The 124,276-nt window shown below is 32.3% G+C and overlaps 4 protein-coding genes across 6 annotated transcripts; 3 read left to right on the top strand and 1 right to left on the bottom strand.

Annotated features, from left to right (window-relative positions):
* Positions 1-4,958: 4,958 nt before the first annotated feature.
* LOC134695358 (ADAM 17-like protease) lies at positions 4,959-38,891 on the top strand. Its single transcript, XM_063556586.1, has 22 exons — positions 4,959-5,080; positions 6,837-6,966; positions 9,878-10,008; positions 11,000-11,088; positions 13,109-13,206; positions 13,559-13,659; positions 14,257-14,390; positions 14,969-15,064; positions 15,274-15,360; positions 16,452-16,590; positions 17,236-17,346; positions 19,127-19,245; positions 20,317-20,386; positions 26,428-26,551; positions 27,576-27,683; positions 29,180-29,242; positions 32,281-32,354; positions 33,313-33,434; positions 33,655-33,733; positions 34,120-34,208; positions 35,186-35,230; positions 36,952-38,891. The coding sequence occupies exons 1-22, from the start codon at positions 5,026-5,028 to the stop codon at positions 37,111-37,113; spliced, it is 2,226 nt and encodes a 741-aa protein (XP_063412656.1). The 5' UTR covers positions 4,959-5,025; the 3' UTR covers positions 37,114-38,891.
* An 8,035-nt stretch (positions 38,892-46,926) lies between these two features.
* On the bottom strand, positions 46,927-92,137 carry LOC134694996 (islet cell autoantigen 1-like). Of its 2 annotated transcripts, XM_063556122.1 has the most exons (14): positions 92,046-92,137; positions 90,751-90,809; positions 89,780-89,957; positions 87,307-87,379; positions 86,409-86,532; positions 84,037-84,235; positions 83,327-83,551; positions 80,891-80,976; positions 78,170-78,319; positions 75,447-75,553; positions 74,348-74,497; positions 49,437-49,694; positions 48,449-48,525; positions 46,928-47,326 (listed from the first exon to the last, which is right to left on the bottom strand). In XM_063556122.1, exons 2-14 carry the CDS (start codon positions 90,753-90,755, stop codon positions 47,219-47,221), a joined length of 1,740 nt encoding a protein of 579 aa, XP_063412192.1. In that variant the 5' UTR covers positions 90,756-90,809; positions 92,046-92,137; the 3' UTR covers positions 46,928-47,218. The 2 variants fall into 2 exon arrangements, with proteins under 2 accessions (XP_063412193.1, XP_063412192.1); XM_063556123.1 differs by lacking the exon at positions 78,170-78,319 and having other exon boundaries at positions 46,927-47,326.
* LOC134694997 (uncharacterized) lies at positions 58,765-63,769 on the top strand. The gene is made up of 3 exons (XM_063556124.1): positions 58,765-60,646; positions 62,311-62,350; positions 63,533-63,769. Exon 1 carries the CDS (start codon positions 59,388-59,390, stop codon positions 60,642-60,644), a length of 1,257 nt encoding a protein of 418 aa, XP_063412194.1. The 5' UTR covers positions 58,765-59,387; the 3' UTR covers positions 60,645-60,646; positions 62,311-62,350; positions 63,533-63,769.
* LOC134694995 (tripartite motif-containing protein 2-like) lies at positions 67,084-72,964 on the top strand. Of its 2 annotated transcripts, none has more exons than XM_063556119.1 (2): positions 67,084-67,236; positions 70,829-72,964. In XM_063556119.1, exon 2 carries the CDS (start codon positions 70,831-70,833, stop codon positions 72,871-72,873), a length of 2,043 nt encoding a protein of 680 aa, XP_063412189.1. In that variant the 5' UTR covers positions 67,084-67,236; positions 70,829-70,830; the 3' UTR covers positions 72,874-72,964. The 2 variants fall into 2 exon arrangements, with proteins under 2 accessions (XP_063412189.1, XP_063412191.1); XM_063556121.1 differs by lacking the exon at positions 67,084-67,236 and adding an exon at positions 69,726-69,863.
* Positions 92,138-124,276: the final 32,139 nt, after the last annotated feature.

Genomic DNA, 124,276 nt, shown 5'->3' with positions numbered 1-124,276 from the left:
TCGTTTTCGTTTTCTAGTATACAGACCGTCGCTGGGCTTCTAAAATGTCGTATATTACTTTTTTGACTAAACATACTTTTTGACATCAATGGTCTGGGCGGTAGGGAATCTTTGGTATTACAAAAAGCATACAGTTAGACCAATCATAATGTGTGAAATAGGAAATATTAAAAAATTGCCAATGTCAGTTGTTTGTAAAGTTTGCTTCCAAAATGTTGTATGAAAACTTGAAAATCGTTGTAGAATGGCTTTGGGAAAAATAATAATTGTACATTTCTTTATTCCTGTGAAAATAATTTTAAGGTCTTGGATAATCCAGAAATGTCAATTTTTTTATTTCACTGCTATTTACAAAAAAGTTCAAGTTCACATGCGACATTTTGGAAGCATGTATTTTGCCAAAATTTTCAAAGCCTGATTGTGAGATATTTTTTTCTTGAAAAATTTGTAATTTACAACATTTTAGAAGCCCAGCGACGGACGTAAACAAATTGGTATCGACAAGGGCGATGAAAAATGAGGTTGCAATCCAAAACAGACTAGGGAAAAGGAGCTCGAGACGATGGCGCTAAAGCACGTGTGAAGATCTCTGTCAAACTTGATAAATAAGAGACGACATCAAAAGTTCAATGTAAGATAAAAAAAAAACTTAATTCACATAGTTTTTTCACTGACCCCCCCCTCTCTTAACTTAATTTGGAAAAATTGATTGACCAATAGGGATATATATTAAATCGATTTTGGATTAACAAAACTTGCAGCAATGTTGACTCGCTCCACCCCCAAACTATTTGATTTAAGTTTTTTTTTTTATCCTACATCGATCTTTTGATGTCGTCCCTAAGTGTGCTATACATTTACTGCATTTTTAAGAAAGTCGAGACATTTTTTCTTTTCTTTTTTTTTTTTTTTTTTGGGGGGGGGGGGGGGGGGTTAATTGCTTCAAAAACGTGGTTGACTTTTGTCTTCCAGTATAGTCAGGACGATCATGAAAAACATAAACAGTACATGAAATAGTAGGCACTGCAACATATTGGTTGGTCTTGATTGACAGCAGGAAATTTGATGTTTGCTAGACTTTCCAGAATCCATAAGGTGATGACATCATTTCCTCTTTCAACAGACGATAGCCATCATACGTATCGGTCCAGGGGCGGATCCAGCCATTTGAAAAAGGGGGTTTCCCAACCCAGGACAAAAGGGGGGGGAGGGTTCCAACTATTTGTCCCCATTCAAATACATTGATCGTTCAAAAAAGGGAGGGTAACCAAACCCCGGAACCCTCCCCCTGAATCTGCCAATGCTGTCTGAAGAACACACAATAGTAATCAAAAGAGGACAAAAATACCAATTCAAACTCATTAATTGAAAAGAAACTGACAACGCCATAGCTAAATAAAACCAGACAAATTGAGACACACAACAGTACACAAGAGTAAAAATCAACATAGAAAACAAGAGACAGTGCAACACGACCACCACCAAAATCTGTAGGTAATCGCTGGTGCTAAGGAAGGATGAGCAGATCCTGCTCTTCATTTGACATTCTGCGCATTTTAGAACAACCCTGATGATATCTTGATAGGATATCATGTACAAACTCTCAGATATCGTAACAAAAATTGGAGGTACTCGCCAGTGTTACGGAAGTGTGGGCAGATCCTGTTCTTCATTTGGCAACGATTATGTTGCTCATTTCGATACAACCCTGGTGATATCATGATAGTATATTTACAAGATCTCAGATAGCGTAGTAAAACGAAGCAACTAAGGAATGGTGATTCACCATTTGCAGACGCTGTGGGAATATTGTTGCATAAAATGGAAAGTTCACAATTTGGAAACTCATATCTTGTTTTGTTTTTAAGTAATTTTAAAGGGTTGAAAAAGCGTTGATCGTTCAACGCTTTTACACTCTCAATAAAGTTACAAAAAGTAGTATTTGATAGTTATTTAAAAGTACCAACTACAATTATGAAATAATTTTAGATTAGAAAGAAAACTGGACAGTAAATTAACTGAACTAGCAAAGAGCTAGCTGACCTACTCTCTATACAATACACTACGCGAAAGAGTAGCTTTTAAAGTAATTAAATTGTCTTTGGACGTCGAATGTAGATGTCGAATGTAGATGTCGAATGAAGATGTCGAATGTAGATGTCGAATGTAGACGTCGAATGTAGATGTCGAATGTAGATGTCGAATGAAGATGTCGAATGTAGATGTCGAATGTAGACGTCGAATGTAGATGCATTTCCACTGAAAATATGTAACCGTAAAATGTGTGGCATGGCCAGGGGCGGATGCAGGAATTTTCCAAAGGGGGTGCTATCCCAGGGCAAAAGGGGGGGGGGGGTGCAAAACATATGTCCCGATACAAATGCATTGATCGGCCAAAATAAAGGGGGGTGCGAACCCCCGGAACCCCCCCCCTCTGGATCCGCCACTGCATGCCATGCCATAAAAGACGAGGACAACTTCGCATTATCAAGCATTCTTTATCTCATTTCCGAAAATATTTGAATTTTTGATTTAAACAAATAGATTGACGGACCATAAATAAAAGAATCCTGCACAGTTCAAGTATTAAGTTACTATTAATATAATGGAGCAATTACCGTCTAATAACGTGCAATAGTGTGCTTGTCAAAATCTCCCTTCAGCCATGAAACGTGATGTTTCCCGCCTTTAAGCTACCAATTATATTTTCATAATAGATTAGAGGATAAAATTGACAAGGCATATTGAAATTAGGACAAGAAGATAAACAGAAGAATAACCCCAAGGAAGAATGAAAATATTTAAATTGATATACTTTTTAAAATGAAAATACCAGTATTGAAATTCATCCGTTGTATAATTTAATTATGTTTTAGATGTAGCGGGTTTCCAGCGGCTTTGGAGATGCAAATTTAATACTGCGGTGTTTTGTTGTTGATACTATAACTGAAAAAGTGACAAGTTTAAAATTAATTACAAAGGAGATATTGTTCTTATTCCCTTAGTTGTTTTCACTCACAAATATAAATATCGGATGGGGGATTGAACGGATTAGCGGAATCGAAATATAGAATGATAGTATTAGATAACATAAAACGATAGATTATTATGTATGTTTATTCGTTGAATATAAAAAAGAAGATGTGGTATTATTGTCAATGACACAACTCTCCACAACTTCAGATAACAATTAACTAGTGGCTAAGATGTTATGCCACAAACATAAGGTGTCAATATTTTTTTGGTACACCAGATCCGGATTTCGACAATAAATGTCTCTTCAGTTATGTTGGCGATCGAAACGGTATAAAGGCCATATATAATTTTCCCTCATTTTTAGATAGACTCTTGAATTTTACGAGTCAACAGGATGAACAGATCATATTACCCGGTGCGCGAAAATGTGATACAAGCCCAAACGAAAATATATAAACAAGTTTAAATTGAAAACTACGTTCAAACCTATGATTGCGTTGGATAAAAACCTCAACTTTTATACGTGTGCATGAAAAATAAATTTCGTTGTAGAAGGGTTTAAATACAGCACAAACAACATTTTCCACTTGTACTCACTTGAACCGACCATTATAGCAGTAGCAGTATCACGTGGGTGGTGGTGCAAAGAGGGTTTACATCCCAATTTTGATTTGAAAATATATTTTTTAGCACATTCTTTCAAAATCTTGGCCTTCTGCAACTACTCTGCTACAGTAGAGCTAGATCGAGTTTACTAGTTATGAAGAAGACAGAAGAACAATTAGGTGTTCACAACGTGTGTAGAAACTTTTGAGTACCGTCCTTTTCTGTTCTGTGTTGATATTTTGTCTCTTAAAATAATTCAGTGGCGGATCCAGACTATTTTTCATAAGTAGGGGCCCATTGACTGACCTAAGAGGGACCCACTGCAGTCACGCTTCAATGATTCCCTATATAAGCAACCAAATTTTTTCCCAAAAATGGGGGGGGGGGGGCAAAATCCGCCTAGAGCTGTCTTTTACTTATTATGAGTAGACTCATTTACTAGTAAAATTGCTTTACAAACTAATGTTTTTAGTAACTTTTAAGCACTCCTTTTCTGTTTTTTGTTGATATTTTGTCTCTTTTTCTCATAATGTGTAGACTCATTAACTAGTATAATTGCTTTAAAAACTATTCAAGAGGCGCGAAACATACATTTGAACTCTGACATCGATCGAAACTAAATTAACGCCATGGCCAAGATAAAACTTGAGACAAACAGATAAATATTAATACACAAGACACAACATGGAAAACTGAAGACTAAACACGAACCCAACCAAAAATTGGTTAGCAATCTCGGGTTCCCCAGAAGGTTTCTTTCTTTTGTCAAACAACTTAAAGACTGGAACAAATTGTTCCCAGTCATAACAAAAAACACCACCACAGAAACCTTCAAGGATGCACTCACACACGATGTGCTCCTTGATACATATCCACACCTGAAGTAATCAGGCACTCATGTTTTTATCTTAAATTAAAAATAAAAAATAAAAAATGTAATACTTAGAAATAAAAAATAAAAAATGTAATACTTAAAAAATCTGAATAAAAACGACAAATCTAAAAACAAAGAAAAATTGTAAAAATTAATAATATATACAAAAGTATGGAATACATATATGTTTGGATTCTTTCATCTGAAGATTTGTTTGTTACTTCAAACTTATCTAACTTATTGCACTCCCTTTTTGAAGAACGAAAGAAAATTATAGAAAATATTTATAAATACATAAATTTGAAAAATTATACCAGGCATGATCCGGAAAGTAAACATCAGTATGTTGATGGTTTTCTGAAACTAAAAGAAGATGTTAAGCAGATCCTGCTCCACGTGTGGCACCAGTCAAAACATTTAGTAAATACGGAAACTCACATTCCTCCGGGATTGTTTTTGGTTTGTATTTCAACGATTACCTCCCTTTATCTAAGCACGAATTTCCGTTCAATTTCCGCAAATAAACAAAGAGTTTGATAGAAGAAATTAATTATGACAGGCTGTGAAACATGAGAATATTGATATATTTATGGATAGCTTTTATCTTTACAACTGTGTCTACAGGTAAATTTAGTCTGATCACTTGCATCATCACACACTTAGGTCTCTTATGAAACCGAAAACACCCCCTTTTTGTAGCATTCCTCAAGGTATACTCATACCTTACAGGTTAATAGACTCAAAGTTGTGAGTCACTTTTAACGATGCTTCTAAAAGTCCAATCTCTCTGTTTTAAAAAACCAAGGAAAACCATTTAAACAATCAGAATGATCAGTTTTCATAGTTTTTAGAGGTTCTCGTACAAAGTTATGGTTTTGAAGTTGCTGATACAAGTATGCATGGCCTATGTCTATAGTTCATCTAAATTACTAATTCTATGTAAGTTACTGGGTTCGTACCAACTTTGTGATGCACCTAATCACTATTTGTCTGCCATTACTGGACGCACAACATGTACAAAGGTTTCCGTAAAATTTGTACATCATAAAAGAAAATATCTGACATTTTCTGATGCCGCAATGGTAAAGTCATCAATAGTTCAAGAGAAGCAGATTCTCAGGTCAAGTGTCTTGGATTTCTAAATAGTTACAAGGATTATTTGGCCAACCACACAATCCAATAATACAATATCTATAATACTAAAATTACGAAGTCCAATTTTTCAGCCGTCATCACTTAAAAAACGACAAATCAAAGAATTCAACTTTATATATCATTAATATAGTACAAAGGTGTAGATTGAAAATTACACCACTCCAGGCCCTTTTGTTTTCCACATAATTAATATTGCCAATAATTAAGAAGTTCCGGGTCGAGTCCAATACCGATACCAATAGTATATTCACCTGTTACCTATTTCCTAATCTGTACGTTCCGCATCTGACAGGCGCACCACCAAACGGTGTATTCAGGGTTAATATGCTATATACACGGGTCATAATCACAGGGTTGACACTACTAAATTGTCAAATAGCTACCTATTGTAGTATTTTAATCAGTAAGACTTTCTAAGATAACAAGACTAAAAATGAGGAACAGTTTTCAATTTGTTAGTGGGCATACATGACGTAAAACAGCGAATCAAAGGATTCATCTTTATTTATAACTAATATAGGACAATGTTGTTGATTAAAAAATACTCCATTCCAGGACCTTTTGTTTTCCAAATAATTAATATTACCAATAATTGATAAGTTCCAGTTCGACGGGTTCAAACAGAAAGATTTGAAAGCAGAGAAAAACTGTGTATCTTCAAGTTATAATCGGCATGACTTTATCAGATGACAATACTAATACTAAAATAAGGCTTGCGCATAGTTATATACCTTAATTCAGTCACGGACCCGCGATATCGATATCACGGGTGTGTTCTAGTTCATATGATGATTACATTGATTACAGCCTAAACAGTCTGGAAACTTTTAAGAAGCGTACATAAGATACTGAAGGGAAAACAAAACCCTTTAGTCCATAAATAAAGTTATCAATATTCATGATATATAAGTTTTAAAAAAAAAACCAGCAGATTATGTGAATTTTCTTAAATTGAATTGCTTAAACAACAATGATAATCAAATCAAGCAATTTCATTACAAAACTTTCAATGAATGTGAACTACAAAGTATTGCAAATTATACAAATGTACCTTAAAAAGATAGTGAAAACGCCACACTTCTATGAATATCGCATACATACATAAATTTATAAGTTTTCAAATAACTGAGATTCATTGAAATATGAGATAAATCATGTTGATAAACTGAAATTCAAAGAAATGTTAATAATTTTAATTGCTTAATTTATTTACAACTTTTATTAGGAGATGAAACATTTCAGCTAAAATATTTTGAGACTTTGAAGTCATCAGATATTCGATCAAGAGTCAGAAGAAGTCCAGACCCAAATCCAGCATCACGTTTACATGAGTTCTGGTTTTCATCATTCGGAAGGTAAGTTTGTTCATGATCAGGACATTTTACCATGCTAAACATCATACTATTGTATCTGTATTTATATTAAAATTGAGAATGGAAATGGGGAATGTGTCAAAGAGACAACAACCCGACCATAGCAAAAACAACAGCAGAAGGTCACCAACAGGTCTACAATATAACTAGAAATTCCCGCACCTGGAGGTGTCCTTCAGCTGGCCCCTACATGTAAACAAATATATACTAGTTCAGTGATAATGAACGCCATACTAATTTCCAAATTGTACACAAGAAACTAAAATTAAAATAATACAAGACTAAAAAAGGCCAGAGGATCCTGACTTATATTGTATGTTTTCTGTAAACTTGTATTAAGTTTTTAGAGAATAAAGTATCTTACTACATGTATCTATCTATCATATATAACAGAAACTTTAATAAAAAAGAACACAAAAAATCTTTAAAATTGTGTTAATTATATTATAAAGATATTATGCTTATTTAAAATTATGCTTGTGATCATTGGTGATTTAGTTCTGTTTCAGAAATGAAATATTTGTTATGAACTTATGATTGTATGATCATGATGATATTTGTCTTTATTTTATTCAGTAAAATATGAAATATTCCGGAAAGCATATTTAAACAAAAAAATAAGGTTTATTGACATTTAACTACAAAAGCTAAAAATTCAACCTACACATAATTTAATGAGTATGCTACATTGTACCTTGAAATGTTGACATTGTGGAGAAAGATTTTCTGTTATCTCCTTTATTGTTAAATAATTGTTAAGGCTGTAAACATGCACACCAATATAACCAATCAAGGACTACTACACTATACTCGTGAACACATACATTGAACGCTTGTTGTCATTTTGGTGTTTTTCACATGTGTAGTTACTGTCTAAAAAACACTTGCTTTTGATTATTTCAATTTATTTTCATTCTATAGTTTTTTATACGACCGCAAATTTTGAAAAAATTTTCGTCGTATATTGCTATCACGTTGGCGTCGTCGTCGTCGTCGTCGTCGTCCGAATACTTTTAGTTTTCGCACTCTAACTTTAGTAAAAGTGAATAGAAATCTATGAAATTTTAACACAAGGTTTATGACCATAAAAGGAAGGCTGGTATTGATTTTGGGAGTTTTGGTCCCAACATTTTAGGAATTAGGGGCCAAAAAGGGCCCAAATAAGCATTTTCTTGGTTTTCGCACTATAACTTTAGTTTAAGTTAATAGAAATCTATGAAATTTTGACACAAGGTTTATGACCACAAAAGAAAGGTTGGGATTGATTTTGGCAGTTTTGGTTTCAACAGTTTAGGAATTAGGGGCCAAAAAAGGGCCCAAATAAGCATAATTCTTGGTTTTCGCACCATAACTTTAGTTAAAGTAAATAGAAATCAATGAAATTTAAACACAATGTTTATGACCACAAAAGGAAGGTTGGTATTGATTTTGGGAGTTTTGGTCCCAACAGTTTAGGAATTAGGGGCCAAAAAGGGACCCAAATAAGCATTTTTCTTGGTTTTCGCACCATAGCGTTAGTATAAGTAAATAGAAATCTATGAAATTTATACACAAGGTTTATGACTATTAAAGGAAGGTTGGTATTGATTTTGGGAGTTTTGGTCCCAACAGTTAAGGAAAAAGGGGCCCAAAGGGTCCAAAATTAAATTTTGTTTGATTTCATCAAAATTGAATAATTGGGGTTCTTTAATATGCCGAATCTAACTGTGTATGTAGATTCTTAATTTTTGGTCCCGTTTTCAAATTGGTCTACATTAAGGTCCAAAGGGTCCAAAATTAAACTTAGTTTGATTTTAACAAAAATTGAAACCTTTGGGTTCTTTGATATGCTGAATCTAAAAATGTACTTAGATTTTTGATTATTGGCCCAGTTTTCAAGTTGGCCCAAATCGAGGTCCAAAATTAAACATTGTTTGATTTCATCAAAAATTGAATAATTGGGTTTTTTGATGTGCCAAATTTAACTGTGTATGTAAATTCTTAATTTTTGGTCCAGTTTTAAAATTGGTCTAAATTAAAGTGCAAAGGGTCCAAAATTAAACTAAGTTTGATTTTAACAAAAATTAAATTATTGGGCCTCTTTGATATGCTGAATCTAAACATGTACTTAGATTTTTGATTATGGGCCCAGTTTTCAAGTTGGTCCAAATCAGGATCTAAAATTATTATATAAAGTATTGTGCAATAGCAAGTCTTTTCAATTGCACAGTATTGTGCAATGGCAAGAAATATCTAATTTCACAATATTGTGAAATAGCAAATTTTTTTTTAATTAAGAGTTATCTTTCTTTGTCCAGTATAGTAAGCAAGAAATATCTGCAAGAATTTTTTTAAATTGGAGTTATCTTTCTTTGTCCAGAATCAACTTAAATCTTTGTTATATACAATATACAATGTATATTCACTTTTTACTACCAACTGATAAATTTAAATAATCTTTACCATTCAGTGATAACAAGCAGTTTTTTTACATCTTAATATTTTATGATGTATTTAAATGAGTAGTAATTGTTGCAAACTCCATTAGAATATTTTAATTGAAATTAGTTTTGGAATAAGGGAAAGGGGGATGTGATTAAAAAAATGGGTTCAATTTTTCTCATTTGAAATTTCATAAATAAAAAGAAAATTTCTTCAAACATTTTTTTGAGAGGATTAATATTCAACAGCATAGTGAATTGCTCTAAGAGAAAACAAAAATTTTAAGTTCATTTGAATACATTCATTCTGTGTCAGAAACCTATGCTGTGTCAACTATTTAATCACAATCCAAATTTAGAGCGGAATCCAGCTTGAATGTTGTGTCCATACTTGCCCCAACCGTTCAGGGTTCAACCTCTGCGGTCGTATAAAGCTACGCCCTGCGGAGCATCTGGTTATGTTTTATTTTCAGAGATTTTCATTTAATGTTAAAGCAATCATCTGTAGTGACTAGAAAAACTAAAGTGACACTAATCACGCCAAGTGGGGGCAAAGTTGAAAACCAGTTAAATTTACAAGATTTTTTTACTGGAACAATAGCAGGTAAGATAAATTTAAACATATTTATTTATAGTGGATAGGGAAACTTATATTCATCCCTTTCCACTTTGCGGGTGCCAGTGCTGCCTTGTAGCGTCATAAGCCTACTCTTTTTCGAAATCTACAAGGGTGTCTTTAACCTGCAAGAGATATGGCTCTCTCTTAACACGGGTCAGCCATTTATCGTCCCCTTCCGACGGACTATCATTGTTTCCTCAAGACCATACTCGCAAATGATGTCAAGGGAGAGCCGAAAATTGAGTTCCTGAAATTTTCATCCCGAACGGGGATATATTTTGTAGTCTTTTTTTTCATTTGGCTTTTATAAATTGACCAGCTCTTAATTTAGCAGTCATGTCAATAGTGGGGGTTCTCAAAGTTAAACTCAATAAATTCTGATTATTTATTGGCATAACAGGCATGACATACAACAGGAATATAAAGAATATATATATGAAGACTTAAAAACCTGTCTCTAAGTGCTCAATCATTCCTCATTACTGAGTTTAACATCACAGCATAAGAATAAATTGTAAAGATGAGTTTGTTAGAGTTTGTCTCATCAAATTGACAGGAAGCACAAAAAACAGCTAACAGAATGACATAATTGGAAAATATACAAGATTCCAATCTAAGTGTACTGGTTGTTACTATTAGTTATCTCAAAGCTTATGACAATTGATAAAATAATTCATAAATGTTTTTTTATTTATTGTATACTGTGGATTCAATTATTTTCGTGGATATTTATTTTGGTGGATTTACACTATAAAACTTGCATATTCATGGATATTTGATTTCTTTGTTTTGCCAATCTATGCATACAAAGTCTATTGAAAATATGTTATTGGTTGAACATTAGAATACATGGTTCACCTGTAACCACAAACATTTGTATCCAACGATTAATAATGAATCCACAGTATCTCCAAAAGAGATAGAACATTTTTAACGTTTTTGTTTTTAAGTGATATATACTTTATTTTTTTGATAGGTGACGATGACGCCCATGTGGAGGCTCATTGGGAAGACAATCTACTCTCAACCTATATCACAACAGCAGACGACATCTATATCATAGAGGTATAGTAGAATCTATATCATAGAGGTATAGTAGAATCTATATCATAGAGGTATAGTAGAATCTATATCATAGAGGTATAGTAGAATCTATATCATAGAGGTATAGTAGAATCTATATCATAGAGGTATAGTAGAATCTATATCATAGAGGTATAGTAGAATCTATATCATAGAGGTATAGTAGAATCTATATCATAGAGGTATAGTAGAATCTATATCATAGAGGTATAGTAGAATCTATATCATAGAGGTATAGTAGAATATGTTTGATCATCTGATTAGAGAAACATTCATAGACTAGAATGTATGGTGTCTTTATATACATGATCAATTTAGTATTAAGGATGAGAGTTACCAAGCCAAAAAAAATTTGAATAATACAATATCAGACCTAGTCAAAAAGTCACACACTTGAAAATACAAAATTATTTTTTTGAAACCCAGAAGAAAACAGTTGAATTTATTTCTTATTTTTATCTCACCTGACCCGAAAGGTCAAGTGAGCTTTCCTCATCACTTGGCGTCCGTCGTCTGTCGTCCGTTGTTTGTAAACTTTTACAAAAATCTTCTCCTCTGAAACTACTGGGCCAAATTTAACCAAACTTGGCCACAATCATCCTTGGGGTATCTAGTTTTAAAAATGTGTCCGGTGACCTGGCCATCCAACCAAGATGGCCGCCATGGCTAAAAATAGAACACAGGGGTAAAATGTATATTTTGGCTTATATCTTTAAAACCAAAACATATAGAGCAAATCTAACGTGGGTAAAATTGTTGATCAGGTCAAGATCTATCTGCCCTGAAATTTTCAGACGAATGGGACAACTTGTTGTTGGGTTGCTGCCCCTGAATTGGTTATTTTAAGGAAATTTTGCAGTTTTTGGCTATTATCTTGAATACTATTATAGATAGAGATAAAATGTAAACAGCAATAATGCTCAGCAAAGTAAGACCTACAAATAAGTCAACAAGACCAAAATTGTCAGTCAACCCCTTAAGGAGTTATTGCCCTTTATAGTCAATTTTTAACAACTTTTCTACAAAAATCTTCTTCTCTGAAACTACATGGCCAAATTTAACCAAACTTGGCCACAATTATCATTGCGGTATATAGTTAAAAAAATGTGTCCGATGACCCCGTCTACCAAACAAAATGGCCGACATGGCTAAAATTAGAACATAGCGGTAAAATGCAGTTTTTGAATTATATCTTTGAAACTAAGACATTTAGGGCAAATCTTTCAAGATTTAAATGTCCATTAGAATAAGATCTTTCCCCTCACAAATTTTCAGATGAATCCGACAACTCGTTGTTAGGTTGCTGCCCTAAAATTGTTAATTTTAAGGAAATTTTGCAGTTTTTGGTTATTATCTTGAATACTATTATAGATAGAGATAAACTGTAAATAGCAATACTGTTCAGCAAAGTAAGATCTACAAATAAGTCAACATGATCAAAATTGTTAGAGGACCCTGTTAGGAGTTATTGCCCTTTATAGTCAATATTGAACAACTTTTCGTCATTTTTGTAACTTGTACAAAAATCGTCTTTTCCGGAACTATGGGCCAAATTTAAACAAACTTGGCCACAATCATTACTAGGGTTTCTATTTAAAAAAAGTGTCTAATGACCCCACCTACCAACCAAGATGACCGACATCAGTAAATACAGTAACAGGTGAGCAACACAGGCTCTTGAGAGCCTCTAGTTGTAATTTCTTACTTGTTACTTGTCCTGAGAACGCCTAACTTGTTGGTGAAACATGTCAACCAGAATTAACCCTTACCATAGGGTAATTTATGGGTGTTGTTGTCTTTATTATCGTTTTGTTTATTAATAGTTAGTTAAAAATAAGGTAAACATGCCTGAACCAGATTCAATTTGCTACACTATCTGCGTTATTTTGCTTAGGTTATAAACTTTCTAAGGAGCACATCTTACTAGTTTTGAATTTGAATCACAAATAGAAAAGAAGAAATGAACTGCAATTTTCTTGATAAAAAATTGTATAATTTACAGCCATCATGGAGAGTTCTAGGAGAATCAACAAATCACAGTTTAATAGCATACAGAAAATCTGATGTCAAATTAGAGGAACTTCATCATGGAGGAGAAAAGTAAGTCAGGGTTAAATAGAGGGGATTTCATGCTTTTGTGATTGGTGATATGGAGGATGAAAAAGAAGCACGTAATATAGAGGGAATTTTATGCTTTTGAGATTTGTGATATGGAGGATGAAAAAGGAAGCATGTGGGATAGAGGGTGTAAAAAAGTGGAGATTTGGGATACAGTAAAATAAGTGGGACAATTTTTTCTAGTGACTTGCAAACAGCACAAATGATATTTTGATGTAGGTAATTTTTATTTATCAAAGTGATTGTTGAAAGATTTTATTTTGTATTCCACTCAGAATTAATATTTTCAAGGAAGAATATTGTTGACAGTAACATTTATTTTATATTTTGATAGGGTGAGGTTTTGTGCACAAGATGATAAGTATGATAAAAGACATAACAGAGCCAGTGAATATTTCCTCCAGATGGCAGCACTTAATACTCAGACACAAACAGGTTTGTAAAAAATATAATAAAGTATAAAAAGAAGATGTGCAATGATTGCCAATGAGACAGCTCTCCACAAGAGACCAAAATGACACAGAAATTAACAATAATAGGTCACTTAAAAATGAGCAAAGGTCTGTTGAAGATTATATGAGCCAAAAATACTGTTTGTGATTGATTTTGTAGATAAAAATTAAATGGAGCCGGTAGACGGTAATTTGCATCCTAGAAATCTTGATAGATGCACGGAAATAAGAGGCAAAAGATACCAAAGGGAAATTCAAACAGAATACCAGTTTTGTGGATTGAGAATATTTGATTTTGGGATTTTGCCAATTTTGCAAATAATTATCAATTTATTGAACATTTAAATGTTAGGAAAAATTGGTATCCAACAAATAATAATGAATTCACAGTTTTTGATTTCATGGTTTGAAAAAGTTTTCACACAAGCCTATACAAAATTTGTATTTTGCTGAACACAAAAGTTTTCAGTTCACCTATTCCCTATAATCAACTTAAATTGGTACTTCACGAATAATATAAAATCCACAGTATGAAATATTTTAATTTTGTATGATAATGATGATACTTTTCTTTTTGTAGGTCAAAGTAGAGTTAAAAGAGAAAACATAAAATCATTTGGAACAAAGAGAGTTTGCAAGTTATTTTTAGTTGCAGACTACGAATTCCATAAAAACGTTGGTGACGGAAGAGCTCATACCACAGCTAATTATATTGTAAGTATGAAATGACGTTGTAGGGTAGAGAAACAAACATTTTATGAGAGGGCTGTTCCAGAAATAAATGTATGGTGAGATTGGAGGCACTTTTCATTTTAAACCATAATATTTAGAATTTTAATTGATGATTTCAATTCTTTATAGACTAACAATTGTTGAGACTATTTTGATTAAACAATCACAACTCATCAAATTTAAAAGGTTATTTTTTAGTTATTGTAAATAACGAAGATTTCTTTTATATTGGCAAATGTCTTATATTTGTGAATAATTAAATGAAATTGAATCAGAAGTCACTGCAGTGTATTTAAGGTTGCACTCATCTGCTTTAGAATTTCATAGCCCCTATATCTTACCACTTTGGACATTGAATATTACAAGGACAAAGATAAATTCAGTACAAGTTGGAATAGCATGTTTTTAAGTGAAAAAGAAAAAATCAAACAAACAAAAAACAACAGCATTCTTACAAGAGTGAATGAAAATTAAGTAACTGAAATATTTGCCTCAATACTTTATTAATGCATTAAAGAATATTTCAAAAACCAATTTCATCATTTGTTTTATATTTGCAGATAGGCACTTTGAACAAAGTAAACGAAATATTTAGAAGAACAAAATGGCCAGATGATAATTCAGATCTTATTGGTTTGGGATTTGAAATTGCAGAGGTAAGAATATACCTACATCAATTTTGGAAAATGTTGTTTGTGCTGTATTGAGACCCTTCTACAACGAAATTTATTTTACATGCACATGTATAAAAATAACGTTTTTTATTCAATGCAATCATAGGTTTGAATGTAGTTTTCAATTTAGACTGGTGTATTTTAGTTCTTTTATATATTTCTCTGTTATATTTACTGTTTCCATTTTCCAGCTCCAGATTCATCAGAACTATTCGGCTGAAAAAGGTCATTATAATTATGGTCCTATGAAAAATTGGACTGCAAACACATTATTACAGGCAAGTATAAGCATACTTAACATTTGAACTTTGTGTGATAGAAATCATCTTGATACAAATGAATAAAAATGCATCTGTAACCTGTTTAAGGTTGACAAAATCTTTATGCAAATTCTGTAACATTTAGAAAATAAACTCATTATAGATACCAGGACCAAATTTAGTATATAAGCCAGATGCGCGTTTCGTCTAAAAAAGACTCATCAGTGACGCTCGAATCCAAAAAAGTTTAAAATGCCAAATAAAGTACGAAGTTGAAGAGCATTGAGGACCGAAATTCCTAAAATTTTTGCCAAATATAGCTAAGGTAATTTATGCCTGAGGTAGAAAAGCCTTAGTGTTTAAAAAATTCTAAATTTTGTAAACAGTTAATTTATAAATAGAAAGTTGAGTTGTTATAAGAACACTACAAAACAGAACAAAATTCGTCTTTCAAGTCATATTAGAATATTTCAAAATATCATACATGTACATGTATATGAGAGGGGATAAGAGGGGTCCTGATCTCGAAATCCTGGGCTTGAAAACACAAATCCTGAGGTCCCGAATTTAAATAAAGAAAATCCTGACATCACGAAATCCGAAAAAAAAGAATTCCCGGATCCTGAAAGGGTCAATCTCGAAATCCCGAGCTTAAAAACACCCGATACTGGAGTCCCAATAAAGGTCCTATCCCCCCTTGTATATGTACATTTGCTTAAAGTTGATTTCTATCTTATGCACCTACATATATCTGGGAAGTTAAGTATAACTTCTATTTTTGCATTACCTTATGAGGTAAAGCAAAAGAATTATACCTCCCTTAAAATAGATTGTTAATAGAATATATAGAACACTGCAAAAATAAAAAAATGTAAATATTTTGTGACATACTAGAGTGTGGAAATTGGATGTTTTTAAAATTCTATCAATACAATGGCAGGAAGAAATGTAAATTTACCAAAAAATACTGATTGCATACTGTCTTCAATGCTTATTCCTGTATTGTCTGAGATTAGAACATTTATTTTCAAGATTTTTACAATAGCTTATAAATTATTTATATATTGTACATTTAAATAATTTATATTTAACTGCTAATTTTATTTCAGGCATTTAGTCGTGATGAGCAGTTTCGTGGATTCTGCTTGGCTCATTTATTTACATTTCATAAATTTGAACGGGGAGTTTTAGGACTTGCTTACATTTCATCACACAAAGAAAAAGATCCAGGTGGTTTGTGTTCCTGGGGTAGGTATCAAGTATTTAAGGCGGTACCTAACACTACAGGGAGATAACTCTGTAAAATCAGCTAAACTTTTTAATTACATTGTGGTGTTAAAGGAATATTAAGTTTCTAGATGATCAAAATTGGTGTTTGTCAAACTGCTATATAACCAGTGTATTTTTTTCTGATAAAACGGTTGGTTCAAATTTTTTTATATTTTTGTCTAAGGGTCAAAGTAAATACTTTGTCAAAATTTTATGAAAAATTAAATGAGCAAAATTAATTTCAGTTAAAGTGTTGGGTACCATCTTAATTTAAAAAATGAGAAGATGGGGTATGATTGTCAATGAGACAAATCTCTACCAGTTATCAAATGATGTACAAGTAACAAGTTAACCCTATATTTTTCTATTTATAGAAGTATCTAACCGTTTGGTTTAAAATTATTTTTATCTTAAAGTTTTTTAGTCAAATTTTACACTTAGACCAATTAAAAGATAGAAGTTTGTTCAAATTAAGTATCTTGGTTCTAGATTGAAAAGATTACCTTCAAATTCACACACCTTCCTGTCGTGTAGTTTGTACACTCAAAGTATTACAGTCAAGTTTCGTACGAAGATTCTTGAAATGTGTTTTTAACAACATTTAATATATTTGTTATTTTTCAGATTTTTTCCACCAGGGGCATAACTCAATGTTGAATACTGGTCTTAGTACCAGTAAAAACAGTAAAGGTCATCGCATTCTATCACTAGAAGCAGCATTAGTTACTTCTCATGGTGGGTATTTATTTACGAGGGATACATTGTATCAAAAGTTTTTATTTTCTCTAAGACCAGTATTGGCTATCCTGTTGATCTAAAAAAAACTTTGGTGTTAGTGAACCTCACTCGTGCATTTAAAGGCGTCGTCACTGCCATTCCAATGTTGAGCGAGTGGTTGGAAAACTATAAATTTATATTGCACGAATTATTCGGCAAATTAAATTCAGATAATTGACAATCAGCACCGCTGTTATTAGGGAATTGTGATTAAGTACCTACTGAACAAACTTTAATTCTAGTTTATCCTGCACAATGACAATCACTAAGACGCTTGATGAATGTTAATAGTGCAGGGATACAGGCAACCCACTGTACTTGGTAAATGAGGTCACAAAGGACAGTTGTGCTAGTGGACACCAATCAAACATTTAATTCATGTTTTAGTTAGTCAGTTTGAGAATTTTTAGTCTCCTACCAATGACAAAGTTGAAGGGAACTTTAGGATTGCACTTCTGTCTATCTGTCAGACTGACTGTCTGTTTTATCATGACATGTTACAGATCAAGTTCAAATTTTGTTCCTGTCTGATGATTTTGTGCAGAGTTATGGTCCTTAGACTTAGAAAGTTATCTCCAATATTCAGTTTTCCACACTTGTTTTTGTCATGCTTGAAGATATTCTTAGAGTATTGCATGGCAATACATAGTCTCCTACAGGTAAAAAAATAAGTGTACAAGAACAAAGTTCGAATTTGATCTATAACTTATCATGTTGTAAACTATATAACAAATATCAAGTCAATATCTTCTACTTGATGACATTTTATCATTTATTACTTTCTAATCCATCCCTTTATTTTAATTTCATATTGCTGAAAATAACAGAATTAGGTAAGTTTATTGATAAGTGATACCTTTATGTGTACAGATTGAATCTTTCTATAAAAAAAAACACACTAGAAGTTTTTGCTATAAATGATATAGTCGAACTAGAACACATGCATTTTCTAATTTATTCTAGAGTAAGGTACATGTTTTTATCTTAAAAATCAGTAATATAAGGAATTCTGACTTTAAGTGAAGTCTGTACAAAAAAGTTTATTTAAGAATAGCTGTTTTTTTTATTGTGAAGGGTTGACATTGTCATAGATAGTATGATCATCATAGTTGTTATATTTTATATGGAAATAAAATATGACACATATATTGGAGTGCCTCGCTATTGTTGTCATCCAATCAAAATTACAGATTCTAATGAAACATACATGTAATGTTATAACAGTGAAACCTGCTAAAGAGACCACCTGTATTAAGCAATCACCTCTGTTAAGGGACCACTATTTGTAGATCCCCTAGTAGTGCATTTCATTTAAATTGTAACTGTATTAAAAAGTCCACCTGTGTTTAGAGGCAATTTATTTGCTCTCACTTAGTTGGTCTCTTAAGGTGGTTCCTAACACTACAGGGAGATGTCTCTGTAAAGTCAGCTAAACGTTTTAATTACCTTGTGTTGTATAAGGAATATTAAGCTTCTCAATGATCAAAATTGGTGTTTGTCAAACTGCTAAATAACCAGTGTAATTTTTGTGAAAAAGCAGTTGGTTCAAATTTTTTGAAAGTTTTATATTTTTGTTAAAGGGTCAAAGTAAATACTTTGACAAAATTTTATGAAAATTAAACGAGCCAAATTGATTAAAGTGAAAGTGTTAGGTACCACCTTAATACAGGTTTCACTGTATACTAAAAAGAGAGACAAGGCTGTTCCATGGTACTGTATGTAGATATATCTTTTTCAGGTCATAACTGGGGAAGTGAACATGACCCTGACACATCAGACTGTGCCCCACCCTCTGAGAGAGGAGGACATTACCTCATGTATCCTTATGCAGTTACTGGGTATGACCAAAATAACAAGGTAAGACCATTTAAGGTAGATGGGGCAGGGGCAAATTAAATATGAGCTGCTCGATAGAAACCGGCCTTATGCAAGTGCATGTTCACATTAACATGCACATGATTTTGGTTATGTTTGGAACAATCAATTACAAAATGAATTTTGGTCTGTTTGAAAGGTTTGTATATTAACTCAATTTTCAAACATTTACAGACTTTGTATAGAGATTCATTTTGCATTTTTAACCCGAAATAAATACTGTCAACCAACTAATTTTGGCGAGCAATTTATTTTTGCAGGTAGAAAAATAACGCGAAAATAAATCATCGCAAATATGTAAAACTCTATTGTTACCTTATTAAAATACACCAAGTCAGCTGGAAAATCGCGAAATTGAATAGCCGCTAAGTGGACTAGAAAGGATCAAACGCTAGATATAGTATCCGCCAAAATAAGTTGGTTTACAATAATCAGAAGTATCTTTTTCATAAGATGTACTTCTATCCAACGCAGCTCACATGCTATTTTAAAAAGGTTGAGCAGTAACATTCCAGAGTTTTAAGAATACTGTATGTTCAGATATTATTGCAAGGTTTTTATTTTAGGAAGAAAAAGTTTGTAAACGCAATAATTTAACTTGCATTTTGAAATATTTTATATAAATTAAACACGATTATTCTCAAAATCGTAAAAACTAAAATAGCATTTAGGTCTAAAATGACAAAATTGCAATATTAAATGCACGCAATAATTTCTGAATTTACAGTATATGATACATAGGAACACACTTTTAAGCCATTAGACAGAAAACTAAACAATAGAATTTAAGATATCTTTTATAACGTGCTTCAGAACAGAAAAAAACATGATTTCGGGACTTATTTTCTTGCTGAAAAATAAAATAGGGAAAATTTATTTCTTTCTAAAATTGAATCAAGTGAGCAATAATAAATGCACACAATAATTTCTTAATTTACAGTAGATAATTTGAGTGCCTCCTTTTCCCCATCAACTGATAAATTGAACAACTGTAACCATTGAGTTTAAAACTCTTTCGTTTGATTATAAATATTTAAGAACTTTTATTTACAGTTTTTCAGTCAATGTAGTAAGCAGTATATATTTAAAGTTTTAGAATCAAAAGGACCTAGATGTTTTACAGGTGAGTGAATATATGCTTCAAAAATGTTCAAATATAAATATAATAAAATGTCGATCTTTAAAATTTTGATTTCAAACTAATAGTATGGCAGGGTGTTATTTTAAGGACAAAGGGGCATGGCACGTAATTTTTGTACAAAAAACAAAAAAGAACAGAGTATAAAAATGAATGTGGCAGAGAGTCACATCCTTCCAAAACATCTTGTATGAAAGAAACACTGAAAAACAAAGGATATGGTGTATCGATTCATGACACAAAATCACTTCACAGAAGTTAAAAAAACAAAAGGAAGAAAATATTACTTTTATTGCTGTGCTTTTTCTGAAAGACACAATTATATTATGAAGCAAAAACTTATCTATAAAAACAAGAAGATGTGGTATGATTGCCAATGAGACAACTCTCCACAAGTGACCATATGACACCAGTAAAAGAAATAAAAAAATAATATAATAGAATATGTTGACAGTTTACTCACAAGCAAAAACCCATAACTGTAAAATATAAGGGCAAACACTACAGGCATGGGGACACATTCTACTGCATCCCTGCCTGGAATTCGAAACAACACATTTTATAGTATCATTGAGCAAAACATTTTGTTATATGTGGACATCTGTGCATTGAAGAACAACCCTCTGTTGGAAGATCAATAAATTATCTGTCAAGAAATATATAAACCATATAGTCATAAATACTGTGGATTCATTTATATTAGTTGGTAGCAATTTTCACAGATTTAGGAAAACATGTATTTTTGTGGATACTGTATTTAATGATTTTGTTAAAATCTAAATACAACCCTATTGAAAGTTTGTACTTCTTTGCACATTTGAAATTGTGGATTACCTATATTCAAGAAAATTGGTATTCAATGAATGATCAAGATAAATCTGTTCATCTCTTTTTTACCTATGAGAACGTTGATATTTTTTTCTTTAAGGTAGATCATAAGTATATATTTTTTGAGACAGATTTTTCTTATAATTTGCCAAAATGAAGATTTTACTATGCTTTTTTCAAAATTTTTATAAAAAGTATGGCTCACCGTGCTATTTTTCAAGCTATGAGTCGTTGAAAATTGCCAAAATTTGCTTAGTTTGTTCATGAAAAAACACATTAGTGTACATAAAAAAAAATCTATGAGATAGAATTTTGAAATAAATTGTGAGAAGATGGGTTTCATAATATGTTTTAAGAAAATAAAAAGAAAACATGATGTCACCGAACTTGTACTCTTGCTACAAGTAAAAATAAAAAAAAAACCTATTAGCCCAGTATAAATTTTGTACTAAAAGAGTTGTCTCCCCTTAAATGGCTCATTTGATAAATATTTTTTTTAATACAATTAATTAACAAGTTTTATTTATATAGAAAAACAGTCTAACTATTGAAATGCAAATCTTTCTCCAAATTTGCAGATTTAGGCAAATAACTAGACCGATTTTGTACTGGCCACAGACCACAATTAATTCCTCTATCAGTTCTTTAGAACGTTTTGTATCATTAAAAAAATTGCACCGAATCTTTTTGTCTAATTTTTTGTGTGTGTAATGTATAGTTCAAGTCCAGAAATATATCCAAAATTCAGAAAGATTGCTTTCACACATCTTACAAATTTAGCCAATACACATCCATACCCCTATTGACAAGTCAAGAGATGTTCCGAAAACTTTAAATATTACCTTTTTGCACTTGGCCTAATCACTCATTCCATATCAAAATCAGTTTAAATACAACATGCAAACAATTATTTCACCTCTCTTCTTCAATTTCCACCCAAAAAAATCTAAGAAATGAGTGAGGAAGGGAAAGAAAAAAAATTAAGGCAAAATACACTGTAATTAAAAGGAACTATATTCGTGGACAACGAAAAGCGGGGTCATTAATTGTGGTCTTGGGCCTATTAGGGGCCTAAAACTTGACCAATTCTAATAAAACTTGGCATGATATAAGCTTATTATATTATAAAACAGTTTACAAAGTTTCAAAGCCATATGATACCAAATAAAAAAAATGTGGCATTTTTTATATCTGAACTTTAGGTGCTGAATTGTGGCGTTGAATTAGAACAATTTCAACTATCAAATTTGAGCTTCTAAAAACCAAAAGATACCAAGACTAACACTTTTTAATGTCTCTATGTATAAGTTAACATCTATTTAAAGCAACAAAAAGCATACTTCATTGTTCAGACTTATGAAAAATGACCAGAAGTTAATTTTATATCAGCCTGTGCCCAAAAATAGAGGTTTTCAAATAAAGTGAGGCCTTATATCAAATGTAATATTTTTCACTTACAACAATTTTCTGAAGTTGTTAAGTTATCAAAAAAACTTTAACATGTTATAAATGTACTTTCAATGGAAATATAAGTTTCAAATAGCATAACACATGTGGATAAAATGGTCTTTAGCAATGTCTTGCTTAAAAAAACAAGTTGTCAATTTAGGCCGTTCCCCACATTTGCATATTAAAAAGCATATAAATGATATGGGAGATGGATATATGCTTCTTTTTGCTTAAATCTGTGCTTAGATATGACAAAACATGGAGCCTGGATGTAACAAGACTATCACTTTCAACTATATATGTAGACAGTATGGTCTGATGCAAAGTTTATTAACTTTACTGTTTAAAACCTGAATGAAATTTCAGCCTCAAAAGGCCAATATTTTAAGCACTTGCTATCCAACAGAAGAAAATAAAGGTAGTCTGTGAAACAGAAATTGTTAAACAACCAGTAATAAGTGTTTTTGATATAGATTCAGTGCGATCTGTTTAGGAATACAACTTTTAAGTGCATAGAACTTCACATTTCACCTGTGGCGTATACTGACAATTAGACTTAGACTACAAAAACAGCACATTTTGCACTCCTTTTATGTTTTTATCTACTTTTTTAGCTCACCTGGCCCGAAGGGCCAAGTGAGCTTTTCCCATCACTTTGCGTCCGGCGTCCGTCGGCGTCCGGCGTCGTTGTTAACTTTTACAAAAATCTTCTCCTCTGAAACAACTTGGCCAAATTGAACCAAACTTAACCACAATCATCATTGGGGTATCTAGTTCAAAAAATGTGTCCGGTGACCTGGTCAACCAACCAAGATGGCCGCCACGGCTAAAAATAGAACATAGGGGTAAAATGCAGTTTTTGGCTTATAACTCAAAAACCAAAGGATTTAGAGGAAATCTGACATGGGATAAAAATGTTTATCAGGTCAAGATCTATCTGCTCTGAAATTTTCAGATGAATCGGTCAACCTGTTGTTGGGTTGCTGCCCCTGAATTGGTAATTTTGTGGAAATTTTGCTGTTTTTGGTTATTATCTTGAATATTATTATAGATAGAGATAAACTGTAAACAGCAATAATGTTCAGCAATGTTAGATATACAAATAAGTCATCATGACCGAAATGGTCAGTTGACCCGTTAAGGAGTTATTGTCCTTTATAGTCAATTTTTAACCATTTTCTTAAATTAAAGTAATCTTTTACAAAAATCTTCTCCTCTGAAACTACTGGGCCAAATTCAATCAAACTTGGCCACAATTGTTATTGGGGTATCTAGTTCAAAAAATGTGTCCGGTGACCCGGTCCACCAAACAAAATGGCCGCCACGGCCAAAAATAGAACATAGGGGTAAAATACTGTTTTTGGCTTATAACTCAAAAATCAAAGCATTTAGAGCTAATTTGACATGGGGTACAATTGTTTATCAGATCAAGATCTATCTGCCCTGAAATTTCCATACGAATTAGACAACCCTTTGTTGGGTTGCTGCCCCTGAATTGGTAATTTAAAGGAAATCTTGCTGTTTTTTGGTTATTATCTTGAATATTATTATAGATAGAGATAAACTGTAAACAGCAATAATGTTAAGCAAAGTAGGATTTACAAATAAGTCAACTTGACCGAAATGGTCAGTTGACCCCTTTAGGAGTTATTGCCCTTATAGTCAATTTTTAACCATTTTTCGTAAATCTTAGTTATCTTTTACAAAAATCTTCTCCTATGAAACTACTAGGCCAAATTAATCCAGACTTGGCAACAATCATCTTTGGGATATCTAGTTTTAAAAATGTGTCTGGTGACCCGACTATCAAATCAAGATGGCCGCCACAGCTAAAAATAGAACATAGGGGTAAAATGCAGTTTTTGGCTTATAACTCAAAAACCAAAGCATTTAGAGCAAATCCGACATGGGGTAAAATTGTTTATCAGATGAAGATCTATCTGCTCTATAATTTTCAGATAAATCTGACAACCCATTGTTGGGTTGCTGCCCCTTTTAAGGTAATTTTAAGGAAATTTTGCTGTTTTTGGTTATTATCTTGAATATTATTATAGAAAGAGATAAACTGTAAACAGCAATTATGTTCAGCAAAGTAAGATTTACAATTAAGTCAACATGACCGAAATGGTCAATTGACCCCCTAAGGAGTTATTGTCCTTTATAGTCAATTTTTAACAATTTTCATAAAATTTGTAAATTTTTATTAACATTTTCCACTGAAACTACTGGGCCAAGTTCATTATAGATAGAAATAAATGTTAGCAGCAAGACTGTTTAGTAAAGTAAGATTTACAAACACATCACCATCACCAAAACACAATTTTGTCATGAATCCATCTGCTTCCTTTGTTTAATATTCACATAGACCAAGGTGAGCGACACAGGCTCTTTTGAGCCTCTAGTTTTTGTGTTCAGAGTTCACAAATGAATAAAAGAAGTGAAATAAATACCACAAACACAAATAGATATCAGAAAAAAACCTCCCAGAGAGAAATTAAGCATGCTGTTTTTGCAAAAATATTGAAAAAATTGAAAAAGCTACATTTTGGGCATTTAACCTGAAAAGTGACTTTTTCACAAAATTTCTATCAAATGAAAGTGAAAATCATTTCTTCTCATGTAGTTTGACAAATAAATACCAATAGATCATTCAGAGAAGATGTCAAAATAAAATTTCAAAATTTGCTAAAATGCACCTCTTAGGCCACAGACCACAATTAATTCCTCTATCAGTTCTTTAGAACGTTTTGTATCATTAAAAAAATTGCACCGAATCTTTTTGTCTAATTTTTTGTGTGTGTAATGTATAGTTCAAGTCCAGAAATATATCCAAAATTCAGAAAGATTGCTTTCACACATCTTACAAATTTAGCCAATACACATCCATACCCCTATTGACAAGTCAAGAGATGTTCCGAAAACTTTAAATATTACCTTTTTGCACTTGGCCTAATCACTCATTCCATATCAAAATCAGTTTAAATACAACATGCAAACAATTATTTCACCTCTCTTCTTCAATTTCCACCCAAAAAAATCTAAGAAATGAGTGAGGAAGGGAAAGAAAAAAAATTAAGGCAAAATACACTGTAATTAAAAGGAACTATATTCGTGGACAACGAAAAGCGGGGTCATTAATTGTGGTCTTGGGCCTACTGTGATTGTACAATCCAAGATGGCGGTATACCATCAATCTATCTTAAATAAACTTTATCCTACACTTGATAGAAAAATAAACTAAAAATATGGGGTCAAAATCTGCCTTCGAAAGAAGCATGCATCTTTGTGAAGGTATTTTTTTCCTGTTGACCTAATAGGAGAAAAAAAGGTAATATCAAAATAAAAAAAGAACTAAATTACGGAAATCGCTTAAATTTTAAAATAGTTTAGTTCAAGTACAGCTTATTTGAAAAAAATCATAAAAAGTATAGGTCACCAATGAGTTAAAAAAGATATTTCAATTTTAATGGCAAAAATAGCATTTGTTTCACCGAAGGGAGATAATTTTGAGCTTTTTCAATGATATAAACATTTCAAAAGTCATTTGGGGCCAAAACAAATTGATTTTTTGGGGTACCATATCATAAAGTAACAACTTATAGAGTAATAAATAAAATATGAAATGAAAATTATTATTTTTTTAAATTTTTGCTGAATTTTTTTTTTTTACCCTCAAGCCTCCTTAAATGGCTAGAAAATTCATATAAATAGTCTAAATATAAGTTTTTTCTGTAACAAATGATTTTCAGAAAGTTCTGATGTGACATTTTGTGGGAATGGTAAACTGGAGGAGGATGAAGAATGTGATGCTGGTTACTATGGTGATAATTGTTGTGATAGAGATTGTAAACTCAAACCAGGTGCAATATGTAGGTAAGTTGTTGCTATGGTAACCATGACATTGCTTGTAATCTCAACCACCTGGAGTATGAAGATAACTCATTACTATTGTAACCATGCGATAGATTGTAAACTCAAACCAGGTGCAATATGTAGATAAGTCATTGTCATGGTAATCATGTAATATCAAACCAGGTGCAATATGTAGGTATGTCGTTGCTATGGTAACCATGTAATATCAAACCAGGTGCAATATGTAGGTATGTTGTTGCTATTGTAACCATGTAATATCAAACCAGGTGCAATATGTAGGTATGTTGTTGCTATGGTAACCATGTAATATCAAACCAGGTGCAATATGTAGGTATGTTGTTGCTATGGTAACCATGTAATATCAAACCAGGTGCAATATGTAGGTATGTCATTGCTATGGTAACCATGACTTTGCTTGTGATCTCAACTAGCTGGAGTATGTAGAAAAGTCATTGCTATGGTAACAGTATAATAGATTGTAAACTCAAACTATTGCAATATGTAGGTCAGGTCTATTTGTTGTATGTACAAAATTTATAGAAAATAAGGTCCAAAATTAATGAAAAGTTATTCTGAAAAGATAACAGTATTAAACAATATTTAAGGAATGACTGTAATATATTTTCTATCTATGAAGAAATAACATAAAAAATGTGGTTCACACTGAATAACGCACGTAGCGGGTTATTTAACAGTTATTACTAATAAACAGAAAAAATATTAGTTTCTTAAAATTTAATTCTATATTCCTTTTTAAACCGTAGAAAACCATGAAAAAGCGTTGATGACGTCATGGTCACAAGGCTAAATTATGTCTATGGGCTGGTAACAAAATAATGTCAGCCAATCAGAAGACGTGTTACATCCAAAATTAAATTATTCCGTATTAAATCACTTAAAGACAAAAGTGCTTTCACTCATATATATGTTTTTAAAGAGTATTTTTAATTAAAATTTTATTTTCATAATACAAATTGTGATAATGAATATAGAAGGTGTTTTAACAGAATTTTTAATTTTTTAGTGGATGGAATTATGAATGCTGTGTGCGTTCTACATGTAAAATAGCAGATAAAAATACTTCTTGTGGTGTTGAAAATACTCTAGACTGTAAAGGGGACGCTGTGTGCAAGTATCCTTTTATCAAAATCTATGGCAAACTATTACATTATTTGTGACAAAAAATGGTTTACTTTTCTCTGATGTCCAATGGAGTAAGTTACATGATAATTTTAGATTTCATGTAAGTACACACCAACTTTTTAACATTAAATACATGAAAAAAGTTTACAATGTTTTCAAGTCACCAAAATAGAGAGTTTAATATTGCAAAAGTATCATCTTTAAAATCAATAGTATAGCAGATATTATATTTCTTAGTTTTGAAGTTTGAAAATTGGAAATGTAATTGCTTATTATAGAGAGAATTATATCTTTATTTGATTTGATTTCAAGTCAAGATGACATTTTTTATCGCCACAGTTAATCCTTCTATCAGATTTATTACATATCTATAATACTACAATAAAGAGGTCCAATGATTAACAAGTTCCGGGTCGAATCAGATACCGATACCAATATTACAGGGTAATTGCATGAATATTGCGGAATATTGTCCCGAGTAGAATTTTATATTGCACGAGCTTGCGAGTGCAATATATGTTCCACGAGGGACAATATTTACCAATATTCATACAATAACCCTTTTATTGTATAGCAATATAATATTTGAAAGTAAAAATTGGTTTAAACTAATATTTTGTCGTTGATGACATCATGTCTTTGAAGATTTATTGCACAGTGCAATATTAGAATTTATTGCACGCCAACTTTTGGTTACTTTCTGTGGGAAATATTATATTGCTATGTTACAATATAATATATATTCACCTGTTACCTATTACCTTATCTGTACGTTCCACATCTGACAGGCGCACCACCAAAAGTTGTATTTAGGATGCTAAATGTATTAGACGGGTCATAATCACAGGGTTGACACTACTAAATTCAATCATTGTCAATTTGTTCCCTATTGTAGTACTTAAATCAGTAAGACTTTCTAAGATGACCTTACGAATACTCAAAATTTGCACTTGAAAATAAGACGTATAGGTAGTTTTCAATTTGTTAGTGGGAATGACATAAAACAGCGAATCAAAGAGTTCAACTTTATTTATAACTTATACAGGACAATGCTGTTGATTAAAATATACTCCACTCAAGGACCTTTTGATTTCCAAATAATTAATATTACCAATAATTGATAAGTTCCAGGTCGACGGGTTCAAGCAGAAAGATTTTTCAAGCAGAGAGATTTTGAAAGCAGAGAAAACTGTGTATCTTATAATCGGCATGACTTTATCTGATGACAATACCAATACTACAATAAGACTTACGCATAGTTATATACTTTAATACACGGGTGTGTTCTAGTATATGTAAAGTTTAATCATTGATTCACAGTACACTATTAAAATCATTAGAAAAAAAAATTTGAACAAAGGTACAATGAAAAAGATACATGTTTCCTGTACCTTACAATTTAGATAACAGTAGTTTAGAATGCAGATTATTTAAAAACCTGATTTTTTCCATGTTTTCCTGTTAATATCCTTAACCTTTCTTCAGTGGATCTAGTCTCAATTGTCCTGAACCTAGGATCAAAAACAATGGCCGACCATGTATAGATGGGTAAGTTACCATAACAACCTAATAAATAAGATGGCTACATAATACCATAACAGTGGTGGACATTGGTTATTATATAGGGTGATACTTTGTTTTCATGTGTTAACCTGAGATTCAAAGAATATAAAGATGTGATCATGCACTTGAATAATGATGCTGTTGTTTTACACCTTGTAAAAGTGAGGCATTAGATACCAAAGGGATATTCAAACTCATAAGTAGAAAACGAACTAACAAATGTCATGACAAAACATTATAAATTATATGGTTCGCTACTGACCCCGTAAGGATCCATAGGGGGATAGTATTTAACCTTTTCTGGTGCTTTTTGTCGAAAAATAAACAACATTAATAGATGACATCACTATTAATGCGTCATGAACCCCCATTAAAATTTACTAAACCCATACAGTCTCATAGGGGGTCACCACGTGACGGCGTTAAACCAATCACAATGTGATATTTTACCCACGGTGCGATAAGAACAATGATCAATAGTATAATAAACATAACATAGAAAACTAAAGTCAAATCTCCCCAGAAAGATGGTGTTCTCAGGTGGTCTGGAGGGGTAAGCAGATCCTGTTAGTGTTCTCAGGTGCTCTGGAGGGGTAAGCGGATCCTGTTGGTGTTCTCAGGTGCTCTGGAGGGGTAAGCGGATCCTGTTGGTGTTCTCAGGTGCTCTGGAGGGGTAAGCGGATCCTGTTGGTGTTCTCAGGTGCTCTGGAGGGGTAAGCGGATCCTGTTGGTGTTCTCAGGTGCTCTGGAGGGGTAAGCGGATCCTGTTGGTGTTCTCAGGTGCTCTGGAGGGGTAAGCGGATCCTGTTGGTGTTCTCAGGTGCTCTGGAGGGGTAAGTGGACCCTGTTGGTGTTCTCAGGTGCTCTGGAGGGGTAAGTGGATCCTGTTGGTGTTCTCATGTGCTCTGGAGGGGTAAGTGGATCCTGTTGGTGTTCTCAGGTGCTCTGGAGGGGTAAGTGGATCCTGTTGGTGTTCTCAGGTGCTCTGGAGGGGTAAGTGGATCCTGTTGGTGTTCTCAGGTGCTCTGGAGGGGTAAGTGGATCCTGTTGGTGTTCTCAGGTGCTCTGGAGGGGTAAGTGGATCCTGATGGTGTTCTCAGGTGCTCTGGAGGGGTAAGTGGATCCTGATGGTGTTCTCAGGTGCTCTGGAGGGGTAAGTGGATCCTGTTGGTGTTCTCATGTGCTCTGGAGGGGTAAGTGGATCCTGTTGGTGTTCTCATGTGCTCTGGAGGGGTAAGTGGATCCTGTTGGTGTTCTCAGGTGCTCTGGAGGGGGTAAGTGGATCCTGTTGGTGTTCTCAGGTGCTCTGGAGGGGTAAGTGGATCCTGTTGGTGTTCTCAGGTGCTCTGGAGGGGTAAGTGGATCCTGTTGGTGTTCTCAGGTGCTCTGGAGGGGTAAGTGGATCCTGTTGGTGTTCTCAGGTGCTCTGGAGGGGTAAGTGGATCCTGATGGTGTTCTCAGGTGCTCTGGAGGGGTAAGTGGATCCTGATGGTGTTCTCAGGTGCTCTGGAGGGGTAAGTGGATCCTGTTGGTGTTCTCATGTGCTCTGGAGGGGTAAGTGGATCCTGTTGGTGTTCTCAGGTGCTCTGGAGGGGGTAAGTGGATCCTGTTGGTGTTCTCAGGTGCTCTGGAGGGGTAAGTGGATCCTGTTGGTGTTCTCAGGTGCTCTGGAGGGGTAAGTGGATCCTGTTGGTGTTCTCAGGTGCTCTGGAGGGGTAAGTGGATCCTGTTGGTGTTCTCAGGTGCTCTGGAGGGGTAAGTGGATCCTGTTGGTGTTCTCAGGTGCTCTGGAGGGGTAAGTGGATCCTGATGGTGTTCTCAGGTGCTCTGGAGGGGTAAGTGGATCCTGTTGGTGTTCTCAGGTGCTCTGGAGGGGTAAGTGGATCCTGTTGGTGTTCTCAGGTGCTCTGGAGGGGGTAAGTGGATCCTGTTGGTGTTCTCAGGTGCTCTGGAGGGGGTAAGTGGATCCTGTTGGTGTTCTCAGGTGCTCTGGAGGGGGTAAGTGGATCCTGTTGGTGTTCTCAGGTGCTCTGGAGGGGTAAGTGGATCCTGTTGGTGTTCTCAGGTGCTCTGGAGGGGTAAGTGGATCCTGTTGGTGTTCTCAGGTGCTCTGGAGGGGTAAGTGGATCCTGTTGCACATGGTTCACCTGTTGTATTGTAACTCCTGATTTTACATTCAGTTGAATTTTCTCCTAGAGTGAATGATTAGACATTCAAAAATGCAAAAACACTTTAACTGGTTACTTTCAAAATCATTATTTAAAAGCCTCTTTTACGGCTGCCAGATGCCAAAAATATCAAAGATATTCCATAACAGTCAACCAAATCATGATGGATTCATGATGGAGATTATTATAATAATGCACATGTTTATCAATACATCTAATTACCCTGTATGTATTTCATGGGGTGCCCACAACTTTACCTTAAGCAACCATTGGTGCAAAAGCTTTCTTGCATGCAGCAACCCTCTATCAAGGAGATTATTATAATAATGCACATGTTTATCAATACATCTAATTACCCGGTATGTATTTCAGCTAGAAAAAAGGTAAAAAATCATTATGCAAAGTCATTTAAAACATACCAAAATTTTTACTTTTGTGTTATTTATTATACAAAAATAAATCAAATTCATATGTATGTAGTTATTTACATGCAATTGCATACATTTGATTTCAATCCGACGCAGCTCACATGTTAAATTTTGAAATCTCCATTGCTCAGTCATAATTTTTCTTCATATGGCTTTAGCTAAGATTTAACTTAGCTTCACCTGAGCAATTTTGGAATCAAGGAAGTTATGTAATTCCAATGTACATAGAAATAGAAAGTTCACAATATGAAAATTGTAATTATCAACATGCGTCCTATAGAAATTGACCTTATGCATATTGAAAAATGGGAACTTTTTTTATTGGTGAAGAAAAGTAAAAATTTTATATGGATTCAAACCAGCGAATAAGTTTTCTTCAGAAATAAATTCTAGATAAGCTTATACAAGAAATGGTTGAATTTTTCAGAGGTATATGCAAAGATGGTGTCTGTCTGAACTTCTGTGAAATTAAAGGCAAAGTACCTTGTATATGTGATCCAGGTAATAGTATATAATGGGAGGATACTGATTTATAGATAATAATTATTCTTCTTGCGGTGGATTTATTTATTTTCATGGGTACCAATTTACGTGTATATTTGATTACATCGTTTTGCCAATCACTACGTGCAAAGCCTACATAAATTTTTTATTCGTAGGTAGCGGGGTTGCTTCCCCTTAATACAGGTAGAACATATATAGCCAGTCTTAATCAACTGAGCTAGGGAATCAAATTCTTTGGCTCAGTGGGTTAACGCACTGACTGTCACGCAGATGACCTAGGTCTGAATCCTGGTGGTGACGATATGAATTTGTAGAGTATATACATGCTCTCCGGTTACACGTAGAACATTTGGATTTGTGTTCAACTGTACCCACAGAATCCATGAAAACTGATATAAACAAATAATAATGAATCCACAGTATTAGGGAATAAAAGGAAATTTGGGAACTACCTCAATGAATCAGCAACCCAGTGTTCAAGCAAAACAAAAATAGAGAATGGTCAACATAAGTCTTTGATGATAGACTGTTATTTTTACAACATTTGAAGCTATAAACTGCTAAAGGTTCAGCAAATTATGAATAATTGTTAAAGAGACACCAAATTCTTCAAATGAAAACAGAAAATCAAGCACATAAATTGCACACATGTATTACACACATAATCTAATCATCGAGCCTAACCCTTGCTTTGTATAATTCTGCCTGCCTGCTTTGGAATTATTTCAATCTTGAAGTTAGTTTACATATATTATGGGATTCAAACTCAGATTCTCAAAGAACATATTGAAAAATGGGAACTTTTTTTATCAGTGAAAAAAAGTAAAATTTTATATGGATTCAAACCAGCGAATAACTTCCCTTCAGAAACAAGTTTTTGGAAATTGTTGTGTATACATTGTATATTAAGTTTCTTTTAAAAATAGAGGCTAAATTGTGATTGTTTTCTTTGTAGAAACTGGTTATGCATGTTTTAAATGTTGTAAATACAATACTACCAACTCAACTTGTCAAGTAGATGAGAGAATGGTAGAATTAACAGACGGCAGACCTTGTTACCATGGTTACTGTGAAAGTGTAGGTATTTTAAAGAGGTTTTTAAGATGAGATTTTAATATTTTTAAGAATTTGGTTGTTGAAAAAAAAAACACAATTTGAATGAAATTTAAGGAGTAGTGAAAAAACGACAATGTGCTATTTTTCTTTTTCTTTCATTATATTACACAGAGGAATGTAAACATGAGGGCTGATAGTGGTAAAAGATTGATCCTGAAATTAACCTTGACATTTTTTCCAGGGTCATTGTAAGAAGCAAGTGTCAGATATGGTTCAGCGATTATTCAGTATTATAGAAAATATTACAGCTGATGAATTTGGTGAGTGTAAAATGATTGAAATAACATGAAAAGGATAAAAAAAATGGTCATGAAACTTTTCAAATTACCTTCTATAAATTTTTTGCAATTTTCACATATCTTGAGCGGTGTGAGAAAAATATTTTTCATCACTAGCGAAATATCTGATCTTAGCAAATGATCTGACAGTTAATATTAAAAAATGACATCAAATTTTCTTGATTTTTCTAAATTTCCTATTGTGACTCCCTGAAAAAATGCGACCATGTCTGTAGGCGTCACATATAAAGAACGCAACTTTCTGCAAATTTTTGAAAAGGAAGGATAAAAACCATTAGAGATAAATGAATGAAAAAAGGAAAAGTCTCATTTTAAATCCCTAATATTTTATAATTTTCTATTTACAGTGGCGTTTATGAAGAGTAACATTGTAGGAACAATCATCATATTCTCATTAGTTCTATGGATTCCGGCCAGTTGTACATTCAGTTATTTCGTAAGTTTTGCTCTGTTTTTATGCCCCACCTACGATAGTAGAGGGGCATTATGTTGTCTGGTCTGTGCCTCCGTTCGTTTGTCGGTCTGTGCATCCGCCGTCTATCCCGCTTCAGGTTAAAGTTTTTGGTCAAGGTAGTTTTTGATGAGGTTGAAGTCCAATCAACTTGAAACTTAGTATGCATGTGCCCTATGATATGATCTTTCTAATTTTAATGTGAAATTAGAGTTTGACTCCAATTTTACAGTTCACTGAACATAGAAAATGATAGTGCAAATTTCAGGTTAAAGTTTTTTGGTCAAGGTAGTTTTTGATAAAGTAGAAGTCCAATCAACTTGAAACTTAGTGTACATGTTCCCTTTGATAACATCATTCTAATTTTAATGCCAAATTAGAGAATTTATTCCAATTTCACGGTCCACTTATCATAGAAAATGATAGTGCGAGTGGGGCATCCATGTACTGTGGACACATTCTTGTTTTAAGTTATATCTTGGTTTTGTAAGTAATGTAATTCTTTCCACCACTACTCTTAATTAATTAAAATCAGTTTTTCTGTTGAAAGATCAGTTGTTTACTTCACTGTCCATTTTTATTGTTCACTTAATATGAATAGAAAAAGAAACAATATTTTCAAGAGTTCATTAAGCATGTGAAGTAAATTTATGAAAAGCTTGGAAAACCAGTTGTCTACTGAGAGTTACTTTTTAATCATTGTTACTTGTCAGTATGACAATTAGAAGAGGGGTTGTGATTGCCAATGACATAACTATCCAAGAAACTAGTTCAAAATGTGTAATTATTCAAAAGAGAAAAAAAAATAGTCTGACTTATTCTAAATTATCTCCCTTGTAAACATGGTTTATTTTCCTTGACATTTTTCTTATCTCCCTTTACATCCTGGTTACTTTTGACTATCCTTGTGAGGAATTTAGTACAAAATGAACTTTTTTTTATAACGTTTGATTTATTTGCAGGATAGAAAAAATGACAGAAAATTAAAAAGAATGAGAAGTAGGATGGTATGTAAGATTTATTTTCTGTAAATTCAGAAAAAAGAAACTCACAAAAATACTGAACCTTGAGGAATATTCAAAATGGAAAGTCCCTTATCAAATGGCAAAATCAAAGGATAAAACAGATCAAACGAATGAAAAACAACTGTCATATTCCTGACTTGGTACTGGCATTTTCAAATGTAGAAAATGGTGGACTAAACCTGGTTTTATATTGCTAAAACTCTTACTTGTATGACAGTTTTATCACATTTACAACAACGCGTGAACAAAACAGACACAATAGGTAAAATTGTCAAAACATGGGTACAGCAGTCATTACTGTGTCACAATCTCAAAACAAATATTCAACAAAGAAGCACAAAAACATCTACCAAATTTAACAACCACTTTCATTGCTTCGCCACACAGGAAGAAATATAAAATAATTTTGTAGTTCAAAGTGTTTTAAAAAAAATATAATTTTACATGGGAAATAGTGGTATACAGGGTTAAAAAATCAAAGTTTTGTTAGAACTAATTACAGAAAAAGACAAAGATTTAAAATTATCCAGAAGTTCTTAAGAATTTTTAAGAATCCACATACGTGAGTAAAATAATTTTGTCTTTCATAGTATTTTCAAAATTATATATAAAGTAACCATACATTGTCTCAAAATATCAATGTTTATTTGTACAAGGCTTAGAAGTATGTAGAAAGCGAGGCTGTGCCGAGCATTTCTACCTGCTTCGAGCCAAGTACAAATTACATTGATATTTCGAGACAATGTATGGTTATTCTTTATATACTGCAACTCTTATAACTGTAAGTTCTAAATGAAGTTTTTAGGGTAAAAACCATCATTTCTTAATTTTGAGCAGAAGACATTAAAATATCCGCAAACCTGTATGTTTTATTGACGTCATAAATAAAACTCTACGGAAACCCATTGTCAACGTCATAAACAAGGTGATATACAGTCAGTGACTGTATATCACATATAAATATACAGTCAATGCAATTTGACTGTTCAAATAGCACAGCCGCAGAAGATAATAGGATAATAACATAATGGCATTATAACAAATTATTGGTGGCATTTATTTTTTGCAATTTTTTGACAAAAATGTGAGATTTAACAATACAATTTCAGAAAAATCTGCATATAAGATACTTGAATTAGGAGATAACTGTATTGTATTTTAAGCTCCGACGGCATCAATTGGGGATTTGATGGTTGCAAATTAAGTTTACTGGCGACGCGTTAGCGGAGACAGTAAACAGGTATTTGCAACCATCAAATCCCAAATTGATGCCGTCTGAGCTTAAAATACAATATTGTTATCTCCATTCTAATGAAACTGACAGAAAACAACGTTAAAACATGTATTTAAAATCTGTCATATGCCGTCTGCGCTTGAGCGTACGTCCCATTGATGCCATGTAAGAAAGTGACGTTATCCAATCAAAATGAACGTTACAAACGTAGTTGCATTAAAATGTGAGTTCTTATTATTGGGATATCACCCAGTCCTGATACTGATGTTTATAAAATCTAATAATGCTAAATGGTTATGTCAAAGTTCACCTTTTCTGGTGAGGATAAATCAACATAATAAATTGTGTTGATAATAAAAATGAAGGGTAATTCTGAAACAGCCATATGAAAAATAAGAAAAATAACAACCCCAAAACAACTATGTATTTATTTGTTAATTAAATACTAAATTTATTTTTTTATTTTCAGAATAATGTGTTCATATTAGACGAAGATAAAACCAAAATAAGGCATGCCGGGAACTTTAAACTCAAACCTGCCGGTAGCATTATACGTCAACATGGCATCCGTCCATTACCCACAATTCAAAGCTTCGATTACCTGGACACAGAAAGAGAATCAAAAGTTTAATGGAAAATTTACAGAACAAATATATTGTATGGAGAAGAGGGACCAAAAATTAAGTTATCATATATTTGTCTACAGTTCTTTATGTTTATGTTAATTTTTTTTAACATTTTTGAAAATGAGAGAAAAAAGAAAATTATCAGCAACCAACAGTTAATGTACTAATCAGCCCTAACCAATGCAGCTGTTTTATTTGAATATAAATAATTTTATTTTTAATGATTTGTAACAGTCCTTATAATTTCCATGTATCTGACTGTGTTTCCGTATGTTTTTAAATTTCTTTTTTATTTAAAAAAAAGTGTTTTGAATACTATTTACAACCAACTGTATGTAATAACAAGATTCTTATTGGCTCTAACAAAAAGCAGCTGTTTTATTGAAATATGATCCATTTAGCTCCAGTATTTAAAAATTGCAAAATGTGTTACCTTGCTTTTTTTTTAGAAATGAGCAGCCAACACCCTTATTTAGAAATATAACTACATTTATTGTATATTTTGAAATCACAGAAAAGATCTAAATGAAAAATACACATGATCATAGACACATTTTGTCCTCTAACAAAAAAAGGGTTGAAAGTAGTCAGGGTTACCATGGTTACAGTGAATATTGAATTGATGTTATTAAGGTGGTACCCAACACTTTCACTGAAATTAATTTGGCTTGTTTAATTTTCATAAAATTTGCTCAAAGTATTTACTTTGACACTTTAACAAAAAAATCAAAATTTAAAAAAACTTTGAACCAACTGTTTTGTCAGAAAAATTACACCGGTTATATAGCAATTTGACAACCACCAATTTTGATCATTGAGAAGCTTACTATTCCTTTTACAACACAATGTAATTAAAACGTTTAGCTGACTTTACAGAGTTATCTCCCTGTAGTATTAGGTACCACCTTAAATCATAATTTTTTTTTAAATTTCATTAAAAAACATGGAAGAAATAGTTGAGAAAATCTATCATAACTGGAAAGAATTAGCTATACATGTGTTATAGAAATACAAAAACGTCTTTTATATAATTGATGTCATGAAGCATTCAAAATTGTCCAATCAGAATTAACATTGCAAAAATATAAGAGATTGGACTTTATGTATACATTATTTTATCATGCTGCTAAAAAACTAAATATTTCTTATTTTAAAAAATGATTTTAAAAGGTTGTTTTATGTCATTTCAAATTTTATACATAAAAACATTTAACATTTTTGTTTTTAAAAGAATGAGTATTTAATCATGAATGTAATATGTGTTCAATATGTGTAAATTATACTTAAAATTGTGTATGTGTATTGTTTATTCATTTTAACTGGACTCATTATATATAACTGGAAATGTGGAGGACTTTATCTCCTAATGTCTATTTGTATGTTTATCAAAGAGTCTATTATTTTCCAAATATTTTTCTTTTTTCTTCAAATTATTCCAGCTGAAATATTCATATGATTTATTTCTGAAATATGAATGAAAATAAGGAAAGCATAGAATGTGTCTTTTATTTAGCTAGTTAACAGGATTGTCAAAGTTCTGGTGAACCATTTTTTAGGAGGTCATCTTTGATATCTTCTTGCAATCCAATCTCATTAAAAATACAGATTCTGTCTCCACATTTTACTAACAAGGATCTGACAATGTTGTTCTTGAAATTATAACATCAGCCAATGAAGTTCCAGCTTTCACATTTTTGAAGGTGTGTATTATAAGGATAAAACCTAAGATCCCAGACAGTGTTCAAAACAAAAAAATAAAACGAGTTTTCAGATCTTTGCAAGGAAAGTGTGGACACAGATCAGTATTTTAATCAGACTTGCAATCATCCCTGGGAAGGAGCTTTCTTGGATGTTTTATACTCATATTAACATGGTACAATCATTTGTATATGACAATGAAGGATATTTACCAATTTTATTTATAACTTTTCTTTTTTGTTTCTGTAGAAAGTGAATTTAAAAACATTTTTCCCAGCAACCTTTTTATTTCTCAAAATATTTTAAAAATACACAAACCAGCATGCATCTGTCAAAAACTATTGTTATTGTACAGGAAATAAAACATGTCCCCAGAAACAGTTGGTGTCCAATGAATATACATTTGCAAAAAGTAAAAAACCAGGTGAACCCCAACTGATTCTTGGGAAACGTTTTCATTACCTTTTCAATAATTGCTGTTACATTTTTTATTCAGTTTAAAAAAAAATATATATTTTGTTTCCCCATACATTTTCAATAAAAAATCTTTAATTCTTTCCTAAAATTTTTGTTTTGAAATTCATCCTATAGACAAGTAAAAAGTGTGCCTTATTAATGTTATTAATAACCTTTTTGTCTACTAACTTATCTTTCAATATAATGAACCAAGGTACTTGTGTGTAAAATTTGGTATTTCTGAGGAAACTGTTTTATTAAGATATGGCCCAATGTTGAAAATTTTAATGTTTTAAAAATTCTTTAGTAAAAATACAAAGTTTGAATATTTTTATGTAGTTTATATAATAAAAGATCATTTGTTGTCTACCATAGTGTCTGTCTTATTGATTTATGTTAAAGGTTAAAAATGTCTTTTTGCATTGTTTTAAAGTTATAATATGTTTATTATACATTTTGTACTATCTTTCATTTTTGAAGTACAAATAAAAATTTTACAAGATGTCGTGCCTTACTATTTTAAGTGCCTTTTTATTCTGTATAATACTGTGATACTATTTCTTGTTGACAAATTTTTATGTTTCTTTTCACTTCATAGCAGCCTACTGAAGGGTGTATAGAAAACAAGGTTTTTGAACAGGTAATTTTTACTACATTTTAATGCTTACTTGAAAAGTGAATTAATATGCAACAGAGTCACACATTGTGCCTTACTATTTAAAGTGCCTTTTATTTTGTGTAATACAGTTGTGCCTTAACGAACAAATTTTATATTTATTTTGTTTTGCTAAAAACAGCAGATTACTAGGGAATGTAAATCAAGATGGCGTCTAAGTATGAGATTCAAGATTTTAAAGAGAGTATTCTCCCTTTGTTATGAATTTCAACAGTGAACAAAAATACAAATGGAGTCTCTTATCTTTCCCATCCGGAAATGTTCATGCTACTGGGATTAAAATAAGAATATTCTGTACCTTTATTTTAATTTGCGTTGAATAATTCTATTATGTAAATTAGTATTGATATTCATCAGGATATCAATGAAAAGTTACCCAAATAGTTGTAGAGCATAACCTCATGATGTGCTTATAGGAATATAACTTTAACTCTGTTCTGGATAGTAAAGGGATATAACTGAATTCTAAATAAGGGGAGATAATTGAAGTTATTAATAAGGGGAGACAATTGAAGTGATTTTGTTTTCATATATTTCCAACTTCAATACATTCATTAGATGTTTTAATTGAACTATTGATAAAAAAATCTGTTGCATATAAAATTTGAAGAATAGATAGGTTATAGGAATCACCTTGTCTATTTGTCTGCCTCTTTGCCCATTTGACTTTTAAGTGTTACCCTTGCTTACTTTTTAAAGGAACAAAACCATGTATAAAAATTTCAAAGAAAATCTGGGGTTCTGCTGATGAATATAAACGAAAAGTTACCCAAATAGTTGTAGAGCAATACCTCATGATGTGCACATAGGAATATCACTCTGTTCTAGATGGTAAATAAGGGGAGATAATTGAAGTTTTTAATAAGGGGTGATAATTGAAGTTCTTTATATGGGGATATAATTTAAGTTCTTAATAAGGGAAAATAATTGAAGATCTTAATAAGGGGTGATAATTGAAGTTCTTTATATGGTGATAATTGAAGTTCTTTATATGGGGATATAATTTAAGTTCTTAATAAGGGGAGATCATTGAAGTTCTCGATTCAATGTTGTGTTACGTCGTAAGAGTCTCTTGTAAGCATAACTCTTTCCAAATGGTTAGACTGATTTTGACAGAACTTTACACAGCTATGAATCACTACCTGAAGATATTCATTTTTTTCCTTGTACTGACTTTTACCAAAATATCAATTGTAATAAAAAAAATTACTGTTGAGGGAGACATGTCTTTAAACTTCAAAATATTCCTATTTGTATAACTTTCTCCATTTTATTTTTACAAAAAAACAAGGAGAAATGTTTTTTTTCAATATTCCTTGAAATTTCCAATTTTCAATTATTCCAATTTGTATAACTGTTTTATTAGATACTTATGTAGAACAAGGGACCAGTTTTGTATACTTTCAATTATTATTTTGTACACTTTCAGTTTTCAATATTGTTTAACTTTTCAATTATTCCAATTTGTATGACTATTTTATAAATAAGATACTTATGTAGAACAAGGGACCAGTCTTGTATATTTTCAGTTTTCATTATTTATCTACTTTCAGTTTCATTTTATGCCTGACTGACAAGCATTATGTATTCTCAACATTATTAAATATCATTAAGGAGGTAGACCTTGGTTAAGGGAAATAACTCTTAAAATCATCAGTATGTATGTGTCAACCATTTCATAAATATATTCTAAGCTTCAACGTTACATAGATTATTTCCAATCTGTTTCAGGCCAATGCTTAAAATACATTAATGAAACTTGACTTTTACAAGCGTATAACTGACTTAAAGAGTTGTCTCCCTGAAATAAGGTCTACCCCCTTAAATGCTTTAACAAATTCATTATTACATATCAGAGTTTATATTATCGTTAGACATTTATTGTTCTATATTTAGATGTGTTTGTTCTATATTTAGAAATTCTTTATTAACTGTTTTAGGATGATCTTTTTATTTCTATATAAAACCATCAAATTTTATCATGAATAAAATTTTAATAAAGATAACAGTTTATTGTTTTGTTTGTTTGTCATACAAGTGTTATTGACAGGATACAATTAAAATATTGGAAATTAAACAGACCTGACCAACCAACAATGACAAACTCCTCTAAGAAATAGACATTTTCTTGTTTTTTTAAAAGATTGATTAGACCATAATTTTTTCCTGTTTGAATGATTTTGCACTAGTAGTTCTTTGGCCCATTTATAGCTTGGTGTTTGATGTGAGCCATGGCTCCATATTGAAGGCCGTACTTTGACCTATAATGGTTTATAATGTTTATTCTTTAGTTTTCGCATGTTGTGTCATGTGTACTATTGTTTTTCTGTTTGTCTTTTTCATTTTTAGCCATGGCTTTGTCAGTTTGTGTAAGATTTATGAGTTTGACTGTCCCTTTGGTATCTCTCGTCCCTCTTTTACAAATTATGACTTGGATGCAGAGTTGTCTCATTGGCACTCACACCACATCTTCTTATCTATACTATATCTATATATTTTCTTTGTTTGACAGAGAAGCAGCAAATACAATACTAAATTCTAATTTGACCCTGTTAGGGATCAGACAAATGACCTTCAGCCCTAAGCTGACCATAGAGGTGTTACTAGGACAATATGTTTATGTGTCACTCCTTGCTATCAACATGACAATGTATACTTTCTTAATAGCAAAACATATTGATCACTATAATTTACCTGTTAAGGTGGTACCTAATACTACAGGGAGATAACTCTTTAAAAACAGCAGAACGTTTAAAAGACGTTGTGTTCATAAGGGAATATTAAGCTTCTCAATGATCAAAATAAGTGTTTGTCAAACTGCTATATAACCAGTGTAATTTTTCTGATTAAAAGGTTGGTTCAAATTTTTTGAAATTCTTATATTTTTGTCAGAGGGTCAAATTAAATACTTTGACAAAATTTTAAGAAAATTAAACGAGCCAAATTAATTTTAGTATAAGTGTTGGGTACCACCTTAATAGCAAAACATATTGATCACTATAATTTCCCTGTTAACTGTTACCAAAATGATGTCTTTTTATAGTCGTGATTAATAAGGTTTGAAGAGATAACCCTGCATACTTCAGTATCCATGCAGAAGAATCTACCAGGTGATTCCAGGACAATATTTGTGTGTCACTCCTTGATTAAGCTGTTAACATGACAAATAAATGTTTACTTTCTAAATAGAAAAACATGTCGACCACTATAAAATAATTACTTTGATGTAACCAGAATGTTGTCTTTTTATAGTCCTGATTACCGTTATAAGGTTTCACTAGCTTCTGCCACCAGAAGCTGTTGGTTTAATTGACTTATTTAATTTTAAATACTTTCTATTTTTACCATTTTTATGCCCCACCTATGATAGTAGAGGGGCATTATGTTTTCTGGTCTGTGCATTCATTCATCCGTTCGTCCGTCCATTCGTCCGTCGGTTCGTCCATCTGTCCCGCTTCAGGTTAAAGTTTTTGGTCAAGGTAGTTTTTGATGAAGTTGAAGTCCAATCAACTTGAAACTTAGTATACATGTGCCCTATGATATGATCTTTCTAATTTTAATGCCAAATTAGAGAATTTATTCAAATTTCACGGTCCACTAAACATAGAAAATGATAGTGCGAGTGGGACATCCGTGTACTGTGGACACATTCTTGTTTATTTTATTCTTTTAAACATGCTTAAAATAAATGAATTTCGAAGTATACATTAATCAACTTTATTTTGTCTTTGTATAATATATATAGCAACAACAGTTAAGATCATACATCAGTTTCTCCCCCAATTATCCCTCTTTCACATTTAGAACATTCTTATTCAATAAGACGTTTAATTAAATATCAATGTGTACCATAACAGAAAGAAGTTTTGTTGCTAGATTTGATTCTATAAATGTTAATATAAAACTAAACCTGAAAAAAGTCAATTTATTGAAACATCGCAATATAAAAAGGTCTTGAATTACTGAAGTTTCAGAAACATAAAAGAATGTGTGCAATTCTTATTGCAAATCTTTGGCCATTGGCAAATTTGCCAAATCCATTTATGCAATTGCAAAAAAAATTGACGAAATTTACTACTGAAATTATGAGTTAAGTATTTATTATATGGAGCCCCGTACTGTGCAAGTTTTCACATTACTATGTTATTAGAAAGTCACAGTCATTTCTAAATTAAAGGTAATATTTTCAGAAACGAAATGTTTTGATGTTGGTAGGCAATTCAGGTTTTAAGTTACTAGCTGTTAAGTTTTTACATGTATTGAAAATTGTCCAAATAAATTCTATGTATATTTTTTCTTAAATAAGATCTAAATACCTACTGACAAAAAAATTATAATGATCTATAACGTCTCTGAAATGGTGCAAAATACACCATGGCTTACCAAAAACATCTTATTAAATAAAAAAGACATTTATACATAACATATCTTTCAGAATATATAAATTAATAGTTTTTGGAAATAATATCTCATAACCACAAATAAATAAAATTAACAAGTACATAAATTCAGTCTTTAAAAAATATCTAATGACCACAAATAAAGTTAACAAGAACATAAACCAATCACAAAACAAAGGAATGTATATAAAGACAAAACAAAAATAAACAGTTTAACATGGAATGTATAATACATAAAACAAAACAGATAAATTAACAAGCAGATCATGTAGTCTATGCCGTAACATGAAGTAGATGTATGGAAGATGGTTTAATGTGATTTCTTAACAATGCCCCTTACTGGAACATGAAATTGCACATGTTATTGTGTTAATATAAAGATAAGGAGATGTGGTATGATTGCCATGGAGGGAATAAGAACCTAAAGATCTAGAAGAAATACATGTAAAAAGAATGTTTTGTCAGACATGTTTATGATGTATCAAAGAAAAATAAATATAAACAGTTGATTATTCAAACCTGAAGGGCAATAAATGTTATTGATAGTATCAAAATATTCATGTCATTTAAATAAAAATTAACAACTTTGCACATATATCATTACTCCTGGTAGAAGAATCTAGTAGTTAATGTACAGTATTTGAAAATACCATTGAAAATTAAATTTTACAACCTTGCTTGGTTATATTGTTCATTACTACATGTAAAAAATTGACCAAGTTTCCGTCTGTAATACTGTAAATTCAAAAATTATTGCGTGCATTTATTATTGCAATTATGTCATTTTAGGCTTAAATGCCATTTGAATTTTTACGATGTTGAGAAAAATCCTGTTAAATTCATATAAAATATTTCAAAATGCGAGTTTAAATTATTGCGTTTACAACTCCGTCGCATTTTTCGCAATAATAAAAACCTCGCATTAATTTCAGAATTTACAGTAATGTACCAAGCTCAGTGTCTAAAATCAATACTCGCCAAAAGGATCGTGAGAAATGAATTGGAAGAGTACAGATACTTGGGAACCAGCCATATGTTAACTTATTCGTAATATTTACTTTAGAAAAAATGAGCATTAAAAACTTAAAACATTTATACTCAAGAGCTTTGAAATTTTACCACAGGAAAATGTGGCATTACTTAAACTTACCACAACCAGGAGTTGATGAAAAGTACAATCGAGAAATGTTTACCATGTATAACGGTATAGCTAGTTATTTTCCCGGGGTGTAAATTTTCACTTATTTTCGCAGATATAACAAAATTGCCAAAATTAATTCCGCCAATTTAAAAATGGGCATGCAAAGGTATTGAAAGTTTTGAATCCGTCAAAATAATAATCGTCAAAATATTTTGTATACCTTATTCGATGAAAATCGTGAAATTTTACAACTACGAAAATAACCTGCTATACGGTACTATCAATGGTACATTTCAACTCCTTATTAAAATGCGTAGTTTACATAAGACTAAAAAACATGTGTAATCTGTGAACTCAATTAATATTGGGAATGTAATAAAATCTTTATCTTTTTAGACAAATTTTTAGAAGACACATTCTAAGTGTCTAAATTTTGAACCTATCTTGCAATTTTTGCAAATAATTTAATTGCATGTATCCAAAATCCCTCTTAATCTCCTTATGATGTTGAATTCTGACAGTTAAATATTTACATAACTAACATTTTTTATTTATAAAACAACTGAAGAACAAAAATAGATTTAATTTGTAGATAGACCATGCTTTTCTATGGCAGAAAGATAATACATGTTAAACACTGAAAAATTAATATTAACAAAATAAGATGGATTGAGAGACAGATTATTATCATTATGACAAAAATACAGATTCATTCGAATTTCAGATCTATACTGGTAAAAGACATCCACTTTATTTCATTTTTACGTCAATTTCAAAATATTTGTTTAAATACTACTTTACTAAATCATGGATTGCAAAATTAATACATGTACAAAGAAATAGCGTGGATTCATTTATTGTCATGGGTATACATTTTTTCATGGATTGAAGAATACTCTAAAAACAAAAATTATTGTGTGCTTTTAATATGATATCAATGAGATTTTTTGAAGAATGAACAAAATTGCAAGATTTATGTTGCAATTGCAGGACAACCTGCATAGATATATATGAATCACGTTTTAGAGTGCAAGTTCTTATTATTGTGATTGTAACCAAGTCACATTATTTGCATTAATAAAAACCTCACAATAATTTCTGAATTTACAGTACTCCTATAATACTGGATTCTTGATTTAGTGGTATTGTCAAAGTTTCCACACAATAGAAAACTGTAATATTGTTGAACATATATTTTTAATTAGTTCTTTGCCTCTATTCTTACAATCAACGAAAAATTGTCAGGCACCCGACAAATAATAATGAATCCAGTCAATAAAGTGTTAATTTGAATATTAAGGATATGTGAAATCTAAATCATAGTACATGTATAATGCTTTCTATCATTGTCTATTAATATCAAAAATCAATTATTTTGAATTTTTGGTTATTTTCTAGTTTACAGATCTTTTTGAACCAGGTTTGCCCTTGACTAGTCACATAAACCAAAAGTACCTTGAGAAAGAAATTCTTACATGTTTCGGGACACATTATTTTTATATTTATTTCATGGAATGATGTCTATGCTTTTTATAGTCAGGATAAAAGATGTCACATTTTATTTATTAATAGCTGGTAGAAATAACATAAAAAATACAGTCCTTCATACTACTTCTAAACAGACTCTTGAAAAAATGTAACAACAGGATTTCAATTATAATTGCACATGAAAACAACCATCAAGTCAGATTCTCTAGTTGGTCTTTAATCAGATCTTACAACTGGTCGTTAGTCAGATCCTAGAACTGGGCGTTGGACATATCTTCTTCTGTCTTACCAATGGCGTCAGGATTTGATAATGGATCAAGATCAGCAAAGAGGTTGAACCAGGCTGACATGTCTTGTCCCTAAAAAACAATATTGAAATAGATTATGTCTTGTCCTTGTTAAAAAATACAATATTAAAATAAATTATGGATATTTACAACATAGTTTTCTCGTTTGAATTTGTTTTACATTTGTCATCTCATGGTATTTTATAACTGACTACGCAGTTTGTGCTTTGCTCAATGTTGAAGGCTGTACAGTGACCTATTATAGTTGTTAATTTCTGTGTCATTTAGTCTCTTCTGGAAAGTTGTCTCATTGACAATCATACCACATCTTCTTTTTTATCAATGTTTACATAATCAAACATTAAGACTAATCTAACATGACACTGCCTCAGTGGTCACATGCATGTTAGCCTTCAAGTGGAGGAGGTTGAACCCTGGCCAGGTCAAACAAAAGTCTTTAAATTTGGAATTTTCTGCTTCTCTGCTGAGCACAATGGCATTTGGGAATTGGAGCAAAGATTGGTAGGTTCAGAGTCAGAATAATGTGTCATGGTAAGGTGACATATCTTCCTGCAGACTGTTACTTGTGAACTAGCACCAGCTCAGCACTCTGTTTAGTACAAAATAGGGTTAATATTTTCGCATTAACAAGGGGCGTAAAGGGGTGGTATCTGCATGGAGGAACACGAAATAAAATTGCAATTTCACTAAGAACGAAAATAACTCTTTACCACCATTGTTGAAGGCATTACAGTGACCTATAGTTGTTAATGTTTGTGTCATTTTGGTCTATTGTGGAGAGTTGTCTTATCTGCAATCATACCAAATCTTTTTTTTATAGTTGTTGTCTCATTCTGTTAAGATTGCTGCCTGACCTTGAATCGTTAGATTTTTGAATCATAGATGCTTCTCCATACTTTTTTATTTATAAATTGAAGGTTTCTTTTTGTAATATGTTGGGACTGTGAAAGCATTGATCAAATCATATTTTTATAAAGCACTTTTTGCCAATCAGAAGTAAAGCTTTTTGTGAAACATCATCAATGAAATTATTCTGAATTGAAGGTAGGCTAAATATTCTTATATCATTTCAATTAAAAATCATGAAAGCCTTAAGGAAAGGACAACACTCATTTACACTTATTTTTAAATCTTATTTCATGAAAGCATTGTTCTCACAATAATATAACAAACCTTCTTTTTCTGTGATTTTGCTTTGGGTTGTTGAGGATTTTGACCAGTGGCCATTTTATTGCCTTGTTGTGGTTCACCTAAATAATGAAAAGAATCAAATTAATCACATGTTATTGTTAATTAACATGGTCTAAAGAATTATTATTCATTCACACCTTAATGTAACTTAGCACTGCTCTGACATCATAGAATTTGTAAAGTTATTCTACATTGATCTCATTTATATTTTGTTCGTCACTTCTGTATTTTTTTCTTATCTCTATTTGAACATTTTCACTTCTTGCGCAAGTATAAAGCCTTTGATGGTCTTCAATAATATGTTTAATCAGAGTTCGCATATCTTTTTATCCCTGGTGGTCCTTGAAAAAAATCTGCTGGTGCTCAATATTATTTCTATTGAAAAATACTAAAATTGTGTCAGTCCTTTGTAATATTTTGGTGGTAAAATACGTAGGACCACCACTTTTCGTGAACTCTGAGTTTTATGATAAAGTGTGCTCACTTTATACTGTGATGGATGTATAAAAACCAAACCACCTTTGCTCTGATTGAGGATGTTAAAATCTGAGGGTTAATGTATGGAGAACACCACACTCCCTGAAAATTAAAAACAATCTCGGTGTTTGTTTATGACCTACTGTAAATTCAGAAATACTTGCGTGCATTTATTATTGTTATCTTGTTTTATCTCATAAATGCATGTTTCAGACTTTCAGTGTGTGTTTAACTTATTAAATGTTTAATAGAACTTTTGTGCTTCATGCTTATATACTGATATGAAACTCTTGCTTTAATTTATGAGTGCATGAATTGATATGTATGTTATGTTCTATTTATTTCTCTGTCGGTTTTAAAAGCTGATGTCGGGATTTAATTTTTTAAAATTCGAGACCTCAGGATTTCATGTTTTTAAGCCCGGGAATTCAGTATGAGGACCCCTCTGACCCCCCGCAATAAAGATAATAATATAAAATTGGCATTAGCATACCTTGTGAAAGATTGATACCCGACATTTCTTTGTTCAAGTCTAATAAATTTGAAGGCATAAATTCAGCATGCTGTTCTGTTTCACTCCCTTGGTTGGTTGCCATGGTAGTGGCTGTTCTACCATCTCCAAACACAGCCTGCCATTCGGCACTGAATTCATCCTCCTCTGTAGATGGAGCATTCAGAATCTCGTTCAATATTGTCATGTCATCTTTATCTGTGTCATCAGGGTCAAGGTCGTCTGACAATAAATCTTTATCTGAAATGAAAATATTGTTTTAAACTTAAATAATTATCGCAAAGACTAAATATTCTGTCTTTTTCAAATTTTGTTAATGTCTTCTAAAGATAAAGAATTCAAAGAATAATGTTTTGAATTTTCTTCACCATCTTTTTCTAATTTAAAGTCATAAGAAACCTCAAATCAAAAAAAATAATGCATATGTTTTTTATAACTCAATGGATACTTTTCATTATAAAACTTATGTACATATACTTTTTTCTGAAGAAAATTCTTTAATTTATTCATATTTAGAAGAAGTTTACTTTATTTTAATTGCTTGCTTCCAGCAACCAATTCCCCGACATATTTTCCGTATGCAAAGTGACCTCAGTGTGACCCATCTCGTAAAAATCTGGTGATCTCAATACGCATGGATGTCCTTAAAATAAACTATTATCTGAATTCACATGTTAAACACGTGCTCTCTTTCCATGCTTTTTTGTTTATTTTTTGTCGATTGTTGACAAACAGGTGACCATCGTTAAACTTCGGCTTCAAAACAAGAACTTTAATTACCTGCCATATTTTCGCAACAACACTGACCGATTGAAAAAAAAATTGAAGATTATACGAAATTTACACGAAAAAGATGATAAATTCGTGCACAGAAGACTAAGTTTATGATATTTGTATGCATTGGTTCAAGAATTGGAAGAACATAATTTTTCACCGGTCACTCGTTTCTTATGACTTTAAGATGAAAAATAAAAGTTTTAAGAACTCTATTGAGAAGGAATTTTTTTTCAATATAATTATTCAGCATTATCAAAATAACTTTAACTCTTTATCTATCTTAAATTCCCTACTATAAACTCAAAACATTTTATATATACATGTATATAAAATGAAAATGACACATTATTTATAAAATCTGAAATAATCTCCATCAGAAACACTCGAACGCAAACATTTGAAAGCCACAGATGTACATGAATAAGTAAACAGTATCCATTAATTTTAAAACAAATCTGAAATCTGAAATTAAGGATTCAAAATTTCCTTGTACAGTGAAAACTGTCTATATTGAGGTTTGACTATAAATGAATTCATTCTCATTGTATTTTACTGTCTGACTATTTACTACTTTTAATATCTATGAATTTTAATCTACACTTCAAACATTTTTTCGTTAGCCTTTATTTTCACCATAATAGCCGAAATATTGAGTCCAGGTATTTAAATCATTCAAAAAGTAAAATCATTTCTATTTCATATTTTGTAACAAAAGAAATATTTGAATGTGATATTCAAAATATAACAAAATCACCTAAGACTCATTCTGCATTCATAAATCACAAAATCATTTTAGAGTTAATAAATAACTCTTGTCAAAAAGTTCTTATATTTAAATGCATAAAAATGTCTGGAAAATCAGAAGATTATTAACATTCTGTTGTACTTTTCTGGAGTGAGAAAAAAATCCAGGATTTAAACAAAATGCAACAATTTATATAATAAAAAAAAAAGAATTAACTTATCATAAAGTTAAGTTTTTACAATAATGCTATAATGATCATATTGTTATTTGGTTTCAATCGTCTTTCATTCAGAATAGGAATAGCTTTTTTCATGGTTTCAATAATTCTTATGGTAATTTATTATTTTTTGGTAATATTTCGGTTATGCAATTTTCATTTCTATCAAAAACTTTTTTTTAATATTTCAAAACAATCAAAGCGCGAAAGCGCTGTAAAGGCAGTTAATTACAGGTTGTGTGTATTTCTAGTCCAGTTATCAGGTTATATCATTATCTTCCATAGAACAGAGGTGGTTTGTAGAATTTAAGATTTAGAGTTCTTTTGTACCTAGTTCACCTATATCTATAGTCTACTGTTTACAGTATATTTTTTGTGCCTCGCCATGAAATGCATTTTTAGCCATGGCCTTGTCAGTTTGCTTTAAATTTATGAGTTTGACTGTCCCTTTGGTGTCTTTCGTCCCTCTTCTTTAGACATAAAAGAACTTTTCCTTTTCAATATAAATAGACTATTTTTAATTATTGATTGTATACGCATATTCTATGACTCCCATAAAAAATAGTTCACAAAGATTGACTAGTCTCTGTACTGTGTGTATAGCAAGAACATCAAGTAAAATGTAACATAATGGTAAATGTACATAGTAACATGTCAACTTTTTTGATGACCATACCTGCCAACTGTCAGTATTTGCAGAGTATTTCCTCCATCGAGCTCCAGGCTCCCAAATGGAAATTTTGTAAGAGCAATTTTGTCGACTATTTAAAGAAAACAATTAATTCAACAATGGCTATAAGCGTGTTAATGCAAGAAGAAGCCAAAAACCATATTAGAATATATTTGAAGGGAATCCATGACAATCGCCCCATTAGCAAATAGCCCCACTTTTTCACTAACTCGCCCCACTTTAAAAAAAAACTGCCCCAACCTGGATTACCAAATCGCCCCACTTGTGAACTGTGATAAATCCTGTTAATATTACTCCTGCCAACTCGCCCCACCTAATAGAAAACGATAATATCTAGATAAATATATTATTAACCAGGAAGAATTTAGTAATGCCAACTCGCCCCACTTATGTAAAAAGATGTTATACCGTTGTATATAAGTTAAATTCTGTTAATATTACTCCTGCCAACTGGTCCCACCTAATGGAAATCGGTGAAATCTAGATAAATATATTATTAACCAGGATGAATTTAGTAATGCCAACTCGCCCCACGTATGGAAAAAGATGTTATCCCATTGAATATAAGTTCAATTCCTTATATTGCCTTATGATACAATTAACAGGTTTCTTTTCAATTGTTATGCAAATAACTAAGCTTCAAAACTTACATTTATTCTTCAACAATCAGTTTTTTTTTAGAATTATAATTTCTGTATATATCAATAATAGTAATTAAATTAATTTTCGGTTTGTTTGTATTCTGTGTAGATTAGTTTTCATTAAAGTGGTGCGAGTTTTTATTTTTAATTATTTATATATATATTAATCTAAAAATTACCGTTTTTTTATAAGTAGGGCGAGTTGGCAGGAGTAATATTAAACAGGGTTCTCGCTAAGGCAAGTCCATGAGTCCTGGACTCATCAAAATCTGTCTGGACTCACCATTTTCAAAACTGGTGAGTCCACAAATACATCAATATTGAAATATTTTGTATAAACTGAACACAGTTACCATGACTCACCGTGGCCAAAATGACGAGTCCCTGGACTCGCCTTCAAAAATCCTTAGCGAGAACCCTGATTTAACATGATTTAACCAATTTCACATGTGGGGCGAGTTGGCAGGAGTAATATTTAACATGATTTAACCAATTTCACATGTGGGGCAATTTGATAAATCAGTTTGTGGTGTTTTTTTAAAAAGTGGGGCGATTAGCCAGTGGGGCGACTTGTCCTTCTTCCATTTGAAGGCCCCCTTGAAGGTTTTGTATGACTTTATGAACCATCTTTCACGTAAAACCCCCATGTGCATTTTGAAAAGTTGGCAGATATGTTTCTAACTCCAGGCAAAATCTACCGGTATGAATGAAAAAGAAGTTTTCAATTAAGGCTCTGTGGCCATAACAGCTGTCTCATTAGCATTTCAACCACTTCCCATATTTGCAATTAAAACAATAGAAGAAAATTGTTCAACGCAAAAACAAAACTTACTTGTAAATATGAAATTCTCTTTACGGTATTAGTTTTTCTCATTGTTTGAGATTGTACAGTAGTACCTGTAACTGCTTATACCTATTTCTTATTCACTTTTGCTTGATAAACTCACTATATATCATATACATTGTACCATATGTATTTTTATATGCATTCCAATAACATGAAAAATTGTAATTCAATTCTATATACCAAAGCAAAATGAACTGCACCACTTTCATTCACTAGTATGCATCTTTTGGCAAAATACAAGTTCTTAGATGACACAATTAATATAATATATATTTATTGATAAAAAAATAAAATTTAGTATACAACTCTTTAACAGGTATAAAAAAAGCACAGCTGTGTCATAAATTGTGAAATCTGTGCTGAAAACATAGACATTGATGGTATTTGAGTAATTCCATATGTGAAGCTCAACATTAGCTCGTCAGTTGGTGGTGGACAGTTATAGTTCCTTTCTGCAGGCTAGGATGAATGACTTTTCAGGAAAACCAATTTCACAAATCAAAACTTTCCTCTAGATTTCTCCTACAATAATCATCCAGTTTAGTTCTTTTGTTTTAATTGGACACCATCCTGATTTTTAATTTTGCAAACCATTCAGTCTCTTGCTTGCAAATGGTGCATGAAAATAGGATGGGTATGGCAGTAGACAAGTCTCTTTAAAGTGGGTTTGTGCCCTGAAAAAAAGTTTTATAACTTAAGTTTAATTGAAACTTGTGCAACACATATACCTAAATAACTATATAACATAGAAGAGAGCATCATTCGTGTCAATGTTTTGTTCCTGTTTACATTGTCATTGATATTTTTTCAGAAAGCCTGAGGCATAGCTCATGAATTCCTGTCATTAGACATTTCATCCTAAATTAACATAATTACTGCTAGAATAATTATCTGTATGATATACGTACACTATCATTGTACAGCCCAAGTCTTCAGTATATATAATTGTTGCATTCATTCACTCCTGTGTTCAGTCGTTCAAAAATATTTAAACATCAACAAATGAACTTTAATAAGGACAAGAAAACACTAGAAAAGATACGTACGCAGCAGTTAGTAATCATCAAAAATCTGATGGATAACCGGATACCATAAGAAGAAGTACATACAACCCGTGTTTAAGTGTATTTGAAAGAGAAATAAATCTGGTTAAACTATGTAAAAAGGAGAAATATATCTGGTTAAACGATGTATAAAGGAGGAAAAAATTGTAGATATTGCATTACGATGCGTTCTACCTAATAGCACGTGGATATGTTTACATATTTAGACTTGACCCAGTATGACCCGTACCTTGTAGGTCACCGCCGTCGTTTAACTGTTTAAACACTTGACTACAGTTGTGTATAAGCTAGACAATAAAAAGCTTAAGCCTGTACTATTTGTGTGAAGTAAATGTGTTTGTTCTGTACATTTAAATTGTTTTACCTGATAACAAGGACGTATATCTATCCGTTTCCTTCTCAATTCACTTTGTCAAATTCTTCGAGCTTCTTCAAAACATACGTATTACTGCGCCCGGAAGTGAAAAAAATATGAGAAATCCTCGTAAAATAATGCTATTTTCAATTTTGTTGAATCCATTTTGTTTTATTATTATACAAAGATAAAAAAAAAGTTACGATTAATTATGAATTTGCATATCATTATACGGAACGTTTATGGACTATTTTTTAAGTCGGTCATTTTGGCGGGAAATCATGTACACATACACACGTAGATTGGCTGGTACCCGATTGTAATGTTACACATCAAATATATCAAATAGCTAATACCCGGAACGTAGTACAGGGAACCAGGATAATAAGTAGACAACATACATAACTAATACCGAAATTGAAAAGGCTTTACGGTTTCTCGTTTAAAACCGAATTCCGCTTTGAATTATAGAAGATGTAATATAAATCATGTTCAGTCGACTTTTCATTGTTATATCAACGTCTGAACTAGTTAAAGAATCTTTATATGTCAGATAACACTTGAAATTGACCCGACCTCTTTCCTCACGGAATATACAAATAATGATAGTTTGTAGTCAGGTTGACTGCTTATAATGCAAAATACACACTAATAGCAAGTTCTACAAAACGAACAATACACACTGATCGTTTCTTTAGTCCCCAATGTAAATGAACGAAACAAAAACCATATCATACCATAAAAAGAAGAGGAGAAATTCGAACATTTCCGGATCTATTTCTGGCCAAAAGACCCCCAGCAAAGACTGAGTATGAAAAGATGAACCTCATGACTTAAAAGTCAGGCCTTAAAGCACTGCCTTTAAAAATGGATAGATCTAGCTATTTGCTATCACTGCACAAGATTGAATATTTTTAAAAACACTCAGATACATACTATTAAATATGAATGTTGTTACATTTCAATTTAATTTTATTTGCAATAACCCCGCCTATAAATACAATTTACAAAAACATAACTTTATCAAATGAGATTTAAATCCCATTCAAAGCTATTATGTAATCTTTTTACATGCTGTGAAATTCATTTCACATAAATTCATTACATCTTAGTTTGTTTTGTGGTTGTGTAGGTGGTTTATATTACATGACTTTAACTTTCTTAAAGCAAAAGTTCCAAGTATAAAAATAAGGTGGTATGATTGCAACTGAGAAAACTATCCACATGATATCAAAAAAAAAGTTATCAAGTATAGACCCCTCTATATACAGCCTTCATCAATGAGAACCAGATGCTCCGCAGGGCGTAGCTTTATACGACCGCAGAGGTTGAACCCTGAACGGTTGGGGCAAGTATGGACACAACATTCAAGCTGGATTCCGCTCTAAATTTGGATTGTGATTAAATAGTTGACACAGCATAGGTTTCTGACACAGAATGAATGTATTCAAATGAACTTAAAATTTTTGTTTTCTCTTAGAGCAATTCACTATGCTGTTGAATATTAATCCTCTCAAAAAAATGTTTAAAGAATTTTTTTTATGAAATTTCAAATGAGAAAAATTGAACCCAATTTTTTAATCACATCCCCCTTTCCCTTATTCCAAAACTAATTTCAATTAAAATATTCTAATGGAGTTTGCAACAATTACTACTCATTTAAATACATCATAAAATATTAAGATGTAAAAAAACTGCTTGTTATCACTGAATGGTAAAGATTATTTAAATTTATCAGTTGGTAGTAAAAAGTGAATATACATTGTATATTGTATATAACAAAGATTTAAGTTGATTCTGGACAAAGAAAGATAACTCCAATTAAAAAAATTTCTTGCAGATATTTCTTGCTTACTATACTGGACAAAGAAAGATAACTCTTAATTAAAAAAAAATTTGCTATTTCACAATATTGTGAAATTAGATATTTCTTGCCATTGCACAATACTGTGAAAAGATTGCTATTGCACAATACTTAATATAATAATTTTAGATCCTGATTTGGACCAACTTGAAAACTGGGCCCATAATCAAAAATCTAAGTACATGTTTAGATTCAGCATATCAAAGAGGCCCAAGAATTTAATTTTTGTTAAAATCAAACTTTAGTTTAATTTTTGACCCTTTGCACTTTAATTTAGACCAATTTTAAAACTGGACCAAAAACTAAGAATCTACATACACAGTTAGATTTGGCATATCAAAGAACCCCAGTTATTCAATTTTTGATGATATCAAACAATGTTTAATTTTGGACCTGGATTTGGGCCAACTTGAAAACTGGGCCAATAATCAAAAATCTAAGTACATTTTTAGATTCAGCATATCAAAGAACCCCAAGGTTTCAATTTTTGTTAAAATCAAACTAAGTTTAATTTTGGACCCTTTGGACCTTAATGTAGACCTATTTGAAAACGGGACCAAAAATTAAGAATCTACATACACAGTTAGATTCGGCATATTAAAGAACCCCAATTATTCAATTTTGATGAAATCAAACAAAGTTTAATTTTGGACCCTTTGGGCCCCTTTTTCCTTAACTGTTGGGACCAAAACTCCCAAAATCAATACCAACCTTCCTTTCATAGTCATAAACCTTGTGTTTAAATTTCATAGATTTCTATTTACTTATACTAACGCTATGGTGCGAAAACCAAGAAAAATGCTTATTTGGGTCCCTTTTTGGCCCCTAATTCCTAAACTGTTGGGACCGAAACTCCCAAAATCAATACCAACCTTCCTTTTGTGGTCATAAACATTGTGTTTAAATTTCATTGATTTCTATTTACTTTAACTAAAGTTATTGTGCGAAAACCAAGAATAATGCTTATTTGGGCCCTTTTTTGGCCCCTAATTCCTAAACTGTTGAAACCAAAACTCCCAAAATCAATCCCAACCTTTCTTTTGTGGTCATAAACTTTGTGTCAAAATTTCATAGATTTCTATTAACTTTAACTAAAGTTATAGTGCGAAAACCAAGAAAATGCTTATTTGGGCCCTTTTTGGCCCCTAATTCCTAAAATGTTGGGACCAAAACTCCCAAAATCAATACCAGCCTTCCTTTTATGGTCATAAACCTTGTGTTAAAATTTCATAGATTTCTATTCACTTTTACTAAAGTTAGAGTGCGAAAACTAAAAGTATTCGGACGACGACGACGACGACGACGACGACGACGACGACGACGACGACGACGACGACGACGACGACGACGACGACGCCAACGTGATAGCAATATACGACGAAATTTTTTTCAAAATTTGCGGTCGTATAAAAAAACAAAATAATATAATTGACCAAGGCTGATATATGAAAAAGGTGAACAAATCTAATGAGAAAACAATCGACCCAATTTATAACAAAACAGTTTGCTTATAAGCACACAACACGAAGAAGCAAGAACCAAAACTGGTCTTCACAGTCATTACACTTGTCCTCCTGTGTAATGTTGGACTCTTATAAACAAGGCTTTTTCAACTGATTTTTATAGTTTGTTCTTATGTTGTACTGTTATAACACTGTCCCAGGTTAGGGGGAGGGTTGGGATCCCGCTAACATGTTTAACCCCGCCACATTATTTATGTTTGTGCCTGTCCCAAGTCAGGAGCCTGTAATTCAGTGGATGTAGTTTGTGTATGTGTTACATATTTGTTTTTCTTTCATTTTTTTATATGAATAAGGCAGTTAGTTTTTTTCGTTTGAATTGTTTTACATTGTATTATCGTGGCCTTTAATAGTTGACTATACAGTATGAGCTTTGCTCATTGTTGAAGGCCGTACGGTGACCTATAGTTGTTAATGTCTGTGTCATTCTATTACAGAAGCCTACAGCTTCTTGGTTAAAGATGAATATCTTATTCTACAGGCTAGTAACGACGTTGTTTTACAGTTGAGTGATTTTAAATCATAATCACCTGTACAAATCCACTCATGCGTGCATATATAAACCCGTGCACACCTGTATTTGATGAGGGTTTATTGCTAGATGGTCAACGACATACTACTAAGATGACAGAAACCAATCCATGCCGTACAGAGAGACGTAGTAGTTGGCGTACCCGCGTTAACATGCCTCCAAAACCATTGTCTATTATGGGGAGTGTCATGCCGATTAACGTCCGAGGGCTGTATCCTAGGCTGTTGGGTGATACGACCTTCATTTTCCTGCCTCACGGCTTGGGTCCTGATAACGCTTCCTGTCATCTTTAGAACTACGTCCACGATTCATCTACCAGTACTCCATCATCGAGGCTAGCGGGCTGCCAAGCTGACCAAACTGGCCCTGAAAGCAGCCGTTGTGAAGAAGTAAAATCCAAAATAGTCAACAAACCAAAAACAACTCACCAAAACCAAGATGGCGGCCTCCATTCGGCGTCCTTTGCTACCCGTTCCTGACCCACGGCACAAAACATTTAAATGCTCACCAATCGTCTTCGGGCACCGAGCCGACCGTGCGAGGGCTGAAAAGCCAGTCAAGGTCGTTAAACACTTCCATATATATATTCTGCCTCATTTTATTCTAAGGCTAGAACGAGTAAAGTAAAGTAAAAATAAAATTGCTGAATCAGCAGACACGACTCGTGTCTATACTTTATAATGTCTAGTACTGAAGACTCCGACTCGGGTCTTTCCCAGTCCAGCCAAGTGGCGGCGGACATTATGTCCATTCTGGCTTCGGGGGACGAAGCTAGTTTCTCTGGGTTTTCTGCAGTGGCTGATGAGTCAGTACACTTCTCACCACCCAAAAAGAGACAATTAAAGTCGGTCGTGGTTCCCCCAGAAAGTGTTAAGAAATTAAAGAAAACTAGCACAAGTAAACAAAACAATGAAAGAGGCCCGGGTAAGGGACCTGGCAAGAACAAGAAAGGAAAGGCTCCCGTAAAACGGGGAAACATTACAAAACCTTCAGATAAAGATAAAGAAAGAGAAGATGAATTCAGAAGAATTTATTCTAAACTAGAACTCTTGTTAGACAGGCAAAATAGTAATGCCGACAGATATGAAGTAGCGAGTGCACCGGAACACCCGGTTGCACCGGAAGATGACGAAGGTGAAGGTGAAGTTGACTTTAGTCAATATGACATTTTTGGAAACAATGCAGATGATGAGTTTGAATCAGAGGTAAACAGCGAGGAAGAGTTCGCTTATGCTATACCAAAAATTTTTGAAGATGATGACAAGTTTGGTGACGAAACACATAAGAGTATCGCTGCTCTTGTAAACGCTGTGACAAATCGTAAGTCTGTTATTACAGAAATAGCTAAGGATTATAAAGTTCCTTCAAATAGCAAGTCTTTGGCACCTCCTAAAGTTAATCCTGAGATTTGGCATCTATTGAATCGCCAAGCCAGAAGTGATGATCTGTCATTTCAGACCATACAAAGGATCTTGGGTTTTGGCATTGTACCAGTAATACGTACTGCAGAAGCACTGACGAAACCAGATGCAGTAAAAACGGTGGCTAAAATGAGGGTCAACATTAATAATGCCCTGTCAATGCTTTGTGCAGCATTTTTTGAAATATCATATGTTAGACGCATGACACTGAAAAACAATATGGATCAGAAGTACCATCAACTGTGTACAAGACATTTAGACGTTACCGAATATTTGTTCGGAGATGATGTGTCCAAGAAAGTTAAAGATATTAATGATGCCCAGAAGATGAAGGGAGTTGTAAACACAGCTACTTCAAAAAACTGGAGACAAGGGGGTTGCAGCTATGGTTGCCCCCCAGGTATAAACAGGGGCAGAGGAAGATACCAAAACAACAATTATGGCCAAAGAGGCATGAGAAACTCCCGCTACAGAGGGAGAGCTGGTTACAGAAACCAAAGAGGCAGGAGATATTAGAGGTAAAAAATCTATCTCCCACTTTTATAGCTGGGTCTATTCGTTTTGGTTTACATAATTGGGAAAAAATATCATACGATCCTTGGATTCTTAGTCTAGTTCAAAACGGTTATGAAATTGAATTTGAAAATAAACCGGTTCAATTTTTTATGCCAAAAATTATGAATTTTGACAAAACTGAAATAGAACTAATTGATAATGAAATTCAAATTTTATTGTCAAAAAGTGCAATACAAATTTCGAATCATGAGAAAGATGAATTTATATCAAATATTTTTCTTGTTCAGAAGAAGAATGGGAAATATAGGCCTGTAATTAATTTGAAAGGTCTGAATCAATATGTGAAATATTTTCATTTCAAACAGGAAAATTTACAGTCTGTTCTGTTGAATATTAGCAAGAATGATTATTTTACATCAATAGATTTATGCGATGCATATTTTTCAATTTCAATGAACAAAAAATGTAGAAAATATTTGAAATTTGTTTGGAAAGATCAGATTTATGAATTTACTTGTCTTTGTTTTGGGTTAGCAAGTGCACCTAGAATTTTTACAAAACTTATGAAAGTAGTTTTTTCTCATATAAGGAACCAAGGAGTAGGGTCTTTTTTCTACATAGATGATTCATTATTACATAGTCCCTATGAGAACATTTGTTATGAAAATACTGTCATGTTGAGAAATCTGTTACACTCTCTAGGGTTCTTAGTAAATAAAGAAAAATCAGTATTCATTCCAACACAGAGAATAATTTTTCTAGGATATTTGATTGATTCTGTGCAATTTAAAGTTTTTCTGACAGAAGAAAAAATACAAAAGATTTTGAAAAGTGCAAACAAAATCTATAGTCTATACAATCCTGTTATCAGGGAAGTAAGTTCTTTAATAGGTTTATTTACTTCAGCTTCATGTGCAGTTTTATTAGCACCAATTTTTCATAGATATTTAGATATTGAGAAAACTTTAGCTTTGAGCAAAAACAATGACAATTATGATGGTATCATGAGTCTCTCCGAGAATTCAAGAAATGAAATTTTATGGTGGATTAAAAATGTAGATAGGAATGAAGGGAAAAGTATAAGCTTTGGTACTCCTACTGAGTATATTGAAACTGACGCTTCTAAAATTGGATGGGGAGCGGTTTATGGTAAAAATAAGACTCAAGGAAGATGGATGAAATCTGAAAGCATTTCACACATTAATATATTAGAACTTTTAGCTATAAAATATGCATTTTTTTCATTAGGAAAAAACATTTCAAATTCTCATATTTGCATTAAATCTGATAGCTCTACAGCAGTTCAATATATAAATAACATGGGAGGTAGTGTTGTAGCACTGTTGGAAGTAGTAAGAGAAATATGGTTCTGGGCTGCTGATAAAAACAATTTTATAACAGCAGTCCATATTGCAGGGAAAGATAATATTACTCCTGATCAATTGTCAAGAAATTTTAGTGACTCTTCTGAATGGAAGTTGAAAGAAAATATATTTAGAAATATTTGTGGGCATTTCTTTCAACCAAATATTGATTTATTTGCTTCTAGACTTAATAAACAGTTAAGTAAATATGTCTCATGGTTTCCAGATCCAGATGCTATGGCTTCTGATGCTTTTTCTTTCTCTTGGAAAAATTATTTACCATATGTTTTTCCTCCTTTCAGTATCATAGCAAGAATTTTGAACAAGGTAGAAGAGGAACAGGTGAGAATGGTTTTAATGATAGTTCCAACATGGCCATCCCAACCTTGGTTTCCAAGATTATTGAATTGTTTGGTCGATTATCCTGTTATTCTCCCTTTTTGTCAAGATCTTTTAAGACTTGTACACAACAATCAAAAGCACCCGCTAAACATGAGAAAGTTATTCCTAGTCGCTTGTGTAGTATCAGGCATTCCCTCCAAAAGAAGGGAATTTCAAAATCAGCTAGAAACATCATCACTCAGTCATGGAGAGTCTCTACCTCGCGACAATATGAATATAGTTGGCGGAAATGGTATCTTTGGTGTAATACACAAAAAATCAATACCACTTCACCAAATGAAGTACAAGTATTGAATTTTCTCGCTAGACTCTATGATGATGGCAAATCTTATAGTTGCATTAATATGAACAAATGTTCTATTGGCCAGACTCTGGCATCAATTGGCTGTAATACAGTAATCAATAGTAATCTCATTTCCAGATTTATGAAAGGAATTTTTAATGCAAGACCACCTTTGCCTAAATATTCCATCACATGGGATGTTGGTAAAGTTGTTCATTATTTAGAAACTTTATTTCCACTGGAAAGTTTAAGTCTCAAGATGTTAACTTTAAAAATTGCAACTTTATTAGCTTTAACTACTGCTCAAAGAGCTCAAACTTTGACAAATTTGAATTTGAATTACATGGAAACATCTAGTAAAACTGTTGTTTTTACTATGAACTGTTTACAAAAAACAGACAGAATTGGTAGGATTAACCAGAACATAACTCTGGATGCATACAAGAAAAAAGAACTTTGCCCAGTATACACATTAAAATATTATTTGAAGGCTACCAAAAAATTGCGCAAAGATGATTATCTCCTGGTGTCTTTTAGAACATGGCGTAAAATATCAACCTCAACTTTAGCTCGATGGTTAAAAATTGTCTTGACTTCATCTGGTATTGATGTTACAAAATTTCAGGCGCATTCTTTCAGAGGCGCCTCTACATCTGCAGCTTTTAGTGCTGGTATCACTCTAGATATAATTATGAAAACAGCAAATTGGAAATCTGCAAAAACATTTAAGAAATTTTATCTAAGAGAGGTTGAAGCTAAAAGAGGTGTAAAGACAGGTAAAAAGAAATTTATTAATGCTGTTTTGTCTGTTTAATGTCAACCTAAATAATATTTTACAGGAGTTCCATTCTTACAGAAACCGATAACATTGTACGTGGATTGACCAGAGCCGTCGATTTTTCCAGGATTGTGTTCATGGTGTTGTGTTGGATATATAAATGAACTTTATGGACTTTGTGTCATGATTATGTGATTATGATAATTGTAATATTTTATGACAGCATTAAATGTGGATGTTTCAAATCTTATATTTGTGGCCATTTTTATCTCATTTAATTGATCTCTTTGCTTTAAAGATTCATCTTTAACCAAGAAGCTGTAGGCTTCTGTAATAGAATGGACCATCATCCAAACATCCATAGGATGTGATGGATGATGGACATTCTGTAAGGCTTCGCGGGTTAAAGACCCGCCCTTGATTTATGGCCCACCCATTTTATATACAATTAAATGAGTTTTTTCGCTCACATCCTTTTTCGGGATACTTTAAAATGAGACAGAATACAGGTGTGCACGGGTTTATATATGCACGCATGAGTGGATTTGTACAGGTGATTATGATTTAAAATCACTCAACTGTAAAACAAGGTCGTTACTAGCCTGTAGAATAAGATATTCATCTTTAACCCGCGAAGCCTTCGGCTTCCTTACAGAATGTCCATCATCCATCACATCCTATGGATGTTTGGATGATGGTCCATTTTGGTCTCTTGTGGATAGTTGTCTCATTGGCAATCATACCACATCTTCTTTTTTATACTGACATGTAGCTTTTGTCACCTAGTTTCCCATCCCCCTCCCAACCAAAAAAACTCAATATAAACCAAGTATTAATTCATTATAAGTCCCACTTAAGGAATATCAATATAGATTACAGTAGTATAATTGCTCTATTACATTCCTACTAAAAATACCAATACAATTAATCAATTACTCAATAATTCTGTTTACCTACAAATTATAGTCAAATTGGTCTGTGTAAAATTCATTTTCATTATAGTCTGTTCTACATAACCATTGTCATTCCGAAAGTATGTGGCTCTTCACACTAGGTCATCATTAGATAGATCAGTTGTGGATCCTGGTGGGTGGAGTGGGGAATCTGGGGGTTGGAACCGCCCCCTTCTTTTGGACGATTAATGCATTTGAAGGGGACATTAAGTTGGCCTCCCCTTTTGTCCTGGGTTGGGATTCCCCTCCCCCTTTTTCAAAATGGCTGGATCCGCCCCTGTAGATGACTGATGAATAATCATTTGTGGATCTCCATTTGTCTACTTTTCAATTTCGCTACATGGGCAATAACTCTTATAATTGGCATTATTGTTCTATATATAATCAATGAGTTGACACCTCATTAGCATATACATTATTTACTTCCCTACATCACCATAATCATTTGAACACATTCGTTTCAAATTAGCCTTGTAGTTTCAGAAGAGAAATATTTGGAAAAGCTAACGAAGAAATACTGACCATTACCAGATTACAGCAATAGATCAGATTGGCCCATTGAACTCAGAGAGCAGTATGGGGGACACAGATACCCGTAGTCCAGAGAGCAGTATGGGGGACACAGATACCCGTAAAATAATTCTTATATTACATAATAAACATTCTGACCTTTGTACTGTTAAAAACTGAGTTTTTACCTCTAGATGTATTTTGGAAATCATTTACTTCATTGGGTTGGTGCCTCATTTATGTTCTTCAAAAATTATAGCAGTGCTTTCATTATTGCGAAAAATGCGACGATTTTTGTCAATATCGCAAAAATTCAAATAGCATATTCTAGTCTAAAATGACAAAATCATAATAACAAATGTGCATAATAATTTCTGAATTTACAGTAAAACTGGGTAATGCTATCTATCTTTACCCTTAACTGTACCTCATTGTGGGGAAAAATCTTACAAAATTATGAAGTTTTCTTCAATATTTCTATTTAATCGGCTGTAAATTTTACATTTGTCAATATCAGCCTAGATATTAAATCCCCTAATATGTACTAAGGTAAATAAACTGTTAACTTAACACTCTATATTTGACAGATTGGTATCTTTATTACCCGTTGGTTAAGATAACACTATCTGTAAAAAAATAGTTTTCACACATGTATAAAATAGGTTTTTATTAAAGTTCAGGGGCTGTCGTAGCTGTGTGGTAAAATTTAGAGATCTTCAAATCCCATTTTTATTACAAATGCCCATTTGGCCAACAAATGTATTATAATGAGAACCTCAGTGACTTAGTAGTATAAATACATAATTCTAATGCAACAACATTTGTAACGTTCATTTTGATTAGATAACGTCACTTTCATACATGGCATCAATTGATAATTGCTGCTATGGGGCAGACGCGCAAGCGCAGACGGCATATGACAGATTTTAATTACATGTTTTAACGTTGTTTTCTGTCAGTTTCAGTAGAATGGAGATAACAATATTGTATTTTAAGCTTCGATGGCATCAATTGGGGATTTGATGGTCGCAAATACCTGTTTACTGTTTCCGCTAACGCGTAGCCAGTAAACTTAATTTGCGACCATCAAATCCCCAATTGATGCCGTCGGAGCTTAAAATACAATACAGTTATCTCCTAATTGATGTTATGGGAAGTATGCCCAAGCGCAGCCAGCAATATGACAGATTTTAAATACATGTTTTAATGTTGTTTGCTGTCAGTTTTATTAAAATGGAGATAACAATGGTCGCAAATACCCGCCAGTAAACTTAATTTGCGACCATCAAATTCCAATTGATGCCGTCGGAGCGTAAAATACAATACAGTTATCTTCTAACTAGTGTGTCCCTAGCCTGTCAACACTGAATGCTGTAAAACAACTGGTGAATAAGACTACAATCTTGATTGACTAGGATTGTCAGTTTATCTACTGAGGTTTGGTGGTTCTCTCACTTTGGCTTTCTCAACCAATAAAAACAACAGCCAAAAAATAGCACAAAAGTGCTGAAAGGTGTGTTAAAACTCCAATCAATTAACCAATCCAGATACTCAAGTTATTTAAAAACAATCTAAATATAAACCACTATAAATAGTTTTAGGAACATTTAGCAGTGTTTTTGGTATTTTTTGCTGACCGTGCAGGGCCAGTCAAGGTTGTTTCTTTGCAGATTGGTTTCTATTGTATAATGATCCCAGTGCTTAAAGGCCCATCTAACTTGCAGTGAGGTGAGAGTTTATTTTCTCCACGCTGAAACTTGACCATATAGAACAGCAATTAAAGTACTGTTCCTTTCTTTTATCATGATTATGCCATGTATGTATAAATATGAAATCAGACATAAATCTTACATAAAAGATGAAAATAGTCAATGATTTTTTTATACATTTTTTATCTTTATCCTATCCATTTAGCAATTGAACACAAATCCTCAGATCTAAACTTTAAACTATTAACAGGCAATTTTCTTTTAAAGAGAATATCCTTAACATCATTTCCAATATTTATTTTTTCATTTTAATTTACAATCATCCATTTAAATACATGTAAAAAGAAAGCTCAAATTACTGAAGCATGGATACTTAACATTTCAAACTAAATAATTGAAAGAATTAAAACGCTGATCCCTTTTAAATACTTTTACGATATAAGCTATAGGCACGTTATGATTATAAGTTTTTGAAAGGTAAAATTATTTCTACCTGTCAATTTTTACCTGGAGATGTTAAAAACAGGCCACATAACAACGCTAAAGATAACAGGCACATATTTTTTCAGGATTCCAAAAAACTAAAATTTGGGGTAAGATTGATCTGGGTTTTTTTTATTGATTTTAAAAGTTAGTATTCATAGTTTTATCTTTTTAAACTGTATTTTATTTCATTCATTGATAAAATTCTTCTTATAACATGTATGATATATGAAGTAAATTAAAAAATAATTCAATGCTGTCTATATCTAAAAACGCCAAGCAGGTAGATAAGCAAAATTTGCCTTTACATTTTTTCATTCAAAATTGGCACATCATTCTAAAAATATTCCAACATTCTCACTAGATATTAGTGACATTAAACCCAATCTTTACTCAATTAAAAGTATTCAGAATTTCGGGCTAAAAATAAAGCAATTTTCACATTTATTTTCATGGGATTTTGTAATTTTTTTATAAAAATTATTTCTACAAAATTTTTAAAATTCGATATCCATGCAGTAGTTCAAATTCAGGGGTTTATCATATATTGCTATATCAAATCCATAAAATTGAAAATTTCGAACTCTTTTGACTCCAGTTTTTGTCCTTTAACTGCAATTTAACCAATTCAATTTTAGTCATATGTATTCACTGTACTCAGGTTCGAAAATCAACAAATAAAGAAATTGGATTTGGTGTTTATAGGACAAATTTTGAACTCCAAGAACTTTGTAAAATTTTATGACCAAAAGGCCTATTGTACTCTTAAAGTATATAAGAAAAGAGTAAAAAACATATCAAAATTTTCCTTTCTTTTGATTTTCCTTTTAAACCTTTTAATCCAACTGGCCTCATGTCAAGCAAAGGATTAGGATTTTCAATTAAAGTGTCTTAGTATAAACTGTTGCAGAATTACCATAATATATATCTTATCCATGGTATATACAGTGGACACTATAAAGCTTAGTCAAACAAAGTTTATACAAATTCACACCCAATTATATACTGACCTTCCGATATAATATAATAAACAAATACAGTGGTGTTTAAATTTCTAATTTATTGTTAGCATAGAAAATTGATATGTGACTTGTAAAGGAGGGGTTAATAAGGGGGTGAGAATGTCTTCATAGTTGTAATTCCAGGCCAAATTAAGACAAATATGCAAGATTTTTCTGTGGTCAGGTTGTTGTCTCTTTGGCACATTCCCCATTTCCATTCTCAATTTTAAGTTCTGTAAAAGTTCTAATGACCTGTTACACTTTCTATTACCAATGGCAATGCCTTAAAAATGATATATTTATGTTTATTACAAGAAGGGGTTAAAGGCCATACGTTGACCTATAGTTGTTAATTTCTGTGTCATTTTGGTCCCTTGTGGAGAGTTGTCTCATTGGCAAAATGTAAATAGCTGACTATGTGGTTTGGGCTTTACTCATTGTTAAAGGCTGTACAGTGACCTATAGTTGTTAATTTCTGTGTAATTTTGGTCTCTTGTGGAGATGGAGTTGTCTCATTGGCAATCATACCACATCTTCTTTTTTTACATTAAAAGGGAAGTAACAGATAGTCTTCATAGTTGTAATTCCTGCCAAAAAATTAAGCCAAGTTCAATACAAATTTTATAATTATTCATTTATTGATTGATAGAATAATTAGTGTCTACTTATGACATATCAGTCAGTGGCGGATCCAGAGGGGGGGGGGGGGTTCCGGGGGTGCGCACCCCCCTTTATTTTTGCCGATCAATGCATTTGTATCGGGACATATGTTTTGCACCCCCCCTTTGCCCTGGGTTAGCACCCCCCTTTTCGAAAATTCCTGCATCCGCCCCTGTCAGTGCAAAAAGGTTATATTATTGTAAGACCAATTACAATATTACGATTTTATTATAATGAGTATAAACAAAAGGCATTTGAAAAATTTAACATAAAGAGTTATTTCAATATATTAGTACTTTGGTATAGAGCAAAACTGGAAAACTTAAAATGAGTGTAAAAAACATATGAAATTTAATTTTAATTTTACAAAATCGATTATGGACTCAAAACATGATCATAACACCCCAAAAAATCAATACCGGCAAAAGTGTATTTTAATCTAAGTCATATTGATAAAATTAAATAATTTTATATGCCAACAAAAACTATATGGGTCATACAAATATACTTAACTTAAGAACTTCAGTATTTTCTATTTAAATACTAACTTTGTTAAGTTCTAAAAGAATATCAATATTTTTTTAATTTAATTAAAGTCTTAAAATGAAATTTGTTTTCAATAAATTTGATTGATTTGAAGTTTAAACCTTTAATTAAAGTCCAATACCAAATCAATGTCACCTTTTTGCACTAATTGCTTTTAATTTAACTTCTCACACTTGGGTAATCAGGTAAATGAAAATCAATATGTAATTTTCCTTTTTCCTGTCATCAATCAAGCGATTATCACGATAAAATATGTTTTTTAAAGCGATTAATCAATTTAATCTGCTCTATCAATATTTAATACAGAATTTTTTATAGAAAGTTTGTTGTCCCTAGCTACTGGAATGATGTGTTTCATTTTTTAAAATTCATGTACGTGTGAAAACGCGAAAAGTCATCTGGAAAATTGGGTATTTAGGTAAACAAGTATTTAAATTCATAATTCTTTACACTGCTGTGAATGTACTTACATTAGGAAATTATGCTTTTGTAAAATTAATACAGATATTATTCCATCTAGATTTTTAAAGGTAAAGCTCTCTTTTATTTACAGTAATTTTCTATTTTTATCATTTAAATTCAGGTACATGTATTTATGTTAATCTTATTTAAGATGATATGTGTAAACATTTGTTTGCCTTATGTGTACTTGTCTCATTTGAAACCTTGTTATTATTGTAATGTTTTATACAATAAAATTGAGAATGGAAATGGGGAATGTGTCAAAGAGACAACAACCCGACCAAAATAAAAAAACACAACAGCAGAAGGTCACCAACAGGTCTTCAATGTAGCGAGAAATTCCCGCACCCGGAGGCGTCCTTCAGCTGGCCCCTAAACAAATATATACTAGTTCAGTGATAATGAACGCCATACTAATTTCCAAATTGTACACAAGAAACTAAAATTTAAATAATACAAGACTAACAAAGGCCAGAGGCTCCTGACTTGGGACAGGCGCAAAAAATACAAGCATGGATCCAGGGTTGAAGGGAAAAGTACAAACATATTTTTGCTGTTGCTGTTATTGTTTAATGCTTGAACTGTGTGTCAACTTATCTCTTATTGTATTCAGGCTTTAAATAAAATCTCTATTAAAATTCAGTAACTGTTTGAAAGTTGAGTTGTTATAATAAACCCATAAAAGACTAAGATTCATCTCAAATTTTGTATTTGAATAGTCCTAAAAGTTGTATACTGTGGATTCATTATTATTCGTTGGATACCAATTTTCATGGGTTTCCTGGGTACAGGTGAACCACGAATTCAAATGTACAATGAATATTCTATTTTAAATAGGCTTTCTATACAGAGATCTACAAAACCATGAAATCAAATATCCACGAATATGCAAGTTTTCAGCAATCCACGAAAATTGATACCCACGAAAATAAATGAATCCACAGTATATGACATGTAAAAATGCACTTGCATGAGGTCTATTTCTATCAGACACAGCTCATATGATTTTAATATCTATTTGATTTTTTTTCAGGGATGACCACAGCAACAACAATGAATGGAAAAGTGGAGATAACTCTTGCTGAATTAATCGAATCAAAATTCCTGAGGTGTTCCAAATGTAACCAGACTTATCAGAATCCCAGGATTCTCCCTTGTCTACATACATTCTGTGAGAAGTGTATTGAGGAAATCTCCCATGATGCACCAGGCACGACAAATCAAGAAAATTCTATTGATCGATTACAGTGCCCTATATGTCAGTCTTTTATAGGAATTCCAGGAGAGGGAGCCACTACATTTCCTGAGAATCCATTCTTGTCTAATTTACTGAATATTCATGATTACAAACATCCAAAAGAACGAAAGTGTGATTATTGCTCATTTGATGGGAAAAGGACATCAGCTGAATATCTATGTTTAGACTGTAATGACGATATGTGTAGCAATTGTTCCGATGCCCACCGTCGCACAAAAATAACCCGTAACCACAGTGTCATACCATTCAAACAAATTCAAAATGGCCTCTATGATCATGACATGCGTTCACATCAAGCACGACCATGTACCAAACATGATGATCAATTGGACTTTTTTTGTGAAATCTGTGAAATTCTAATTTGTCCTCAATGTAAAAATGAGGAGCATGATAGTCATAAAAGTATCAAATTTGACGATGCCTTGCCTCGCTATAAACGTCATATCAATGGCTTACTAGAGGGAATCCAAGGTCGCATTCCCAGCATTGCTGACTATGTGAAATATTTAAAATCTTATGAGAATTCGTTGAAAGAGAGCAAACAAAAACTTACAGAAAATTTAGAAGCCCAGTCAAAGACTTTACATCAAATAATTGACAGTTACAAATCTAAAATGCTTACAAACATTTCTCAAAAATGTGAAGCGGAATTGGCTGACCTTGAAACAAAAAGCAATAACCTTGAAATTGCTGGTAAATCTTTGCAGGATAATGCAACATATCTTCAATATCTACTTCATCATGGACGTAGCGACGAAATCCTTGCTTTACATCGTCAAATTACTTTCCGTCTTACACAACTTGCTAATATGCAAATTGATGGAATTACTCAGAAACTAAAAATGGGGTTCTCCCCAGGAACAAACATGGAACAAAATATTAAACTTCTCTTTGGAAAACTTCTACTTGAACATGTTCCTGTTAGTCAAAAAGAGGCTGCATCTGCTCTTGAAAATGGTCAGCTGTCTGTGACCACTATGTTACCACCATTGAAGAATTCACCAGAGGTCGTGAAAACATTCGACGCAGAGGGAAGCAATGATTTTAAAGATGTCTGGCCAACCGGAGTCTCTATTACGCAGAGTGATGAGGTGGTCACAGTAGACAGGGACAACAAAAAGGTCAAGGTCTTTGACAAGAATGGCAACCTCACTTTGGAATTCGTTGGAAAGCCAGATGACAAGTTAGGATCACCTTTTGATGCAACTGTTCTAAAAAATGGAAATATTGCAGTGACAGACTATGAAACAAACGAAGTTAAGATTTTTGATGCGGCTGGTCAATTTCTTTCCTCTATTTCTGGTCATTTCAAGCATCCAAGGGGAATAACTACAAACAGCAAAGGTCATATCATAGTTGTAGATTGTGGTACACTACAGTTAACAGTTTATGACCCCAAAACAGGAGAACTTTTACAGAAAATAGAAGCAGTAGATGGAAAAGGTTCGAAAGTTCTGGTAGATCCATATTGTGTGGCCGTTACTAATAAGGATAATATCTTAGTAACAGACACAGCAGCGCCAAATATCAAAATCTTCAGTTCAAGCGGAAAATTCCTTGCAAAATATGGAAGTTATGGCACGAAACAAGATCAAATACTTCAACCCTACGGTATCTGTTGTGATGATTACGGGTATATTTTCGTAGCCGACAACCAGAACCATCGTATTCACGTTCTTTTACCTGATGGTTCATTCTGTAAATATCTTCTGACAAAAAGCGATGGACTCTGGCATCCTATGGGTTTAGCTATCACTAAAAATGGACATTTTCTAGTCACAGAAGCGCTAGGCAAAGTTCGCGTCTTCCGATATATTTAAAGAACTAAAATGAAAACGGCATCTAGAGTTTAGTTTAATCAATCTGACACTCTCCTTTCATGTACTAGTGCAATTAAATATCTTTATCAAAGATTTGCTTCAGAGTATATATATTAAGCCAACAAATCGGAAGCAAAATGATATTCTAAATCAACTTGTAGTAAAGGATAGTTTTCTCCCTTGTACTTAAGATGGTAATGCCAATGTTTCATTCAATATAATATTTGAAAACAATGGTTGTCATAATACTGTTTCCACAAGAAATTTCAAAATATATGTGATAGTTTCAAATTTATAGTTATTTCTGGTTACTATTTTCATGGTTTAAGACCTCAAAGGTTGAAAGTGCTTTAAAAATATGGTCACATGGGCTTCTCTTTTCCAGTATATAAACCAATTTTGAAGAGAATCCATGTAACTGTGCTGTCAGCCATGTTGAAATTAAATCAGTGGGGTGCGTTGTGATCTTACAAGGTCAATAGAAGACATGTGGCAAGGTCATTATCAACCAAACCCTAGGTTTCCAAAAGCAACATGAGCAAGTCAGATTTCCTTCCCCTCAATTGGCCGTTTCAGAATCTAAAGCATCCTGGGTAATTTCATTGTTCGTATCCAAAGTAAAAATTACGTTACGTCATTGGTTGAGTTTCCATTGTTTATAACGTTTTAAACCAATCAACACGCTTTGGTGTATGCTTTTGAAAATATTACCCAGGATGCATTAGATTCTGAAACGGCCAATTGATCATCATGTCATAAAACCAATTTATCTTTCAACCAATCAACCATGTTTTAGACAGAACTATACTTTTGGTTTGCTATAAGTTTTAAATCTTAAAAAAAGTTGACTTCAGGAAAATAATATTTTACATCAGCAACGTCATTACCTCCCCTGTAACTGTATTGTATGCCCTTAAATCCAGACATTATGAAAGTTAATCAACCCTTGAACAAATCATAAGAGAGGTCTACATACCTTTTCTTATTAAATTTAGTTTTTTTTTTAGTCTTTTTTGACGTTGATATTATAAAAGTGCACCTATTCTCAACAACAGCTGTCACTTCCATTTAAATCATAGCATTTTTTACCAGACATTAAATGAATATGAACAACCCATTAACATATTATAAGCAGACTTGAGGTGATTGCAATTGTTAATGAGCTGTAATTGATTACAATCTTTCAAGTAATCACAGTAATCATTCTTCAGCCAAAATCTGATTACATGTAATTTAATTTAATCAATTACTTTCAAAATACCCTGTCATACCCGTAGCCAGAGGGGGTTTGGATCCGAACCCCCCCCTCCTTGAAAACAAAGAAGCACTGTAAAAATCAATGTTCTGTTCGAATTGTGACTGTTAAAGTCGAGTTTGTGAATCCAACAACCCCCCCCCCCCCCCCCCCCCGCAAATTCCTGGCTACGGGCCTGCCTGTAATCCAGATTATAAATAATAAGAGAGGTCTACATACCTTTTTTATTAACTTTTGTCAGCTTCATCTTTTCTGATGTTGATATGATTTGGCCAGTAAAATCTTCCTCTGGTTTGTCCTCCTCAAACTCTATAAACGGACTAGAAGTATCGGACTTTTTGGAATCTCTTGAAAGGATTGATTTGTTCTCTGAAAAAATATGGATGAAACTTGTTGGAGTTCCGGTCAATATAATACTTCCATGATTAAACATAGATAAAATTGAGAATGGAAATGGGGAATGTGTCAAAGAGACAACAACCCATCCAAAGAGCAAACAGCAGAAGGTCACCAAGGGGTCTTTAATGCAGCTAGATAAGATTGTATTTCAATGTCAAGCAGTCGACATCAATTATAATAAGATTTTAAATTAAGTTTAAGGAAAAAAACTCATGGATGCACCTTGTGATATTTCACACTTTCTTACACTGTATCTAATAAAATGCAATGAAACAGTTGCGATTGGACAAAAGTCACCAAAAAAAATAAAAAAATCTAGAGGTCAACAATTGGTCAGCAAAAACTGACAATGTTTTATATATATATAAAGAGTATGTGAAGACTGAAATCCTCTAAAATCTAGAAAAGTAATACAAATATAAGAGAATTTCAAATATATGGTTGAAGTATTTCATCCTCTGTATCACTAGCCCATCAACACTAAGGTTGTGAGTTTGAACACAGCACACAGCAGATTCGCTCAAATCCAAACTTAATTGACTAAGATTGCAAGTTTTCCTGCTAAAGGTTGGTAGTTGTTTCAAGTTTCCAGAAAAACTGACCACCTTGATATACCCAATAGTTCTGAAAGTTAAACCATTAAACACCAAAAATCAATCATTCAAATATATGCCACCAACATAAAATTTATTGAAGGGTTAAAGTATAAAGATAATCAAACTAATCATAGGAATGCCTTTTTTGGAAACTTTTAAAATAACCTTAAAAATGTTCTGCACACTTTTACATAACAGGTTACAGGGGGTTTTCAGTATGCACCTCATTAGATAGAAAAAATATAATACAGTAATTAAACTATTTCAAAATTTTATGATTCACTTTTAAGAATCTAGTCGAGTGACAGTCAAATCAATCCTACCTTCATTTAAAGTATGTCCATCTCCTTCATATAAATTCTGCAAACTACCATTGGTCTGTAAGGAGTCTTTACCTTCGTCGTCATGGTAATCTTCAAATTCTATCAACCTAGAAAAAAACACCTTTGATTTCATGTTATTTTATTTATTGTAATGGTAATCTTCAAATTCTATTAACCTAGAAAAAAAACACCTTTAATTTTATGTTATTTTATTTATTGTAATGACAATGTTCAAATTCTATCAACCTAGGATAAAAGACATTGTTTCCTTAAATTCTTTTACATATTCAAGTTGCCACTTCTTTTTTTCCAAATAATTGTAAACATTCAAAGTTTTCAATACATTTTCAAAAATTTTGCAATTCAATAGGAGAGAACGCTTGCTATATTGTATAGAGAGAAAAAGACCTTTGATTTTATATTCAAATTTACACTGTTTTTTTATCCAAATATTTGTAACCCACAAAGTTTTCCACACATTATCAAAGTTTTTTGCAATTCAATGGGAGAGAAGCTTTCTATGTTGTATATAGAGAAAAAAGACCTTTGATTTCAAATGTTATTCCATATATATCCAAATTTACACTGTTTTTTTTTATCCAAACATATGTAACTGCCAAAGTTTTACATGCATTATCAAAGTTTTTGCAATTCAGTGGGAGAGAACTCTGGTTATATTGATTTCAATTTTATTCCATATAAATTCAATTTTACACTGTTTTTTTTTATCCAAATATTTGTAACCGATAAAGTTTTCAATACATTAAAGTATTTGCAATTCAATGGGAGAGAACTCTAGTTATGTTGTATAGAGAGAAAACAGATTATCTCCCATGTTTCAAAGAGGAAATGTTTACTGAATGGATAAAAATTAACTGTGATGATTATCATTTTCAACCTAAGGGTGCTTTGTATAGAATGATTCTATTTTGACAATTTTATAATTCTTTTACATATTCAAGTTTCCACTACTTTTCCCAAATATTTGTAACCAAAAAAAATTCTATACATTATCAAAAATTTTGCAATTCAATGGCAGAGAATTCTTGCTATGTTGTTTTGAGAGAAACAAAGTAATTTCTCATGTCTCAAAGACCAAATCCAAAGTGTTTTTTTTTTTAACATAAATTAGGCCGTTAGCTTTATCGTTTGAATTGTTTTACATTATTGTCATTTTGAAGCCTTTCATAGCTAACTATGCTCAATGTTGAAGGCTGTACTGTGACCTATAGTTGTACATTTCTGTGTCATTTTGGTTTCTTGTGCAGAGTTGTCGCATTTGCAATCATACCACACCTTCTTTTTAATATTTACTGTATGGCCAGAAAACAAATTGGGCAGATTGTCATTTTCATCTAAAAGGTGCTTTGTTGGAAAGCTTCCATTTTATCATCTAACACATAATGGAAAAGGTCTGCTTGTAAAATTGCCCGAATTAAAAGCTCTGTTTCAAAGCAATAAATTCTTTTAAAATTCTAAATAGTAAAAGTTTTATTGTCTAATTTAATTATGAAGAGTTTGGTTCTGTTAGTTAAGCCAAATTTGTTTAAAAAAAATCATATTGTGACATAACATTGGTTTCTTTGAAGTGCCATTTGAACAATGTGTCGAATTTAATACTAAAACTACTGCTAAATGCTCTTGTTACTTTTGCTTAAATCATAATTTTCCACAGGTAAAAACTTTTTCATACTATTTTTGGTGGATTTTCTGGCCTACCTCAAAATCATTCAAAATAATGTAAATTCTGAAACTATTGCCAGGTTTTATACTGCAATCAGCTATTTTACTATACAGATAAAGCTATACGTATAAACGTTAGCTTTATACGTCAATGACCCCATCTAACCTATAAGCCCCGCCTCCTTATTGTATTTCATCAACAACGTCACGTCACGACCATGACAACGTAAAGTAACAATGGTCAAACTTTTATGAATTTATACTTTTATGTCTTCAAATTGGTTTTTTATATACCATGATAATCAAATGTTATTAATTAAGTTCATTTTCCCTTTCTAATTCCTCAATATGTCAATGTCTTATCGCCTGGACTACGCTCATAGGGAAATACCCCAAAATGGTACCCCAAGAGGGAAATTCCTAACACTTTTTTTTAACAATTTTTGATATATAATTTTTGCATTTTAAAATAATTTTTTTTCGATTTCAGTATAAAAACAATATACGTATAGTGTCTTGAAATATGAAATTTATTTGTATTTGGCACGAAACAGAAAATGCTCGGTAGAACCTCGCATTTTCCCGTTTCTAAGCCTCATACAAATAAATTTCATATTTCAAGACACTATACGTATATTGTCTAATTAAATTGTACATATGATGTGACTGGGTGAATATTGCAAAAATAAGAAACTGCAATCTGATATATATCTGTAAGAAGATTGTCCACTTTCCAAAAATCGCAATAATAAATGCACTTATAATTTCTCAATATCTACAGTATTTTTTGGACACAATGGCCTATCTCCAATCATTCAAAATACTGTGGATTCATTTAATTTTTGTGGGTACCAATTTTCGTGATTTGAGGACAACTTGAATATTCATGGATATTTAATTTCATGATTTTGGCAAAATCTGGATACATTTCTTAAGAATCTTTGTGATTTGTTGAACATTTAAATGTGTGATTCTCTTGTACCCACAAAATTCACGAAAATTGGTATCAAACGAATTTGAATAAATCCAATTAGGTTTACCTGTCGTCACTAATATTTTCTGAAATATCGCCATTATTTTGTAACAAATTTTTATCATCATTTTCATCAATGTGCCCTTCTAATCTACTGGACAATTCTTGATCAAATTCTTCTCTTTGTTTTTGGCATTTTTCTTTGATGTAATCGTAACTGAAAGTGACAACACATACACAACATTTATGCACACAGATAAACTAGCATATGTGTAAAATACACAATTAAAACTAGAGGATTCTTAAGTTTAAGGTGGTACCCAACATTTTCATCAAAATTAATTTGGCTCATTTAATTTTCATAAAATTTAGTCAAATTCTTTACTTTGACCCTTTAACAAAAATATAAAAATTTCAAAAATTTTGAACCAACCGTTTTGTCAGAAATTACACTGGTTATCTAGCAGTTTGACAAACACCAATTTTGATCTTTGAGAAGCTTAATATTCCTTTTACAACACAACGTTATCAAAACGTTTAGCTGATTTTACAGAGTTATATCCCTGGAGTGTAAGGTACCACCTTAAACAACATTTATACACACAGATAAACTAGCACGTGCAGAATGCACAATCAAAGCATGCAAAACTGGAGGATTCTTTAGGTAAAATAACATTTATACACTTGTTCTAATTTAAGCATCCAAAACTGAAGGCAAAATTAAAGGATCCATCATCGAATAGGGAGATGCATTAGGTTAAACAACATTTAATACACTTGTTCTAATTTAAGCATCCAAAACTGAAGGCAAAACTAATGGATCCATTATAGAATAGGGAGATGCATTAGGTTAAACAACATTTAATACACTTGTTCTAATTTAAGCATCCAAAACTGAAGGCAAAACTAAAGGATCCATTATCGAATAGGGAGATGCATTAGGTTAAACAACATTTAATACACTTGTTCTAATTTAAGCATCCAAAACTGAAGGCAAAACTAAAGGATCCATTATCGAATAGGGAGATGCATTAGGTTAAATAACATTTAATACACTTGTTCTAATTTAAGCATCCAAAACTGAAGGCAAAACTAAAGGATCCATTATCGAATAGGGAGATGCATTAGGTTAAACAACATTTAATACACTTGTTCTAATTTAAGCATCCAAAACTGAAGGCAAAACTAAAGGATCCATTATCGAATAGGGAGATGCATTAGGTTAAACAACATTTAATACACTTGTTCTAATTTAAGCATCCAAAACTGAAGGCAAAACTAAAGGATCCATTATCGAATAGGGAGATGCATTAGGTTAAACAACATTTAATACACTTGTTCTAATTTAAGCATCCAAAACTGAAGGCAAAACTAAAGGATCCATTATCGAATAGGGAGATGCATTAGGTTAAACAACATTTAATACACTTGTTCTAATTTAAGCATCCAAAACTGAAGGCAAAACTAAAGGATCCATTATCAAATAGGGAGATGCATTAGGTTAAACAACATTTAATACACTTGTTCTAATTTAAGCATCCAAAACTGAAGGCAAAACTAAAGGATCCATTATCGAATAGGGAGATGCATTAGGTTAAACAACATTTAATACACTTGTTCTAATTTAAGCATCCAAAACTGCAGGCAAAACTAAAGGATCCATTATCAAATAGAGAGATGCATTAGGTTAAACAACATTTAATACACTTGTTCTAATTTAAGCATCCAAAACTGAAGGCAAAACTAAAGGATCCATCATCGAATAAGGGATGCATTAGGTTAAACAACATTTAATACACTTGTTCTAATTTAAGCATCCAAAACTGCAAGCAAAACTAAAGGATCCATTATCAAATAGGGAGATGCATTAGGTTAAACAACATTTAATACACTTGTTCTAATTTAAGCATCCAAAACTGAAGGCAAAACTAAAGGATCCATTATCAAATAGGGAGATGCATTAGGTTAAACAACATTTAATACACTTGTTCTAATTTAAGCATCCAAAACTGAAGGCAAAACTAAAGGATCCATCATCGAATAGGGGATGCATTAGGTTAAACAACATTTAATACACTTGTTCTAATTTAAGCATCCAAAACTGCAAGATTCATAAATATACACTTGGTATAATGAAATCATGCAAAACTAAATAATTCATCAAGCAAAAAAAACCTTGTATATACTAGATTTAATAAAGAATGCAAAAATACATAATTCAGTAAGCAAAAAAAACTTGTTTACACTTTGTTAAATTAAGCATGCAAAAATAAACCTTTTATCTTGGAAAATAAAATCTATACACTCTGTCTTATTAAAGCAGGCAAAAGTACAAGATTTATCATGCAAACCTAAGGATTCACATTCAACCATGCATGTACACTAGGTCTAATCAAAGCATTTAAAACTATAAAATTCATCATGCAAACTTTTAAAAGATTCAATTTATACACTAGGTCTTATTAAAGCATTCAAAGCTACAAGATTTATCATGCAAACTAAGATTCAATTTATACACTAAAAAAAATCTGTAGCATGCAGACTTTTGCAAAAACCATGAAAAATCAAAAATCCATAAAACTATAAAAATAAATAAATCAGAAACAGATTCATAGGCATGAATGAATTTTCCTAAATAAGTTGTGAGATTAAAATGTTATAAATTTGATAGATAATTATCTCCCCTTGCTACTGTATCATTTACCCATAAATATATTTCCATATTTCTCACAACAGCACAGACACGACAAATATATATATAAAATCAATCAACCATTTCAATACTAACTTGCTAGGATCAAAGTCATCATCTATGTCTGCTTCTTTATCTTTACCCGTCTCTTCTGCTAATTTTCTACTAGGTTCTGCTAAATCCTGAAATACATAGAAATGTGAAGTTATTAGAGCTCAGTTCCTTATGCTTGTAGAGTAAAAGTTTGGTTGGCTTGCTTGTTCTGTTTGTATAAACGTTTACTCAAGCTTTGTAATTAAGATTGACATCTTCAAACAATATGTATACAAATAGTAAAACATGTACATATCATTTAAATTTGATTGGACTTTCTCCCAATTACAAATTTATAAGCAAGCAATAAAATTGAGAATGGAAATGGGGAATGTGTCAAAGAGACAACAACCCGACCAAATAAAAAAACAACAGCAGAAGGTCACCAACAGGACTTCAATGTAGCGAGAAATTCCGGCACCCGGAGGCGTCCTTCAGCTGGCCCCTAAACAAATATATACTAGTTCAGTGATAATGAAGGCCATACTAATTTCCAAATTGTACACAAGAAACTAAAATTAAAATAATACAAGACTAACAAAGGCCAGAGGCTCCTGACTTGGGACAGGCGCAAAAATGCGGCGGGGTTAAACATGTTTGTGAGATCTCAACCCTCCCCCTATACCTCTAACCAATGTAGAAAAGTAAACGCATAACAATACGCACATTAAAATTCAGTTCAAGCTTACTAAAGTATTGCTGGTGACTTTGTGCTGTTGTTTTTTTATTTGGTCGGGTTGTTGTCTCTTTGACACATTCCCCATTTCCATTCTCAACTTTACTCTACATGCATTAGGAAATTACCTCTAATTAACTAGTTTTATTTACAATATATATATTCAAATATTCTACTGGCTTTGAGATGCAAATTTCTTCTTACCAATACACCGTGTGGCAAGTGACAATATAATTTATTTTCCAGAGATATATTTTCTAATCTAGATGTGGGCATATCAATCTATTTAGATGTGGATATTTGAAATTTTATCATAGTTTGCAGTGATAATGTTTACCTTAAATTACCGGAGAATAAAGGCTTTTTCCCCTAGAGAAAAATCCCAATTTGAAAAAAAAATTGCTTGAAATTATTTCTAAAAAGACAATTTTTTTCCAAAACAGTGCAGTCTCAGTAGTAATTGTGCATGACTACATACTGAAAAACACTCATTTAAACATTTTTCATGCCTAAAATGACAATATGTGCAGATTTGAGGGTCTATTTATGTACATGTGCATCATAACTGACAATAAGAGTTTTTATTTCAAATGTGGGTTTACCTCTTTACTGCCCCTAACATAGTAATCTTAATATTAAATTCATAGTAATCAAACCTTTATAATAGTAAATTCATAGTAAACAAACCTTTATAATATCAAATTCATAGTAAACAAACCTTTATAATATCAAATTCATAGTAAACAAACCTTTATAATATTAAATTCATAGTAAACAAACCTTTATAATATTAAACTTATAGTAAACAAACCTTTATAATATTAAATTCATAGTAAACAAACCTTTATAATATTAAATTCATAGTAAACAAACCTTTATAATATTAAATTCATAGTAAACTGACATTCATAATATATTAAATTCATAGTAAACCCATCTTTTATAATTATATCAAAATCATAGTAATCAGACCTATATAAATGATAAAATAGTAAATTCATAGTAAACAAACCTTTATAATATTAAATTGATAGTAAACAGACCTTTATAATATTAAATTGATAGTAAACAAACCTTTATAATATTAAATTCATAGTAAACAAACCTTTATAATATTAAATTCATAGTAAACAAACCTTTATAATATTAAATTCATAGTAAACAAACCTTCATAATATTAAATTGATAGTAAACACACATTTTATGATTATACTAAATTCATAGTAAACAGACTTATAATATCAAATATCAAATTCATAATACAAACCTTTATAATATTAAATTCATAGTAATCAAACCTTTATAATATTAAATTCTTAGTAAACAAACCTTTATAATATTAAATTCATAATAAACAAACCTTTATAATATTAAATTGATAGTAAACAAAACTTTATAATATTAAATTTATAGTAAACAAACCTTTATAATATTAAATTCATAGTAATCAAACCTTTATAATATTAAATTCTTAGTAAACAAACCTTAATAATATTAAATTCATAGTAAACAAACCTTTATAATATTAAATTCATAGTAAACAAACCTTTATAATATTAAATTCATAGTAAACAAACCTTAATAATATTAAATTCATAGTAAACAAACCTTTATAATATTAAATTCATAGTAAACAAACCTTTATAATATTAAATTCATAGTAAACAAACCTTTATAATATTAAATTGATAGTAAACAAACCTTTATAATATTAAATTCATAGTAAACAAACCTTAATAATTTTAAATTCATAGTAAACAAACCTTTATAATATTAAATTCATAGTATTGGTATCCTTTAAAGCTTTCTGCGACAGCTGTCATGGTTCTTGATGTTTTTTCCCAGAAATGTAATAACGTTGATTGATAATTGGCTAAGACATGCGAGAACATATTACACCTACTGGCTGCTAATAAGTCGACTTTTTGCATCACATCCAGTTTTAACTTATCAAATTTAGCTTTTGTTTTCCGCACTTGTGCTTGAACCTGAAATAAAATTATTATCATTATGAGACTATGTTCTATTAAAATACATTCATGGTACGATTTTTTTCTTCAAAAATGGTGTGACCAATGCAATGAAAAGAGTTAAATTATATATAAAGAAAATGCTTGGGTTGGTCTGAATGTGGCCTTTAGAATTAAATGACTGTTAACGGCAGATTTTCCTTAACTATTTTCTTTATTCTGTATGTCATCAATCATTTGCTTCAACTTTAACTTCACCAAAACCTACCTTCACCAAAAACTTTAATCTGACAGACCAGAAAACATAATGCCCATCTACTATCGTACGTGGGGCATAAAAAAAATCTTAAATTTAAGAAAGGTAAAATTTATGATTAATTTCAAGGTTCAACAAGAGATCCTAATTTTACTTCTCACACTCAAATAAAATTGTAAAATATTTTTTTTACTTTTCTTATGAAATCTATTTTTTCTTACTTTATTAAAATTGATATGTTTCTTACTTTTCTAAATTTTTCTAACTGTTTATAAGTATCTGGATCCAACTGTTCTGATACATCTTTCATCCACAAGAGGGCGCCTCTGTACTCTGTCCTGGCTCCTTCCATTCTATTTATAGTCATCAATGTGTCTGATATGGCTCGGTATCTAAATGTTTCCACTTCCTGGTAAAGTCTTACAAGCGGAACTCTCATCGCTAACCTAAAGTAATAATGATCTTTTAGTTTCATACAATTCAAATAAAGGTGGGTCTTAAAATACCAGAGAGATATTCAATCTCATAGTCAAGAAGCTCTATGATTTTCATACTTTTGCTGAGCTGAGAAGCTCTATCATTTGCCTACCTTTGCTGAGCTGATACTCTATGATTTTCATACATTTGCTGAGCTGAGAAGCTCTATGATTTGCATACTTTTGCTGGGCTGATAAGCTCTGTGATTTGCCTACCTTTGCTGAGCTGAGAAGCTTTATGATTTTCATACCTTTGCTGAACTGAGAAGCTCTATGATTTGCATACTTTTGCTGGGCTGATAAGCTCTGTGATTTGCCTACCTTTGCTGAGCTGAGAAGCTTTATGATTTTCATACCTTTGCTGAACTGAGAAGCTCTGATTTGCCTAGTTGCTGAGCTGAGACGCTATGTGATTTGCATACCTTTGCTGAGCTGATAAGCTATGTGATTTGCATACCTTTATTGAGATTATAAGCTCTGTGATTTGCCTACCTTTGCTGAGCTGATATGCTCTATGATTTGCCTACCTTTGCTGAGCTAAGAAGCTCTGTGATTTGCCTACCTTTGCTGAGCTGAGAAGCTTTATGATTTTCATACCTTTGCTGAGCTGAGAAGCTTCATAATATGCCTACTTTTGCTGAGCTGAGAAGCTCTGTGATTTGCCTACCTTTGCTGAGCTGAGAAGCTTCATAATATGCCTACTTTTGCTGAGCTAAGAAGCTCTGTGATTTGCCTACCTTTGCTGAGCTGAGAAGCTTTATGATTTTCATACCTTTGCTGAGCTGAGAAGCTTCATAATATGCCTACTTTTGCTGAGCTGAGAAGATCTGTGATTTGCCTACCTTTGCTGAGCTGAGAAGCTTCATAATATGCCTACCTTTGCTGAGCTGATACTCTATGATTTTCATACATTTGCTGAGCTGAGAAGCTCTATGATTTGCCTACTTTTGCTGAGCTGAGAAGCTCTGTGATTTGCCTACCTTTGCTGAGCTGAGAAGCTTCATAATATGCCTACTTTTGCTGAGCAGAGTAGCTCTATGATTTGCCTAACTTTGCTGAGCTGAAAAGCTCTATGATTTGCCTAACTTTGCTGAGCTGAGAAGCTCTGTGATTTGCATACCTTTGCTGAGCTGAGAAGCTTTATGATTTTCATACCTTTGCTTAGCTGAGAAGCTCTGTGATTTGCCTACCTTTGCTGAGCTGATAAGCTCTATGACTTGCCTACCTTTGCTGAGCTAAGAAGCTCTATGATTTGCCTACCTCTGCAGAGGTGAGAAGTTCTCTGACTTTCAAATATTTGCTGAGCTGATAAGCTCTGTGATTTGCCTACCTTTGCTGAGCTGAGAAGCTCTATGATTTGCCTACATTTGCTGAACTGAGAAGCTCTATGATTTGCCTACATTTGTTGAGCTGATAATCTCTGTGATTTTCATACCTTTGCTGAGATTATAAGCTCTGTGATTTTCATACCTTTGCTGAGCTGAGAAGCTCTATGATTTGCATACCTTTGCTGAGCTGAGAAGCTTTATGATTTTCATACCTTTGCTTAGCTGAGAAACTTTGTGATTTGCCTACCTTTGTTGAGCTGATAATCTCTGTGATTTTCATACCTTTGCTGAGATTATAAGCTCTGTGATTTTCATACCTTTGCTCAGATTATAAGCTCTGTGATTTGCCTACCTTTGCTGAGCTAAGAAGCTCTATGATTTGCCTACCTCTGCAGAGGTGAGAAGTTCTCTGACTTTCAAATATTTGCTGAGCTGATAAGCTCTGTGATTTGCCTACCTTTGCTGAGCTGAGAAGCTTTATGATTTGCCTACATTTGCTGAGCTGAGAAGCTCTATGATTTGCCTACATTTGCTGAGCTGAGAAGCTCTGTGATTTGCCTACCTTTCATCCTTTGCTGAGCTGAGAAGCTTCATAATATGCCATCTTTTGCTGAGCATAGTAGCTCTATGATTTGCCTAACTTTGCTGAGCTGAAAAGCTATATGATTTGCCTAACTTTGCTGAGCTGAGAAGCTCTGTGATTTGCCTAACTTTGCTGAGCTGAGAAGCTCTATGATTTGCCTAACTTTGCTGAGCTGAGAAGCTCTATGATTTGCCTAAATTTGCTGAGCTGAGAAGCTCTGTGACTTGCCTACCTTTGCTGAGCTGAGAAGCTTTGTGATTTGCCCACAGCAGCCATCATTTTTCCAGCTCTGGTTTTGTCAATATTACTCTGTGATTTAAGGAATCTGCCTGTGCTACTTTCTTCTTGTGACAAACCTGCAAAAAGAAAATATTCATTCAAACTTGTGTTTATTTTGTCTAAATATACATTGTACATGGATGAACTACTTATCATTATTATTATTTTTTTTTACACAAAGATTTCTGTTAAAGCCAGTGAGAGAAGCGAACCTTAAACTTGCAGTGATAGTTTTTTGGCTCCATGTTAAAGGCCTGTCACTTTGAGATGAAGAACAGCATTAAAAGCAGTTTCTTTGTTTTTTTAGTGTTGGTTTTATTTTAATCATATACTGGTTCTGTGAATCCTTTGTATTTTATAATATTTTAACATTTTCATTGCAAATTTTTTGGGGGATCGAACTTGAATTCAAATCATACTTGTTTTTTTATATTTCTGTTAAGAATTTAATTTCATGATTATTTTTTTATTTCAAAGGTTCAATGGATGCTTAGTTAGTGCTTTTACACATTCTAATACTTTTGTAAGCAGCACTTCTGAAATCAAATTTAATAGTCCTTTCACTGATTGATTTTTTTTTTATTCAGGGCCCAGCTGAGGCCCCTCTCCAGGTGTGGAATTTTCTCACTGTGTAGAAGACCCATTTGTGGCTTTTGTCTATATATGTTGCTCTTTGGTTGGGTTGTTGTCTCTTTGACATAATCCCCATTTCTATTCTTAAATAGAATTAAGAATTGAAATGGGGATTATGAGAAAATTTTAAGATTTCCTACATTTCTTCATATTTGTTTACCTATAAAGATGTAAACAATTCTGACATTTTCTATTATTTCCCTGTAGTTTCTACTTACGACACAAACGATCCTGGTATTTTTCTATTACTTTCAATAGTTCCATGGAAGATTTCTGTATTGCTCTGAACACCTAAGAGATAAAAATGGCATACATCAATATAGCTCAGAATACTTTATTTCAAAATCAAATATAGTTTACGTCACGTAAAATTGGTGCCATTATTTTTGTCAAATTTTTTTTAAATATCAACCGCATTTACTAAAGATCATTTAATTAGCGGAACAAATCCTGTCCAAATATCCACTACAGTCCTACCTTTTATTGTGTTTGCACTGTATAATCCTGACCTTTAGGCTTTACATAATCCAAGATTATTTTGTATGGCGTTGTTATTACTGGAAGTGTTGCCGTGGAGTTCCACGTGCTCTCCATTTTCTTGTGTCTCTCAGAGCTTTTCGTCATCTTTACAAAAAAAGCGCTGGAAATTGTATCATCAATGACAATGATATTACCGGAGAGTAACGAATGTTATGAAATAGGGGATCCTCATAGAAACCAAGATGGTGGTTTTACAATGTAAATAATCTTGAAAAATGTGAAGGTCAGGACACAACACAAACACAATATAAGGTAGGATAGTAGTGGATATTTGGACAGGATTTTACTTCCGTTCATTGAAAAACATGATCTAGAGTAAACGCGGTCGATATTCAAGAAAATTTTGACAAAAATCATGGTGATAATTTTACGTGACTGCGACTATAATTTATCAAAAATAACATAACAACCTGGCTTGTTTGTGTGTAAAAAAATTTTTTTTTTATAGTGACAGGAGCCTGCAATTCAGTGGTTATTTATGGTTCATGCCTGTCATCTTCTTTTTTGGTAAATTGCATTTTAAATTTGACTGTTAGTTTTCTCATTTGAATTGTTTCAGATTTTTCAGATCAGACCTTTTACACTGATTTTATTGTACAGCTTATCTCATTTTTGAAAACTATATGGTGACTTATAATTCCTTTTATTCATGTCATTTGAAATTTGATGGATAGTTGTCTCATTGGGAATGGCAATCATATACCAGTGGTACCACATCTCATTTTTATATCAAGCATGAACAGATAATTGATTCACAAAATGCTTCCATATTACTTCCCTCTTACAATGCTTTTCAGGTAAATTTAATTCAGTGATAATCCAATATTAATGCATTCAGCACAAAATTAAAAAGTCTTGAATCTATCAATCCAAATTTGAATTTTTACGAAAATTTTATTAATATTTTATTAGGCCTGTAAAGAAAATTTTCACAGCCCTAACAGTATATTTACAAGCCAGAGCTGGTGTGGTGGGCCTGCATACCTTTAGCTTAGCATCAGGTTGAGCATCTTATAAATCAATTCAATAAAATTCCCATATCATACCATATAGCTGATTATTTCAGCGAGGTGTTTATGTTGGCTTGTTTGGAAGTTAAGAAAATAGTGAAAATATATTTTGTGAACATTTATGCATAAATTCAATACTTTCTAATCATAGTAATAGCTAATATGTTCGCAAACTCCTTTTCCCCATTTGAAGGATTTACTACGGTTTATGTTAATTTGAACATACACTCCCGAACAAAACCAGCTATACAAGTACCTTTAACTTACATGTACATGTCAGAAGCATCAATTTGAGCATATATCATACCTCTAGCTTAGCATCAAGTTGAGCATCTCAGTAGTATTAACTAAATATCATACCTCTAGCTTTGCATCAAGTTGAGCATCTCAGTAGTATTAACTAAATATCATACCTCTAGCTTAGCATCAAGTTGAGCATATATCATACCTTTAGCTTAGCATCAAGTTGAGCATATATCATACCTCTAGCTTAGCATCAAGTTGAGCATTCCCATATCATACCTCTAGCTTAGCATCAAGTTGAGCATATATCATACCTCTAGCTAAGCATCAAGTTGAGCATATATCATACCTCTAGCTTAGCATCAAGTTGAGCATATATCATACCTCTAGCTTAGCATCAAGTTGAGCATATATCATACCTCTAGCTTAGCATCAAGTTGAGCATATATCATACCTCTAGCTTAGCATCAAGTTGAGCATATATCATACCTCTAGCTTAGCATCAAGTTGATCATATATCATACCTCTAGCTTAGCATCAAGTTGATCATATATCATACCTCTAGCTTAGCATCAAGTTGAGCATATATCATACCTCTAGCTTAGCATCAAGTTGAGCATATATCATACCTCTAGCTTAGCATCAAGTTGAGTATATATCATACCTCTAGCTTAGCATCAAGTTGAGTATATATCATACCTCTAGCTTAGCATCAAGTTGAGCATATATCATACCTCTAGCTTAGCATCAAGTTGAGCATTCCCATATCATACCTCTAGCTTGGCATCAAGTTGAGCATCTCAGTAATATTAACTGTATCATACCTCTAGCTTAGCATCAAGTTGAGCATATATCATACCTCTAGCTTAGCATCAAGTTGAGCATTCCCATATCATACCTCTAGCTTGGCATCAAGTTGAGCATCCGATGCCACCACATGTTCATCCTCTTTCTTGCCTAGTTTCTGTATTACTGCTTGTTTGGTGGTCCAGAACGTTTCCTTGATCTTGTGAACTGTGGATGTATCTGTGCGTTCCACATATTTATCATAGTTGGATCCACTGTAACCATGACGACTGAAGAAAGATTTAAAACAGTTTTACTGATGTTCTTTGACAAGATTCATAGAAAAATTATAAAACAGGCAAGACATATATTACTCAAAGCCTGTGCTTTTTTATATTGCCAATGGAAGTCTGTTAAAATCCTTCAAATTGTTAAATTTTCCTGCCAGAAAGACAGCATAGACATGGTAGATGCACCAAAAAATGTCATGCAACACAACTTTTTAAACCTGTAATAATATATTAAGTTGAAAGTTCCAATATCTTTGATCTTCTATAGACTGTCATGAACATGTATGCAGTATGATTCAAAACTCACTATCTAACAGGTAATTGCTTATTTTTATTTTTATCAGGTTTATATGATCAAATGCTCTTGTATTATTATTATTTGTATCAATACTCATAGCTGAATTGTGACTACAATGAAAATTGCATTTGTCTAATTCAAATCTTGCTTATAATGAAAACTAACCTACCTAAACCAAACATTTATAACTCCAGTTGTATCCAAAGTCATGGATTTTATGTGTTATGATTATGAACCTGATTAAACTGAAAATCTGCTAAAACCAAACTAAATCGTAAGTCCAATTTATCATGGTTATTAAGTTTAAGCTCAGTTAAAAGACTGGTTTCACTGTATTATCATGGTTATTAAGTTAATTTCAGTTAAGACTGGTTTCACTGTATTATCATGGTTATAAAGTTAAGTTCAGTTAAGACTGGTTTCACTGTATTATTATGGTTATTGAGTTAAGTTTGGTTAAGACTGGTTTCACTGTATTATCATGATTATACTTACGACATCCTTTCTACCAGATTACAATATCTGTACACAGCCTTGAGGAACTACCAGACAATCTGCAAAAAAAAAAATGAATAAAATAAAGTTTTAGGTTTGATATAAAAAATATAGAATATGATTGCCAGTGAGAAAACTCTCCACAAGAGACCATTTGACACAGAAATTTTAAAATACTGTCACCATTGTTATGATTTACTTATTTCTATTTCTCATTATAAATAAACATAATACACCATAGACAATTTGCAGTTAGCTGGACAAAACTGCTCTTTAAAAAATTTCATTTGGGAGCTATCATGGGGGAATCTTATAGTGACAGTTGGCAGGTATGTCATATGAAATAAAAGTAGTAAGTTTATGCTGTCATGTGTATAAAGTTGATGCCTTTTATCATGTTATCATTATCATTTGTGGTTTGCAATATTTTCCCTTGAACATGTTGAACAATGTTGAATCCCGAATATTTTTGTAGCACATTATATATAGGGTATCAGGTCCGAACATGTGGGGTGCGAAGGTGAAAGGGGGCGAACATGAGTGGGTGCGAACGTGAATGGGCGCGAATGGACCCGCATTCTATATATAGGAGGTCTCATTGGGGGTTCAGATTCCCATATCCCGCTTATACTATATACATTAGCAATTCTCATTTTTTTGTAATTTCCCGTGTCCCGCTAGACTTCATTTCCTGATTTTATTGCACAATAATTTGACTTTCATGTGTCACCCTTACAAAAATCAGCAATCCCGCGTCACGCTCAGACCTCAATGAGACCCACTTTATATTAAAATTATTTATAACCTCATTAACGTGTAATTAAATGATTTATCTATTGGAAGCAGTTTGACTCAGCCTATTATGGTTCTCGTGAAAAATCTAGAATAATTTGTCCCTAAAGATCTACCAGGGGCTTTGCTTCGAAAATACACATATATGTTACTCTTCAGGGTAAATGTGTTTTGTTTATTATCATAACTTAATGCTGACTCAATATAATATTAATGTTGACCATAGGAATATAAATCATTGTAAATGTGACTGGAGTTATTCAGATTAGCTGCGTTACACATCAATGTATATTTGGGTAAGCTTTATCAGAGACATATTGTATAAATTATTTGTGTGACAGTGTCTGGCTTTATTAAATTTTTGGTGCAGAGACGTGTCAAAAACTTACACAAATAAACAGGCGACGAATCGTGTGTTTTGTGGTGTTTTAAATAGAAGAAAACATTTTTGGTCTACTTTGCTAGTTTTGAATGAGAGTTATATAGGGTGTAAGTGATCTTACAGGTTTTGTTTTCTCTTATCAAAAAAAATATTGCTGCATTAAAAATCGCATCATTTTCAGACGTCCATGTTTACTAACGATAAATACCGGAAAGTGACGGAAAATACCGAATGATACAAAGGGAGTTAATCTGTCATACGTCTTTTTCAAAGAACTGAAAGGACTATAAGAAACTTCTGGAAATATCCAAATGCACATGTTAACTGTTAAATTTCAAAGATTTGGTCCTTTTATTATCCTTGTTTCTGACGTTATTATTATTTTGTAGGATTTTTTAATTTGTTGTCTTATTTTTGGTCATTCTATCATTCTATTATTTACAGGATAAAGGTAAATTGAGTACTTATTTCAAATTTAAATTTTCATTTGGTAAAGAAACCTATCTATCCTCTATAAATAATGGCAATTGTCGAATTCTTACTAAATTTAGGTTAAGTAATCACAAATTAAGAGTTGAAACTGGTCGTCATGAACGCAGGGTAAATATGTCAGGTAAATTAGAGAGTATTCCACGATGTGAAAGACTTTGTCAATATTGTAATTTGAATGTGACTGAGGATGAACACCATTTTTTATTGCAATGTCCTCTATATGTAACTTCAAGAACCATTTTATTTGATAATTTATTTATGGAATATCCAAAACTAAGAATACTTAATTCGCAAAACCTATTTATATGGATTATGGCAAATGATAATGATAATTTTATTAAAAAATTATGCAAATTTTTAACTTCAAACTTAGAAGTGAGAAATAATACTGTCAAGTGAATTAATACAGGTTTTAATGATAATATTTGGGGAAGAGTTATCTTTCTTTTGCTGAACTGACAATGTCGTATATATATGTACTATTGTTTTGTTTTTATATAAATCATATTATAATGTTTAAATTTCATATTGTTTCTAAATATGTAATTTATGTTTTGTCTATTATCCATTTTGTTTGTAATTCATATGCCTATAAGGGCCCTTTGATTAGGAAATAAACATATTTGATTTGATTTGATTTGATTTATCACTTCTACCATTTTCAATTTCTGATATGATATATGTTACACTCAAGGACTTATATTAGATCCCTGGTTACACTATAGAAAAATCATGAAAAAAAAGTATGAATGACTGGTTACAAAAGATTGGTTCCGTTTCCGAAAACTAAGGATTTTCTACAATAGTAAAAGTTAAAAGTTAATACTAATTAGCTACTAGGAGCGTTAAGAAGCGATAAAAACTTGAAGAGACCCCTCCCCCCCCCCCCCCCCCGAATTTAGCGACAAGAAAAATCTTATTACAAATAAATTTATCAAAAACTAGAAATATGCGTTGACATTTTTCAGCATACGGATACGGACATTAATAATTCTTTTTAAAATTATAATTTGATAGATGAAGAAATCATTTTCATGAAAGACAAACTGCACTGAACACCAATCAGCCATATATATTCCATCTCAACATATTCCAACATATACAAAGAAACCAACAAAATAAAAGACAGAGAAATCATACGTGAAATTTTCCGGTTACCCTATCTTAGGGTCTTGGCGGTATGAAGCCACACAGCATACACCTGCATAGTTAATATATAGAAAAGGCATGATCAACCATAAACACAAAAAGAAGCTACATCATTTTTCAATTAATAGTAGCTTATTTGAGGGATGGACCTGACCGATGACGTCATCGTCAGTAACTACAAGTGGTCAGTTGTTAATTTCTGTCTATCATTATCATTTTTGGGGCCCAGCGTTTATCTGTTCTATCATCGGATTGATGTCCATAAGGCACATCCCCCATTTCCATTTGGAATTTTACACAACACATACCATTATTCATATACGCAACAACTTGGCATGCAGAAGCTACGCAACCTACAACGAGAAAGGCAAAGAATTCGAACGAAGATATAGGGGCTATACAGCAGGGTGGCGGATTACAACGAGAAAGCAGGCAAAGAACAAGATATAGGTGCTACATAGCAGGGCGGCGGAGACAACAACATGTGCGCTTTGTTCCATAAGTTTTCTGATTATCATATAATATGAGTGTCTTGATTAAAGATTTATTTTCAAAGGCAGTTTCTATTTGAACGGGCAGTCGGACGAAAAGAACCTGGACTATTTGTCAGGGCAATACAATGTACATGTCACTATTTGTGTGTGCGTGTAAAATGATTTTCAGCAGCTCCAGGGGTAGCAAAGTATATATATGGACATTAAAACATCAATGTTTTGTTATCTTTATTGCTTGAACCAGAAGTCCATTACTAGCACAAGTCCATTCCTAGAGTAAAAAGTAAAATCACAAAAATAATGAACTTAGAGGAAAATCAATTCGGAAAGTCCATAATCACATGGCAACTACTGTACATCAGATTCATGACTTAGGACAGGTGCAAACGTTTGCAGCGGGATTAAACGTTTTAATGGATCCAAACCTTCTCCCTTTTTCTGAAACAATAGCATAACATCACAACATAGAAAAACGCACGATAAAATATCAATACACTAGTTCAGGGAAACAATGCGCATGTGCAAGATCGATCGTGATTTTGCGTTATCGACTAATTAGATACGAGATTTGATAAACTGGGGGCATTGTCAGTTATCAGATCGGCATCGTTATAACTGTAATCAGATTATTGAATACTTTATTTTCAAAAAGCATATCATGACACAGGTACATGCTATGGCAAACGAAATATATATACAATATACGACAATACATGTGATCTAATTTTCTAAGCTGCATTTAATAATTGCATAGTTTTACTGTTATTTAAGTTTTAACTGAGTTAGAATACATTATCTAACTAGTGCCGATTTGGCCAAGAACAGTAGAATAAATATAAAATTCTATAGAATTACGCACAGATCTATACGTTGAACAGGATAAAACAAAATTATATTCGTCCTCTAAAACATTCATATTGCAACATATACACATTTTATTTTCTCTTTGGGTATTTAGATAACGACCAACTTCAACATTTAACCTAAGTGTGCCGCTACGCAATTTTGTTAATATAGATACATTACAATGAAAATCTAAGTATCTTTCAAAACCAAATACTTGTTTATATCGTTTATAAATACAAAGTTTGTTACATCCTTCTAAAGCTGAAGATAAAACTGACATATTAAAACAGACTATTTTGACCGTTATGTTAATTAATCTTAATTACAAAAGGAACGGTTTCATATGTCACCTGACTTTGAGTGTAGTGAACAGATTCATGCTGTGATGTTAAATTAGCAGATCGTCTATATATTTAAGAAGGTAGTCGGGTGCTATTTCATAACCATATCTTAGGCACTGATCTTAAGTCATAAAAATAAAAGTCAATCAACACCTAGGCCATATGGTATCATAAAGTTTTACCTTAGACAATTAATCTCACCAGGGCGACAGTTAGACACAATATTAATATACCCTTGATCATAATAATGTTCTGACAGTTGGGTTCCATTAAAATATGTTCAAAATGCTAGCCCTGATTGCATGTGTGTATTATATTTACATAAAGTTTATTGTGCTTAATTCAAATGCATCAGATATTGACAATTTTTGTAAGGAATATCTAAATAATTTCAAAGAGATTTAACAAGATCTTAAACAGAATAAAAGATGCTTTATATTTTTTTGTTGTGTCTTCAGAAAGTGAATTTTTACACACATATATCTAGTTTGACATTTGATTACATACTTTTAATGAACTGTTCTGTCGTATATTAATTTTTGTTTCAGAAATTCACGTTAATAGGTAGAAAAATTATAAGTACTAAATATAAAAAAATATTGTTTTATTACAATTACTATAGAAAAAAGACCCCCCCCCGCCCCCTATACAACTTAACTCAATCAAAAAACGTAAATTAATACATAACGAACGAATCCTTTTATTTGTACAATAGTTGGATAAATTGAAATACAAAATATTTGGTGGACAACGCACCTACTGAAATTCGAATTAAAAATATTGATTTCGCAGCCTTCAAAGAAAAAAAAATAAACATTCAACTTTACTACTACAATAGTATCACAACACTAGTGTTGCATTACATGGTAATACATTATTAATAAAAATGAGTTATATGTTACACGTGAATAGGACAGTAACGCACATATACTTAAGGTGAAAAACGAAGCTTTGATGTGTTTCGTTTTTTAAGGTACTAAGTATACATCATGTGACATACACTAAGACGATATTAAATTACGTTTTACCTCCTTGTTATAAAGATTGATATATGGTTCAGGTAAGATGATTTTCAGTTCAACCAAAATTGGTTTTTGTATGTTTTGCAAATAAAGATATATAATTGTTTAAATTGTATATACATTTTTGACATAATTCATTTGAAAGTCTAGGGGCCAGCTGAAGGACGCCTCCGGGTGCGGGAATTTCTCGCTATGTACAGTGAAGACCTGTTGGTGACCTTCTGCTGTTGTTTTTTTCTATGGTCGGGTTGTTGTCTCTTTTACACATTCCCCATTTTCATTCTCAATGTTTTTTTTTTTTTTAGAGATATGACTCTATTGATTTAAAATTATCTTTAAATGTTTGTCTTGGTAAGCATATCATGTATGGTCATGAATTGTAATGAAAAATAACACTAAGTATATTACATAAAAATAGATGATTTAATAACTGTTTTAAAGCAATTGAATTTATTTTTGCAGATAGATATGATATCATTAGATATCTATTTATAGTATAGCAGATTTAATTTAAAATTATCGATCATGTCGACAAAACATATAATACGGGCAAGGTCAAAAATGCTATTTATATGTTATACTAAACTCCGGCCGCAAGTACTGATTTTTTTTTTTTTTAAATGCAACTAATTTAAAGAATAAAGTTGATATATATTCGGACTTCTCTTGAACTGAATTTTAATTTGCGTATTGTTATGCGTTTACTTTTCTACATTGGCTAGAGGTATAGGGGGAGGGTTGAGATCTCACAAACATGTTTAACCCTGAGATCTCACAAACATGTTTAACCCCGCCGCATTTTTGCGCCTGTCCCAAGTCAGAAGCCTCCTTGTTTGTCTTGTATTATTTTAATTTTAGTTTTTTGTGTACAATTTGGAAATTATTATGGCGTTCATTATCACTGAACTAGTATATATTTGTTTAGGGGCCAGCTGAAGGACGCCTCCGGGTGCGGGAATTTCTCGCTACATTGAAGACATGTTGGTGACCTTCTGCTGATGTTTTTTCTATGGTCGAGTTGTTGTCTCTTTGACACATTAAGATTCATGGGATACCGCCATCTTGGATTGCACTTTCTCAGTACACAATCAGTCTAGGTATTTGCCTAAATCTGCAAATTTGTAGACAGATGTGCAATTCTATAAGCTGTTTATTTAAATGAAAAAATCGCTGATTTATTACGTTATTCAAAATATTTAGTCATAAACCAAACAATTGGGTTTTAGAATCATTTTTTTCAACTTCACGATTTAAGAGGAGATAACTATTTAAGTACAAAATTTATACTGCACTGATAGGGATTTTTATAAATTTTACTTGTGGCAAGAAAACAAGTTCGGTGGCACCATTTTTTTTGTTTTCTTAATATAATTAAACAACAAACAAACAAAAATTACTACTAAAATACAAACTACGGAATATATGTATATGTATATTATATACAAGTTGAGCTATAATATATAGAATGGATGTGAATATATGTAAACATTATCATTATAGCAAAAGATGAATTAAGATATTTCTTTAAACAATTAGCATGGGGGGGGGAATAAACTTCTGATATTTGTGTTTATATAAAAAAGAAAATGTGGTATGATTGCCGATGAGACAACTCTCCGCAAGAGACAAAAAAAAACACAAAAACTATAAGTCACCGAACGGACTTCAACAATGAGCAAAGCCCATATAGCATAGTCACTTATAAAAGGCCCCGAAATGACAATGTAAAACAATTTAAAAGAGAAAACTAACGGCCTAATTTATGTACCAAAAATTGACGAAAACCAAATATTTAACATATAAACAAACGACAACAACTGAATTACAGGCTCCTGACTTGGGACAGGCACATACATAGAGAATTTGGCGGGGATTAAACATGTTAGAGGGATACCAACCTCCCTAATATGGGACACTGGTGTAACAGTATAACATAAGCACAGACTATAAAAATCAGTTGAAAAAGGCCTAACTCATCAGATGGATAAAAACACAAATACTACAAATACAAGAGGACGTGGACAGGTATTGACTTTTTATACTACAAGGAAACTAGAGGCTCTTAAGAGCCTGTGTCACTCGCCTTGATCTATGTGAATATTAAACAAAGGACGCAGATGGATTCATGACAAAATTGTGTTTTGGTGATGTTGATGTGTTTGTACATCTTACTTTACTGAACATTCTTGCTGCTTACAATTATCTCTATATATAATGAACTAGGCCCAGTAGTTTCAGTGAAAAATGTTAGCAAAAATTTACAAATTTTATGAAAATTGTTAAAAATTGACTATAAAGGACAATAACTCCTTAGGGGGCCAATTGACCATGTTGGTCATGTTGACTTATTTTAAGGTCTTAATTTGGTGTACGTTATTGCTGTTAACAGTTTATATATATCTATAATAATATTCAAAATAATAACTAAAAACGGCAAAATTTCCTTAAAATTACCAATTCAGGAGCAGCAACCTAACAACGGGTTGTCCGATCAATCTGAAAATTTCAGGGCAGATAGATCTTGACCTGATAAACAATTTAACCCCCATGTCAGATTTTCTCTAAATGCTTTAGTTTTTGAGTTATAAGCCAAACTGCAGGTCTATCCATATGTGAATGTATGAAATAAGTCTGTCACATTCACCCGTCTGTTTACATGTTTACCAGTCCGTCTTTGTCCACTGGTTCGTCTACATTTTCACTAGCTTTGAAATAGCTTTCGGTAAGTGCGAGTACTTTTATTTCTGTGATTTGTGTCTATTGTTTTTATGTAAGTGATTATTGTGCACCGTACCCATATTTTTAGGGACGCGAATTGCAACTGATATTTTACAGTTTTTTCTTGCGATGTGTTGTCCTAGGTTTGGTTCATTTGGGAGGGTTGAGTTTATGGCCACCACATTGTTTATGTGTCAATGCCCATTCTAAAGCCAGGAACATGTAGTGCAGTGGTTGTTGTTCATAGTTCATGTCGGTCAATAAGGCTGTTTAGTTTAGTTTTGTTTGATTTTTGTTTTCAAATTTTAATGGTCGGGGCATTTAATTGCCGACTAAATAGGTTTTTTTTTATTGTTGGAGGCCGCTCGGTGGCCTTTAGATACTTACCACCACGTCATTGTAACTCTGGTTGATACATGCACTTCAAGTCTTGTATCATTAGTGCTGGACCATGGTCGATCCTATGCACCTTTGAGGCAGGCGGGATATTTTTGTAGATCTTTAACAGCTCAAACTAATGGGAGTGTACTTCTATGTCTAGTCCCATGCTGCATGGTTGGAGAGGGTGTAATATCTTCTGTAGGTTTGATGAAGTTTCACCCGTATCGGACTTCTTCTCCTGAATGAAAGCTTTAAGGCGACGAGTATTTTTGTATGCAATGTGCCCTACTCGTGTCTCAAACTTATCTGTAGCGTTTTCAACGCTCTTGTAGCGTGTATATTATGTGCGTGCAGTTTACTCGTATATGCTTGACAAACGCTTGAGCTGAATGAACATTTTGATATTCCATTATAATCTCCTGGAGTAAAAGCGTTCACCAAGCGTATGCCTAAAGCATTTCGACGTACTTCAAACTTGTGCAACGTGTGTTTTTAAACGCTTGCATAACGTTCCCCTGCATGGTGAGCAACTAAGTTCCGCATACGGACTTTGTTAATTTTCTGTTTTGACTGATTGTTTTACATTGTCATTTCGGGGCCTTTTATAGCCGACAATGCGGTATGTGCTTTGCCTGTTGTTGAATGCCGTACGGTGACCCATAGTTTGTATGTATGTGTTATTTTGGTTTCTTGTAGATAGGTGTCTCATTGACACCAAACTACATCTTCTTTTTTATATTCGATATCTTATCGCCGACCTTGTAAAGTCTGTTAAAACGATGCATATACATCGCTTAATTTTTAGGTTATCAGTCGTAATTAAAGTGGCACATTTAATTCGTTGTTTCATTGCTTGAAGTGTTATTTCTTACATCTGCATGGTAAAATTTGTATCTTTTTAAAATACATTTTAGATTTAGATTTCTGTGTTATTTTTTCCCCTTCATATTGAACATCTATACTTATCAGTCGCATTTTAATGACGAAAAGGATTCCGAGAGGTTTTGTGACCTCCTTGGGTTTTTAAAAAAAAGTAAATAGTGTTGCAATATTTAAACAAAGAAAATAACTTTAAATTTGCAATATTAATGAAAATAATTACTGACATATACTTTCATAATTAATTTTAACGTTATTTTCAATAAACGATATTTTTTTTTTAAATCCTCGTTTTTTACACCTATTTGAGGCACGTATTTATGATTATGTTTCCACGTCCTTGGTCTATCCTAGACGTTAAATTTCAAGAAAGAGCTTACACTTTTTTTTAAGATTTAATTTTTAATTATTCTCGTTCAGAATATAAATCGCATTGTTTACATGAAATCTTATCTCATATCTAAATACAGCTGGTTATTACGTTTGACTCTTATTAAAATTCTACGCATGCAGGTTAATATTAGCAGCTTGTAATCGTGTGCAAGGAAAAAATATATCATAATAAATTTTAGATCATACGTAAAATATCTCTATAGCAACTTAAGATGATAATGCCTATTCAACAGATTAGTAAGCTATTGCGAATGTATTTGAAAGGTGGTCATAGAAAGAACAGAATTGTTCCGAAAGACTACATCTATCGTCCAATATACTGCGTAAACCCTCAGGGGGGTTTACGCAATTATATTGTAGGATTCATGTGTGGATTTTTGATACGAATCTCAGTAATAAAAGTAAATCATACAATAGAATATTTTTATGATTTTTTTTTCTACAAATACTTTTAACAAACATATGAAACTGACTTGATATGATCGATAGTGTATTAAAAATACATGTTTGTATTCTGACCTTTTTGCTTCAGTCAAGCAATCATTTTCTGCTGGTAACATGTAAATACAATGTGTATTGTTATGTGACACTTAGTAAATGTTGAATGCGTGGTTAAACTCAAGGTAATTAAAAGATTAGCATTATGTCATTCTGATCTTTGATCGTCAATCAGTGAATTCTAACCGTCACGGTTCACCGTTCAAGGTGTGAACATCATTTCGTATGAATGATTTAGGGCGTATGACATTTGCGCCGATTTTCACAGGAAATTCATAAGAAAGAATTAATGTCCATGGTCTCTTAAGAATGTCATTTTTTATTTCATCCGTTATCTTGGAATCTTCAGAAAAGCTTGTCAGGGTGAGGGGCATAGAAGACGTGACAATTGTGTGTTGACGCCCGGAGGACTCAGCCATTCAAAATTTTTGGCATCAGCAACAGAGTTACGATGCTGGTTTCGTAAGTGAAAAGAGAAAACCAGTTTTCAAAACGGAATAAAACTACAAGAGGGATCATTAACATATTTGTATATATATTTTTATTAACTTCATTAATTTAGTTTTATTCTTACTAGATTTACCATATCTTTATTTTTGTGAAATTTTCGATGTGTTTTTGCGTACGGGTTGCTACGCACCTGCACATCTTCTTATATCTATTCACCTGTATTTACCTGTAATTTACATGTTAAAAAATCGGCGCAAATGAAATGCAGATCGGCGCAAATGCAAAACGCCGAATGATAAACGGAAGTGCATAAGCTCACTTTTAAATGAATTATACTTCGGATTACTTTTGTAACTATGAAATACGTAATTCATTCAATTGATACAGTAGCCTTCTAAACACGGGTGTATGAACTAAAAATTGTACTATTTGATATTTAAATTAGAATCGGCAAATTAACCTTTAAAGTCATATGAAACGAGTGAGTGGTGAAAAATAAAGTTTGTCCAATTCTTGAACCAATGCATGTATACATCATAAACTTAGTCCTCTGTGCACGATTTTATAATTATTTTCTCAAATATATCATATAATTGTCAGTTTTTTTCTATCTCTGTTTGTTATGATTTAACACATATGGCTGCTCATTAAATGCCGTGTTTTGAAGCCGAGTTTTACAGATTGTTACCTTATAGTAAACAACTCGCAAAAAGCATGGGTATTTAGTACGCGTTTAACATGTATAATCAGATATTTCACGGTGGGTATGGTTGTCCTGCGAGAGAACGTACTGTGCTGGTGATTTGGTCCTGACGGGTGCTGGTGGGTCCTGATTCTGTGCTGGTGGGTTTGTTTACATTGTATCAGAACGGCAATAAAACGACTGTTTTGTTGCTTAATTTTTCTCTGATGTGTCATAAGTACCATGCAAAGTATATTACAACAATATTATATTGCAAAAGTCGTGCAAGTTCGTTAAACGGAATTGTCCTGACGCTGTGCTGGTGATAAGAAGAACGGTCCTGGTTCTGTGCTCCTATGTCCTGGTTCTGTGCTTTTATATTTTAGTTAAAAGTGGCATATATTCAAGATCATTGATGCTGTACTGTTATTGACTTATTAGCTGTTGTCTGCTTTCTTGAAATTGACATTGTTGTGAATCTGTTTACTGTTATTATGAGAGAAAAAATACCTCTATTTTAAAAAAAAACTTTTAAACTAACTGTAATCTTATTTTTTGGCCTGTTAATGGAACCCTTCTTGCCTCCTTTTAAGATAAGAAAATATGTTTACGATTTTCGGGATTACGATCATTTTGCAAGATCACCAAAATACGTTGTAATTTATACAATACTTATATAAAGTAGATAATGTGGTATGTTTGTTGTCAATGGACAAATTTCCATAAGAAACCAAAGGAAGTATGTGTTAACAACCATACGTCATCGCAAGACCTTCAACAATAACCCATAAAATAAAAATGGACAGCAAAAATATAGAACAAAGGACTTTCTGAGCGTTTGAATCATGTCTTTAGCAGCTTAAAACACATTTGTTTGTGAACAATTGAGTGCTGACTATAAGAATGACAATAGTATTGCGGGTTTGTTTGTTTGGTGTTTTTTTTTTGGGGGGGGGGGGGGGGGGGAGAGGGGATAAGTTAGAGCGAGGTTACAGTGAAAGCTTGGAATAGTTTCCCGTAAGATTTAAAAGTTGTATTGTAAAAGAAAAATGTATCTTATAGCTATTAAGAATCACTTGCTGTAAGATTTTTTCAACACATTTTTTGTTGTTGTCTAAACGGTTATCAGGTATTTTTTTTTCGATAGTTCGATAGAGCACTAAAAAAAATCACTATTTCATGAAAGGGCAGGCTAGAAAATGTCAGAGAATGAAGACGAGATAACCTAGAGAACACTAATAAAATTTAGATTTATTAGCTTTTTTCATTTCAAAATAAATATTTTTGATAAAGAATTACGGGGGAGGAAGTGAACGATGTGTCCTTCTTTTCTATATATATGAATATTTTTCATGAATAAAAATAAAATGTGCTTTGATTATAATTGAAAATGAGTAAATGGAAAAAATACCCAACTAAAATACACTTTTATTTTAATATTGGTAATATCACTAAGTTCAAGTTTTGTGTGTCAAACACACCATCTTTCACGGTAGTAATGACTGCTTACTAAGATGTTTCACTTCATTCATTTTTTTTCTGCATTTTATTATATTGTGAATTCATAGAATTATTATATTAAAATTTAGCCTTAATTTATATTTAAAAAAAACTGAATCTAAAGCCAGATATATCAAACATTTTTGTTTCCATCTATCCGTTTTCAGGACTTTAACAATCAACAATAACACGCCTGGAAAGTAAAATGCGTACTCGGCTGTCTGTAATCGACCATTTTTAGACACCCCAGGCTCCAAAAAAACCAAGCCGGGGTGGGGGTTCAAAGATGCAAATTAAGTACTTATATCAATATTTTATCTTTTCGTGTACGGTTTATGACCCCTCATGTGGCCTGTCAATTCCGAAATGTGCAAACTGCAATAGTATCAAAACAGCACAGACAATGAATAATAGAGATATAATTTTGTACATATATCAAGGGGAAACTTCTTGCAAAGCATTAGTATTTATAGTTCATTATTGTATTTAGTAGAAAAAGAGAATTAAGTGAAAATAAAATCACTATAAAAGTATTTTTGTAGAAAATTCACAGACCTTTGTACAGAGATTTTTGTTATATTTAGCATGGGATCAACACAATGGTTCATTACAGACGGTAAAAAAAAATCAAAATGTTTATCTTCCTTGCACATTTCAGAAAAATTCAGATCAGATAACGGAACTGGTTCCAGCAACCTTTATAAGCAACTTAAGATTGTGACCTTCACAGTTTCCATTCACCACAAATATTCTCGTTACAACGAATCATTTTAAATACAAAAAAATACGTGTTGCATGCAGCCTTTTGTTTAAATTAATATATGTATACGGATAAAGTTATGAAAGGCAGCAGGGTCATCAGGGTGAGGAGTCCATGTCATCTGAAAATATCGCAGATCAAATTATACGTTCATTGTGTAATCATACGTTTTTTGATTGAGTTAAGTCTGCCAATTGATATATTATTGTATGTTTTTCTATGTTGTGATGTTATGCTATTATTTCAGAAAAAGGGAGAAGGTTTGGATCCATTAAAATGTTTAATCCCGCTGCAAATGTTTGCACCTATCCAAAGTCAGGAATCTGATGTACAGTAGTTGTCGTTTGTTTATGTAATATATACGTGTTTCTCGTTTCTCGTTTTGTTTATACAGATTAGACAGTTGGTTTTCCCGTTTGATTGGTTTTACACTAGTAATTTTGGGGCCCTTTATAGCTTTTTGTTCGGTGTGAGCCAAGGCTCCGTGTTGAAGGCCGTACTTTAACCTATAATGGTTTACTTTTTAAATTGTTATTTGGATGGAGAGTTGTCTCATTGGCACTCACACCACATCTTCCTATATCTAAGCATAGATTTAGAAAGCGACATATAATCATGACATCAAAAAAAGTCTCTTCTTTTCGACTTTTTTTCGAACAAATTGACACATAAAATGAATTAAATAGTATTGTGGAATTTTTAACTTATTTTAGATACTATATATTAATTGTTATTTGATATTTGACGAAAGATGTTGCCGTTTTATGTTATTATGTAATACAAGTTCAGATCATTTGAAAACACATATTAAACAGCCAAATGGATGCACAAGAGCTAAAATAGGAGTCATAGATCCTGTTGGGAACAATTATCTGGCTAATTTTATTGATTTTGTAACATTTGTTTCAAATATGACCAACTTCTTATCCAAAATCACCAGCACCGTATCAGGACCCACCAGCACAGTATCAGGACATGAATAAATTGAGAAAATGCTAAATTTTAATAAATTGCAATGTTTTTTCACAAAATTGTTTTATCGTGTGGATTGCGGTATAGAAAGCGGACTCTATGAGCATTTTTGTTTTATTTTTTCAGTTCTAGATTTTCTGAAAATGAGCATTTTTGTGTTACGCTTACTGAAACAGTTTAGAGGGTCATTCTTTTAATGGTTTTTATATGAACCCCTAAGAAACGAAATGGAAAAATCTCAACTGTTTTCTTCCATTTTTTATGAGTGAAAACGTCAAAAGTCATCATTTTCGTCTTTGTTTACATTTTTTCATTGATCACCAGCACCCGTCAGGACCAAATCACCAGCACCCGTCAGGACCAAATCACCAGCACAGTACGTTCTATCGCAGGACAACCATACCCAGCGTGTATTTGTTTATTTCAATGACAGATCCATGCGTATTGTGGTCTCCGGATTTTTACGAGGAGGGTTACGCTCGGGTCACTATGCATACGGAAAATATGTCGGCGAATTGATTGCTGGAAGCAAGCAATTAAAAATTAGTAAACTTCTTCTGAATGTTGACAAATTAAAGAATTTTCCTCATAAAAAAGTATATGTACATAAATTGTATAATGAAAACTATCCATTTAGTTATAAAAAAACATATGCATAATTTTTTTTAATTTGAGGTTTCTTATGACTTTAATATTTGTAACAGATCATTATCAATTGCAATTATATAATTTAGTCCATCCAAAGCGTTCTTTATTTACCTATTCAGGAATTAATGTTCTCATAAAAATATTTAAAATCTCCCAACGCACAAATACTTCTTCTTCTTCTTCTTCTTCTTCTTCTTCTTCTTCTTCTTCTTCTTCTTCTTCTTCTTCTTCTTCTTCTTCTTCTTCTTCTTCTTCTTCTTCTTCTTCTTCTTCTTCTTCTTCTTCTTCTTCTTCTTCTTCTTCTTCTTCTTCTTCTTCTTCTTCTTCTTCTTCTTCTTCTTCTTTATATTTCTGGTATGTCCCAATCTGTCCTGCACTATTGGCAACGAGTATATACTCACATCATAGTCATGCTGGTGATCAAACGAGTGAAGGTCCGAATCTATTTCTATTTGAATTACATAAAGGAATGTCATAATGAACAAATAAGATTTTTCGAAAACAATTCTCACGATACACTAATTTATGATGAACTTTGACTTTTTTTTTTTTATCTTATCCCAATTTAAACAGTTTACAAATGACAGACCATGGTTATTTAAAAAATATCATTTTCCGTATCAAGTTAGTTAGTCTGATAAAACAACCGTACGATTGACAAGATATTGACACGGAATTACGACTACATCAGGTTACTATAGTTTTGGTCCTTAGACATATCGTGGTCTTTAAACGGAGGAGATGACAAAATGGCGGCACGCAGGAAATTGACACTCTAAATTTAAAATCGATGGTGATCTCTTATCTAGCAGAATAAAACTTTAATATCTATGAATTTGAGCATTTTATACAGAATTGACATAATATCAATTTTTGATTTTTTTGCGAACTTTCCCTTCAAGGTCTAATATATTAACCATAGATTTTGTTAATGTCTTTTTTAGGCATAATTACTGATGAAGAACAGAAATGATAGACATGTTCATCCTACTGACTGTATTTCAGGTAAATATAATTTAAATCTGCCCCATTGTTTTCTTTTCTGTCTTTTTATGTTTCAAACATTTTCAGGACGAGAACAAATAATGAAATAATTAAATCAATAGGAATATTCTACACTTGGTGGTCTATGATAGGCGGTAATGTGGAATGCTACTGAAATGAGGACATTTTTGTAGGAACCAAGAAACAAATAATGATTTTCGGTGATCGCATCGAGTATTTAACCTGACACCATTGTCTTAATTTATTCAGAATCTGATTTTCTGGATTTTATGTTGGGTTTAATTTATTGCAAGGATTGTTCAAACTGTCGTTAATGAGCACTAGAAGTTCAACATAATGAAAGTCATAATAGATGACCATTGTTTCTTTGAAAAATTATGGGCTTCACCTGTAGGAAACACATACACATTAGTCTTGTTGACGTCAAGTTTGTACTTGTGACGACATGCCTAAATGATACCAGCAATTTCTACAACCCTTCGATTGTTTTGTATATACGAACAAGTTGACAGCAACCGAGTACAATATATTAAATCTAAACAAAGGCAATAGTAGTTGAGCATACGTAGATTAAAAAGACAAATATTTTTTTCGGTGATGATCATTGCCAAAATATTTGAACACCGCAATTTTGTTGGCTGGTATTTTTAAGAGGTTTTACATACTTACAAACCACAATCTTTGAGCATCTGTGTTGATAACATTTTGATGGAACACTTACGACGAATAAGCATTTATCTTTTTTGTAGCTGTTAACCTTAAATGAAGCCTACAACTTCACTTGTCCATCACAGTCACACTGGAATATTCGGGCACAGTCCATGTGTAAGCCCCCAAGAAACTATACTTGCTTATTTAACGTAACTTTTAGAGTAAATATATACAGAGATACATGTAGCAGACCAAGAATTTTAGGTGCAGGTATGTCTATTCTAAATATCTTAATCTTTGTAACGTAAATAATATCATTTACATTTATTTAGTTTGGAGCTTTATCAGAAGGTTTCTGGCGAGCAACACATGTAATTAATTAAATACATCATGAAAACTAAAATGTGTTTAAATTAATACAACTGTTTGATACCTGGTTGAAAAGAAATTTTGAAACATGATAGCCGATGATATTTAACAAATGTATTTCATTGAAAATAACATAACTTTGTAGTGAAAGTATGCCGATTACGTGTGCCTGAATTAAGTAAATTACAAATGCAGCGGAATATGATTTATAATATAAAACTTCAAATATATTAAATAACTTACATTACTTACATTATTAACAATTGCAGGTTATAAATACGTCTTTCAGCCGAATTTAAACAGAGCAACATGTAGTGTTCACCGATATCAGCCCTTTATTTTCGACACAATCGGGCACAGTGACTGCATCTTTCAGAAATCATTGTGCAACGGCTTAGGTCAAGAGACGTACGAAACCGGCAACACTACGATGGACAGAAAATGTATCTGTAATACCAAAAGAAGATACACTTTTGTCAGGAACTCGAAAAACGAATGCTACTGTAATCCTTTAATTGAAGATTGTTCCTGCTATCTTAGAATAAATTCATACAACAAAACAATTGAACTGAAAGGTAAAGATCATTCATTATTTACCAGATTTAAGCTGTCAATATTTACAAGTAGCTATCTCTCTTTTAATAATGACAAACCTATTTTTATGCCCCACCTACGATAGTAAAGGGGCATTATGTTTTCTGGTCTGTGCTTCCGTGCGTCCGTGCGTCCGTTCGTCCGTCTGTCCCGCCTCAGGTTAAAGTTTTTGGTCAAGGTAGTTTTTGATGAAGTTGAAGTCCAATCGACTTCAAACTTAGTACACATGTTGCCCATGATATGATCTTTCTAATTTTAAAGCCAAATTAGAGATTTTACCCCAATTTCACGGTCCACTGAACATTGAAAATGATTATGCGAGTGGGTCATTCGTGTACAGAGGACACATTCTTGTTTAATATATTTCTAGCGACAGGGTTTAGTCAAGCACCTTCTGACTCACATTCCATCCGTCCTTTTTCTTTCCAACACACACATATAATCTTTTATCTTTAAATTAATTCTTAAATTCATCAGTATTAATTATTTGATTTTGTAAAACATATGCCCATTGATTATTATTTACATAGATTAGATTTATTAAAAAAATTCCAGTAGGGTTCAATATAAGGTTATTTGTAAGAATAAGGCTTATCACAACCATGTTGTCGATTCCACTGATAAACATGCTAAATGACGTCTGCTTTCTAGGATACAATTACCCCAGGGTTTTTATCCAACGCAATCATAGGTTTAAACGTTGTTTTCAATTAAACTTACTTATATATTTATTTTCTGTGACTGTATCTTACATTAATTTTTAGGATCCTTTACTATAGATAATTTAGCTGATCTGTAACAATAACATCTTCATGCCTTATATATCATGTACTGTAGTACGCCGCTAGATTAAAACTAACGTGGAAAGGTAACACATGGCCAGCGAAAGCTCTTTTTTGAGAGCCCAGGTGGTCGTATGGTCTAGCGGGACGGCTGCAGTGATAGCGATTTGGTGTCACAATATCACAGTAGCATGGGTTCGAATCCCGGCGAGGGAAGAACCACAAATTTGGGAAAGCAAATTTACAGATCTAACATTGTTGGGTTGATGTTTAGACGAGTTATATATACATTATGTACACAGCCATGTACCACCATCATTGATGGCGATCCGATGGATACATCTGTTGTAGGGTTGTCACTGACTCAGACGTACTTATGTATATAAATATATATATATAAAGAAAAATTATAAATATCTCTAAATTAAAAACAACGTTCAAATAGTTCATCAAGGGTACCAGGATTATAATTAAGTACACCAGACGCGCTTTTCGTCTACAAAAGACTCATCAGTGACGCTCATATCAAACCTATGATATGATAGAAACCGTAATTGTTTTACGTGTGCATTTAAATCAAATTTTGTTGTAGAGGAATCTAATTACAGCACAAACAACATTTTCCAAAAGACCAAAAATGAGAAAAAAGTATATTTTAACAAAACGCATTTGACTAACAGGTAGAACAACTAATGTTCTTAAACCCTACCGACTGCAATTGGCGATTGTCGAATAAATTGATCACAAGATGTAACAAAATGGATTAATACAAAACAGAAAACAATACACCTGCGACAAAGATATTATACCACTGACATTAGGTGCAAAAATTAGTATAATTTTATACTAAATTAGTTTATATGTAGGAATCGGAACCGCGATGGTTACGCTGAGGTGTAATGGTCTAAGCTGAAGTGCGTTGTTTAACCCACTGGAGTGCGATGGTAACATTATGACGCTAACTTGTTGATAACTACACGGAGGAGCGATGATGGTTACGCTGAAGTGCGATGGTCTAGCTGTCTGTGATATAGTATAAAAAGCAAATTATACATGAGATGAATATCATTTTTCAGATTTGACCAAAGCAGTTGCTAGCCTCGCATTTGAAAGATTTTTTAATTTCTATTAATTCAAACCAAAGACTTCAAAACCTTCATTTTGTTTTAATGTATTTTTAAATCTTACAATTATTAAATACGCAGTAGTATGGTATCAGAAAAAATGACATGACAACGTGACGGTTTAGAGAATGTCACAACAATGAAATTAGCTGATTTGCCGCTGCGGAGCTACAAATATATCGAAAGTGCACGTATGGACCAGTCAGTTTAATGTCAGCCTAACATGTTGTAGAAGTTAAATTACACACTTTAATCAAAATACAATAAGGTTACACTGACGGTGTTGATACAAATCAACTTTATAAAGTAAAAACAATGTTAACGTAGTAAGCAATTTCATCTTTGAATTGTCCACACTAAATCGTGTAAAGTATTCTTGAAGAGAAGTCAAAATTAACATTTAGATAAATACATTTTGTTTGTCGTACAAAATTTTTGGCGCATTCTTTCGAATACTGGTTAGCTCATCTTCAAACCATGTTTATCTTTTTGTCGCTCTGACATAGCTTTAAATCTTTTTGTATTATCAGCATCGCTCAAACCTGTTCGTGACTATAATCCTTCGTTATTTTTTCTTTTGTTTGCATGAAATTTTATCTACAAAAACTTATAATCCTGCCTGCAAATTTATGTTGTATTTGATGTAACGTTATACTGCTGTCACACCAGGCCACGATTGCACTACGATCTGTGAAAAAATACTAATTTTGAAGATCGTAGTGTAGATCGCAGTAAGGTCGTAATACTGCCGTGATGAGGTCTTAAACATCGTAATTAGAATGGCCAACTTTAAAGCTGTTCAACACAATCGTGGTACGGTCGTGGTGAAATCAGATCGTATAGTAGAAGCGTAGTGATATTGCAGTAAGATCGTGGTAAGATCGCAAAGATCGCTGTACCATAGTCACGAGACGGTAGCGCAAACGCGATTCTAGTCAGACATTCTGCACTACAATCTCAAAGCGACGTTACTACGGCCTCACTACGACCATAGCGTTCTCATCGCGACCCAACAATGATTCCACTATGACTATACCATGTTTATACCACGCTGTTGAAGACCATAGTACGATTCTAGTACACCAATGCGGTCATCATCACCCTCGCCTTACCACCCGACTACATTTATACTACGACCATTTCGAGTTCTAGTCATGCTCATACATTGTCATAGTCATTGTCAAACAAAATATATAAAAGCCGTTCAGGTTAAGTTTGTATATAATTTGGAATTCATATCCCTGATTTCCAACAGCCCATTCATGATTAACAAATCTGTATCATTCCTACTATTGTTCAATAAAATATCGTCATTTAATCTTGATCGACCAGAAACACGTTGTGATTCAGGTTGCAAAGGTTGATGCGATATTTCTCCTAGACCAGGATTCGTGTAAGAGGCCCTTTTGACTTTACCTCTACCCCCTTCTACCACACCCACAAGTTCTGGTAGATGTTGGTGGCATTTCCGTGATGTTTTCGAGAATTCTATGTATTAAAGACAATTATGAATGGAACAGTATTCATAAGGAACATGTCAGACGTTATTACTGAGAGGCTAGTTAGATCGCGTTATGAACTTGGTGAGATCGAACAATGGTCGTTGTAAGAGCGTGCTATGATCGCAGAAGATGCGTGGTAAGATCGTGTTACAGTCGGATAAATCGTGGTATGGTGGAATGTAGAACATGATAAGCGTAGTATCGTGATAATCGTAGTTAGGTCGCAGAATAAGCGTGGTGAGAATGTAGTAAGGTCGCAGAATAAGCGTGGTGAGAATGTAGTATTATCGTAGCGAGATCGTTGTTTAAGCGTAATTAGGACGTAGTAGCATCGTGAAAACAACAAAAATTTACATTTTACTGCCGCGCATACTACGACCTCACCTTGATCGTAATCTACTTATAGATCGCGGCGAGCGTGGTGCGATCGTGGTCTAATGTGACCGGGTTTTTATACATGCTGTATTAGTATTTAAAAACCGTCACAATAATCAAACGTCATGCCAAACCATCGCACTTCAGCGAATGGACCATAGTACTTAGGCGTAGACCAACGCTCTTCAGCGTGACCATCGCACTTCAGTGTATATATATAACTCGTCTTAACATCAACCCAACAATGTTAGATCTGTAAATTTGCTTTCGCAAATATTTTGTACTTCCCTCGCCGGGATTCGAACTCATGCTTCTTAGATATCGTGACATCAAATTACCTGCACTGTATCTGACGCGTAAGACCACTCGACCACATTGGCTTCACAATATATATATACACGTATACACATTAAAACAACAATTCTACATTTGTTTTATTATAAATACATATAATTTTAAAAGTTAACTTACCTTCAAAGAATTATCATACTAGTATACCATATCCTTTGTTTTAATCCATTTATATTCTTGTTTGTTAACATGGACACTGAAATGCGATGGTTTGGCATGACGTTTGAATATTGTGACGTTTTATTTTATATTAGTTCAACATGTAAAATTAATAACACTTTAACTTAAAGAATACGAATACTTCGTGAATGCCAATACACAACACACTTTTATAGTGTTACGAATAAAATTGAGTGAATGTGCTACCGTTTATTACAACTTACGGAAAAAGTTGAACATTTTCATACCACTTACAGAAGGGGTATATTTTACAAGACAAGCGTCTCAATTATATTTTTCAGATGTCAAATGCTTTGATGACAGGGAAATTACAGGAAGTCCTAACTTAGGAGAAATGTAATTTTTTGTTTATTTATCAAATTATATCCCTTTTTTATGTCCAGTTTTTTCTATAAATTAGATTAAATTTACCTACATATATGCCTCTTTTTTATGTTAAAAATTCACCTATAAACATCGTTACATAAGGATTCACAACTGAATAATTAAAGATGTTTTATAACAGTACTAAATGGATGAAGGTGTATTAACTATGCTTACGACGGAAAAATCATAAAATAAAAAAAAAAAGAAATATTTTTGTGTTATTCATAAAAAAAACAAACGTCAATACAAATGAAGACAAATTCTGCTAGCGGTAGCTTTGCTTTAGAAAATGAAACACTTGGCTATTGTTGAAGTTTTAATTTGTTTTTATGTTTTCTTTTCTCATTTGATGTGTACAAATCTATATAATAAAAGGCACGTGCATATTTTTTTTAGGTCCAATATATCACGGACAATCACGATCATTGAACTTGACAACTTTAATTACAACCTTAACTTTCCAACAAGTAAGTCTTAATCTGATAAAGAAAGGATAAATACAAAACCTTAAAAGTGATTTGAAGACAACATATTTGTATCTGTTTTGTGATGTATTTTGTAAGAAAATAATTAAACAATTCAACAAAATATCTTAAGCAATGACCAGCAATGATAGATTTGTAATCCCCTTTTAATTATTGTCTGTGCAGAAAAAGATCAATGTGTTATTTCTAGATACCGTTTTGGTCATACTAGAATAACACACGTGTATCTAATAAGAAATGAAGTTGAACCACAATGCATAACTTGCAACTGCAAGTATACTTTTGATAAACATGTTTTAATTACTTGTATTGACTTTAATTATATTCGACAGGTTGAGAACACTACCTTATATGGAAATGCATGAATTAGCATACTTATGTCCTCGCACATGTAATTGTTTATTTACGTGTGACGCAATTTATTTTTACCTAGATATTTGACCAATCCACTTAATGAGTAACAATGCATGATAGACTAATACGTGTTTACAATCAACAAAACAAGCGTGTTATTTACTGAAATACAACACATTTTTTCATGCAATTCGGGTTAACAATATCGCTTATTTTTTCTTTTTTTTGTATCCACATTTATAGTTCGTGATATAAAGTATTCGTCCCATGCTCAGATTAACGAAAAGGTGTTTCTATGCGAAGAAACAAGTGTTTGAATTACCCCATGTAAAGTCATTAATATGTTTGATGATGAAACGGAGATTTCAGGTATTCGTCCACCAGACAGTATCGAAACAACAGTGAAAAATACAATTACCCATCAGACAAACTTACTAGTGTAAAGTTGGCCGTCGATAATATCCGGTGCTTATATTCATGGGGTTCAGCAACGTTTGTACAAATGTTGTATAGCTATAGATAGTTAAAGAAAATTATGATCATATGAATTTTGTGTTCGTAAAAAGGCGAAGGGTTAGAGTTTGTTAAAGATCTGATGAGATTACTAAATTTTCTAAGATTTTACAAAATTCATTTAATGATATTGTACCTTCTTTTATTTTAAAAAGTAATTTAAATCGATGAACAGAAAGTGTTTATTGCTTTGTCTTAAACAACAATGAATATTTATCAATCGGGGACAATTATAGCAGATTAAACGGTATGGGTATTTCTCATTGTTGAAGCATTATAGATGCCTATCACTACTTACACCCACTTCATTTTAGCTTAAATGAACAATCAAACCACATCTCCTTGTATACAAACATCTTTCAGAAAGTTTGATTTTCAATTTTGAATTTTAAACCTGATGCCTTTTGTTATCTATTAATCATGTTTTTCTTTGTCTAATATGTTCTCCTATTTATTTGTATTGTAGTTCTGTAATATTATGTTTTCATTTCAATGTTAAATTTAACTTTGCCATTAACGTGCGAGGTTTGGCATGCCATAAAACCAGGTTCAACCAACCACTTTTATTCCCCTTTGAAAGTGTCATGTACCAAGTCAGGAAGATGGCCATTGTTATAATAATGTTCGTTTCTGTGTGTGTTGCATTTTAACGTTGAGTCGTTTGTGTTTTCTCTTATTTTTGGGATATTGAGAAAAGACGTGGCACGGTACTTGTCTTTCCCAAATTCATGTATTTGGTTTTGATGTTATATTTGTTATTCTCGTGGTGTTTTGTCTTCATATGCAACTATTCCAGTCATAATTAGGTTCGATAACTGTGTATGTGACTGGTTTAATTAGGATTATGTAAAATGTACTGGTTACCAGTGTAATGATTTCAATATATATATATATATATATAGATATTTCATCTTTGTTACCATCCATCCGTGGTTCCCATTTGTTAATATAAAATATTATAATTAAATGATTTCATAAACAATCGTTTAATACTAATATATATATATATTAGGTGTTGTCAAAACTTACATCGTGATGAGGCCACGTTGCCATGTTTGTTTTCCTTGATCACGTTGATGACTTAATTAATATCTCCACAATCTAGCTTTATCCTTAATTATCATACGAGTTACAATAATGTGTCATATTTAATTGCAATACAAACAGTTAAATCTAATTGAATTACTTGCATGTGCAAAATAAGTGTCGAACATCGTCTACGTTTGAAAATTATTTGGTCGCCATTTTGTTATATGTAACTTCGAAATTTTATCAAAAAAATAGCATGTATCCACTTTAATAGAGGGAAATAATGTTTAATTCTATGCTGCATTAAGGTAAGACAATTATTGAAAAGACATGCATCTAACAATTTTTTGATTTTCATCGTACAAATCTTCAAAAATATATATTCCCATGTCGCTCCAAGCTATCAATGTACATGTAAACTGCATGGTCGGTGCATGTAAATCTTTATTTTTAGTGTGAGAGTCTGTTTCTAATAGATAACTTGAAGAATATGTGAAAAAAGAAATTTCTTAAGTACAAAAAGACACACTTTGATAAATATTCGAAATATTACTTTTTGATTTATAACTAAATGAATACCGGCATGTCGTGTCGTTGTGAACCTTCAACAGTGGCCGCCATTTTGAAAATATTGCTGAAGACTGCCAAAATATGAACTTTTCAACCAAATTTCGAAGCAAAAAGTTTAATACCTGAACTGATATGGTTTGCGATTTCATTTAAATGAATATGTTTTCGATCTTTTTAGGGTTTGGAAGGATATAAGTGACAATAAATTAGTTGAGAAAATGGATTTAACAAAAAGGTCCCATTGCAATTTTATCGAGTTTTAACGAAGATGTCAACGGAGGCTGTGTGGCTATGTCACCTTAATTTTCAAACTTATTTCGAAGCACGAAATCATATTTCTGAACTGAAACTTAAAACATATTTAGTTGTAAAAATGTATTAACTGTAAAACGTGGGGTTGGGAGGGAAAATATACATTATAACAAAAAAGTTATGACCGTTTTATCTATGTTCCCCGTTCACTTTAATTGATAATCAATCGGCCATTAATGATATACAACTTAAGTGGAAAAGTCACGTGATGACGGAGATAGTTGGATATGGTTGCTTGGTCCGTTTCTGTGTGTGTTGCGTTTCGGTGTTGTGTCGTTGTTCTCCTCTTATATTAAATGCGTTTCCCTCGGTTTTAGTTTGTTACCCCGATTTTGTTTTTTGTCCATAGATTTATGAGTTTTGAACAGCGGTATACTACTGTTGCCTTTATTTTAAAATATATTTACTAACGTCTGTAGAACACTATAAAAATACATGTATTTTCATTTTGAGAATTAAATAGGTATAGAACATGCACAATCCCTTTATCATCCATCATAATTCATCGAAACTACACACGACCTTTTTTAAATTCTTGTTTGACAGTGTTAACAAAATCTATAAGTTTAATTGATTTTTGACATGACTCCGTATTTGTGACTTTCATACTGGTCATTTTGTTCTGAAGGTAGTGAAACAGCAACTGTAGTTTCATTTTGTTTTTCGTCCTTGCTCAGTTAGATTTTATCTAATGGAGACATTGGATTTTTTTAACGGACTCGTACATTTACCAAACATATTAAAACTATTCATGATGTTATCCATTTTATGAGCGACAAGGTGGTAGCATTGGTATATTGTGTGAAAACTGCAGCGTTGGAAATAAAGCTATTATGTTTCTTTTATTTATTGTATACATTTCTTCTTCTTTTCTTTATTGAATACATCCGTTAGTTTTTTTGATGTTTTTTTTTTGTTTGGATTGTTTTACACATGTTATTTTTGGTCCTTTTATAGCTTACTTTCAGCATTGAACCTAACTTTGCTTACTTTAAAAGAGTGTGCATAGGAGAAAAAAAATGTCCAATTTGGCACTCATACCTCCTCGTCTTATTTCTATATACAAAGCACGTTTTAGAAAAAAAAACCTAATAGGTAATATGAAACCCACTATGATCCAGAAGATTTAAATAATTGGAAAAATTGCGCATACGTCAATTTACAGCAGCCAAACGATAAGAATACCTCTTGGGTATTTTTTGGGATACAATTAGCAACAGACGACTTTATCGATGGTTAGGACTAAGTATGTTTAGCTATTTACGTTCTGCTTTAATAACGCTTATGTTTAGCATACTGAATATTGTGGTACTCTTATTTTTAGTTCAGGTCCTGTTGAAAAGGTTTACACATCATAAACATTATAAACACAATAGAAATGTTTCATTGCCAGTTTTCATGTTTTTCGAGGCAGAAATGATTTTGAAATGACATTATACAGGATTAAAAGAGCTAAAAAATTGTTCATACTAGACAGTGGTCAATATATCTAAAATTTCACTGTTTCACGCACTGAAATAATTGCACAAGGAAAATGAATAACAATGGAAAAAACCTGTTCAACTATTTTTACATGGCGAAAAGGGAAGTCGAATCGTGAAGCCCGTAAACATTTTTTTTAATCTGAGCATGCAAATTGGAGATTTTGTTATATATTTGACAATACACATATTTGCAGAACAAAAACATTTATTTCTCACTATTTCCGCGTGTTTTCAAGTAGTAGAAAACTTGTAGTAGCCAACAAAACATTGTAGATCATTGAGTCTATTGGTCAGTTTTTCGAGGCCGTATTGGCCTTGTGTTTGGGAAATTTCTATGAAAATATATTCTGACGTCAGGAAATTTAGAGTTTTCAACCTGTTCGAAGGAATCATTTCAATGTCTCTATAAAATGTATGATTATTTTGATTGTGTTCCAATTACAAATATTGTTTTAATTCTTAAAAGAAATAGAAATATATTATTAAATACAAAAATATAAAGTTTCAATGATTATAATTTTAATCACGTTATCTACGTGTTGAATTTTATTTATAAATAAGCAAAATTGATTTAGACTTAGTTTTACTATATTGATGTATTTTTTGTCTGATTTAAGATAGAAATACTTAAGATTGTAAAAATATCCCAATTTGCTCTCACAATGATATAGACTTTTTGCGCTAAGGCGGCTTTAATCAAACACCAATCAATCAATCAGAATTATAAATGATATATAAGAAAGGTCACACCACATACGGATAATCGTTCACAAGTTTCAATATTGCCTAAACGCTTAGTACGAGTTTTTTTTAAAATTATTTCTTTCTAGTGAACTTTATAAAAATACTTGTGATACAAACGACCGTCAATAACGGCTGCTATTCCCAACTTCTAACAATTTGACATAAAAATGAAAAGAGGAATAATTGCCTTCTTATTCTGTCTAATCATTTAAACAATATTGCTGATACCCACTGGACAAAGATCCTTTTTCAAAACTTGTCAATCGTTTCAAAAGTATGGATGTCTACACCTTATAATCCCAAACACCATCATTTATGACTGCAACAGCCACTTAAATAAAGTATTATCACATATTTTTATTACAAAAATAATAATTAGAAAATGATACATTTAAAATGCTCTTCCAGAGTAAGAGTTGGTGATCTTGACAACTATAAAAGATATAAAGATTTTGAATCTTCACAATGAACATGAAAAAAAAAATAAGTTCGTGTTGCTCAGTCTTATTTGTCTGTTGTTTTTTTTATGTTTTAGCCATGGCGGTCTCAGTTTATTTTCGATTTATGAGTTTGACTGTTCCCCTGGTAAATTTCGCCCTGTTTTAAGGACAACTTGCTTTTCATGTGTTTGTTTTGTACAAAAGTATGGAATACCCTGTCCACCAATGAAACATTCAATTACTGATAACACAATATTTAGAAGTCCGATTTCTATTGAACATTGTATTTTTATTCATTTATTATATCATGTAATAAAACTGCCTTCTGTGTTATCAATATTGGACACAACTTCCCATCACTCATATTTTCATTAATTGACAATAATAAAAATAAGTACAAAGTTAAGTTTAAGTTTGTTTTTCGTATCGAGAAACATGTCAGAATAAAAAAAAAATAACACTTCTTATTTTCATTCCTCAGCATTAAAACATGTTTTGCTTGATTTAACAAGGAGACAGGATCAACAATTTTACCCCTAGTCAGATTTGCTCTAAATGTTGTGGTTTCAAAGATATAAGCCAAAATATACATTTTACCCCTGTGTTATATTTTTAGCCACGGCGGCTATCTTGGTTGGATGGCCAGGTCACCGGACACATTTTTAAAACTAGATACCCCAAGGATGATTGTGGCCAAGTTTGGTTAAATTTGGCCAAGTATTTTCAGAGAAGAAGAATTTTGTAAAAGTATACGGACGACGGACGACGGACGACGGACGACGGACGCCAAGTGATGAAAAAAACTCACTTGAACTTTCAGGTCAGGTGAGCTAAAAATGACAGATTTGTGCTGTCTTTACCTGTACAAAAGTTAACTTTTACCAGACTTGTTGACTGATCGATTGATGATTGGTTGCTTGTCAGGTTAACTTAACACATTTTGAGCAGACAAGCAAGTTAACTTTATGTCTTTCTGCCATTTTGGACAGCCTCACACTTATTCCCATGTCTGTTGTTTATCAGATCTGTGGGCGAAACTGCTTCAGAACTCATTGTCGTTTCATGCTTTTTTCATGCCATAGCTGACCTTTGGTTATCAAACTTGACTTGAGTGCCTCCTAAATTCAACAAAACTTTTTTTTTTTATTATTTTAGATGAATATCGCATCAACGCAGCCAATTTTGTATTGACACTGTTGTTAGCAAACTGTAAGTATTTCAATATATATCAAAAGATTTAAAGAATTTCGACAAACATTTTTGTATTTCTACGTTCAATTTATTGAACGGTTTAAGAATAAATAGATAAATCTATAGTTCCCCTTCTTTTTTATATCGAACAAACATTTTTTAAAGTTTGTTAGAAGAAAGAAAAGCCGCGTGCCCTTTACTTTTTGAAAGTTGAAATAAACTCCGTTTGGCAAACCCTGCACAATTATATCGATTTTGATTAAGACCCACCATCTAATGTGATATACAATTTAGTTTCATGTTGCTTTCCGATAAAAAAAAATATGATTGGATTCCCCTCGGCGGTCGGTTATTTTATGATTTTACTTTTAACATATTCATTTAATGTTTCAACGACTTAACTCCCTCTACTACTACTCTTTTGCAGATCCAATTTGTTTAAATATAAACAATTTTTCTCGACAATTACACATCTTTGTACTGTAAAATATCAAACTCCGGTTTCAAATCTAATCCGGTATATGAGTAATTTCCGATGTTGAGTTAAAGCTTTTATTTCACTTTTACTGGCAATTAAAGGAAACCAGTTGATATTTCCGATAAATAAATGTTATATCCGGTTTCGAATCATACGTTACTCTCAATTATTTCAGATATATAAAGTTTTAAGTACTTTAACACAAAATTTGTTACAAAAAGCTATTTCTTGTTCACAAAAGTCACTTTCGTTTGACATATTTTGAGTTCAAATATCTCCCGGCACAATGCAGAAGATGGTATGGCTATATGATATCCAAGTTCGAAGTTATTTCAAGATCAAAATCAAAGTCAAATTTACATTTGGTCTTAACCCTTTATTAAAGTTAATAATACAAAGTTCTCAATATTAATGTACCTTTGGTCTAAAAAATGCATTAGATATCAACATGCAACGTGTTTCAAACATCACATCCTTTCGACAGACACTCAAATCAATCAATGTGTTCGTATGCAGTAGATGTTTTTGTGTTCTGTTAAATTGTTCCTTTTAAAATTGTTACACGATGATGACTGGTGTACCAATATTTTGACTAATTTATTAATTGTGACTGTTTATTCAACGCATCATGTAAATATAACGGAATTTGATGAGACAGTTATTAAAGTGAAGAGGGTTTATCCTTATTGTTATATCTTGTATTTATTATTAAAATGACATGACTAAATTATGTTTTTGGGCTTATTACAAAATAACGTCAGCCAATCAGAAGACGTGTTACATCCAAAATTAAATTATTCATATATATGTTTATGTTAACATCGCTTATATGGTCATAGAAGTTCAACTCGATAGGTAATTGAATGGCGTCTTGGCTAAAATTCAAACGAGACGAAGCTTCATCTTATTTAGATCAGGTCCTGTAAATTAGTTATTATATGTTTTACATTGCTATCAATAAAATATGAAAATTTGAGAACATGAATTAAGAAGCTAGTGCTCCTTTAAGCATTTCTAAATTTATCATCACTGATAAAGCTGAATACCGAAAATATGTACGACTTCTTGAATACGTAAGGAACTTTAGAAAGAATAATTAAAATCCAACAAAATGTTTTATTAAAGGTTCAATATCAGCCCAAGAAGGCCTTTAAAGTGTTTTTTCTTGATATTTCCCAGTAACCCCGAAATGTGATGTGATACTTTACGGAAAAACATAATTTTTCCATATCAAACTGCTCAATACTAAATTTTATGCTATTAACATACAGTAAACAGTATAAGTTATTTACTCAAATTAAAGGATAACATCAGATTATTACATGGCAATTTTCATATATATTTTCTTAAAAAAATAGATTAAATTAAAACAGCTTTGCGTACGCACATTCCTCCAAGTTTGCCTACCAACACCATGTGTATGTAAAATATGTTTTGATATATTTATTCGTAAGATACTTTATAAAATACAATCAAATTGACGGAAATCTATTATAAACATTGAATTTTATAATTTTTCAGTCGCTGTTTGCATTATTGTTCATAGAATTTTGCCACGATGGATCCAATTTCATAATAGTAAGTTAATTAAGATATCTATATATATATAGAGAGAGAAAACAAAACCGTGTCAAAGGAAAGTGGTAGTTCTGTGTATTAGGCGAGTGACATTCAGACCTAAAAATATTTTTAATGCAACTATCTAACACACGGTTATATTATATATCATTCGAAAGGAAAAAATGTGTAGATTCCATTTTTCCCGGTCGTAAAAATGAAATATGATGCATTTTTTTTCAAATTGGGATCAAAGGTCATTCATAAAAAATTGAAAGTAAAACACTTTTGCAGTATTGTTGTTTTATTTGAAGCAGCTGGTGATATAACTAATTCAATTTTTACTTTTCACGATACTATGATAACGTCTCTCTGATTCTTAGTTGCATATCGTTCATGGTTTGGCGATAATTGACGTCATTTTGACGTTTTCACTCTGCTATAGGTCAAACGGTACATTCTACAAAAACGTCGTATTATAACAAATATTTTATTTTATTCATTGACATGTTAAACGTACATAATTTTTGCATTGTGACAACAGAAAATAAAACTATATTTTATTTTTTTCACGCTTCAACACTGTTGGTCATTTTTCAATTTGGAATTATTTCTCGATTTTAATTCAATTTTTACAAAAATTGCACCGTACGATTTTTTTACGACCGACCAAAAAAGGAAGTTCAGATATTATACTATAACATATAAAAAATTCAGCTGTGTGTTAGGTGGGTGCATTAAAGTCACTAACTAAGCGTCTTTTCTGGAAATGTCACTCGCCTATATATATATATATTTATCTCTTAAGTTCTTTCAATTTAGACATGCCCATTATTGTATATACAAAATTTAGTCCTGGTATCTATGATGAGTTTATTTCATATATTACTTATTTCTGATATATATAAGAAATTTAAATGGTTGGTAACAATATTATAGGTTTTTGAAATTCTTACCAGTTAATTAAATGTCCTTCATTCTAGTTTATTTATTAAATCATTAATCAACCAGGTTCATTTTCGGTCCCTTTATTGTATGGACAGGTCTGATTAAAAAGATAATTTTATGTTTATTTTTCTAAATAATAGATGTGATAAAGTCATAATCATTCTTAATAGCTAATTTTGGTTGGAGTTGAAAAAAACACAACCACTTGCCAAAAGGGATTGTTAACATGTGATCTTGGACCTACATACACGATACATCAGATCATTTAATTAATATAGTTTTCGAATAAGTCAGTAACTTGCAATCATCAATAGTTGACCTATACTTTATTTGAAAAATTGTTTCTTTTAAGCTCACCTAGCCCGAAGGGCCATGTGAGCTTTTCTCATCACTTGGCGTCCATCGTCCGTCGACGTCGTCGTTAACATGTTACATTTTGAACTTCTTCTAGAGAACCACTGAATTGGAAGAAACCAAACATGGCATGCATGTTCCTTTTGAGATGCTGACCAAGTGTTTTTACTTTGTAGCCGATCCATCATCCAAGATGGCCACCAGCGGGGGTCTTAGTTTAACATAGGACCCTACGAGAAATGTATACAAATGACTGCTTTTAGAGAATCACAGAATGATATGAAACCAAACATAGCATGAATGTTACTTATAATGTCCTGACCAAGTGTAGTTACTTTATAGCCGATATATCATTCAAGATGGCCGCCA

Source organism: Mytilus trossulus, chromosome 13 (genome assembly GCF_036588685.1).
Source record: "Mytilus trossulus isolate FHL-02 chromosome 13, PNRI_Mtr1.1.1.hap1, whole genome shotgun sequence".
Lineage (NCBI taxonomy): Eukaryota > Metazoa > Mollusca > Bivalvia > Mytilida > Mytilidae > Mytilus > Mytilus trossulus.
Note: the sequence above shows the minus strand (reverse complement) of the source record. Positions and strands in the feature narration are given on the sequence as shown.

What these genes read in the sequence shown, in the direction of transcription:
- LOC134695358 (XM_063556586.1), top strand. Translation starts at nt 5,026, where the DNA reads ATGAGAATATTGATATATTTATGGATAGCTTTTATCTTTACAACTGTG. An exon ending in AAAGGGGACGCTGTGTGCAA is followed by an intron (nt 27,684 to 29,179) that starts GTATCCTTTTAT and finishes ACCTTTCTTCAG; the next exon opens with TGGATCTAGTCTCAATTGTC. An exon ending in ACCATGGTTACTGTGAAAGT is followed by an intron (nt 33,435 to 33,654) that starts GTAGGTATTTTA and finishes CATTTTTTCCAG; the next exon opens with GGTCATTGTAAGAAGCAAGT.
- LOC134694997 (XM_063556124.1), top strand. Translation starts at nt 59,388, where the DNA reads ATGTCTAGTACTGAAGACTCCGACTCGGGTCTTTCCCAGTCCAGCCAA.
- LOC134694995 (XM_063556119.1), top strand. Translation starts at nt 70,831, where the DNA reads ATGACCACAGCAACAACAATGAATGGAAAAGTGGAGATAACTCTTGCT.
- LOC134694996 (XM_063556122.1), bottom strand. An exon ending in ATACCAGGATCGTTTGTGTC is followed by an intron (nt 86,533 to 87,306) that starts GTAAGTAGAAAC and finishes TTCTTTTTGCAG; the next exon opens with GTTTGTCACAAGAAGAAAGT. An exon ending in ATGAATTTAATATTATAAAG is followed by an intron (nt 80,977 to 83,326) that starts GTTTGTTTACTA and finishes TATGTATTTCAG; the next exon opens with GATTTAGCAGAACCTAGTAG.